General features: G+C 36.2%; 1 protein-coding gene across 7 annotated transcripts; it reads right to left on the minus strand.

Moving 5' to 3' along the window:
• Positions 1 to 26,254: 26,254 nt before the first annotated feature.
• pcdh17.L (protocadherin 17 L homeolog) lies at positions 26,255 to 121,601 on the minus strand. 7 transcript variants are annotated; one of them, XM_041582458.1, is made up of 6 exons: positions 121,118 to 121,601; positions 116,870 to 119,421; positions 88,938 to 88,996; positions 88,651 to 88,820; positions 74,895 to 74,957; positions 26,255 to 29,686 (listed from the first exon to the last, which is right to left on the minus strand). In XM_041582458.1, exons 2-6 carry the CDS (start codon positions 119,351 to 119,353, stop codon positions 29,025 to 29,027), a joined length of 3,438 nt encoding a protein of 1,145 aa, XP_041438392.1. In that variant the 5' UTR covers positions 119,354 to 119,421; positions 121,118 to 121,601; the 3' UTR covers positions 26,255 to 29,024. The 7 variants fall into 7 exon arrangements, with proteins under 7 accessions (XP_041438392.1, XP_041438391.1, XP_018102790.1 ...); XM_041582457.1 differs by having other exon boundaries at positions 88,651 to 88,823; positions 121,113 to 121,601; XM_018247301.2 differs by having other exon boundaries at positions 88,651 to 88,823; positions 121,118 to 121,600.
• Positions 121,602 to 144,179: the final 22,578 nt, after the last annotated feature.

The raw sequence follows: 144,179 nt of genomic DNA on the forward strand, positions 1-144,179 counted from the left end.
TTTATTCTTGTTGTATTAGAACAATGTTGTATAGCTAAAGGGAAGGTTCACCTTTAAATTTACTTTTAGCATTATGAAACTATTTCCAATTAGTGTATTTTCTATTTTATTAACATTTTTTTTTTGCTCAGATGCTCTTCAATTTGGAACTTAAACAGCTGATTGCTATGTTACCCTAACAACCTAACACTGAATAAATAGCAAAGGGCTAGAATAACAAGATAAGCAGTAAAAGTAACACACGTTATGTGCAACCTAAATAAGATTGAGCGCAATAACACATCAGAGCCAAATTTCCGGGTTTATCCCAGAAGTTAGGCTCTTACAGTTACAGGTTATTGCCGCCCCTTGTAACTGGCAGTTTGCTGCCGCCTGAGGCAAGGTTCTCTTCTAGCCTTATGGCAGGAGCAGCCCTGGAGGCACTGTATCAAATGTTTTAGCAAAGTAAATCACATCCACATGAAGACCAATTGAAAACTGTTATATACAGTTCTAAAGCGATAGATGAGATAAACCTTTAAAAAAAATATGGTGCAGGAGAAAAAGTTGTTTATCTATACTATGACGATGTTCTGACTTACAACTTAATCTCGCTGGAAAGATGCTCAAACATGAGAGCTATAACATCTATGACAGCTTCTGTGAGAGAGGAAGGTTAATTCATTTTAAAATATGGGAGAACCAGGTTATATGTATGACCATGAGAGAGAATACATAAATAAATTGAAATAAAGCAAACTTGCCCATTGTTAGAAATGATCACACATTTCCACTACTAGGAGACATCTGTATTCTACATTTATGTTTTCTGGTTCATTATATTATTCTGTTCTTTTCTTCTCTCTCTCTTCTCTTTTTCATCTTGCATTTGAATGTATACCTTTAATCACCATATAACATTGTAAGTACACAAAATGCATTTGAGACATCATCCTTTTCTTCTTTTGTACATGGCTAAAATGTTATAATATTATGTTACCAACAAAAAAAAGAAAATCAGGTCCCCAACAGGGAACTGGATGTTATTACCGCAAATGTACCTTGATTGTCCCCCTCAACTCTGTCTTCTGGCCATTTAAACACAGATATCCTTTTAAATTCTCATAAGGTATGTATCGGACGTTGTTATTGTTTATAGTGATGGGCGAATTTGTCCCTGGCGAAAATGCACCGGCATCCATTTTTTTAATTTACCGGCTTATTTTCACACCAGTTTTGCGAATTTATTTGCCAGCGTCGTATCGCGGGAATTTGTCGCAAATTCGCCCATCACTAATTGTTTAATATGGCAAAGTGATTAAATGATGGTCACTACAGCAACCCTGCTCCTACCTAAATACCTAAATATTAACAAGGCAAGTGTCTCTTAGACCCTTTGCGCTTGAGGGAAGATCTGAATGAAAAGGAAGGTATAAGTAAAATAGTATCTCCTACATGAAATTGTAGTATCTTTTTCCAGTCAAATCTTTTGGTTTCAATGTCTTTTCAGCATTGTTTTCTGCTACAGTTAAAATAAATTGTAGTTTCAAACAAATAAAATATACGTTATTACATTCAAGGACAGAACAAGATTGAAAACATTATTCTTAATTGTTCCCATGCTGTCTGGAGAATAAAGAACAAATTAAATTCAGCTAAATGAAATCAGAGCTAAATTTTGGCACAGGACTCAGCAAGATCCCGGATTGCCAGCAGTGATGCCTAAAGGCAGAAGCCAGTGTTTTTTCCTCATAACAAAAAGCCATTGTCACCTTGAAGGTGGATTCTTTAGAAAGAAAATGTCAGGGCTGATGCAGAAACTAATTTAATTGATACATTATTCATCTTCCTGTGTGCCTTTTTAAAAGAAAAAAATGTTTAGTGGTTCTTTTTTTATTAAGTGACAGGAAAAACATAGTTGTTTTAAATGTTATGGTGTGGATAATAGCAGTAAATAATTAAGTGACTTCCTGAGAATGAAGAGCAAAAAGAGCATACTTGAAGAACTATAGCTATACTTTTCAGAGAAGTGAATATAAATCGTACTTTTTATGTTAAATTATTTGCAACTTTCACAGGATGCATTCTATAAATACACATTCCTTCAGAGCATTGTTGTGGTCAAACATTGTTGTATACTTTGTGATCTACTGTGTGTTCTCATTCTATAGTACATACAAATATAATAGAAATGCATTTACTGTGGAAATAGTTTCAAAATGAGACTCCTGTGGGTGGTTTGACTATAGAATGGGATGGTGGCGTAGGACAGAAGCACTGGCTGGCAGAATTATTAGCACGGGTTAAGAGCCTGCAATAATAAAACCCAGAACTGTACTATTAGGGTCTCAGAAAGTAACAGCATGGTCAGAACTAACAAGAAAGCATCACTGCTCAAACAGACTGCATTCTTAAGTCTGAGAGATAAAAACAGCATGGTGCTCTCCTCTAACGCTCTGCTCCGTAGAGTTCAAGGCAAAAAAAGGTGACAATGGTAAGTTTTCAAAAACGAACCCCTGCGCCAGCATGTTAACAAACATTAAATGCATTCTGAAAGATGTAAAATAAAGGTAATATTTGAGCGACTGCATCTACTAAAAAAAAAAAGGAGCTAACTGAGAAGTTAAAAAGAAGACTGTGATCAGTCACCCTGAGATAGTATGCACTTAAGAAAGACAAAAGCCACAAGTTGAGTCAGTTACACTTTTTTAAAACCTATACAATGTACTATGTGAGAAATAACAATGCATGCCATTCTCAATATTTTCATTGTACTACTTTAAAAAATAATAAAGAATATGGACATGTAATACCTGTCCTGTTACTTGAAGCCAGCACATAGAATACTTTTCTAGATCACATAGAGTGTCTCAATTTAATGGACCAGTATACATGACTAAACTTTTGCTACGCAATCCACAGTACAGTTTATTGCATACAATTTGGTAGAGATTTAATGTAACTATTATTTTTACAACCAAAGAATATACAGTATGTGCACTTTTATTTCAATATATTTTTTCAAAAAAGTAAAACTCCCATTTTTTCAAGGGGCCATAAAAAATGGTGTAAAATTGATGAAAATATAAAATCAAGGCAATGTATAATACATTATTGGTGGCAGGGCCAGACTGGCAATCTGTGAGTGTTGGCAAATGCCAGAGGGGCTACTGTAACATGCCATAGTCAGTCACTCTTTAATTGGCATATAGGGGGCTCTTTGGGCCTCTGTGTATTTGTAATGCCAGGACCTATTTTCAATCACAGTCTAGTTGTAAGACGCGCTGGGAGAATTAATCAGTTTCTTACCTCCTGGCGCGGCTCTTTTCATGTGCGCTGGTGCGCACTTCCGGTTTGACCTTTTTGGCCAGCGCCCAACGCTGTCGCTTGACGCTGGGTGTCATGACATCATCAAACAGCGCCAAATTCAAACTTTGGTGCCAGACTTCGCTATTTGAGCCTGATTCGCCATTTTTTAAGTGCCCAAGCTAGGCTTCAGTTTATCTGTTCCTGCTCAAGCGTTATTCTGCATTTTGTCTTCCTGGTTTTGATCCTTGCCTGACAATTCGACTACGACTTCTGCCGCCTGCCTTGAACTCTTCGCCTGACCCTGACGTTTTCTCTTCATCCCTTCCGGTACCTCGCTTTTGGGTACGCACTTCCTGTTGCCTTCCACAGTAGAAAGCCCGGGGCCCCAAAAGGGCGTTGGTGAAAACCTGTGCATCCAAAGGTACTGTTCACCTCACAAGGTTCCCATTAACGAGATCTTACACTAGTCCAGTGGTCCACAGAATATATGTAATATATTACCGCCGGAGCGTTGGGGAAGCTCTCTGACTCGCCTTCAGGCATGACCGGCATCCGCTCTTCCGGGTCCGCATGTCGGTCTCATGCATCCTTTTACTTTGGTGTGCTGCATGATGTCATTATGTGTGGTGTAAAATTCAAATATTTAAAGGGGGCAACAGTCATATGTTCTTTGCCCAAAGTAGGTCTATTTCTAGTTCCTGGGTGCGTTTCTAGTCTGTTTCTCTGTTCTTGACCCGTGCTTATTCTTGACTACTCCTGTATTGTTACCTGAACCGACCTTTGCCTGTATTTAACTATTCTTCCAGATCCTGACTTTGTACTGCATTTCCTAATTGGTTTGACCCAGGCTTATGTCCTTGACTACGCTTTTTGTTCCTGATTCTGTACTGCACCGTCTGATTGGTTTGTAACCCAGCCTGTTCTCAACTATGCTTTGCCCTATTCCTGTTCCTCCTGTTGCACGTTATGGTTCCCTTGCCTGCCCAGAACTCTTGCTCTGATTCCCTCACTTTTGGAGGGCTCCTCCAGAAGTAAAAGGCAGCTGTTGTAGGCAGAAGTGTGAGCTGTGACTTGAATCTTGGCATCTGTTCTGAGTTTGGGAGGCCATATGTGACAAAAACAGTGTATAATGCAGGGAAACTTAAAATCAGGGTATGTAAAATTAAGTTATGACTGTAGTTTTTTTTTTTAGATTTTTTTTTCACCATGATTTTTGCACAGATGTGTTTTGTGATGAGAAATGATTTCATTTCCTGTGGAAATGGGACCTCCTGACGTTAGGTCTGTTTACCCAAGTGTATTTGCAACCCATTTATTTGTACTGCTGTAGGCCCTGCTACGGCAACAATGAATTGCATAAAAATTTCCCATTTGTATGCTAAATTGCTGGATTTTGCTATACATATCCCATTGTATTTATTTAGCATATAATTTGATATTCTATGAGAATGAAAAGTTCAAGAATATATTTAGGATTTAACCATATCCAATCAGTCATGGTTATCTATCCATCTATCTATCTATCTATCTATCTATCTATCTATCTATCTATCTATCTATCTATCTATCTATCTATCTATCTATCATCTATCTATCATCTATCTATCTATCTATCTATCTATCATCTGTCTATCTATCTATCTATCTATCTATCTATCTATCTATCTATCTATCTATCTATCTATCTATCATCTATCTATCTATCTATCTATCATCTGTCTATCTATCTATCTATCTATCTATCTATCTATCTATCTATCTATCTATCTATCTATCCATCTATCTAGTATTTTAGAAAGTAATAATGACAATGACATAGAGACTATGATAAAATGAATGTATTTTAAGTATTTTTTTCGAAATTCTTACTTTAATAACAGTTTTCCTGCAGCCATACATGGATCTTGTTCAAAACACTCAATCACTTGAAAAGGTACAGATGTATGTCTTAATATTACCGGCCTTGCACTGTATAAATCTCCATGCAAATTCTGTCTGAATTAGAGAGGCGAATATCAATCAATATCTGACAGCTATAAAAGTCATCACATAAAGTAGATTGCAAAGAGCACTGTGCGGCGTATCTCCTGCCTCTGAGAATTATTAAAAAAATCCTCTTCAAGTAACCATAATTAAAAATTAGATTAAAAAGGTTATCTTTATAAACACAACAAAAATGCCTGACCTTTTATTATTCATGAACTAGAAGAAAGTCCATTAGCCAGGAGATTGATTTTTCCCCTCTTAAAAGTTATTTCTTTTTTGATGTACTTACTTTATTTCTGCAAGTGCCATTGAAGAGCCCTTTTAAAAGAATAAGAACACAAATAAATACCATTGACAAGTTACGTATTGCTTAACACCTACTGTATGACTTGAAGCTGCTTGTATTATTCCGGAAGATGTTTTTCCATTTCTATTAATAGAATGGTATGGCTGCAAGATACTGTATGCTGCTTCTGCTGAAAACAAGACTTTACTTATGCAGCAATATTGTATTAAACACATATTCAATTTGTATCAGGGCTGTCTAAAAAAAATCTGACTACAGATACATCTATCATTCTTTACTCTACTCAATATTGAAGTACAAGATGATTCCTGCTTTAATGGTACTGGGAGCTTTAGTTCAACAACTATGAAGCCACAGGTTGGTCATCCCTGGTTATACAATATATTCCACTCATTCCTTAATTGTGCCAGTATAATGCTAGCCACCTCCTGTTTTCTTAATACAAATCTACTGCCAGTCATTTCCTCTTTCATTAGAGGAATGGAATTCCTCCTACTGTTTTCATTATTACAGGACTGTGTAATGGCAGACACTGCATGTTTTCATTATAGAATAGCTGTGTGGTGCCAGATGGCACTTGGTCTGTGTTGCAGAATGATATCTGACCACATAAAGTAAAAGGTTTTTAAGAATGAGTATAGCAGTACTGAATCACTGGGATTGTTTAGCAACTTACTGCATATAACATGTATCATAAAGGTACAACATTTTCATATACCACTAAAAACATGGATTAATAGATGCTGAGATTATTTTTGTTGTGACTGCACAATAGATCTGGGCTTAGTTTAATAATTATGTCAAGAATAACGCAGCTTCTTCTAACATTATTAGAGTGGAGGTACTGTCTATATCTCCTACTTTGCCCTACTTAGATCCTATTTCTTATCCTGTAATGTCATCCCCTGCCTGTTCTTAGTGACCTTGCACATGATCAGTGACATTGGTGCAAATTTACTAAAGGGCGAAGTGGCTAACGCTAGCGAAAATTCGCCAGCATGATGTAATTTAGATACTTCACCGATTTACTAACGGGCGCTGGCGTAAATGCACTAGCGAAGTGGACCCAGTCTACCGCTACTTCCACCCTTAAGCCAGGCAAAGTTGTGCTATGGCGAAGGGACGTAACTACTTTAATTCACTAACTTGCGCATTTTACTGAATGTTACCTCTTGCGCCAGACTTGTCCCAAAAAATGCTGGCGTCTTTTACTTTTTTAAGGGTGATATGCTGAAAAAGATCATAAATTGTTTTGGGAGTACCCTCCTTCCCCCCTACATTTCCTAACATATGGCACTTAAACTATACAGTGGGCACATGTATAGGGCAAAATAACAACTCTATTTTATTTTATGAAGCTTTCCCAGGCTTGTGTAGTGTAATGTATTTGCTGCTACATATACGTCCATTGTACTTTAACTTGGCACCATATGCAAATTAGGCATTGCTATCGTAACTTCGCTTTGCTTGACGAATTAACGCTAGCGCAACTTCGCTATCTTTTGCCTCCCTGAGTTCCTTACGCAGACAGGTATCTCCCTGCTGTGCCCTGAGAGACCCAAATTTCCACTACAATTAAATACATTTTACTCAATACGTATAAAAACATTTAATTATTATGCTGTGTTGTCTTGTATGGGATACAGAAGGAGGCATTTTACATCAAAGGACTTACAAACTAAGCCTAGGTTTATTATTAAGATATTTCAAGAAAAAAGGCTACAAGGCTACAGAATGGATGTCATAAATAGTGCTTTTATGAAGGCAAAACTATCAGTAGAACTTATTGATTATTCAGCTCAGGACTGGTATTGGAAAATAAAACTTCAGCAATACCCTATAAAAGAAATTCAAGATGTTCTATCGCAATCAATGTACGGCTCTTGGAGTTAAACAAACTAATAACACAAAATAATCTAATTTCATATCAATGTGATACCCAGTTATGATAATTTTATTTTTTAAAAACTAGGATTATATGAGTTTACCAACATTAAGATTACAAAATAAAGCAGTGTTAATGTGGTCAGTATAAAATATAAAGTGTTTATTCTCTATTTGACAGTTTTTAGTTTGTTTTTGTAAGTTGTATATTAAATTATTTTAAGCTTTTTAATACCTTATTCATATTTCTGATATCAAATTTTGAGGTTCTATGAAATTTGGAATTTTGCTCAGTCTAAATTATTGATGTAACTTTCTACTGTTGTTCCTTTATTTTCTAATGTGTTTTCATTTTCCCAGTGTAACATTTAGAAAACATCCTTAACCAGTATATGCTATTTTGTGCTGGAGCAACATATACATAGCTATGTTATTTTAACTTGCACGATTAATATTACATTATATTGATTGCAAATATTGATGTTCTCATACTGACTCAATTTCTTATTTCTCTGTCTACAAGAGTCCTCTAAATGGCCTAATCTTTGTTGACAAACCACAGTGCTCCGCTTTCCCCCTCCTCTCCTGTTGCGTTTGCCTGGTGCTGGTTAGAGAGGTCGGCTAGTGTAGCGGGGTTAACCCATGTGTTTATTGAATCAGTGATGTAATGTTTTGGGGGCGTGCCCCTTCATTAGACAAAGGGGCACACCCTGAAACATTACATCACTAACCTTTGTTTACACCATTGCCTATTGTCTCTATCTTGGGATTGGTGCTCCATATTTTGTACTGAAGCTGCATTTATTATCCCAAACGTAGGGGGAAGCCAAGGACATGATGTTAATGGATAAATAATAAAAGGGGATGGCTCATGAATGCTATTGTCAAACCCAAATAATACAAATAAAGATAACTTGTGGACAAGAATGTAGTCCAGATTACTGTAGGTAAGTTTTAAGCATTGCAGCCTCCTCCATGGTTGGTCAAGCTAGGAAACATCTAAACACCAATTCAAAGAGGGACATGCTCCCATTGTGTAAACTAATTCCAGTGTTTTATTGAATAAAAATAATTGCATTTACAATCTGAAGTAGGCAGTCATTTTAATAATCCCAACAGCCCAATGCAGTTCACGAACATATGACTTGATAGAATGAATAATATTCAGTAGTAATAATTTAATTTAAAGGAAAATTTGTCATTTCATCTCACAAATATACTAATTAATTATATACAATTTTTCCCACGAAGAAGTCACATGATAATGAAATGCATTGGGCTGTTATGACTATTGAATTTTTTTTTCACTTGCCCTCAGAGGTTGAATTTAAGACCTAATGAGCTAGAGCTCATTTTAAAACTCAGGTTTTACTGGGCTTTCAGATGTAGTATGCAACAATGTCCAATTCTCAACACCGGCTATGCTGGTTGACCTCCTCAAAGTCCAGAATCCAATTAGATGGTTGAGAAAACCTTGAGCTAATTTTCTGCAGTCTTAGAAACACCTTTTCAATTACTTTAGTTATACAGATAACATAGTTTTTTAAATATTGGATATGATATTTTTAGAATTAATCAATCCTTTTTAAAAAGTTTCTTCCACACTAGTTAAAAGATGATTACTTGCGGTCCTATCTATTAAACAGCACCAGTGATGAGCAAAGTTTTGCAGTGAAAATGACTCCCATAGACTCCAATGAGTGAAGAAAAATTTTGCTTATCAAAAAAAATGTTAATTTGAAAGAAAAAAAAAATATATATATAGGAAATAAATAACATAGCTTGCCTGTACTTTTATACATTTTATCTAGAATATGTTAACAATTATTCTTCATGAATTACTGTAGGTCTTAGAAAAAAACAAATAAAAACTGGTTATTATTCAGTTTCAGTGCTAATACAAAACACGAATGGACTTTCTTTTGACCTTGCTTTTATTCCTTTTATATTGTATTTTACTGTCTAATTCTCAAAGGACAAAGATATTTACATGTACTAGGAAACCTTTCTACAGCAGTATACAAGACAAAGGTTGGATAAGTACTATGAAATATTCCCAGATACATAATATAACAATATTCAGTGAATTGTAAGCAAGCTGACTTAGGTTACCTTGCAGTTTATTGCATTGAAATATCCCCTCTGGGAGTATCACTTTACAATTTAAAACAATGAAGTCAGTTTACAAAGTACGTTCTTGCATGGCTCCTGTATTTTCCTGCTTATATACTGTATGTATGAATATCTTGTAAAACACAAACATCTTAAAACAAATCTATAGATGGTTGTGTGTATATCTATTTATTTATCTATCTATCAATCTATCAATGAAAAAATATTCAGACCCTTCTAATTTTCTGAATAACACTATACTGATGTGCTGAGAACGATTAGGGCCAAAATAGGACGTACTGTTTTTTTCTTTGAACCATTGCAGTCACAACTCGACCTTGTGTTTAAAATTCTTGTTTGTTGAGTTTGTTTATTGTGAAGCCAATTGCCTGCATTTGTATTTTTTATTTATGTGCCCCTGACAAAGACCACCTTGTTTAACGTTCAAACACATTCTTTTTTAAATTATATATGCAATAAAAGATTTTGTTAAAACTTGTCACTGAAGTGTCCTACTCCTCTTAATTTTTGTTCAGAATATTATCCAATGGACAATTCATTTTTAAACGAGCTTCATTTTTTTTTTTTTTTTTTTTTAGTTTATTGCAGCAGGTTTGCTGTACTGCCATCTTGCTCATCTTTCTCAGGCATCCCAAGTGGCATGCACAACTCTAGGTTTGATGAAGGTAGCCTGTGAAAGGTAAGAAACATGGTGGTGTGGTCCTGTGTTACTTTTTTTATTAGCCAAGTTTCCATCTTGGATTTCCTGTGTGGTTTTGCATCTTTTTGTTTTTAAAATTCATCCTTCCTCTTATACCTGCCCAGGATCCAAATAAACTTTTCAAGCCCAGATGCTCTGCATGCTAAATAAATTTTTGCAGGTCGTGGAGCTCTAAAACTAGAAGCCACTCCCATGAAGACTACTGTATGCGTTCAGAATCAATGTATTCATGAGGGGGGCAGTGTGAGATATGTAGGCATTCATCTTCCACCCTTTCCCCATTCCCTAAATTGTATGTCATTCAGATGCACAGGTTTGTGAGCGGCTCCTGGTTCACTCCAAAACAGGGCCCTTAACTGCTATTCATCCTTGCCATACTCAGTGCTTTGGCCACATTATCACAATAAACAGCAGTCATCAAAACACTCTTCATTTCTTGATCTCTGTTGGGGAAATAAAACCACCGCTGTCTGTTGATCCGTGAAAGTAAACGCAATATTGGATTTTAAGAACACTGCAGTGATCAAAACATTAAGCATGGCAAAGATGAATGCCAATAAAAGACATTTTCTTATGTGCCTTAAAAAATAAACTTTGTGTAGCACAGAATGGTTCACACAGTGAACATATTTGCCCTGTGCATGGGTATATTTATAAAGCTGGATAAGTGCGATGCATTTCATGTGTTAACAGAATTGTGAATTGTTATTTGAGCTGTGAATGTCCATAATAGCTTTTTAAATATGGCATATTTGTAAACTTATTTGTGCCCACATTCTGGGGCATATTTATCAAGGGTCGAATTTGGAATTTGAAAAACTTTGAAATTCAAATTCAAAAAGACCAACCAAAATTAAGTCGAATTTTTGGACGAATAGGTCAGTTTTTGATCGAATAGGTCCGAATTCGAATAGTACAAATCGAACTAATAGGGCATTCGATCGAATTTTCTCAAAAAAGACTTTGATTTTTCAAAGTCCACCATTTGACTCCAAATAGGTTTTAGGAGGTCCCCAATAAGCTAAAACATCTATTCGGCAGATTTTAGATGGCAAATGGTCGAAGTTGAATTTTTAAAAAGACAGTACATAATAAATTTCGATATTCAGATTTTCACATTTTTTTCAAATTTGAATCGAATTTGGACTATTCCCTAGTCGATGTACACAAAAAATAGCTTGAAATCCGAATTTTTTGAATTCAAAAATTAACCTCAACCTTTGATAATTCTGCCCCTCTGTTTGAGTTACACTGCAACTTTGGTGGTGGAGAATATACTTGCAAAACAGTTTTGCAAATTTAAATTACTGTCAATGCTATTTTCACGTCTTACACAGTGGTCACACTGAAATTCCCATCTCATTTGCAAGCTATTTGTGAATATTTGTGTACACTGTGAATTTGCAAAAACCAGAAAGATGGGCATAGCTCTGCAATATTTCAGCATTCAGGAAAAAACATGGGCAATAAAAACAGTGGCGAATAAATATTCAGTGTGCATATATTGTGTTGGCTTAAAGTAGCACAGTTGGCATTTTTAAACAAAAAAAAAAGTGTTAAATGAGTGGAAAACGTATTCAATGTTTTTGACTTCAGTACCACATTGATGCCAGTGATATCCAAATATACTTGTCTACTCCTGACTTCTCTCTTGTCTTTTCTGAATTTACGAATGGTCTTTCTGCTACTGTATCTCCTGGCGAATGTCACTGTACCAACAAATGAAACCTCAGGTTTTATTCAGTCAATAACATTACCTTTCAATCAATAAAATTACCTTTCAATCAATCACAATGTCAGAACTCTAAGGGATTCCAACTATGGCCTGCATGGGTTTTAGGATATGTCATATCCTGCTGAGCCAAAGGAGGTGTTTGGAGCCTGCTGCTCGCAACTATTTACATAGACTCCTGCTACCTTTAGTTACTTTGTTTCCACCTCCACCCTTACTCTCATTAATGCCAGGTGTCTACAATCTGGTCATTATGGGCCTATATAAGCCAGTCCCTTTAACCTTCCTTTGCGGGATTATTGATATCAGTTTGGTGATCTTGAGCCTCCCATGCTTGTTTTTGTTTCTGTTCCTTTTCCAGCCTAGGTTCCCTCTTTGCCTGAATTCTTGTACTTGTTGATTTCCCATCTTTGACTTCTGCCTGCTCCAAGATCAGTTAGTAGTGTGAGCGAGTTGGCAGCACACAGGTTCACGGGGCCAGGGGAGGCTTTGCGGGGGGCTTCGCGGAGGGCTTTGCAGGGAACTATTCCTTGTGCAGCATTTACTTCATACTGACACGTTCCTATGATTTTTATAGGAACATGTCAGTATCACTTTAAGGGAAAAAATACACCTTTATTAGGTTTTTATTAGGGGGGAAAGCACAGGAATGGGCAGAAGGAGCAATAGATGAAGAGACCTTTTTTTCTGCAGGATCCCAGTTTGTCTCTCAACTTATTAAAGGCAATTTTACAGGAGATCTCTGACCAGTACCATCTGACATTTTAAAACTTACTGCAGTTTCCTACTCAATTTTGTCATTTTCAACTTTTTCTACATCTGATATAGCTTTTCAATCCTCCTGTTTTCACATATCTGGCAATCCTTCTAGTAGTGAAGAGTTGAGGGTTTTCTCTGATTGAGGCAATTTAGAAAATATTTCTGATGAAGAGTGCGAAGATCTGGAACTTTAGATGCGAATAGAATACCAACTACATTTACTGCTAAGTAAAGGGCCAGTCATTCACCAGTTACAATACCTGTGCCTCCTGTCCAGCTATTTGTACCTGAGCAACAAACAATAAACAGCAGTCATCGAAAAACACTTTTAATTTCTTGATCGATGTTGGGGAAATAAAGCCTTTCAAAACCACCGCTGATCCGTGAAAGTGCGTGTAATATTGGATTTTAAGAACAATGCAGTGGTGAAAACATTAAGCATGGCAAAGATGAATGCCAATAAAAGACATTTTCTTATGTGCCTTAAAGGTGCAACCAAGACACACAGGGGGCTCATTTATAAACTTTGTTTGCACAGTGAACATATTTGCCCTTTGCATGGGTATATTTATAAAGCTGGATAAGTGCGATGCATGTCATGTGTAAACAGAATTGTGAATTGTTATTTGCTCTGTGAATGTCCATAATAGTTTTTTAAATATGGCATATTTGCAAACTCTTTACTTAATTCTGCAGGATTCATTGAGGTCCGTCATGGTGCAGAGAGACTGTAGAATTGCTAATGTGGTGCCCCTTTGCAAAAAGGGATCCGATTCTCAGCCTCAAAACTATAGGTCAGTTAGTCTGAGATCTGTGGTAGGAAAGCTTTTTGAAGAGTTAATAAAGGATAAGATACTGGACTTCATAGCAAATCATAATACTTTGAGTGTATGCCAGCATGGTTTTATGCGTATTAGACCTTGACAGACTAACTTAATTTATTTTTATGAGAAGGTAAGCAAGGACCTCAATTCTGGGATGGCAGTGGTTGTGATTTACTTAGACTTTGCTAAAGCATTTGATACAGTGCCACACAAAAGGTTACTGGTTAAATAAAGGAATGTTGGTCTGGAACATAGTATTTGTACCTGGATAGAGAACTCAAAGATAGACTACAAAGAGTGGTGGTAAATGGAACATTTGCTAATTGGACCAGTGTTGTTAGTGGAGTACCGCAGGGCTCTGTACTAGGTCCTTTGCTTTTCAACTTGTTTATTAATGACCTGGAGGTGGGCATTAAAATAACTGTTTCTATTTTTGCAGATTATACTAAATTGTGCAGAATTATAAGTTTCATGCAGGATGCTGCAGAGTGATTTGACTAAGTTGTAAAACTGGGCAGCAAACTGGAAAATGAGGTTCAATGTTGATAAATGCAAGGTTATGCACTTTAGCAAAAAAAATATAAATGCATGTTGGGTGCTTCCTTAACTGAGGAGGATCTAGGGTTTTTGTAGATTACAAGTTGTCTAATTCTGGGCAGTGTCATTCTGTGGCTACTAAAGCAAATAAAGTTCTGTCTTGCATAAAAAAGGGCATTAACTCAAGGGATGAAAACATAATTATGCCTCTTTATAGGTCCCTGGTAAGGCCTCATCTGGAGTATGCAGTGCAGTTTTGGACTCCAGTCCTTAAGAGGGATATAAATGAGCTGGAGAGAGTGCAGAGACGTGCAACTAAATTGGTTAGAGGGACGGAAGACTTAAATTATGAGGGTAGACTGTCAAGGTTGGGGTTGTTTTCTCTAGAAAAAAGGTGATTGCGAGGGGACATGATTAGAATTTACAAGTACATCAGAAGACATTTAGACAAATAGCAGGGGACCTTTTTAACCATAAGGAGGATCACCGCACAAGAGGCCACCCCTTCAGACTAGAAGAAAGAACTTTAATTTGAAGCAACATAGGTGACTCTTCACAGTGAGGACAGTGAGGTTGTGGAATGCACTGCTGGGTGACACTGCTGGGGCTTGGATGATTTCCTGGATAGACATAATATCAAAGGCTATTGTGATACTAAATTCTATAGTTAGTATAGATATGGGTATATAGAATTTATGTGAAAGTATGGAGGGGTGTGTATGGATACTGGGTTTTTATTTGGAAGAGATTAACTTGATGGAGTCTTTTTTCAACCCGATTTAACTTTGTAACTATGTAACCTATCTCTAAAAAAAAATAATAAAGGTTTCATAACCAGCTCTTCTAGGTTGTCTACCTATCAAGCCCATATAAAATTTTAATTAAAGTGACCACTAAACTCTCACATTTCTAATCAATATTGCAAAATTCCAAAACACATTGTAAATCCCACACACGAAAACCATTCAAAATGTATGACTCCATCAGTCTTAATTTTCCCTTTTTGCTATATTTGAACAAAAATATCTATTTATCAGTTTCTTAAATATATTTTACTAGTACTGTCCCCTTTATTTTGTAAAATGTGAGAATTTAAAAAGAACCTCTGGGTTCAGAAAGCTATTTCTATATATTTACACAAAACTAGCAAACCATAAATAATTGATAAACTCACAAAATTGCCAGGAACTGACTCAAACCTTGCAGGTTACAGACTTTTATCTACCATAAGCTCTTGGGTAAAAGAGAAGGGTCTGGTCTATAAAATCTGAAAACATCAAACTCCTCAACTTTAGCAATTTATCTTCAGAACTGAAGTTACTGCATTTTTCATAACACAGTAATATTTTACAAAATAGGTTTGACCATTTTCTTACTGTATATAACATTTTATAAGATATGTACCTTCTACTATTTTATAATTATCTTCATGGGATGTAACACATTCATTGTTCACTAATTGATTTATTGTGTCATGTTAGCAATTTGTTTTTATGTGTTTCTTTTTCTGGAATTATAACAGAGATTATGTTACTAATGGGTAATAAAAAATATTCATTTTTAAGGCTTCTTTCCAGATATAAACAAAGAAGGGACAGAATACATCCATGTTTAACATGAGTTCCATAAATAGGGCATATTGTTTTAATTATGAAAAATTAAGGATTTGTTTTATTTCTTGAGCCAAACAGGGAAATTAAAGCTAATACATGTTTGGTTGGGGTAATCTATTCGCAGAGAAGCAAAACGGGTCAGATTCACCCATCACTACCACAATGATTAAAGCCATATTCTAATATATTTTAGAAAAGAAACCTAGTATCAATTTAGTAAAATAGTGTTTACAGGAATCTAGTGTATTCTAGCCATACTTTTATATTTTATTATTTAGTCTTGAGCACTTCTTAAATCAAATATGGATTTCTCAGTGTAATATATTAGGAAATAGGTCGTCTATCCCAGTCTGTCAGAGGTTGACATGTTTTAATTTCCATATGAACAATGTATAGACAGATTTATTAAGGAGAATGATGTGAAATTGAGAAATGAATGCTCAAAAGGCTAGAGTTAAGAAACTACTCTTTATACAGAAACCAAGTGGTGTGGAATAAAGAACCTAATAAAATCATCACAATCAAATCACTATAGAAACAACAACTAACAATCATGGGTATCAAAAAAACAAAAATACTATACTTTGCATGTGCCGTACTGCAAAACTAAGGCTGTGCCTATTGATTATTTGGGGCTCTTTTATTCACTTCCAACAATGGGACAAGAAAGCAAAACAGTTCTTTATCTCATTTAGATTTTTGCCTCAGTTGTTTAGTTTTAGGTTATGTTTTTGTTTTTGATTTTTTAAAGAAAAACTGTCATCACAAAAAAAGAACTTGAAGATAAATTTACCAAGCAAGCCAAACATGATTTTTTTTTACCCTAAGCACAAATACTAAGGGGCTGATTCACTAAGGGTCGAATATCGAGGGTTAATTAACCCTCGATATTCGACTAGGAATTAAAATCCTTCGACTTCGAATATCGAAGTTGAAGGATTCAGCGCAAATACTGCGATCGTACGATCGAAGGATTATTCCTTCGATCGAACGATTAAATCCTTCGAATCGAACGATTTAAAGAGACAGTACTTCGACTATCGAATGGTTGAATAGTCGAACGATTTTTAGTTCGAATCCTTCGATTCGAAGTCGTAGTCGAAGGTCGAAGTAGCCCATTCGATGGTCGACGTAGCCCAAAAAATACTTCGAAATTCTACGTTTTTTTACTTCGAATCCTTCACTCGAATTGAGTGAATCGGCCCCTAAGACTAGGTTTCAATGTCTTTTGAAGTATTAATGTAGATATTAGTATTTTGCATTTCATGGAAATTCAAATAGATAAAATAAAAACTATGATGATCTATGCTGAGATGCATGTCTTTCTTGTAATGACTAGTAAGGGCAAATCTGTGCCGTTTTTTGTTGCAAAAAATTCTCAAAACAACTGAAATTTTTGAATTGCATTGAAGTCAGTTGACTTCTCTCTGTAACTTTTTTCAGTTAATTTTTTTAGCACACAATACATAAGAATCTATGGCTGTTTTTTTGCAGCAAAACCTGGAGAAAATTTGTGTTTATGAATACTTAATGACTAATAAACCTTAACTATGAATCTGGGATCATACGCATCTATAAGCAAGCCTTTGTTAGGTAAATGTCTATGCTGCTCTTTAAGGAAAGCAATTGTGAAACTGCCTTTTTGCAGTAAGAAAATTAAATTGGTGTTTGAAAAAAAAGGTACTGTAAAATCAATAAGCAAAAATATTTGAGAAAGAAATACGAGTCTAAAGAATGTCAAAAAGTGATTTACTGAAAATTCGATATTAATCAGCATGAGTGTGAATATTGCTGGAGGAAATAGTGTATTATGTACTAGATAGTATGATTATTTTTAGCAATTGTGTAATATAATCACCTTCTAATATTTAAAGTATAGCTCTCAGGTATATACTGTATGTAATAAGAGCTGATATTGTTTTTCCTTAAGAAATTTAGTGACATTGATCCCAGAGGTAATCCTCTATCCCCCAAGCAACCAGGACAATAGAACTCATTTAGTAATGAGGAAAAAATGCATTTTTACAGTCACTATTATTTCTACCTATAATACAATGTTTTAATAGGAAATTCAGCATAACTGCAACTTCTAATTTTCTCGCAAGATAATGCAGCCATAAAATTGTGAGGTGCACAATGAGCCCAACAGAAGGACCATGGCAGTTCAGTTATGGTACAAAATGTAACTAGTGCCAGGACATCATGAAGTAGGAGGTCTGTGATTACGGGGCACACGGGCACCAAGAGCAAATATACAGTACATAGGTGCTAGCTAGGGATGGGCGAATTTTTTCGCCTTGTTTCGCCGAAAAAATGACAACCAAAAAATTTTTTTGACGCCCATAGACTTTAATGGGCATCTGCGACATTTCGCCGGCGGCAAATTTTTGGTGAAACAAAACGGGTCAAATTCGCCCATCCCTAGTGCTATCATGGTATGTATGGGTTTGTTAAAGTAACAAAACATTTTATATACCAAATCACAAATAATTTTTTTACATTTTTGACCTAAGGTCCAAGCTTTATCCAAGCAATGTTAAAACTTGGGCACAAATGGTGTAGGTGTTACTAAGGCTAGGAGAGCCTTTACTGTGTTTAATTAATGGCAGGTAAAGTATATACAGTACGTGCAAAGAAACTAGGCTCATGAAAAGATAGAAGAGCTCTTACTTTTTTTTAACTTTCTTAAATTGAATGTTTTTTGTCATGATATATCAAAATTTTAAATATTAATTTGTTCTAAACGTTTTTATTACAAGTATCCATACAGTATGTAATACCGACACAAGGTAAAACTGATTGCAAAAAAAGACAAGGAGTGTTATACTGTATATTCTTTACCCAAATGGTCTGGACCCACTATAATTGTTATAAATAATGTATGATTAGAAAAAGAAAATGTTCCAAAAGAACCACAATTATTTATAATAGTAACTAGGGATGGGCACATTTTTTCGCCTTGTTTCGCCGTGGAAATGACACCCATAGATCTGTATGGCTTCTTGGTCAAAAAAAAAAGATGCACGTCAAAAAAAATTTGCCGCGCGTTTAAACATTTTTTGACACCCATAGACTTTAATGGGCGTCACCTACATTTCACGGCGACAAATTTTTGGCAAAACTAAACTGGTTAAATTCGCTCATCCCTAATAGTAACCTTGTATTTTCTCAAGTGACAAACCATATGCTGTATCCAATGTGACTATCCTTGCATGAGTATAAAGAGACAATCATTTGTAGTGTTCTTTACTTCTCAACACACAAAGCATGGCATATAGTACAAACTGAGGACTATAAGAGCTCATCAGAAGGAAGAATTTGCTACAGTGTTCTTTTTAATGTTTGTCTTTAAGTATTTCTTTGTTATGTGGATTGTGTGTATGATTTTAGAAGTAGGGTCAGCTGACCAGGAAAAAATCCAGATGACCCTGTTGCTCACCTACAGGGCATTATTAAAATATTTTGATGCCTTTTTTTATGTTACATTATCTGTCAACTGCATTACCTCTTTGTATAGAGATATGGATATGATTTATTATTTTCATTTCTGTAACATTATATTTCCAAGAAGACGCTATGCTTGAAAGCTAAATATGTAAAACTACTAATATATAAGGGCCCTTCCAAACCACCTGGGCATCCTGTGGTGGTAGAGAATGTCTTCATTCCTATGAAGGGGCTGATTTACTAAAGAGCGAAGTGAACGTCGCTAGTGAAAATTCACCAGAAATACCATCCACAGCGAAAGAGACCATCACTGACACAATTTTTCACTCTTTCACCAAGTGCATTTTTGTGCTCAAGGGAACAATAGTCACTCCACAAATTCACTAAAGTGCGAATTTTCTATTACGTTACCTATTTCGCCAGAGTTTCTTTCGTCAGAGTTTCCTTCGCCAGCTAAGCGAACTGATAAAATGAAGCTACATCCTCATACAGGGGACAATTAAGCTCTCTTCACTAGCAATGCATATAATCTTAATGAAAAGATTCGCACTCCATTATGTGTAAAATTCAAAGTTCTTTTATTTTGTACATCAATCAGGATTTATGTACACAATAAAAGAACTTTGAATTTTGCACATAATGGAGTGCGGATCTTTTATTAAGATTATATATATATATATATATATATATATATATACACAGAATGGGTGACCTTGTGTCATCTGGAAAGAGCTACTGGTAAATAAAGCATTAGAGAGATTATTATATGATCTCCTTATATATATTCATACATAGTTATCATATCACCCCTTAAATGCCTCTTCTCCAACTTGGCCAGTCTTTCCTCATAGCTAAGATTTTCCATACCTTTTACCAGCTTAGTTGCCCTTCTCTGTACCCTCTCTAATACAATAATGTCCTGTTTGAGTGATGGAGACCAAAACTGGACGGCATATTCTAGATGGGGCCTTACCAGTGCTCTATAAAGTGGAAGAGCCTGTGACTCTATGCCCCTTTTAATACAGCTCAATACCATATTTGTCCTTGATGCTGCCGACTGGCATTACTTTCTACAGCCAAGTTTATCATCTACATGGACTCCAAGGTCAATTTCCGTTATGGATTTGCCTAGTGCAGTCCCATTAAGGGTATAAGTGTATATTTTTACATCCCAGGTGCATGATTATACGTTTATCAATATTGAATCTCATTTGCCACTTAGCTGCCCATATTGCCCGTTTGTCAAGATCATGTTGCAAGGATGCCACATCCGGGATGGAATTTATTGGGCTGGATAATTTTGTGTCATCTGCAAACACTGATACATTACTTACAATACCCTCCCCTAAGTCATTAATGAACCAGTTAAATAAAAGTGGACCCAATAACGAGCCCTGAGGGACCCCACTAAGAACTTTAGAGAATGTAGAGAATGTACCATTAACAACCACCCTCGGTACCCGATCCTGTAGTCTGTTTCCTATCCATGTGCGAACTTCATTAAGCCCAACAGACCTCAGTTTAGAAAGCAGTCATTTGTGGGGCACGGTATCAAACGCTTTGGCAAAATCCAAAAAGATCACATCTACTGCCCCCCCACTGCCCAGCATCTTACTTACCTCATCATAAAAAGCAATCAAATTTGTTTGACGACCTATCCTTTATATAGCCATGCTGATTGCTGCTCATTTTGAATGTGATCCCTTAACAGGCATTAAAATAATTTGTTCACCGAAGATGTCAAATTTACTGGCCTATAATTGCCAGGCTGAGATTGTAATCCCTTTTTAAATATTGGAATATCATCAGCTTTTCTGCAATCCATAGGTACCGTACCAGATGAAAGCGAATCTGAGAAAATCAGAAAAAGGGGCTGGTCTAAAAATTAACTAAGCTCTCTTAGAACCCTGTGGTGTATGCCATCAGGCCCTGGAGCCTTGTTTACATTAATTTTTATTTAAGCTTTATGGATCATATCCTGAGTCAGCCACTGACTAGATTGAGCTGAGCCATCAGTGCAGTTATAAAGTGAACCTGGGAACTCAGACTCCTCTATTGTATACACTAAAGAAAATAACTGATTTAGCACATTTGCCTTTTCTGTATCTGTTACAACCATACTGGTACCATTATTTAATGGAGCAACACTCTCAACCTGCATCTTTTTACTATTAATATATTTAAAAAACTTTTTAGGGTTAGTCTTAGCTTCCGCCGCAATGCACTCTTCATTTCCTTTTTTTGCCTTCCGGATTGTTGTTTTACAACATTTATTATAGTGTTTATATTCATTAACTGCAGCTTCTGGCCTAACAGACTTGTAATTTTTAAATGTCTTTCTCTTCTTTCCTATTAACTTCTTTACTTCTATATTAAGCCACATAGGGTGATTCTTAGAGCTTCTACATTTACTTCTTAAGGGAATAAATTGAGAACAGCAATGATTTAATATAATTTTAAATGACAACCATTTCTGTTCTGGGTTTCAGCTGACTTCGACTTCCATTAGAACGATTCAAACTAAAAATCGTTCGAATATTTGACCATTCGATGATCGAAGTACTGTCTCTTTAAAAAAAACTTTGACCCCCTACTTCACCACCTAAAACCTTACCGAGGTGCAATGTTAGCCTATGGGGAAGGTCCCCATAGGCCAGGGGTAGGCTCTGGAGGCTCTTCATCCTGCTTGCTGCAGCTCAGTCTTGCCTGTCACTCCTGGGACTTCTATACAGCCCTCGCACCTGCTGGCAGCTTCTTGAGTGTGCGTCCGCGGTAAGCCAACGGTTAGCTTACCGCAGTCGCATACTCAGGAAGCCACCAGCAGGTGCGAGGGCTGTATAGACGTCCCAGGAGTGACAGGCAAGACCGAGCCACAGCAAGATGATTCCTCGTGGTCCTTACTGCGGTCCCACACTTTAATTTATTTCAAAGTAGGCCTACACATGCACACTGCACTTTTGTTTGTTGTATTCTGTTGTTGTAACAGTTAAAATTAAAAAAGGGTTGAAAGTTTATAAGCTATGTTATGCTTTGCGGCACCAGACTATATTTCTTTAGTGGAAGAGGGGACAAAATGGCTCTTTTGATAGTAAAGGTTGCTGACCCCTGCCATAGGCTTTCTAACAATTTTTTGGTCGAAGAAAAAACGTTCGATCGATGGATTGAAATCGAATGATTTCAAAGGATTTAAACGTGAATGATTTTTCGTTCGATCGTTCAATCTAACTATTTGCAGTAAATCCTTCGACTTCGATATCCGAAGTTGAAGGATTTACATTCGGCAGTTGAATATCGAGGGTTAATTAACCCTCGATATTTGAACCTATGTAAATCTGCCCCTTAATGATATAACATTATGGTCACTATTACCCAGGGGTTCAATGACTTGCACATTTTCTATAAGTTCTGGATTATTTGAGATCACTAGATCCACAATAGCATTTTTTCTGGTTGGCTCCTCAACAACTTATGCCATAAAATTGTCATGAAACAAGTTTATAAACTTGTTCCCATTAATTGATCTGGCAGTACTGTTGCTCCTGTCAATATATGGGTAATTAAAATCCCCCATTATCATTAATTTACCCAAACTAGCAGCCTTTTTTATTTGCATCAGGAGCTTAGCCTCACTTACATTAGCGGGTCTATTGCACACTCCTACAATTTGCTGGACTCTTTACAATTGGTGAAGAACTCCACCCATAACACTTCTGCCCCCTCATTTCCTAACATAACCTCCTCCTGTGTATAAGCTTTTAAAACCTGCCAAAAAAACAGACATATGCCTCCTCCTTTTCTATTGCCTCTGTCCCTCCGAAAAAGAAAGTATAGCCACTGTTATTAAAAGCCCAGTCATGCAACTCATTCAGTGATGTTTCGGCTACACCAATCACATCATATTTTCCCTCCAGCACCAGCACCTTCAGCTCTCCCATTTTACCAGTCAGACTCCTTGACATGCCTGCAATGTATACTTCCTGTGGTCGCTAGGCAACCACTTTTGGCACAAGGAAGTTGTGGCGGTGGAAACTAAGGGGATTTACATAGTTCTTGGGTGCTATTATCAAGTGTTCCTGATCTGTTTTGACCCCACTTGTCCCTGATTTTATCTAGTCCGCTGCCTGTCCTGATCCTGTATAGTCCACTGCCTGTCATGATCTTGACAATGCTCCTTTTCTCCCTAGCTTCTATTAATGTTCAGGTTCCCTGGTCTGCCCAGAACTTGCTCCCTGGTCCTCTAGCACTAAGTCCTGGCAGCATCTGAGGCAATGTTATAGGCGGAAAAGTGAGCCATGTCCAGGTCATTGGGGTTTGTTCTGGGTTTGGGATACCAAATGTAACAGCATCATTCTGTAGCAGAACAACAGTGGATCTTTTCCATGTTACCATTATACCAACAAGTTCATTCCAAGTATCTACAAGCTACATCTTAGGCTCAACCTGAAGTGAGTAAGATTTTTAAAATATTTATTAACTTTGAGATTTATTAACTAGTTTTTGAAAGGGGAGGGAATATATGGTAGGCTTGAATAGATTGACTAAGATCTACCAAGGTAGATATATTTTATAGGCCAGTGGTTCCCAAAATGTGGGCCAACCCCTATCCAGAGTAGATGCTGGAGTCTAGATGATGATTTCTTTGCTCAAATATAATAACTATGCCAGGAAATGCCAGGGTGTATAATTTGTTTATGCAAAAAAAATGCTGTGGAAATGTATTGTCATTTGCAGGTGTAAGGCCATTTTTGGTATCCTTCTTTTTAAATAGGAAGGGGTCAGTTTTTTCTGCTGGCATAGAAATTCCAGAGGAGAAAATGACCCACCTGTCAGTAGCCTAAGGGTTTATGCTTTCTCTTTTAGAACTAAAGCTTGACAAAAGATAGGGAATGACTCAAAGCATTACTGTCTTTTTAAAACCCTGCTACAACAAAGTGCTGGTGCCCCTTGGGGACACGCACACACGCATTCAACCAATAGCTAGCTTTAGAAAGGACAACAAAGTTCTTAAGGCAATCCCACACATGATCTTTTCATCCCTGTCACGTCTTAGGGAAACAACATTGTTTAAAACAACCTTTACTAAAGGCAAACACTTAATTTCAGCCTTTTGTGATGCAAGTACTGGCAGGTATCATTCACAAATGCTTTCAGTATACTACAGCCTTATTGACCTACAAGCATGAGTGAAAGTTTAGAACCTGAGTACTTGATTTCATGCTGAGTGATTTACTAACATTTATTTTATCCACCACCACAACACTACTTTTAATATAAATGTGAGTTCATGTGCTGGTTGCAATAAGCCCTGTAATATGAAGAATGATATGCCTGTCTTATGCTCACAGGTGACAAGGAACTTATTGCAGCATCTACCATACCCAACATTATCTTAGGCAGTGATCCCCAACCAATGAATTATGAGCAACACTTTGCTCAGAACCCTTTGGTATCAAAGCAGGTGCTTATTTTTTACATTTCAGACTTGGAGGCAAGTTTCGGTTGCATAAAAACTAAGGGGCAGATTTATCAAAGGTTGAGGTGAATTTTCGAATGAAAAAAAATTTCAAGCTATTTTTTGTGTACTTTGACTAGGGAACAGTCCAAATTCGATTCAAATTTGAAAAAAAATCAAAAATTAGAATATCGAAATGTATCATGTACTGTCTCTTTAAAAATTCGACTTCGACCATTCGCCATCTAAAACCTGCCGAATTGCTGTTTTAGCCTATGGGGGACCTCCTAGAACCTATTTGGAGTCAATTTGTGGACTTTGAATCGAATTCGATCGAATGCGCTATTCCTTTGATTCGAGTTCAGCCAAATATTGACCTATTTGATGGAAAATGGTCCTATTCGACGCAAAAAACTTTGACTTAATTTCGGTTGGTCTTTTTGAATTTGAATTTCGCCGTTTTTTCAATTTGAAATTCGACCCTTGATAAATATGCCCCCAAGTGTACAGAGCCTCCTGTAGGCTGACAGTACACATAAGTGAACCTAATGGCCAATCACAGCACTTATCTGGTACACCCAGGAACATTTTTCATGCTTGTGTTGCTCGACAACTCCTTTTACATCTGAATGTTGCTCACGGGTAAAAAGAAAAGGTTGGGAACCCCTGATTCTAGGTGTGGGGGTGACAAAGGGTGTCCATGTATTAGATGTTACACAACTGTCTATTAAATCTCTATTTCAAACAATGGAGCACTTTAGTACTGACAGATCACAGCATTTATTTCTCACTTTCAAATGGTAATTATTTTTTGTCAGAAGCTACTGTAGTTCCAATAACTTGCACTGATAAGTTCAAAAGAGCTTGAAAGAGACCATCTACAAGTTTGGATACATGGCTCTGAATTGTTAGGTTGTGTATGTGCTATTAAGACAATGGTTCTGGATGCATAGCAAGCCACAAGAACATTAAGGATTAATTTGCATGTACCTATCTAATTCCTTTAGTAAGTGTCAAAGTCTTTCATTTTTGGTTTTAAGGCAGCGCTATGTGTATAGTATGAGGATTGTGAATAACTTCTGTTTTAAGAAAGAGTTACACACACTGCATGTCTTGAATTGCAAAGGGCTCTTAGGCTCCCTATAACCATTTTCACCCTAAGCATGGTGCTAATTATTTACTCATTCAAATCTTAATCAATTGGTGGGATCTAGTACAGGTATGGGATCTATTATCCAGAATGCTCTGGATCTGGGGGTTTCTTGATAATAGATCTTTCTGTAATTTGGATCTCCATAATTTGTCTACTAAAAAATAATGTAGACATTAAATAAACCCAATAAGATTGTTGTTCCTCCAGTAATGATTTATTATATCATAGTTAGGCTCAAGTACAAGGTTCTGTTTTATTATTTATGATTTTTTTTTTACATTTTGAATTATTTTATCAAAATGGAGCCCCAAATGGCCTTCCCAAAATATGGAGCTTTCTGCATAAGCTGTATATGAATAACAGATGCCATACCTGTATAACATATGGAACTGCCTCTTAGACACAATTGTACCCAGGTATGTGAATAAAATTGACTGTCTTTTGGTTGAAACTCGTTTAATAGATTCTTTAAGTATGACTCTGTTAATAGAATTATTTAATTATGTACCCATTTTGCTATAGCTGAGTAAAGCAGTGTTAAACCCATTTGAAGCACACCACAAAAGATTTCCAAAATACCATCACATTTTAGTTTCCAGTCAGATGAAAAAAAGAAACATACAGCATTAAAAATACAAATATTAGTTGTAAACATGACATTTTTTTCTTTAGTAACTAATAAGTATTTCGTGTTGAATAACCAGCCAAGGGCTGATTGATTGTATATCCGAGATTTCCACGTATAGTCTTATGTATGTAAATCAGTTGTATTGTATACTATGCAATTAGCATATGAAGCGTTAAAAAAAAACATACTGTAACTATTTTCACTGACTATTTATGCCTAATGAAAGACAATTATGAGGAGGCATGAAAAGAATCCAGTTTTACTGTGGAATTTCAGCTATCAAGCAAAATCAAGCTATATCCTCCTGATGAACTTAACATTGCAAAACACAGAGACAACACATATCGATACATAAATTGTCCAAAATATGTAGAGCAATGCGGCATTTATACAGTCACTTGTTTACGGCGCTTTTTTTTGGACCGTGGAAATGAAATATAGTTCAGAATATAATGTGATCATTAGACAACTGGCAATGAACTGCAGTCAAAAGACATTTCCTAAATGACAAGTCATAAAACTCTTATTCACAGATCTGACTTTTAATCGGTACATTTGTTAGGCTGATCCCAGTTCACAGGCCTGTAATGAAATTCTCAACACGTGTTGCCCAATTTAAAGTGAACCAACTTTTTGTTTTTTAAATTGCGAAGTGTTTCTACAGTTCTTATTATCTACACAGGTGATAGTACAGTCTTGGAAAGCTAAACCTGTATCTGCCTACTCTTAAGTTATAAAAATCTGCAACTTTCTGCTTCGGTATAGAATTTTTACAAAGATGTATTAAAAAGTCAACGAAATGTGCTGTTATTAAAATTAAACATTTTACAAATGTTTCCGGACAGAACAGTAGGACTTCACATATACGAATACAAACAAGTATTTTTAATGGCACATATTTGCTAAGTGATCCTTTTCCATAAGACAACTTGCGTTTCAAGACAATATATTTAAGGCCCATACTTTTTTTTTTTTTTTTTGGAAAGTTCCTATGGAATAGCTTAGTAAATACGAGCCTATAAATTTTTAGAGGAGGAATCAAAAAAAAATACAAGTTACTATATTTCAGACTGCGATAAGGAGCTGCTGGATGGTAATTAGAATGTTTCCCAGTTTGGGATAATAACAGTTTGTAAGGCTTTAAAGATTATATCTATATACGGATGTATATATAGATAGATACATAAATACACACATATATATTAAATTTTTTGGGGGTTTTACTATAAATAACAAAGGGATTAAACAGCTTGTGAGCCAGAGTAGTCCCCACTGGATTTCCATGAACTGAAGATGTGTCTGAACTCCTCAGGGGCTAAGAGAAGATTTCACCGCGTCATGAAGGAAGGGCTTGTTTCCTGCTAACTTTGCTCTATCGCTTCACTAAAACACATTTTGAACAGATTATGTACCACTGTAGCTTGTTGACCATACATTTAACAAGAGACTTTGCTCTGAGGCACTGCTTCCCAGACTCCACAGGGAAAAGGAAGCAGAAAAAAACAAAACTCATAGAGTTCGACAGCTACTGAGGCAACACTTGCCATTTACAATATAAGCCCATCGTTTTTTTTTTTGTTTTTTTTTTGCAACACAACTATATATTAATTTAATAAAATACACAATATAGCTCTTATACACTGAACAATTTGGCTCATATGCACTAAAATTGCAAATAAATCATAAAAAATATGTCATTTGATGTAAACATTTAAATCTTCTCACATTTGCACATAGAAATGGTCATGTGAAATTTGCTTAAATGAATAGGACAGTTTCACTTCCTGAGCAATTTTAGTGTCCAACCAACAAACAGAAAATATCATTGAGGTTTAAAAATGAGTGATTTTTTTTTTACCCTTAAATGCCAAAATGTTTTAGAACCACTTTATACCGTAGGGTAAAAATAGAATTACTTGTAAATATCTGTATTTATTTGTGTGGGACACTAAAATTCTTATTTATCAACACTTTTCATTTTACATAAAGTGAAATAGCTTATGTGCAGGACACAACTTACTATATAATTGTCTATATAACTATGTTTCATGGAAATGCTGTAAATGGCAGACATTGTTTTCTGAAATGTTTTTGGAATGTTGTTCTCTATATAGAAATGATTTCCACAAATGGCTGTGAGGTTTGGTGCAGCTAGGACTACAGAAAAATTAGTTAGGACTTTAATTAGAAGCTAATGATGCTTGCTTAAAATCCACACATAAATTAGTTAACCCTGTTAATCAATGGGTTGTTTTACACCAAAAGACAAAAAAGTCAGCATCAACTACTTGAAGAAGTCGATGAATTCCAGGTGGAGTTTCGGTCCTCTTCCCTTATGCATCAGATTGTCAAACTTAACCACAGAGAGTTTTTTCATTGACTTTGTCCAGCTGTAGATTTAGTCAAAATAAAGCCAGTGTTTGTCTGAGAAAATGACAAATCAGTGAAAAAGATTTAGGGGCACTTTAACTCTTCACTTACAGCCAATAAGCAGCATCACACTTTTACCTCTCTTGCAAATGTGCTGTAACTGTATGTTACTTGGAAAAGGCAAAAAAACACAATAGCCCATCTTTGCTATCTACTTTCTTACAGCCACAGGTTCACTTCCTCGACAGTCTTGTAAGAGCTTGTCAATTTCTCTCACTACTTCCTCGGCATCTACCGTCTCGCGGCCCAGGTCACGGTTTGAATGCTCCAGTTGCTCTAAAACAGAGTCCATTTCCCTTGAGTCTCGGCTCACTCTAGAATGCACATCTGCAAATACGCCAGCCATTGGATCTGAGGCAACGTATTGGAGGTCTTTTGTCTGTTTACTAGGTGACAGGTACTGATTGGTTGTGTCTGCCAAGACTCCCGATTTTATTTCACAGCCATTTAATGGTCCTTTAGTTGTGGCACAAGGCTCAATACATGTCTTGGTAGGGCTGCTTGATGCAGAGGGACCCTCTTGCAGCAGAGGACTCAGGGCACGCTTGGCTTTTAAATATGGTTTTACATTGGCAATGAGAATGGTGTGCTCTCTTTTGTCTTTTCCAAATGTACAAAATGTCTTTTTCCCAGTGGGATTCACAGTTTCATAAGTCTCAGTCTCAACATGAGCTTCAGCAGTAGGAACAAAAAGATTTGTGCGATAATCAGCATTTTCCACCTGGATACCAGCAGGGAACTGTGGCATCCAACACCTGTCTGAATGGCCAAGGACTCTGCATTCATCAGTGCAATTTACACACTCTTCTTGCTCTGGAAAAGAAAAGAACCACATTTAATCAGTGTATGTCTGCTGCTTTAAAGAACATATTAAAGACACTAAATATGCCATACACATAGAGAAAAATGGCGCAGTCTGTGTATTACTTGTATTACTTACTTAGTTCAGCATTAAAATAACGTTGGCATTATTAAAATGTTTTTCAAACTGAATGTATAATATTACAGTTACTATTAATAAGTGTATCATAGGTAAAGCTTCATAAATATGAGTTCAAAAGATTTATTATGACATGTCCTCTGTCTATACAGTACCATATTTAAAAAATAAACCTCTGTATTGTATGTGCCAAGTGCACATAAAACTTAAATTAGACAAGTAAATGGCATTTTTATTTGTGGAACCATACCATTTTCCGCTAAGCATCTACCTTAGGGAGAGAATTTTCTACTGAAATGTAAGGGATTTGGCTGTCAGCAGGGACAGACATTTTGGATGGGCCCATTTACCATGAGGGATTACATGAATCCAACAGCAATTAGTCAAAAACATCATACTGTAAGACATATATTTCAGCCTTGTTGGGTTTATGAGTCCCTTTGGAAATCATTTGGTCAGGCCCATAGACTTAGTTCATAAAAACATTACAGATAACCCCCAAATCTCTCAACAGGCCATCAGGCTAGCACCCCTGAGCTGCAGTTTCTAATCCCCCAAACCAGTGCATTTGACAAATGAATACATGCAAGTATATAAAGCATGTGTAGCCCTGGGATTATGATAATTCCACAATATACCTTTCTGTTACATAGGTGACTGGGACTTTTTGTGACACTTCTCATTGGCAATTGTACTGATCTAGGTTATTTTGCCATATGTTTGCCATAGCCCTGAATCTTTAAAAAATAAGTAAATAAATATATATAACCAACAAAAAAGTCAAGACAACTTTGTGCAAATAAAAAATTTTTTTTTACCAACATGTAACAGCAAACATGCGACATCGTAGTTGTCTTGACTTTTTTGTTGGTTATATAATTTGTCCACAACGTGGACTAAGTCATGGACTAAGGGTGAGCTCCACTCCAGTTTGTACGGATATATATATATATATATAAATAAATAATTTTTGACTTATCAACTAGTCTTTAACAGCAAAAGAAAGACACATACATATTATATTAAGAAAACAGAGCATACATTGCTTCCAATTGCAATTACCATACTTGATCATGGTCAAGCGCTTACTCTTTAAAAACAAAATGTTAAATATATTCATACTTAGTAATGTTGACGCATTTCCCCCTTATCTTTACTGTATGGTATTCATGTATGTTCTAAACCTACTGTATCTAACGATATTAAGAGCAGTACTTAGCAGCCAGCACAATGGCAGTTGTGCAGAGCTGCTTGCCAATTAAAATGCATAGGCCAATCCAACTGAATACAGGTGCTGTTTAATTGGATACATGTTTAGATAGAAATCATTCATTGATGTCAGGGCAGCATAAAAAGTGTAATAAACAAGTATTAGTCACCATGTTTTTTGTACATTGCACCCTGCCCTTTACCATATTATTTGCACTCTTTTTAAAGCCTGTTTCATGGAATATTTTCTTCTGTGATTTTGTACATATTATTCGCAAGATAATCACTTAAAAAAAAAATCTGTCTTATGCTACACTGCTGTTACTAGGCTAGATCTTCAGTTGTGTACGTTGCTCCTCTAAAATGATCTTTCCTTTAGTTTGTTTCTGAATACAAACTGCAGCCGAGTGACTTCTGTTGCCCTGACATCACTTACTTTATAATATGTTTTTTGAAACTGCCTTGATTTTCTTTATGTGCACAGTGAAAAAGGAAAGTATTGACTGTGATTTTACACATGATTTACCAGCCACAGTGAATCACAAAATACATCCTGTGTAATGAATGGGATTCTCCAATGTCAGGATGTAGCAAATTAAAATTCTGAGAAATAATAAAGCACAGTTCAGCTAAACTGATTCATACAAATTTTAAAGAATATAATACAGAAAAAGCAAAGACAATCTCTTCCCTTACAATTTACGCATTGAACAATAAAGGTGACTATAGTCAGATTTATCAAATATTGAAATGTAGAGTAAAGTATTCCGAGCAGTTGTGATATTTTACCTATTTGTCAGCACTTTCTTCTGCTTAAAAGCCTCCTGAAACTAAAGGTGTTTTCCATGAGCACTCAGACCCCACAATATATTAGTGAGCTTTGGCTTTTTTATGACTGCAGTGTTGCAAGGTTTCTACTGTTCCAAATGTTTCTGACACAAAAGGATATAATTGGGTCAATACATGGGAATTTGTTTGGCTTGACTGAGCAACTGAACACCATTTGGCACTATAGGGCATAAATCTCAGCAAATGTGCAGTGATATTAATTGGATTGAATTGGAATTATTCATTCCTAAATAAGAGAAATGTATATATTAAAACCTGCTTTTACTGTATGTACAGTACCTGAAAAATAAGTTTTCCCAGATTTTTTGTGGTCACCAGTGAAAACTTAAAAGCAGGGTTTTAAGTTTCCAGTTCTCTACATGTAAACTTAAACAGATACCCTAAAAACCCTATACACACAAAGTTATCATCTAATTATATAAATATGTAACTACAGCAATTTTTATATAATTAAACAGATCTTTTGTCAAATGAATGAAATAAATGAAATGAATAGTGTGATCGATATGACACAAATAAGTTAGTGCAGGAAATCAATGCTTCATTTCTAGTTACTGACCCTTATAGAGAATTGAATAGCAGAAAAGAATGACATAAAAAATCATCATGCTTCTTCAGGTTCATGCATCACAATGATCATCATAGATATTTGGGGGACATTTTAAAACAATTTTAAAGAACAATTTTTTAGTATCAAAATCCACATTTACAACTAAAACGCTGATGACTGGTCTTCTAGTATATATATATATATATATATTGAAACACTGGAACTTTTTATATGAAATACATCACTTTTGACAGTTCCTGTTGACCGCAGTGTTGTGATCATGTAAATTTTGTTTTATCTGCACTAAGGTAAGATGAAAAACTTGTAAATTCTATCCATATAAACAGAGCTTAGTGATGTAATCGGTTATAATCAGAGCTTAGTGATGTCATTTCTGTCACATGAAAATTGTGTAATATAATAAATAATGTATCCCCTGTCGCAAAATATGAGGATATCACCTCAGAGTTCCATGACCTTTGCATTGTGTGTTTATACGCCTCGGTCGGTAACTATAATATCCTTATATTTTACTAGAGGCGGTACTTTATTCAACACACACACATTCACACTGAGCACACACACACACTGAGCACACACACACACTGAGCACACACAACTAAATACAATCCTTCAGTTCTCTCTTTCAAGTATGCTCCCATTATAGCTGTTGCTATGGCAAATATATATATATATATATATATATATATATATATATATATATATATATATATACACACACCAATTATTCTCAGACCAGCACTCCCTGTTATAAAAGTCAATAATAATGTTATTGTTACATTGTATCAATGCCCAACGTTTCGGTCCCTGTTGGGACCTTTTTCAACAGGGACCGAAACGTCGGGCATTGATACGAAAATTATTGACTTTTATAACAGGGAGTGCTGGTCTGAGAATAATTGGTGTATACATAATTACCATGCACCCCTACCTTTGCTGAAATTATTTGCCTTTGAGTACGGATACTCATCTGGAAGTATATATATATATATATATATATATATATATATATATATATATATATATATATATATATATATATATATATATATATATATATATATATACTGTATATTACAATATATGCCTTTATTCTCATCTTATAAGAGCACATGTATGCAGATTTTACTTTTATGCATTAAGTATACATTAAAACAAATGGAACCCTATAGTATTTTTATATTTATTAGTAGATTTCCAGAAGACAGTACTCCCACTTATTTCATATTGGATATGCCCCATACTCCATACTTACCCCTCGGCACAGATTCTTCCAGCAGAGTTGCATACATCCATCTTCTGCGTCCTCTGAAAGCTGACTGGGAGTTCAGTATTTCTGCGCATGCGCAGTTGGAGCACTTAGCTGGTATGCGACAGCTGCGCATATGCGGAATTACACGGAAATTGCCGATCTCTGCAGCGAGGGGTAAGTATGGAGTACGGGGCATTTCCCCAGGGGGTAGTTGGGTAGTTAGCCTGGGGGGTAGGAGGGAGGGGGGTCTACCTGGGGTGGAGGGTACAGTTTTTTTTCCCCACAGGTTGAATTTCCTTTAAAAGATATACTAAAGATCATACATTTCCAAACCACACTATACAATATATTAGTTAAAAAACAATACATCATTTGGTTTTAAAACTAAAGTAATCAAATCCTCACAATGCTTAAAATAAAAGGCTTAAGTTTTCATCATGTAATCAATATTCAAATTAAAGTACCTAGACATTTTAGACTCACATTACCATTGCATAATAATGAGTCTGATAAAAGTATACCACTGTAAATGTACGATATGAAAGAATTTAAATATACAGGGATAATAAAATATATGCATTACACGCATACAGGTTATCACTAGGTCACAGATGGTAGGAAAACTTGAAAATGAAAATGACAAGTTAAGCATTAGTAAATCATAGTACACCTCCTATCCTCTTTATTTCATTCCATCAATAAAAGGACATACTTTAAATTCATAGCTGGCACATTTCATTAGTATAAGGACATAAAGGGTCACTGGTGCAGCCTTAAACATGATTTTTTCATGCATCTTTTAATAGTTACTCAACATAACCTGTTGGGTGATATGGCTATAGAAAAAAAAACTCATGGTAAATTAGAATGATGATGGAGGTTTAAATATTTACACACATATATACTTGATTGTAGGCACACCGGGTTTCAAAAAATCACTTCTTTATTTACAACATTTTAAAAACATATTATGAAAGCGGAATTGGCCGAATCCTTGTGCCTGGCTGAACCAAAACATTAAAATCATGTGACTTTATGTCATAAAACAAGGAAGTACATAAAAATTTAGTGCAAGCTGCTCTCTTTTCCTCTCCCCCTTGCTGATTTACATATGCAAATTAGGGTTTGGATTTAGTTCAGTATTCAGCCAAACCTTTCACAAGGAATTCAGGGGTTTGGCCGAATCCAAAATAATAGATTTGGTGCATCCTTAATGCCCAGAAAGGCATGCACTGTGACCTTATAGTAAAAAGTTTTAAAACTTTAGTTAGACACGAGGGTAAATTTACTAATTGGCGAAAATTCGCCAGCGACGGCTTTGCAGCCATTGCATCACTTTGCCAGGTGGAAATCCTCTAGGACAATGCTAATTTACTAAAATGCGAAGTTGCGTCCAGGGCGCCGAACGCTGGCGAATTTTCGCTAGCGTTACTTCGGCAATCAAAGCAAAGATGTGCTAGCGTTCAATTCTGCCTAGCTCAACTTTGTTAGAGGTGTTCGCTCAGGCTAATTTGCAAACGCCAGGAAATTTAAAGAGGAATGGACATACATGTTACAGCTAATACATTACATTACACAAGTGCAGGGAACCTTAATAAAGCAAATAGAGTTTTTATAATGCCCTACACATGAGCCCACTGTATAGTTTATGTTCAATATGTTAGAAATTGTATGGGGGAACCCGGTTACAATAAATTGGTGAAGTGCCTGAAAGCAGTAAAGCTGGGGAATCGTTGCCAGCATTAGCCGCTTCGCCCTTTAGTAAATCTGCCCCAAGTGCAAAATAATGGGACAAGACACAAAAATATTTCAAAATAGAGGTTTGGCCCAAGGGGCAGTTTATGGATTGATTTGTAGTCCCAGAGCATATTACAATGTCCTATAAGCAGTATTTAATTTCTCATGTTTGAAAAATTGGATATTTATACAATTAAACATAAAACATTGCTTTTTGGTGTTCATAAAAGCAAAGAAGTGGTTAAGCTAAACCCTATGATTTCAAATTTTGCCACATATCTAGCCTATTTTTTACATATTTGAGGGAATAAATACTTGTTCCCATTTAATATCTTGATAAAGAAGAATCCTATTCTTAGAGCAGCCCAAAGCAGCCCAAGGCGACCAAGCATTCCAATGCATTTATGAGACCCTCCACTTCCATAATTTTTATTTCTAACCTTTTTAAAGATTAATAACATTTATTGCTTGAGGGGACCATTATATTTTGTTTTAAACATGTTTTAGCACACACAGACAGCTGAAGGGGAAAAAATGTTTTACAGATTTGCTTTCAGAATTGTAAAGGAACATTTCATAGATTGTGGGCAATTTGGATTTTGGTTAAGCAAACAACCATGGTTCATGTACCACAATCGACTGAAGTTAATACTGAAAAAGATAGAATGGCCGTGAATCAACAAAACACATAAAGGTCAGCCTTAATAAGGTTATGACAGTCATTGCAAAGAGCACCCAAGACATACATTACATTCCACTCAATTGGATAGCAGAATGGAAACATTTAAAGTAGTCAGATAGAAAAGGAGACATAAGAAATGTTTGTTTCAGAGAAAATGCTAATTTATAAGGCAGCGCACCAGAAATGTTTTTTAAAGCAGCACACTAGAAATGTTTTTTAAAGCAAATGCCACCGAATAGGTATGTTTATTCAATCAATACACTAACCTTCCAGCTAATGAATCATATAAAAACGGAAACAAATAAATTCACCAATATGACAGCGATCTAAAATCAAGGTTATTATATACAACCTTCTTTCACAGCAGCATGACTTCAACAGCCGGTAACTCTGTGATGAAAAATTACTTGGCAGATGGATCAAAAAAATGGACTAGGCTTTCATTCATAATGAGAGTACTTGTGGTGAACTGCGTTACACATAAAATTAAACTGATTTATTCACTTGTGTTGACAGAATAACATATAGAGCAAATGTTTATATTCGTAGATGGTAAGTGAAACAAGCTTTAGTACAGTATAAAACAAGAAATACCAGTTTACTTCAACTGCAGACTGTATTTTTATTGAAACTATTTCAGTATCTTCATCTATAAATGTTATATACATTTCTGATGATAATTAACCAGGGTTCTGGTTAAGTCATAGGTTCCCATAGCCAGGCCACAGCAATGGACATTTTCTGGATAACACACAGCAGCCCAGTATGATCAGTATGGTAATTCTGACAAAGGTAACTACACTGGTTAAGGGAATTAAATATTTAAATTATGATGGTGGATTGTAAAGGTTGGGGTTGTTCTCGCTGGAGAAAAGACACTTGCAAGGGGACATGATTGCTCTTATATCCAAGGCTATAGTGATACTAAATGGGCGAATTTGCTCTGCTTCGCCGAAAAATTTGCGAATTTCGCGAAACGGCAAAAAATTTGCGAAACGGCGCCGGTGTCTCGTTTTTGACAACGAAATTCCTTTTTTTGACAACGGCAAATTTTTGCCGGTGAATTTTCGCAGGTGTTGCACTGGCGGGGAATCGCGCAAATTTGCAGCGAATTCGCGCCTGGAGAATAAATTCGTCCATCACTAAAATCTACTATTAATATAGATATTGGTATATATTTGTATATAGTATTAGCATCGTTTCAGTGGGTGTAAGTATGTGTGCTGGGTTTCATTTGGAGAGTTGATGGACTTTGGTCATTTTTCAACTCAACTTAACAATGAAACTATTTACTGTAACTATGTAACTGTGAGCCACCTGTACTGGTCAGTGGATATCTAGAAAATCTATACTGTTGATGAGGATTAATCAGAATCAGAAAAAGTCATAAAGATCTAGTTTTTTGCAATATGCACTTGTTGGTAAATATGCACTCTTTCATCCAATAAATTGTGCTACAGAATAAATTACATATTCATAAGTGTAGCACAGGTAATCTTACTGGATTTATAGCATCCCATGCCATGGTAGAAACTACATATAAAAGATGGTACATGGTTACGGGTAGAGGGCTTCGGAATGTTAAAGAGACCCTACTTGTAGATAACAATATTCAATTTACCGCCAACAAAACCATTGAACACACACCTTGCATTCCTACACCTCACTGGACACTCATATCCTGTGATTGCTCATTCATCATGCCACTAAATCCAAAAAGAAAATAGTAAGGGATAAAACGGCTTTCCTAAATATTTCAACAAGATAAAAATAAGTAATTGCTTCCATTACAGATTTACAATCTGCAAGTGGAATGTAAGTTAGTAAAGTTAAGGATGGACCAGTAGAAGTGAACCCATGTGCACACTCCTGGCACTCCCCATCTTATCTCCTTAATATATACACATATATAGCCCTGAAGAACAACATGCCTGTAAATGGGATAAATGGTTGAAAGTTAAACTTGTGGTTGTCTCTCTGACTCACAGCTCCTAAGTCGTACACACCTACCCACCGACAAACACAAGGAGTAAGCACTTCCAAAACTATTTTAAACTAGTAAAGCCTCAGGCAAGGTCTAAGAATGACATATGCTGAGAAAAACATAGTCCTCATGTAATCAGAGCAAGCTGTAGTGTACAAGTAATACTCAAGCATCAACAGGAAAAAAAGATTTGATCTCTTTCATATACTACCAGAAAACAATACGACCCTGGGAAGCATCAGTCAGCATTACAAATTGACTCCAGAAGCAGCAAAATATGTTATCATCCATTGTGAAACATTGTTTCATGCTGCTATTTCTTTGTGTTAAGGGCATCCCTATCAACATGTCACTGTGTTCTGTTCTTGCTTGTTGTTCCCCTTCTCTTATGTTGATAGTACCACACATGCAGTCTATGCAGGGCTTGTGCACATAGAATTCAATGTTATACAGTATGAGGTCGGGACTGCTAAGAAAGATTACTATTGTAAAGGCTAATGCATAAAGTGCAATTTTATAGAGTTGTCATGCTATCAATGAAATACACATATATTGCATTATAACATATTGCATTACTAAATTATGTTGTGTTTCTTATCTGTACGGAGAAACTGTCATAGCTGAAAATTGTCCTAATGCGAAAACAGCATTTTACATACAGAGGATTAAAATTACTTGTCCCTTTGTTGTAAACATTACGTAGTGTGCAGCACTTTGGATGAGAACAATAAACTAAAGAGTTGTATCGGATTGCAGGAACTTAGTTAATAACCATTGATTTGACATAAATAATGTGAATTAAAAACAAAGTATTCTGCACTTGTCTGCATTTATTACAAAGACATCTGCAATATTCAGGCTGTTGGGAAGTCTATTTATTGTTTTTAATTCAGGTTGTCAACGCTATTAAGTTACCTGCATTAGCATACTGATTGGCAATAAAATAAAATGAACTTCCACATGTTAAAACGTAATGCTCATTTAATTTCGGAGCCATTGTCATAAACTACAGTTTCATAAACCCCTCTCTTGGACAAAATCATCTGAAATATTTCTTACTAAAAAGTCTGCATTGGATAAAACTTCTTTGTGCTCATCCTGAAGCAACAGAAGTTCAAGGTTACACAAAGTGATTCTCTTACCTTTTTTACTGCCTTGTCATCTGTTTTAATATAGCAAAATCTCAGGAGGATAAAAGGGCAGTAACACCACTTTATCTTGATAAAATTTGTATCCATACTTTAACAGTGGTGGTGAGCTGAGGGCAGGAGAAAGTCTGATCGACATTAGAATGTTAACTAAAATGAATATATAATAACAGAGGAAAGCTGCTCTAGCTGGCAGAATACTTTGATTTGCAAATAATAATTATGTATAATAATATTAAGAATTGACATGCATTGCTGCTGCATAACAAAAATGTGACAAGTCTTACAATAATAAAAAATAATTTATATGCATATATTTGTACAAATTCAAAACATATATGCATATTTTTTTCAGCACGCCCACGTTTCAGATATTAATTTGGAGTGTTACGCTGAAAATAAAAAGCTGGGTTCATTATAAATTCACATAAATGAATGCAAGTACAAGTATGGGATCCGTTATCTGGAAACCCATTATCTCCCATAGAAGCCATTTTACAAATTTTTTAAAATGGTTTCCTTTTTCTCTGTAATAATAAACAGTACCTTGCACTTGATCCAAACTAAGATATAATTAATCCCTATTGGAAGAAACCCCAGCCTATTGGATTTATTTAATGTTTACATGATTTTCTAGTAGATTTATGGTACGAAGGTACAAATTATGGAAAGATCCATTATCCGGAATACCCCAGGTCCTGAGCATTCTGGATAACAGCTCCAATACCTGTATAACAAAGGGATGATAAACTGACAAATGATTATTTACAGAATTATTTTCTTCTCTGTGCAGCTTCTGCAGGAAAACAGATGCAAGACAGTTAATTTGTTGCACAGGGAAATGTGAAACATAAAAAGCTTCACTCCCAAAGCTTGTATTTTCTGCCACCGAGGGAACCAGATGTATTTGTAAAACGAATGCCTTGGGTATGTTTCTAGAGTTACCACTGAATAATATCTGACTTTGTTAAACACACATAATTGTTCTGTTGTAGTGCTAAATCTCAGTGGTCAGGATATTATGAAAAATAGCAGAATAGTTAGAGGGTTATGTAATATAATGCTTTCCCTTTGCCCAGGAGCAGTAACCCATAGCAACCAATCAGCAGGTAGGATTTACTGGTCACCTGTTTAAAAGCAAACATATTATTGGTTGCTATGTGTTATTGCTCCTAGGCAAACTTAGTGCCTTTTATTACATTTGGGGGTTAGAGAACTAAAAAACAGCAGAACACAATCATGGTAAAAGTGTAAATCTATAACATAACTCTTATAAGTATAGAGTTGTCCAGACTACTGTAGATTTTACTTTAAAGGAGAAGGAAAGGTTAAAACTAAGTAAGCCTTATCAGAAAGGTCCATCTAAATATACCAGTAAACCCCCCAAGTAATGTTGCTCTGAGTCCCCTGTCAAAAGAAATACTGCATTTCTTTCCTTCTATTGTGTACACATGGGCTTCTGTATCAGACTTCCTGCCTTCAGCTTAAACCTCATTGCCCTGGGCAAGAGCATGCTCAGTTTGCTCCTCTCCCCCCACCCCTCCCTTCTCTACTGTAATCTGAGCCCAGAGCAGGGAGAGAATCAGGCAGGAAGTGATGTCATACCACATTAATACTGCAGCTCCTAGTCTAAACAAACAGAGAGTTTCTAGAGCTTTTTACTCAGGTATGGTAAAACATTCTACAGAATAAATATAGCATTCTAGCTTGCACTATTGCAGCTTATCTATTGGCAATAAAATGCCTCCGTAGCTTTCCTTCTCCTTTAACACCAACTCAGATAAGACAGTAAGAAACATTAGCAGGGAATACAACAGTTGTGCATTGGAAGGAGAATTAGGGCAGTGGAGATTAGGTGGGTAAGAGAGCTGGATTTGATAACAAAAATGAATAAAACATGAAACATAAAGTGGTTGCATTATGGGACAGAATACAAAAGATCACAAGACAAAAGATTGAAATTTCTTGAATGCAGAGGTGAATAAAAGATGAGGAAATTAAAGATGATGTAGAGTCAGAATTAAGATGAAATACATTAGCATTAGGTTACTGTGTCCCTTTTCACCACTAAGGAAGTCTGCAAACTGTTTGTTAGACATTTATTATTGCTGGATTTTTACAAACAATAACCACATAAATAAAAGATCTATGTGATAATGTAATAACTCCACCTAGTTTTTTTAATGCCTACAAAACCACCAGTTGTGCATTATTTAAACGACTAAACCTCCAACATAAAGAGGGTGCCCAGTTCTGCATCCTCCTCAGCATTAAGGTTATCCGCGCATGGAGCTGTAGGCCCCACTGGTCTCAGCTTGCATATTTTTGCCAGTTTGCACCCCTGTTCCATTTATCCAAGTCTCTCCCACCCATCTGGAGACCCACAATCAATTGAGATACACAGACTGAGAGCAGCTGAGCCTACAGCATTGTGTTCCATAGCCTAACAAATCAGTCAGGCTTTTTACCTGCTTCTAAGGCTCTCTATTTTTCACTGCACCACTGGGAGAGTATGTTCTACATGTGAACCCTATCTAACTGATCTTATGTTACATGGAAATGAAGTTCTGGTAGCATGCAGTTATGCTTAGCATTTTTAAGTCTAGCAAAACTAAATTATGTTATTGACTAATGGATATCTTGCTTGCCATTCACTATAGCCTTGGATGCTTCATCATTATTCTGGTTGTTGCAGTCTTATTTGTATTGCTATGTTGTATTATTTATATCTAGTTTTCTTGATGTATAAAACTGTGTCATCTGTGCTATGTTCAGTTGTGCAGAACTTTAAAGTCAATATTATAAGTTTGAAGTCAGTCTGGTTGACTCAGAAATGGGATTCAGTGCATCCTTATACAATCATAAACCTATATGTTTGTCAGCACACACCAACATTTGGGGTGGATTTTAAACCAGGATAAATTCAGATTTATACCCAAGAAACAGATTTGTGTAAAAGCTTTTAGAAATGTTCCTAAAACATTTTTTAAATGTTTACCAATTAGCATATAACTATATGAATAATTTATACTGGGTGTAAACTTTTCTAAGAAGTTATTCAGGGGCTAGACTGTCCACCTCCTGCAAACCTAAAAAATGCAAATTTTGTACTGGGCAGGTGTACTACTACAATGGAGCTAAATAAAATGCACCATATTTTGACTTACGAAACAAAAAATGCAGAATTTGTTAAGGGGACATACATTCTAAAACAAAACCTGGAATTATTGCAAACTACATCGATAATACTTTTACGGGGGAATGTAATTAAAAGTCACAAGCGTTAGTGTTTTTTGCTCGCAATGTAAAATCATTCGCTGGTGAATATTACATTGCACATTATCAATAAGCAAAAGTTAACATTAACACCTGCTGGGAAATTTGTTTGGTCGCAAACTTTATGATGAAGTCTTTGAGGTCTGAAATCAGTCAAAAAGGACACAAATATGGTCGCTAATAGTGATGGACAAATCTGACCCATTTTGCTTCACTGATCCATGAAATAGCAAAAATTTGCAAAAATGCATTGAAGTCTATGGGTCTATGGGTAACAATTTTTTTTGACACATGAGGTGATGTAACGTTTTTTTTTTTTAAACATGCAACAATTTTTTCACCCATTGGAGTCTATGGTTGTCCTTTTCGTGGTGAAACTTGCGGAAAAATTTCACTCACCACTAGTCACTAACATTCACAAGAGTCTTTGCACAGGTTTTTTGCACTAGCGAAATATATTACATCCCCCAATTTATTTTTAAAAAAATCTTTCTGGTTCAGCAGAGAACATTCCTCCCCAAAGTCAAAGGTACAATAAGCAATGGGTGTGTCTTCAGCAGCAGTAGCAGAAAGCAGTCATCATTTGTTATTAGTAAATCATCATCTGTAATATTACCCCAACAGCCTCTAAACATGCACCATTGTATCTGCTGTGACTGTACACTAATTTCTTATCAATAGGCCTCCAGACTTTATAAATAACCAAAGTGGAGCATTCAAAATGCTAGAATGGTATATTAGAGCTGTAGATGGAACTTCTTTTCCATGATATAACACAGCACACATGGTTCGACTGAGAAACAACAGTTAAAAGCATCCATTTAAATTGAAATATTTATAATAACATATTTAAACAGAATGACATGGTGGCATCCATCCTTTTAGACACAATGCTTCAACATAGTTTTTCATGTCTTTGACAAAATTATCTTAATAATCAGTTACATCAATATGTATAAATAGAAATTTTACATTTTTGGTGAAATGGTTTTGCACTTACAAAATAAACAAATCACAAAACGCTAACAAAACCAGAAAATATCTTTGTGAAACTATTCTGCAATGCAGAAAAAATGAAGTAGCTGCAAAGATAGAATGACTAAACATAAACAAACATTCTGTAAAATGTTCCATTCTTTCTTGTTCACAGCAATAGATATGAAATATTTAAGGTCCCATTCCCTTCTTTCCAAATCCTAGTATCATGTATCATAGTATTTATTGTATAGCCTAAAAGAGAGAGTCACGAGAAAGATAATTCTTTGCTACATGGTATTTACTGACATTTAGGGCATATTTATTAAGGGTCGAATTTCGTATTTGAAAAACTTCGAAATTCGGATTCAAAAAGACCAACCAAAATTAAGTTGAAGTTTTTTTTGGCCAAAGTGGTCCATTTTTGAGCGAATAGGTTCGTATTCGGACAAATTCGAATTGTATGAATTGAAGTAATAGCACATTTTGTCGAGGTACACAAAAAATAGCTTGAAATTTGAATTTTTTTCATTCGAAATTGACCTCGACCTTTGATAAATCTGCCCCTGAAAAGAAAGCTATGCAATTCAAGCCAAACAAATATCTCATTCGCTTTTAAATCTACAATTTAGTTAATCAGTTCTGAAGAACATGAGTGTGAAAGAGAGAAAATATCATTGTATAAAGAATGAAAAGCATTCAAAATTAGTAGGTATATTGTAAAGAGAATGTTATGCAAACATCATGTCTCAGATGCTCTTAAATAACAAAGTGAAGTTGATATTTGTGTCTCTCTGATGATCAGATTGTTCATACATTTTCACAGAATGCAATTGCAAATAGTTTGTGCCCACATATAATGGAGATTTCTGGTCACTTTTTTGTCCATTCAGTAAAGTGAAGACATTATTAAAATGTTCTGAATGGCGAGATTACCATGCCTGTGCCAGAGAGAGAATTAGTACATTTTCATTCTTCATTTTAATGTGCAAGCAAAACATTCTTTTCCACCCAGCATCTATTTTATTAATAACCACCCAGAAGACACATTTGGCTACTGGTTTGGAATGAAGTGTTAAAAGAGGCAAGAACTTCACTTTGTAGCAACGAGAGCTAATAAATAATATACAGTCTCATGATTAGAGAGTAATTCTGTCTTTTTATAATGTAAAGGAAAAACCTAATTTAAAATACAGTTTCAAGTTTTAGAGGCCTATTGATCAGAATTCAGTTTTGTGTAATTTTATAGTTTTTCTACTTTGAATAAACTCACAATAAAAAAAAACACATAAATGTAACCTTAGTTATTAAAAAATCCAAATATAAAAACTCAAATGAATGGAATAGTGTAATATGTGGCTTGCTCATCATTTTAGTCAGTTTAAAAAGCTCAAAAATATTTAAAAAACTAAAACTGAGTAAATAGTTTAAATTATGGCTAGGACAACTCCCATTGATGTCTATATGACCTTGGCAAGCTTTTTACATACTGCAAACTTTTCCATTGAGTTTTTCATGCCATTATTCACATTTATGATTTTTATCAGAAAAAAATAACATGAACAAGATAAATAACCATCATTTTGAAAAATTCTGCAGTAGAACCCCCATTTTACATTTTTAGGGACCAGGAAACAATTGTGTAAAAAATAGTGTAAAATCTGTGAAAATGTAAAATCAAAGAAATGTGTTAAAGCAACTTATTCTTCAAGTACTCAAAGGATATAAGCATCAGAGCCAGTTTTACTTTACAAGGGTTAATCAGTGTAGCATTAATGTTACACTAGGCGGGACAAGTGCACATGCACAACCTAAAACAATAAGTGATTTGTACATGACAGTATGAGGTGCAGACGAATTAGACAAATTAGACTTGACTATTAACAGATAGAACCATGGCAAAGTAGTCATCTAGATTGTAAATTAACTACTAGGGGCATATTTATCAAGGGTCGAATTTCGAATTGAAAAAACTTCGAAATTCGAATTAAAAAAGATCAACCGAAATTAAGTCAAAGGTTTTTTTTTGGTCGAATAGGTCTGTTTTCGATCGAATAGGTCCATATTCGGCTGAATTCAAATCGTACGAATCAAAGAAATAGCGCATTCGATCAAATTCGAATCAAAGTTTTTCCCCAAAAAAACTTTGATTTTTCAAAGTCTTCCAAATGACTCTAGGAGGTCCCCCATAGGCTAAAACAGCAATTCGGCAGGTTTTAGATGGCGAATGGTCGAAGTCGAATTTTTAAATAGACAGTACATAATACATTTTAATATTCGAATTTTCTATTTTTTTTTCAAATTTGAATCAATTTGGACAATTCCCTAGTCGAAGTATACAAAAAATAGCTTGAAATTTGAATTCTTTTTGTTCGAAAATTCACCTCAACCTTCGATAAATCTGCCCCCTAGGGGCATATTTATCAAGGGTCAGATTTGGAGTTTATGGGAGTCTCTAAAATCTCCCATAAACTCCCATAAACTTGAAATAAAAAACAACCAATTTTTATATTCGGGTGAATAGGATTGATCTGCAAACTCGATCAAATTCAATTAGAGTTGTTTTTAAAAACAATTTTCTTTTTCAGATTCCATCAAATTACTCCAAATTGGTTGTAGGAGGTCCCCCATGAGCTAAAACACCAATTTGACAGGTTTAGATGGCTAATAGTCGAATTAAAATTCTTAAAGGGACTGTACATGATAAATTTCAAAATTCAAATTTCTATTGTTTTTAAACTCAAATCAAATTTGGACTATTCCCTAGTAGAATTACACTAAAATAAACTCCAAATTCCAATTTAAAAATAAGATTTTTTAATTCGACCCTTGATAAATATGAAACAGAATGAGCACTTGACGGTGCAAGATGCATCAATGCTTGTTCATGGCAGGCATTACATAAAGGACAAAAAGCTTGAAAGTGCACATAATCGAAGACCACACGTGGGGCTGAGTAAAAGCTCTATTCAAAATCCAAGCGTTCCACTCTGGTCACGATATTGAAGGCGCATAACTCTGATTCTTCTTTGGATAGAGACACTAGATGAATGAACTGTATAAAATCTTCTTTTATTATATAAACTTGGTTAAAAAAAAACTTGGTTACTTCATCAGAAGCTGTAGTCACGAAACGCGTTGAGCCATGCACTCCCCTGCCCTGCTCATCCGGATTTCTGTGTTTTTAACCAAGTTTATATAATAAAAGAAGATTTTATACAGTTCATTCATCTAGTGTCTCTATCCAAAGAAGAATCAGAGTTATGCGCCTTCAATATAGTGTCTCTCATTACATAAAGGACAACCTTGTGCCTCCAGAGTGCACTCTGTGCCTACACCAGGAATAGTCACAATGTCTAAATCTAGAGTGTGCCTTTATTCACTAACACTTGTACCTACCTGCATAAAAGAGCATTTTTGCATTTGTGTTATTTTTCCCGGTAAGAAAATTGTAATTGTGTATTGTTAGATAGTCTAGAATTTCTGATAATTCAAGCTACAAATTAAAAAAATATATATAAACATGTAGGATTTAAAAAGTTTACAGGAGGAATGCAACATCTTCTTTGAACTTCTATTTTGGAGAAGGTTTCAGTATAAAATAGACCTAGCCTAATCTCAGTGTCTGTGATGTGATGTCAAGCAAAAGAAAAGAAAGTAACTATAGCCGTAGTAAGTGTTAGGAGTGCACATTTCCATGTATAGCAAATTTCTTGAGCAGCCAAAAGCTATCTATGAAAACGTATTTCAGCACTGTGGAAATATGGCAGGATATTTTCATAATTTTATAGGTTTATTTCACCTTCACACAAACATGTATGCATGTTTCCCCATTCTAGGGGACCTGAGGCAAAACAGACCAAGAGGAAATAACAAAAAATATAATTTTCTAAATACGGCTCATGTATCTCTACCAGTCACATAAATTTCATTCTTGCATAAAAAAAACAGAAATGGGTGAAGTCTTCAAAAAAATAGCAATCATCAGAACCTTTCTTGAAAGTATTGGGACTTATCATGGCATCAACAGATGCTAAGAGCTGATGATCATTTACAGATTTCCACTTCTGTGTCTCAGCAGAAAGTTGATATTTACAAAATAGTTCAAGGACCTCTTGCTAAGCTGGTGAGTTTTCAGAATGGCATCAGTTAAGCAACTTGACATTTTTCCATAGCTCATACATATCTGGAGAACTCATTTATTATTGCTCTAAAATGTTTTTGGGCAATGACAGTGTGATGCATCACAACAATTACAGCTTATATTGTAACACATTTAGAATGCCCAGTTTATAAACCAGGTTATAACATAATAAGCATAAAAACTATTCTTATACACAATGCAAAATTTCAGCACAGATACACGAAAAATGTTGCCACTTGCGAAAAGGAAAATGTCGCCAGAATCTATTTCAGGTAAAAAAAATTGCTCATCCCTATAAAATTAATAAACACTAAAGTAAAAGGTTTGGGCAAATGCATCATTCATTTAAATGCACTATACTGTTGAATTAGCCAATGAAAATGGTTAAATTCAACACATTGTTTTCGCTTGTGATTTGGCTATGGATGCTATTTATAAAGATGATGAAGCAAATATTGAGGCAAATGATGCAGATTCTCTGCCAAAAAAAGCACTTTGCCGTATGCTGCTACTAACAGTTATTGGAGTCTGTGGGTGGTCCTGGGTATAAATAAGATGATAAAGGCAGTGAATCACATAAGTTTGCCTTAGGGTGCAATTAAGGCTACAACAACTCTACTAAAAAGTTTTTAGACCAGTTTTAAAGGGGAATTAACATTTCAGCAATGATGGTGTCAGTTCCTGAATATGATGATGGAATGGGCCAATTATGTGCCACTCAGGGCTAGATACTATAGTATGTGAATATTAAGGACTGTGTTTTGGCAGTAAGATAAATACCTAAATGTGGAAGTGGCTCAGGATATTTCATCATAGTGACAGTTTACAGAAAATGGAGAATGCCCCTCCACTCCACATATAATGCACCAACATAATGAGCAAATCAGGAAATTAAAACAAAATCTTCTCTTAACCCTGGCATTGCCAGTATTCAGGCCATTCTAGGAGCCAGGTTGCTGGGTTTTAATTCCCATACCTGTATTGAAGTACATTGGAATGATATCGTTCACAGCTGCATGCATTCTATAAAATCTTTTGGTGCACACAGAATTCAAACAAATTCATAGGCAGCTGGATGCTAACATCTTTACAACAATTCTAGCAATTCAATGCACCTGTGCACCTTTAGGGAATGTCTCGGAACCCAGCTGATTCTATGGTTAGAATACTAAGACTAATAATAACAGCATGGTGTGAGGAAAGTATTGGCAGATAGTAGAATGCTCAGTGGGTAGAAAAAAAGACCTGGAGGCAAATTGATTTGTATTTTTTTTTTTAAGAAAAATTACTGAAGCAAAATAAACATCCACAAAAAGATGGAAATAATGAAACTTTTTTCATAGCAAAAATATCATGTTGGTAATCCAGTTATTGAATCACAAATGCCTATACACTTAGAACATCAAGAAAACAAATTAGCACAAAGCCCAGTGTGCTCAATTCAGCCCTTTCAGCTCTTTCAGATGTATTTATAAAACTCCTTTCACAGTGATAGCATTTTAAAGTTTGCTAGTATTGAATATAATGACTAGAAACATTATAAAACAATTTCATATGCATTATAATATAATTGGGTGAATTAAAGAGATAGTCAGCTCTAAGCAGCTTGCAAGACTCATTATCACGCCAGGCTGTCACCATGAGCTTGTTTACTAATGGCGACTAAGTGCAAAGTGTAAGAAAATCAGCAGAATTCTATGTTTTTGTCCCAATGTTTTTTTTCCAAGAATTTCAAATGTGCAGAGTTAAAGAAAGCCATGTCATTTATGCCTGATTGACGGAACATGCAAACTATAAGTATATTGAACATTGTAGCATCTTATGACCCAGGTTATGGCTCTATATACCTAACCCTGATGTAGACTAGTGATCATTTTGTAAGGGAGAATTACCTCCTGCCTCCACGCCGACGCTGCCCCGCTATCCAAGATGGCGGCGCCCAGTCCTTCCACGCGGTTCTTCCCAGGAGCGACACTGTGACGCCAGCGCGTTTTCGCCAGAATGGACGCCGGCGCTTGGATGGACGCCAGCGTCAGAATGCCTGCGCAATTATGGCAGCGCAGTGACGTCATCATGTTTATCCTTTGGCGCCAATGGAGGCCTATTTAAGGAGCCTAAAGGTCTGCAAACATTGCCCAATTATAGGTTCTACTTCGTGTGTTCCTGGGTGTGCTAATATATATTGATTCTTGTTCCTGATCTTGACCCTTTGCCTGTTTATCGTTATTGAACCCTTGCTGCCTGAACTGACCTGCCTGGACTTTGACCATTCTTTTGCCTAATCCTATTGTACCGCGAACTGTGCTGAACTTCAGCTTCCTCTTTGGTCCACTACTCCAGTTTGAGCCTTCTGGCCCTTACACATTTAAAGCAAGAAAGTCATTATGCAAAGTACAAACAAATGCAATAGGCAATTTGCACACTTCCTTTATTCTTTGATGTATTGCCACAGGTCTCGGGACTCCATTTCGGAACACAAAGACCTGCACCTAACTTTGTGAATAGAGTGCTACATTCAGCAGTGCTATGTTCAAGAGGGGTTAGTTTGGGGTGGCACGTATGCTTCGCCCCTCCAACCACTTCCTTGTCCCCTAACTTGTTCATCACTCAAAATTGAAAGTTATGGAGCAGGAGATGATGCAAGCTACACAGAGGAGCTGTCTTTAATGACTGCCCTATGGCAGGTAATATTGACTGTGTGGACAGTGTGATGTTCTGGGTGGCATTTTTTTTTCTTTCTTAGGGTGAGTAACAAAACTGTATACTACACAAAGTGAGCTTGATGAATTTATTATATTGAAAAATAATATTTTTCTGTTTAACAAAAACAATATTTGTAATATTTGTATTTAATAGGCCATAGATTATAACTAAATTTTCCATTCAAACCTTCAGTATATACAAGATATTAGTTGCAATACGGATTGTGATGGCAATGTAATAGATTTTAAAATAATGAAAGGAAATTTAATATTATTATTATTAACATGTATTTATATAGCGCCAACATATTGCATAGCACTTTAAAGTAAATGTTATTATTTAACTAAATCACATGAATTATATACATATGGAGTTACATACATCAAATCAATACTGGTACAAAAGGTGAGGAAGGCCCTATGCAGAAAGAGCATACACTCTAAAGGGAAGGGAGTAATACACAAGGTGTGGGAGTGGGCAAGATAGAATTAAGTATGTATGTGGTGTTGCGTTTGGTAGTTAAGCAGAGTGAGGGTAGGCTTCTCGAAAGAAGTGCGTTTTAAGAGATTTCTTGAAAGCAGAAAGGTTGGGAGAAAGTCGGACAGACCATGGGAGAGAATTCCAAAGGAGGGGTGCAGCCCTTGCAAAGTCTTGAATGCAAGCATGTGAGGAGGTAATGAGAGAAGAGTTGAGTAGCAGGTCAGTAGAGGAGCGTAGTAAGCGATTGGGTGAGTATATAGAGATGAGTTCAGAGATGTAGGGTGGGGCAGAGTTATGAAGTGCTTTGAATGTCAGGGTCATTAATTTGAATTTAATTCTGAGAGGTAGTGGTAGCAAGTGCTGGGATTGACAGAATGGCGTGGCAGAGGAGGAGCGGTTGCTGAGGTGTATGAGCCTCGCAGCAGTGTTCATTATGGATGGGAGAGGTGACAGTCTCTGGAGAATTTATACAATAAAAGAATGATTAACAATGGAAATTCTAAGATAGACTTCTAAATATATTATTCATAGAAAATATATACATATGGTGCAAGCTCAAATTAGAGTTTTTTCAAACATGACTAAATTCATCTTTTAAAATGGTGCAAATGTTTACTTATTTATTAAAAGATCCAAATCTAAAAAGCATGAATGAATACAAAAGTGGAAGAAACCAAATAAGTATATGAAAACCTAGAGATCCTCACTTTTGCTAGGGAGAAAAATTCTAAAAACTCAAAGTTACTGATGGGTGAATTTGCGCCGTTTCGCCGAAAAATTCACGAATTTCGTGCGAAATTCGCAAAACTGCAAAAATTTTTCAAAACTGTGCCGGCGTCTCGTTTTTGACGCCGGCGCCCGTTTTTGACGCCGGCGCCAGTTTTTGACGCCGGCCGAGTTTTTTGCCGCGAACTTTCGCAGGCGTTTCGCGAATTTATTCGCTGGTGGCAAATTGCGCAAATTCGCAGCGAATTCGCACCTGGCGAATAAATTCGCCCATCACTACTCAAAGTAACTAAATATATTTTTAAAAATTGCTAAGGACAACTCCCCCTGTATCTGTATGTTTTGTCAGTGTAGGAGGAACATTTTGGAGACATGAGGGGGGGGGACATACAAACTCGTTGCAGGTAAGTCATGATCTTGCATTTTGAAATGGAGGAATATATTTATAGCATATATATAGGTGTATATATAAGTAAAGTTTGACTTTAATGATGCAAAGATATTCTCTACTTCTTGCACACAAATATCTAAACATTAATATATTTCACTTTCCTATTTTCTGCAATTATTGCATTGATGAAATAATGTATAAAAGTGTCTTCTTCCAGCATTTCTAACAGTCTCTTTCCTCTATACACAACAGTATAGTAATTTTAAAATCTTGAATGGTAGGTATAGATTTCTCATACACAAAGTAAATGAAATATTACTCAGTCTGAACAACCTTGAATAAATTCTGACTTAGTGGCCCTGAAATATTAATCAGGGCCAGTAAACCAGGGTATAAATTCAGTCTTGTGACTCCAAGCAGTGGATCACACCTACTCTCTGCATGAAGTGCAAATTGAAGCCATATGTCATGATGATTGGTAATCAGAAGAAAGCAGTGCCTGCCAGATTTAAGCTGCTTATAATTATGAAAAATGGATTTTACCTTATGAAATTATTCTTATTCTTTCATTTTCACTTGAGTGCCTTTTAACATTATTTTTAAAGACACAAAAACTGTTCACAGTTCTGTGATTCATGAATAACAAGAAAATTGTGGGTGCATTCTGAAGTCTCGGTTCGTGCTTTATGAGTAAAATGTGAAATACTGAGAGTTTCTTTCATTGCATTCATAGCCTTTTCTCACAATATAAAGGACGTTATCTTGCATCTTAAAATAGATATTTTATTCTATATTACTTCGCTGAAAGCAATGGTTAAAGCACTGTTTTACGGACAGATGAATCTTATTTCATAGTTAAAACAGAGGGGGTTTAAAGAAATGTGAATCTAATTTAGTAATAAAATATAAAATAAGGTAGAATAAAAAATTTAATTGGATAATGGTACTTTAGCCACCATCAACTAGGATTCACTCTTAATGGAATATATAAGCAAGTCTGAAGAAACACTGTTGGTTTCATAAATAAAAGTTACTTTAGAATAAAAAATGTTAATTATTTTAACATCTTTAAGCATTGTTTTTCTGTTTTTACTGGTTATTATTGCAAGGCACATACAGTCATTCTGTCCAGGAGACCTTATACATTTTCATACTGGAAGCTGCCATTTATACTCCTTTTCAAGGTGATATAAACATATTGCCTATAAAACAGTGTTGTTTTATCTTAAACTTATTTTGCTTAAAATGGATGGCTTATACAATACTTGTTTTCACATCAGAAACTGACAAGAATAAGGTTTCTTTAATTGCGTTTTAAATTTGAGGCCATCATACTCATACAAAGATAGATTATGTAGTCTTGTATATCAAGAAAAGGTGAAGCGGAAGTTGACCTTTGTGTGTGTGGGAGCTCCATTAATTCATAAACTATTCTGGTTACAGGTGAGATTATCATGTCTTTAACTGGATTATATATGCTGCAAGGAAAGCTTGGACTTTATTTCTGCACTGAGTAATCATATTGTTAATGCCTTCCTCCAGTTTTAATGATAAGCAAAAAAAACGACTTTTACGCTTTTTTTAAGTAATTTGTCACCTCTGAATACATTTGTAAATTTGCTAATGAAACAATTCTTGTGTTTTGCAAATGTGCCACAAAATGGTTTAAACAGTGACAGAACATTTTAGTCTGAGGGCATTAATAAAAGCAACTTTTCCTCCACACCATTTGCCATTTGAGTAGTGAGAGTAGTGTGATGATAGTATAATAAAGCATTATACAAAATACAATCTTTTTTTATTAAAGGGGTTTTACAACTTTAAATTAACTTTTAGTATGATCTGCATTTGATTTTCATGTTTTTATTATTTGTTATTTTTTTCAATTATTTCGATTTTTATTCAGCAGCTCTCCAGTTTGCAATTTCAGCAATCTAATTGCTGGGATCCAAATTACCTTAGCAACCATGCATTAATGTCAATAAGAGTCTGGAATATGAATAGGCCTAGATAGGGCTTGAACAGAAAAATGGGCACTAAAAAGTTGCAATCAGGGTCACCATCAGGGGTGCACAGGGGGTACTGTTGTATCTGGCCTGGGCTTAAAGGGGGACCGGCTGTGCTGCACTTTTCAAAATAGCCGGGCCCCCCTTGACAGCGCCGCACCTGTCGAAGTCCTGAACCGCTGAAGTCCCGAAGCCGTGAAAAGACCCAAAGCCACGAAAGGAGCCGAAGTTCAAGTCCCGAAGCCGCAAAAAGACCCGAAGCTACAAAAGGAGCCGAAGTTGAAGTCCTGAAGCCACGAAAGGAGCTGAAGTTGAGGTCCTGAAGCCACTAGTTCAGTTCTACTGAACGCCAATTTTTTTTTTTTTATTATTAAACCCATAGCCACCAATGTATTACTTTAATTTTTTATAGGTCCCTGCCACCAATGTTTTTTTAAAAAATATTCTCTGGGGCCCCAATGTTTCTTTTTAACTTGTAAGGGTGGGCTAGCACCAATGTTTTTTTTAAAAAAAATGTTTATGGGGGCTCTGGCGCCAATGTTTTTTTTAACTTATGGGGGGTCGTGACCACCAATGATTTTTAAAAAATGTTTATGGGGAGCCCTGGCGCCAATGTTTTCTTTAAACTTTTATGGGGGGGCCGTGCCGCCACAGTTTTTTTTTTTAACTTATAACGGGGTCTTTAACATCAATGGCTTTTAACTATGGTGTGGGGTGGCCAGGACCTGGGTGGGGCTTGTGGGCTGGGGTTGGCGGGGTCCATAGTATATGTGTACATATATTTTATGAACATTTGTGTAGCACATATTTTATGTTATCTCTTATGTGTAGTTTTTTATATAATAAATTTTTTATACAGCAAAAAGATTTGTATTTAATGTCTGGTTATATGTTAGTCATCTATATGTTTTTCAAAATTAGATTTTCAGGTTTCATATTTATATTGTTAACAAGTTCAATGTAGCTGTTTGCTTTGCCTCAGCTAAGCCTCCTTATCGCTTCTGCTTCTGTTAAATCAGCCACAGGCATTCCTAGCAGCAGTGTAATAAAGTATTAAAAAGTAACAAGTTTTCAAGCAATAAAGTAACACTTCTTTTTTTTCCAAGTGATAGTACTATACACAGTTTTACATATTGTTATAAGGCAAAATTCAACACGTTAAGGTTAATGCATGGGGTTAAGGTTTATGCAATAAAACTGTACAACGTTTTTGCCTGCAATGTACTCTGCCCTCATCCTTTTCCCTGCTGTCAGGATCAATGAGCTCTCCATCCCCACAAAGTATTGTGTCTGACAGTCTGTAAGTTAAGCCAACCATGAAAGAAGAGCATGTGGGCAAGATGTGGATGTTTCCTAGCAAGGAAAATTTGGAGCCCTAAACTTAAAGGAGGTTATGTTGTATAACTCACTTTGGGGTCCGTTTACTAAAGTGCGGTAAATTTGACTTGTTTCCACATGTTATCAATGAGAATATTTTTCCGCCAGAATGTTTACTAAACAGCGATGCACTCAGAAGTCATTGTGATCACTTACATTAACGAACCAGCTTACGCTAGAGGTAATTTGAGCGAGCTGTGAATTTTCTGGCGACATATTACGTTTTTGCAAATATTTATGCTATAAAATAGTCTTGTTTTATGGCGGTTATTATGGCAATTTTTACTGTGACATTTATGGCCAGAAATGCGTCTTCAAAACTCATCAACTTTGACTGATGATTATACCATCCAACAACATTACCAGAGTAACACCAATCAAACATGTTTGCTTCATATAAACCCTTCTGCCAATAGAATCATATGAACAAGAAATCATACCAGTCAATCTCTTTGCTTCATAGAAATGCACAGTTTAATGTAGCCAATCACAATGAAACCAAAAAAGTGTAGAGGCTGATGAATCCTTGGACTGTGATGGCCGCTGCCAATAATACGCCTCTGAGCTGAACATGCTGCTGTTGCAACAGATAGAAGCAGAAGCTAAAACATCCTGCCAGCAATAGCTACAGATCTCTCTCCTGTCAGCAAAGAATGATGGGTAAAAAAAAAAAAACAGTATTATGGTATATTTCCTGCCCTTTTGTGAATTTTCTGGTGAAAAAATACTTTTACGCCACTACACAGGTGCGGTAAAATTTTGCGAATATTCTTGCATAGATTTTGTCTTTTGAACATTTCGCTGTTTAGTAAACCAGGCGTTAATGTGTACGTAGCGATATTTTCATTGAATGCGATAACTGGCGATAACATATTTTTGCGCAAGAAAATTTGCGAATTTATATTTACAGCAGGTTAATAAACTGGCAAAAACATATTTGGCGACAAATTTGTCTATATTTTTACCGCGCTTTAGTAAACGGCCCCCTAAGTTTGCCTAAGGAGCAGTACCCAATAGCAACCAATCAGCAGGTAGAATTTATTTGTCACCTGTTTAAAAGCAATCATCTTATTGCTTCCTATGGGTCACTGCTACTGTGCAAACGAGGTGCCTTTTATTACATATGGGGGAAAGTATTTTCATGTGCCCATGAGTGTATCACACTTGTGGCGGCTGATACTTAATGAGCTCCTTTATACACTGATGATTATATCCCTTTAACTTGTTCTGTCCATGTTTTTTCTATTATTACTCGCAGTTTAATAAATGGGATAAAATATTTCTAAATAATGACACAAGTCTAATTTTAACCTCTGTTAAAATAAAAAAGCAAAACAAAAGCTAATTAGAACAAGTGGCAAATACAGTGAATGGTCCACCAATAGAGATGCTGTTTTAAAGAGAATTCACAAATCTCCTGTTGTAGACAAAGTGTATGTGAGCCTTTGCAAAAAGTTAGGAGATGTTTATTATACATAAAAACAAAGAGGCGTCCTGCTCCTCTGTAATCCAGCAGTACTCCAGGCAGGGAGGCAAGATCTAATATCTGCAATGCAGGAGAAGCAATAAATACGGAAGAGAAGTACTAGCAGCAAAACAATGGACTTGCAGAGCAGTGTCTATAACATGCAGTGATCAGGGAGAAAATGTATTTAACCTGTAAACTATCCAAATCAGCTTCAGTTATTGTTATCACACACACACAAGCTCATTGTCCATTTGTAAATAAATATATACCTATAAATAGTTGGTATTTTAAGGGATTTAATTTTTTTATGGTTAAATATAATACAACTATTATATACAGTACTATAACCTGCAATCAGATATCTTCAAAGTATATAGAAATAATGCCCACCTTACATGTACATTACATTACATTTGCTGCAAACATTCACATCAGAGCACACACTAATTGTGTTAGTGGTTCCAGGTTGGTATAAAAATCTGGTTAAAGCCAAGCATAAAATGCTCTGAACACAGATGCAAGAAATGTACTGTTGCAGAACAGAAAGCAATGCAAATATAATAAAGAAAAACTATGGAAGCTGTACATTGATTTGTGTATCTTAAACACAGCATAAGTGCAAAGGTAAAAATAGTGAAGCTAAATAGACTCATTCTATTTGCCATTGCAGTTTCAGTAAATATCCTAATAAAAGGCTTTAGAATGCTTCAGAGAATACGATGTTCATGCTAGCCATGATTACATCTATATTATATTCCTGTACTCGATTTACCTTCTTGATCGGAAAAGTACTGTAATGTCTCTAAGGATTCATATTTATATTAAAACTATCATCTTGAGGATTTGCTAATCCAAAGTGTCAGAGCTGGGTAAAGTGAGATTCATGTATATACATTTCCTCCATATTGAACCATCCTTTTATGCACGAACATCAAGAAACCAGCTCATAATAATACAATAATATTGATTGTAAACAGTCTTAAAAAAAAAATGTTCTTTCTTGCTTGTTATTACAAGTGCCTTTAACTCCCTACACATGCAGCCTTATTGTATGGAATAATCATTCATGCACAGTTCTAAGGGTAGAAAAAGGAAACTATGCATTACAAAAGCACATAAGCATGTGCAATTGAACAACTGCTAGCTCCTCTTACTTTAATAAAGAATTATTTTTACATCGGAAGAAATAACTTTACAACTCTAAAACCCTTTTTTAGTTGATTTATTTTTAACATCTCAATTGGTAATAAAGTAAAATTATTTACAACTGTCTTTTTAGATAATCTCAAATAAACCCAGTGGTATTTTGTTCAACAAAAATCTGTTTTCCAGATAAACTTATCACTGCCTGTCAGGAAAGATCTGAATTCAAGCGCTACAATTCGGCACTTTTACATGGAACAAGGAGGGGTCAAGTTATTTTGCCAGCCTAACGGGTGGGGAGAATTGAACTCTCAAACATGGTTACCTCTCATACTGAAGAATCATGCATGTTTAAAGAAATATATATATATATATATATATATATATATATATATATATATATATATATATATATATATATATATATATATAGCCTTCAAGAAGGACCAGCACTCCACTTGTTCAGGTGATCAAAAAATCTTTTATTTCACATCAAGCGTGTATCCAACGTTTCGGCCCACATTGGGGCCGAAACGTTGGATACAAGCTTGATGTGAAATAAAAGATTTTTTGATCACCTGAACAAGTGGAGTGCTGGTCCTTCTTGAAGGCTACATATTTTTATTTTGACCGCTGCACCCACGAAATTGTAAAGGAAAGAGTGCGGGTACTAACTGGACATTTATATATATATATATATATATATATAAAAAACACAAAACCAAAAAGGTCTCTCGCACACCTTTAACCCGTTCTTGACCGGGTGCTGCTGCAATATCAAATATTCACAAGTCCTTGGTAGTGGGCAGTGCACACCAGAATTTTTAAAAAATGACAAGTTTATTATCAAAAATGTAAAAGCATTATATATGGATTGACGTTTCGTTGATAACGGTCCCAGACTGAAACGTCGATCCATGTATAATGCTTTTACATTTTTGATAATAAACTTGTTCTTTTTTAAAAATTCCGGTGTGCGCTTATCACTACCAAGGACTTGTGTATACTTATATATATACATATACATACATATATACATATCTAGAGCGTAGAATGGCGGCACAACACGTGTGTCGGTATATGGTGCCTGGGTGCAAAGCTGGAAAAGGTGTATACAAAGGCACAATGGAAGCTCGCACTCACAGGTCTTAAAGTGAAAAAAAAGAGGTTTTATTTCAACAAAAATATACAACTAACGTTTCAGCTAGGTCCCTAGCCTTTCTCAAACATATATATATATATATATATATATATATATATATATATATATATATATATATATATATATATATATATATATATGCGCTGAGTGGATATTTTTTTCCTTAAAGCTGAGTTAGTGATTATATATTATTTACAGTTTGTCCGTATACATGGATAATAATAGAATATGTTAATAATAACATAAAATGATTCATATATTGTTAATGCTCTGCATCCTTTTTTCAAGTCACAGTTTGACTCATGTGGTGAAATCAATGGGGGTTTTTTTTGGGGGGGGGGTTAATGGTGATGTTAAGCTAAACATCCTCCAGGGCACAGAGAGCACCATGGATGAAGAGAAGAGCAGGTGAGAATCCCTTTATAGAGAAATATGGATAAGACATTAACAACCATGGTGTTCATGAATTTGCCATAATATTCCTAAATATACTGATAGTACTAAATCCCCAATCTTATATCACAATAGGCATTTGTGCCTTTGAGATTTGACTCATCCACTTATCCAAAAATCTATAGAAAATATCTATTGCAAATTATATGCAAATTGTAACGTATAAACATTCATATAGAGACCACATTCAGAATGAATTGCATCCTAAACTAATCCATTTTGAATGTCAGCTATCAAATCTGAATTTCAAATTATTTGTAACGCATGGAATTGGATTCAATGTATTCTGATCCAGGGACCCTAACTAACAGCATTTAGAAACGACTTCTATCCAAATCTCCTATTTCTGACTGTCATTTATCAAACAACGGTATGGCTTAAATGGAAACAAAACCAACCCATTTTTTCACCAATATTTATAATCGTAAAAGTCTAAGATCAATGCTGCTTTTCCTTTTGTATACAAAATATCAGAGACTGTGGAAAAGCGTTCACTTTTTCTTCAAAGTATTTAATATTCATGCAACTGAGCTGATTACATATAAGCTGATACCCACTGGGATTTTAAAGCACAACTAATGTAGGTGCTGATCACATCCCAGTCACATATCAGTTTCACACTAGCTGGGACTCATCAGTGTTGTGCATATATGCAAAGCTTATGGAGGGGGTTAACACAACATAATATTTATAGCAAGAAGAACACAACAGATACCTAAGCTGCTTTTTAAAGATATTTTTATAGACTAGGAAAGAGGTTAAAATGCAGGATTTATTGCATTCATTTGGGGTTTTATTCCACAGCTTATGAAAAAATGTTCAAAAGTATGCACTTATCAATTACTGGAATGTTAATTCCCTTTTGATCATATTACTTTGCGCTTTCTGTTTGAACCAAAAAAATTGGAAAAAATGTATTGAATGACTATCCAGAATGCTACTGACATATTGACAATATCATACAAGGATACTTTAGAACTAGTGATGGGCAAAATGACAATGTTTTTTGAAACACAAGTCAATGGGTGCTTTTTTGGGACAACTTTTCAGTGTACAATACATTAGAGTCTATAGGACTTTTTGTTCTCAGCAAAAAACTGTATTTGTTGCTGTTCTCTGTTAGAACAAGTGATTTGGAAAGAAATGCATTTCTTGAAGCTAAAATATAAATATATTACAAAATAATTCTTAGTAAAAACCATGTAGACAGGCATTGTGACTCACAACGAATGTCTGAATGAATGAATGAATGAATGAATGAATGAATAGGAAAAACAATAAATACTGCCAAGATAATATCAATTGCATGTTGACAAAATTTTGTGTTACCACAACAAGACTCTTTCTTCTGAACTGTATATAGACAGATACATTCAGTGAGGACTGTAGCTATAAATGTTGAAACATGAAATATATTTGGAATGCAATTGAAATATAATTTTGTCACAGTGCCATCATTTTCTAAACAATACATTCTAATACAGTTACAAAATACCCTGGAGGAGAAACACACACACACACACAAACACACATTTCAGATTGCTAAGATACATTTGTGGCATTGTTGCAAACATAATTGTTCAAAAGAAAAAAAATTTTTTAGTTGATAATGTTTCCAAATAATGAATCTACTCTAACCTAAAAATTGTCTTCTTGGTATACTAGAGATCTTTAATGGTACTGGTATGGGATCTGCTATTTAATTCAACATACAGTACATGGGACCTGGGGTTTTCTGGATAATGCATCTTTTTTTTTAATGTGGAGAATGATGATTTGAGGCTGCTTAAAATATTTAAATATAAAAAATAATATTGAACATTGATTTAGTCTAGCTAAGTTAGAATAAAATACAAGGCAAGGAGTGTGTGTCATAAAGAAAAGCAAATCAGTCAAACATGAGGAGTGTGTTTACATAGCATACTCTGGGAAATGGCATTACTGTAATTTAGAGCTTATATCCCATGTCATACTACATGGGATACTGTCTCCTGAATTTTATAAATCAGCAAGTTGTAAAATATATTTCAGAGAATGAATAAATTATTAATGCCCTGTGTGGGTGAGTGTGTGTGTGTGCTGTATGAATTTCTGCTATTTTTCAAGAGGTTTAAGGTTAATTAAAATCAGACAAACAATGCACTACAATAAATTATGCAATATCCGCTCATTATTTTGCAAATAATTACTTGTAGATGCTGACACAATTTCTACAGATTTCTGTGCACTGCACAGACATAAGCAGAAGAGGTTGGGCGGAGGTTTGGTATCCCACCTGTAACAACTTTCCCAACAGAGGAGGTCTTGAAAATGATAACTTTGCCCTGTTGCTATAGCAGCCACAGGGGTGTAGTGATCTGTTTACACGATCTCCAGAAAAGAAGAAACAAAACAGAAACAACAAAGCAACCATGCACATAATGGGTTTTTTGCCTGATGGAAGCTGATTTCTCAGCAGACATGGAGGGAGATGCTATTATGCCTTTTACCTTCAATGGAGGGCTGACTAATAGCCAGGGCTATACACTTCTTATAAGTGCTACTTTAAACTCACATGGCATTTTTTAACCCTAATAATGTAGGGTATATTTATTTAGTCAGACACACAGATTCAGTAGTGTGGCTAGTACACTGAACATACCTTGCAAGTGTGCAACTCCCCTGAACAAATAACGAATGCTTTCTGTATGCAGTGTTGTAAATTATAGTGTACACACCCAGGCTTTAAATAAGCTCCATGTATCATACACACATCACAAGAGTCGCTGTCCTTGGGGAATAAACTAAAGATAAACAGACTTTTCCTAAGGGAATACACACACTTTTAATTTAATTCTCTCCTGACATTAGACAAAACACTTATTATATAGATCTGAGAAAGGATGTACAATTAGATGGTATTATCAGGCTTTCAAGTCAGTACAGAGAACGTGCAGCCTCTGTGAATACAGTATATTTTAAAAAAAAAATAAAAACCTTAAATGTACAAAAATAGTATATAAAACATTAAATAGTATTAAAATGCATTAAAAGCAAATTTAAGAAATTCAACATAATCCTTGTCCCCCCACACATTAACAAAAAACATTCAACTAAATAAGCTATTGTAGGGGGGTACATTTTTCTGCTGCTCTCAAGGGTAGAGCATTGCTACATGCAACTACTCACCTCTGTTGGGCCCTCACATAAGTAATGGAGGAAGGGTCTTCAGGCTGAATTAATTATGTGAGGGCCCAACTGAGGTGAGGAGTAACAGATTTAGTTACTTGGCCGACAGTGGTTCTTAAATGGGAACACTATTTTTACTAAAAATATATCATACTTGAAAGCTTCCTTTATATACTTAATATTTAAACTCATACATTCAAATCCCACCCAAGTTTACAATGGTTATTACTTCAACACAAGCGTATCTCAAAGGGTGCTCTGAAGGATTACACTAAGCATTCTGTTAGTCCTACCCACTTGGCTAGTTTCACCTGCACTAAAGGTGGCTATAGACATAACGATTATCAGTCACCTTCAAGGGTGCCCAATCAAAATTTTACGACCTGGCCAATCGATGAGCCGACCTATGCCCAAGTCTTTTGCCAAATTCATTCGGGTCATCCTCCGCCATACACTCACTGATTATCATACAAAACTTAGTCTGTACAATAATTTGTGTGCGTCTATGGGCGCATTAAGGCTCCTAAGTGGAACACAAAGATGCTCTTACCAGCTCTGTCTATCTAACACCCCATTTCTATTCTATAACAGAAGCTTACCCCCAATTTCACTCAAGTTACTTTACGAGGAGTTCTAAGAGAGAGAGAGGGAGAGAGAGAGAGAGAGAGAGAGAGAGAGAGAGAGAGAGAGAGAGAGAGAGAGAGAGAGAGAGAGAGAGAGAGAGAGAGAGAGAACCATTTGTTCCCTCTTCTTATGAAGACTAGATAAAGGAACTACAGTCACTTGGCCTAATGTGAACACCTCCCTCACACAGAGCAGAGGTCACACTTCCTCCTCACATTAGGGATGGTTAACTCCTTACATCGCTACTTTAATATTTATAAGTTGCAGGTAGGTAGGTCAGGTACTTGAGGCTTTGGGGCAAAAAAAAATTTATGAACCTTTGCAGGCTATTACTCAGAAAAAAAGGAAAAGACCAGAATTTTTTGGACTAAAAATTGAGGAAGTCCTATGCACTCCATTGCACTTCGCCTGGTCTGAGCTGGTGAAGGTAAGTTTGGCGAATGAGGTAACGTTCTATAAAATCCGAATCTTAGTGAATTTGTGGAGTGTCGGTTTCCCCGAGTGAAAATTTATCTGGCGTTAGAGTGCGAAGCAATGGTAGCGTCTATCTCCTTAGCTAGCGAAGTGACGCCTGCACCCGTTAGGAAATCGGCAATGTTCCGAAATGACATTACGCTGGCAAATTTTCGCTAACTTACTCAATACGAGGTTACTATATTCATAGATATTATTACATGCAATGTTATCATATCCAAGGCTTTATTCATAGAAATATGGTCAGAAAGTGATATGGAGATATGTTAAAAGACAAGGCATTAGATATATTACATATACATATATATATACACAGTATACATATAAGCAATTTGTGTCAGGTAAGTGTATCAATGCCTGCGGCTGTTGTAACACTTGTCCTGTATAGCATCCCTCTGGATGTGCTCCAAGCAAGACAAGATGCTGAAGGTGAGCACTGAGGATGATCTGGATTAGCTGAGCCATTAGCTATGCTGTTTCAGTATACTTTATATGAAGAATAGGGTGTTAAATCCAGCTAGGAAGTTCACAGAAAGTATCATCTTTACTTAGCTTTGCAATGAAAACACTGAAGAAAAAGTTTGCTTCGCCGAGTTGTGAAAATGGAAATAAAGAGGTATACTGCTCTCTTGTTGTTAATACACTAGATAAATTCGAAATACATTTTTATCTTCTAGGTAGTAGTAACTATACAATTATGGAAGGTTTGTCCAATGTTTTCTAATAATTACAGTTGAGACCATTTACCACTTAAAAGAAAATGTTGCAGGCATTGACGCTATTTAGAAAGGTACTTGCTCTATATGTATCTATGCTCTTTGGCAAGTTGCAGGAAGCACTGATGTGTCCACCCAGTCTGATAAATTATATGAAAGTGCATGAAGTAATGATGCTTGTGCCACAGGAATTCTATACACCCCCACAGATACATCTACCTTATGATATAAAAGTTATAGCCTGAATATTCAGTGAATCTCACAACTTCCGTTTAGAGATTAATGCATGTTCTATCCCTGCTAAGCTGCTATACCTGTGCATGTAACACTTCAGGGGCAGGGTGGGCACTTGGGAGATGAATGTAAGGCGCAAGGGCATTTAGTTATACTTCATTTTGCTTCTGCACCCATGGGTTTGTACAACATTATTTCCAAATGTACTGTATATGTGAATCAGGTTTAGTAACTATGTGGGATGTTTTCTGACATTTAGGAGAATTTTTTTATAGGCAAATGTCAGTGAGGATTTTTTTTTATGAGAAACTTAAAGTGAATCCCCATGGTTATGGAACATAAGCAACTGTTGCCAAGACATTTTCAGTAATATGCTACATGTGCCAAATACATGACAAAGGCAGTGTTCTCAGTATCAGAGCAGCATTAACAATCGTGACATAGTATTTGTGTGATCCACTTAAAAAAAAAAAAAATTCATAGGATTTATTTACAACATACGTACTAACTTCCACAAATGCCACTGTGAAAGGCCAAGCTATTTCATTTTAATTTTAAAGTTTAATTTTCCAATTTGTAGCATACTGTTCATAACTGATTGCTGATTGGTTGCTACTGGCACCTGCACTTGTGCAATTTAGCACTTAGGGTTCTTTCCATCTGCGCTTGATGATTCCCTGCGGCAGATTGAGTACAAACCTATTGAAAATAATAGACTTTGTTAACTCCTGCATTCCCCTGTGGTGTATGCGAGAAAAATGTGCCACATTACATGAAAGTAAAAAAGTTAAAACAAGTTGCCCTTACAATTAAACACAAACACATGTATTTACAAGCAAACTTCTTCATACATTTTCTCTATTCTTCATTATACCATGCAAGCAGATAATCATTGGATTTAAAATATAAAAGTGTTGCTACAAATAAACATTGCAGATTTTCTGCATTTGCAGCAAATAAACAGAAAGGTTTCATACAGTTTTAACAATTTGACAAATGCTTTCTCATCATGTAAGGGGATTCATCTGTTATTTTTGTTAAGGTCAGTATTATCCAGCATGGTGTAAACAAAACACTGTTTGATAATGGCTCGCATAGCTTTGGGCACAGATTTAAAGTATTAAAGGATAATGGAAGACTTATTAGATTAGCCCATGGCATGATCATTTAGTGTCCTAGAAAATTATATGTACTGAATTTGGCCTTCTGTCTTTACAGAGTTGTACAAAGCAAATGCCTCATTATTAGCCTGTGTACATGATGATAGAAGTTGAAATGAATCATACACATTAGTCTGAATCTTTATACAAGACCTGCAATATGATATCACATAATTTAGATGCCATGAGGTTAATATGAGGCAGTTACTGATAGCAACAAACTTAGACCGGGCTATATTTGTTGCAAATAATTGGAGTGTTGCTTTTCCAGAGAATGATAACAAAATTATTTATTTATTAATAAGTAATATTAAATGTAGTTTTAGTGGAGTATTTAATGGGAGGAGGAAGTACAAGTTATATAGGGGAAGTAGGAAGTAGAAGAGCAAATGAAGACAATGTCCTACCCAACTCCCCCGGGTAGAGGGATGAGGGGCTGGCCAGGGATAAAGAACAATTGTCACAGCTTTGGTGTGGTAGGTCTGCCCTAGTAGAGAGCCAAAAATGGGGTAAAAAGATTCTGAACTGACTGGTGTGCTTTTGTATTCTAATGCAGGAGATGTTAATGGATACATTGGTTCGATTACAATACAAACATGGTAATGCAAAAAAGGCCCAATGCTTGTCAAGATCCAGTAACCCATAGTAGCCAATCATATGGATGTTGTCAGTTGACCAGAAAATGCTGTCTGTCAGTCTGTGGATTGGTTGATATGAGTTATTAGAACAGTAGCAAACTTTGTACCTTATATTACATTACCCTAGTGCATCTGTTTTAGTGTAAGACCTTTGTGTAAGAATCTTCGATTAGCATGTGAACCTCTAACAATTCAAGCAGGTCTTCACAAACAGAATAAAGAAAGGATTGCAGAAAAGTCCAGCTATTTTTTCACAATACTATTGTGTAAACAGGATGATTTTTTATTAAGCTTTACAATTCTTTACTGCTTAGTCACTGCTATCGTCCCCTTTAATTACACAATTGTCTAGATGTGTATGGGAGTATAATCTATGTAAAGTGCCGTGGAATTATAATATCAATAAATAAATGCTAGCTCTTGTTCAGGCAGCAATTTTAAACATTGAGGGTTTCCTGCTGATGATTACAGACTAAAATGAATATATATAATAAATCACTTAGTTTTAAGTCAAAAGTTTTAAGATGTTAATACTTTTGAATATATATCTCAGTTATCCCAGACACATCATACACACCTTAGGTTTAATAGTTATTTAAATATCCTTTTAAATATGCTTTTACAAAAATGTCCCTTCTGCCATATTTTGTAGATAGCATGCATTTCAATTTGACAAAGACTATTTCTTTGTTTCATAAGAATAAAAGAACATGAAATGCAAACACAGGGCATTACAGGGTGCCCAGAATATGTATTCTTACTACTTTATAGTATGGTAAACAGATGGAATAACAGACACTCTTCCAAGAAGCACACCATGCTTCAATTTCACAGGGTGCTATTCAGCTTCTAGTATAAAAACAATTTAAGTATTTATTTAACTGTTTCATGACAAATTATTTTAATTTTTCTTCATCAATAATTAACAGTACAGAGGAAGTGTTAAATGTGTTAACAACTCGATCAAACTCATATTTTTTATATAATGAGCGGTCTAGATAAAACAATATTCTTAGACTAAAATTTCACAGAATGATTAGCAGATATTTTGCTCTGTTTTTTTTTATATAATTTTACACTTAATTTGCCTGTAATGTCATTTAACATGTCTTGTACCCGTTAAATATATATGCCTCCTCATTTGAAAGTAAGAAAGTGCATATTTTTATTCTGATTTTCTTAACTACCTGATTCAAAAATGTATGAATTTAAATTGAGTCTTTGTCTAGGATTAATCAAGTAAACCAAAGCACTGCACTTGAGAGCAGAATAATAATATCAAAGATGGATAAGAAAAATGAGAGACAAGGAAAACCTGTTATGCATAAGGTATCTGAAAATCACACTGCCAAATTAGTGGGATACAATGTTAACATTAAGAAGATTTTTTTGTATGTAACAGGCTGCTGTTAAAAAAGCAAACATGCAAAACGAGAGATAGGGCTTCATTTACACATGCCCCCGACACAAGTGCTAGTGCAAGGAGACACACAGCATAACTAAAGTAAACCGCAATCTTGTAGGGCTAGGCAATAATCTATAATACATGCCTTCCACATGAGCCCACTGTATAGTTTGTGTTTCATATGCTAGAAAATGTATGGGGGAAACCGGTTACCCAAAAAAATATTTTTTTAAGTTCTTTTGCAGGCTTTCCACTAAAAATGGAGGAAGTCCTATGCACTCCATTGCACTTCGCCTGGTCTTAGCTGGCGAATCATCGCCAGTGTTAGTCACTTCGCCCTTTATTAAATGTGCCCCTTATTTTTAGATAACATTCCTTCTATATTAAAATGAGTATAATGCACTGGCACATTCTTATTTTTCAAATAATACATCTCCTGTAAACAGCACAAAATCAAAACCCTTAGAGCTCATTCAGTGAGAACACCCAGACACTACCTGTGGTCTGCTCCTCACTCTGGGTTCAAAATCTGACATGAAATGTAGAGAACAATGTTGACCTTTCCTTACCACATGTTACAGAGTGGATAAGGGATACCTACATGATTCCCTCCACTGGACCCAAACAAATAGATTACTGTAGCTACAGTACACAGGCAGCGGTGTGTTCATGGGGGAAGTGCCTATGTGAACAATGGCACATGTGATAAGATTAAGCTAGATACAGCATAGACTCCCAAGCTTCCAATCTAGTTTCCTCACAGACACCTCTGGATTATTAACCAGCTAACCTGTGTTCTAAGGTAAAATCTGTCTAACATTTCATGGTGCAGGAAGAGCAGCAAATAGCTGCACCATAAAGGAAAAAACTGTGTCTATAGCCCATAACCATCTATTGTGATTGTTATAGGCTGAGATTAGGCAGTAGCAAATTTTATTTTTACTGATGCATATAAAATTTTTGATGGTCAAGGATGTGATCTCTGGTAAAATTGTAAAGCCGTGAAAGTATTTATGCAACTTTATAAGATTGCTGTAAAAAATTAACATCCAGAAATTCATGGAACACTTCATAAAGACTCTCATTATTGTCCTGCCCATTAAAACATAAATGTTACCGTTAACGATGAATCTGCTTTTAAAGCATTGTTTATGATGCGCCAGCTTCATATTATTACTTTAATCAGCTTTATTTTGTGCTATAAATATGTTCTTTAATTGAATGCTTTGCCAAGTTGGATTTCAAGCAAACTACCTTAGTATTCATAGGACATTTCTGGAGTAGAATCCCTATTTTATCCTAACCCGTGGCATTCAAAAAAAGGTTCCATTTATTTCTTCTCATGGCATATGTGTTATAATGTCTGTCTGTATTCTGCAAACAATTGTGTATGAGCAGCCACAGATACACAAAACTGTTGTTCAATCTTCAAGTTGCCATAGAAACAGGAGATCCCCTGAGCTGAACACTGAAGTTCTCTTGTTACCACAGAAGCCTCATGCCTGAGCTGCTGTTTTATGTATGGGTCTCATAAAGATACGTCTACATTTTCCTACTGATTTTTGAGATTTAAAGAGAAGAGAAAAGTCACAATCAAATAAAAAAAATAATAAGCAAATATTTTATGGCATATTTATTTTTTTAGGAATGAATGTAATAATAATATGTATCAAGAAGTCAAATTTTACTCGTATTGAATCACAATGAGTTATTTTCTTTTTGCAAATACAACATGAATTTTTGTCTACAGGAAAAGATTTGCCCTAGTGCTTATCTAAATAAAGAAAACATATCCAGTGCCAAATTCTACATTTCCATCTACAAATGCAAAAGTAAATACTGAGGGCCAGGATTAATGATTCTTTAATTAATGTGCATAGCAGTAAATTAACTGATTCCACAAGGGTTAATACAACTTGCATAAAAAATGTCTGCATAAAAAAATCATGCATCTTTCTCTATTAATGTGTTGAAAGTCTGAACTGCTTAAATGTGAATGAGATAAATAGATTTTTATATAATTATCACCTTACATCCTTGTCTTATTATGTTTAAGAGGAATATATACAGTAAATATGTTTCACAAATAAATTGGGGCTTCTATTAATTATATGTTTTCATTAAATATCAAAATTATATATATATATATATATATATATATATATATATATATATATATATATATATAGATATATAGATATATAGATATATATATATATATATATAGATATAATAAAGTACTAATGGATTATTCTATTGCTTTTACCCTTATTACCCTTTTACCCACTCACAGCCCTTGGAATTAAGGGTGTATTTTCAAAAAACTTGTATTTTTAGAATATTTTTGGTGGTTTACAAATGAATGCATGTTAAACAATAGCAGTCATTTACAATTCGCAGGGCAAGGTACAAAGTGAAAAAATCCACTTTGTTTCATGCATGTTGCTTCCCAGCAGAATTGGTACAAGTCTCTGCACTATGTTTTGGAGACCTACATTTGTGCCATAAATACAATATTCTTATGGAGTGGGTGGGGGGATATCTTCAATTCCCTAACTTACATGTCATTTGTACACATATGTTAAAGGGTGGTGGCAGGCATGGGCTGTAAGGGCAGAGTTCTACACCTCACTGTGGATCTTTTATTTGACAAGAGGAGCAGAGTGCAGCCAGATAAAGGAAGTAAGTACTAAGGAGAGTGCTTTTGTTACCCTTGGTTCTCTTGCACTTCGGTCAGGGGTCTAAGTAAATAACCCCAAGCACAGATCAAATAATCTATAACATACTAAAAGGTAACTTAAATGCGAACCACCCTTTAAAAAAAAAGCCAAATTTTTTGGGATTTTGCCTGAAAAAGTCTGATTTTATGGCTAAATCCAGTGCAGAGCACAGACCTCTCCCATTGACTATTATACAACCTCGGCAGGTTTGAGAAATGCGAATTTTCAGATTCTGACTTTTTCCATCCTCAGGGTATTTTATTACTGGATTATTTCCAATAGTAGCATTGCAAAACAGCACAAAATATAACTGAATGTGTATTGCCTTTAGTGGCTGTAACCTAGCTGATTGGTCCGCAAAGAATAGCTACCAAACATGCAATTCAGGGCAATTTAGGACAGCTTCATTAAGATAAAATATGAGGGAAAATACTATAGCTATTGCACAGCATTTCCAGATACCGCAAACCTATTGCCTTTACTTCATTTTCTTATATCAACAACCCTATAGGGAATAATGATACATATCTTGCAGCTAGAGCTTGTAATTTGTGCAGAACTGATCACTACAAACTATGCCTTGGGCATCAGTTGGTATCATTCCCACATCCTTTGTATATAAGCAACATAAAAAACAACAGATATAAACATACAAAAACAAAGCTATTTCCTGTGAAAGATGCTTTTCTCATTTTTATAAAAAGCAAGACTTTGCTACAAATAAAAACTGGCTGGAATTTGCACTTATTGGCTACATAATCAATTGTCTGCAACCAGTCAGCAGTGCATAAATCTATGCCCTGCAAATAACTGTTGTTGAGAGACTTAATGCTGCACAGTGAAGATAATGGATGCTTCAGTCTATTTATAAGCTGTTAAAATCAGCAGCTGAGCAGATTTTATCAGTAGCATCCTTAGAATAGGGTTCACTCTTAAAACAAGGGCAACAAAGTTCCCTCAAGAAAAAAATACAGCTTTGTTAGATACTAACAAAATTGTTTCTAATTTGCCAATAAGTGCATTTTACATTTTTTCAGCCACCACTTACTCATGTCAGTACTATCAAGTAATCCTTTTTAATCCTTTCAACAGTGACACTAATTATTATGGAAAAATACCCTGGATTTGATTGGCTAAGGGTTAGAACAAGAACACACACAACATTAATGGCCCTTACTAGACTATTCTGTAACATAGTTATATATCTAGTATATCCAAGAGGAATACACTTCAGTAACAGTTTCACAATGTACTGCTTGGATGCAGATTAGAGAAAAAAATATTATTATCAGGAAAAAAAGCATTCACAGGACTTCACCACACAGAAGGATTATGGAGGTTATTTACTAAACTCTGAATGCAAAAATCATGAAAAATTGGTGATTTTTTTTATATCGGACTTTTAAAAAATCACAAATGTTTCGAAATTTATAAAACCTAGAGGTTGGAAAAATCTGGCATCTCAGACCTGTTGAGGTTGCATATAAGCCTATTGAAGGAATCCCACTGATATTTTTTATGTGCGCTGAATTTTAGTGCAATACACCAAAGTTTTTGGAGTTTTCGGGTGAAAATCCCCAAAAAATCGCGAAAATCGGATTTTTTCCTGCAAAGCAAATTTTCTGGAAAATGTAATAATAAATAACCGTAAAAAACCCGAGTGGATTTGATCGGAGTTTGTAGCAAATTGTTTTTTGATAAATTCGGACTTTGATAAATAACCCCCTATGTGTTTAGTGTTTCTGTTTTCCTACTGGAACCTTGAAACATGTCAACCCTGCCTTTTGTATACCATAGAGCTGAATCATTATATAATCATAGCATAGGGTTTACAGTGCCAATATTGTCCAAGATCACAAATAATCTATAACTGTCACACACTGGATTAGATTTGATGAAAAATACATCAAATGCAGTTTATGCACCATAGACTTTACTTGCATTTTCACATGACAAACTCTGGTATACATTTTATTTATTGAATTGAAGCTGGTCCAATATACTTCATGCATTCCCATTTTTAAAGCATTAATGACATATCCATTTTCAAAAACAGGGTAAAATGTTTTGACAAAGCAAAAGCCTTTTACTTGTTTTCCTCTGTTTCTATAAACCGATCAGGCACAACATTAACATGAAAACTATGGCTAATTTCTTTGGAATGAAACTAGTGGTTTCTAATCCTCCATTTATGTCAAATATTTTGAGTTTAATATAATTATTGCACATTATATGAAATGTGTTGCTAAAGGTGAGACATTTATAGTATTTAAGTTTTACATATGAACACAAATTTACAAAATCTGCTCTTGTTGCTGCTGAGAATCTTTATGTGCTAGAAAAGCTGTGAATTTTACAAATCGTTAAAAAAAACTAAGTTCAGATTTCCAAGACTGCACAAAGGCAACATATCCATGGAAATTTTATGCTTAGTAGAGTAAAAAAATATGCATTTATATATTGGCATTAAATAGTTTTGTATTTTAGCAAAATATAAATATATATGCACAGAGTTTCTTTTTAGTACTTTTCTTACATACAGTCATTATATAAAGGCTTCATTACCTATTGGAGTGTAAGGCTATATTTTTAACTTTGATTTTGAATATGTTGTTGCCTCATAGTTATCTTTTCTAATATGCACAAAAGAACTATCCAGTTTTCCAAATAAATGTATATATGGGTTAATGTTTCAGTATAGCCAAATATCTATGTCATACATGTTATAAGTACCACTGCCCCAGATGAAAGGCATTTAAAGTATTTATTGCCCTTTCTGAAAACTTTTTTTCATTGTGTTTTTTGATTCTGTCTGATTTCACGTCTGAGACTTACTTCCTTCATGAACTATGTCAAAAAACTTGATTTATTTGAGAAGCTCTGTCATATCTCTGCCATATCACCTCTCACTGTTTTATCTTTTAAGGGTATGGCATTGTTGACTTGCTGTTAAGATGTGAAAATAATAATGCTGAAAATATCCTTTCCCCCGAATTGCTTGATCTTTTCAGACTTTTTCCCGAAAAGTCAGAATTATTAAGATTTTTGTCTAAAAAGCCCAAAATAGTTGGATTTTTGGGCTAATTCCAGTGCAGATCAAAGAAACTTTCAAATAGGATAGGGACCTCTCCCATTGACTAACTGTATATACAACCTCGGTAGGTCTGAGATGCCGGATTTTCGGATTCAGACTTTTTCCATCCCCGAGGTTTAATAAATATCAAAAAACTATAGTTTTTTCCACAAAAAAAAATGGTGTTTTATATAGTCAAATTTAGAGTTTTTGGCACTTGGACTTTAATAAATAACACCCTAAATGTCCTTCACATCATGCTGTGTATGTAAAGGAAACAAATGGAGAAATGGTATTTTTCAACATTTGTTTCCTTTTTTTGAGAATATTTCTGTGACCAGAGATATGTTGTTTTATTTTCAAGTTAACAAAGCACTGTTCTGCACCTAGAAGCAGAAAAAAACTTGACATGGGACTATTGATTTTCTAAACTTCTTTTAAGTTTATGCTGTGTATGGAATACAATAAAGATAAATATGGAGATTGCTTGTGAATACTGACAACCCACTAGGTGCTAGTAAAATATTCTGGCTCAACCATCAGAAACAATCAACATAGCAATATGTTTGTTTAAAGGTGTGACATAGTTCATACACAAGAATGCCTGCAGATACCATAGCCAATATAGAGCTAACATTCTATTTGTATCTAATTTAACTAAGTGCTACCTTTGTAATACAAAGTCCATGCACTGTGCCAAAGTAGAAAAATTTCCATCCTTGTGTCAATTTTTTTCTACACTGGAATAACTTGCCTGACTGTTAAAATCCATTAAACTGTCAACTATTGCTTGATATGAACCATGAGTCTGCCTTCTAAGATATTTTAACAGAAATCCATTTGCTATCAAAATGCATATAATATATACAAATGGAGACATGACTACTTAGTGCTTTGTATTAAAGAAGAAAAATTACATGGCAAATATTAAAGAAAAAATATCTATAGTAGTTATACAGTAGTATTAGGTTATATACTTATTTTAGACTATTCATAGTTTAAAACTAATGTTATGTTCTAAATGTATACTGTGAGTCTCACGAGGCAATACATATATTAATATTATTATATAAATACCTATATATTATTATATTATATAAATTTTATAGTATAATCTTTTTCAAATACCTTACCTGTGCACACAGTTTTGCATACTGACTTTGTATTACAGCGATCAATTTTTTTACAGCAGGGATCTGAAATTGAAAATACAGCTGTTTATTATAATGCCTGTTTATCTGTAGTAATGATGCAATATAGAAGTATCTAATTGTAAACACACTGAAAATTAAGAGACTGGCCATCAATTCTACATGTCAGATTTCTGGGATGTTTTATACAATATCTGGGTTTAGCAGAAATTAAATCAATATTTATTAAGTTTGCTTTTCACAATGGATTTACTATATGATTTACTAAATGACCATGAATTTGTGATACATTAATAGTTATACATTTTAACCACAATTATGCTTGTAAATTGATTAAAAATCTGTTTGAATACCACAAGCAAACAGAGCCTGAGGAAATACTGCTTGGCCCTATGCCCAAATCTCCCTCCCACTGGTCTTTTTACCAGCCTGATTCTAACCTCATTCATTAAAGCATCTACCTAAGAATATCACCCCCACCACTCTTGCACCTTAGACAACTGTCTCTGTTGCCTACCCTGTTCCAACCCTGCCAGAAAATAAACATATTGTAAACTATTGGCAGAAAATTGCTGAGATATGGTTTTTTAAATTAAAATATCTAAGAAATCAGTCTTTCTATAAATGTATGCTTTAATGTATTTGTATTAACATTTTATGTAAATACAATCATACAAACTATTCATTATAAAAATGTTTTATAATAAATGTTAAACTTAATTGATATGCATATGCATGGTTTATTGGTTTACAAGCAAATGCAAAGAAAGTCAAATTGTTTGAAATGTAATTTTTTAAATAAATGAAGTTAAACAAACTAGAACTATTATGCAATATGAAGAATTGATGCTAACAATTTGGCATGACAGAAAACATTTAAAATTGAGAATAATCAATATACAGGATATAATTTTTGTTGGAAATTAAAATGTCTTAGCAAACAGTTTTTCAATTAATTCATGGTTTAATGTCTTTATATTATATTATATTTAAAATTCTTAAAAATAATACAACCTATTAATTAAAAAAAATAAAAAAGTCAATCATATTTTAGAAAGTAATTGATTATGAATATGTATGGTTTATTGCGTCTCAAGCAAGTGCAAAGAAAGTCAAGCTATATAAACAAGCACTATTATTCAAAAGATTTTCTTTCAGAACTAACTGAAAAAATGTGAAATTGAGAATAATCACTTTAGCTTTTCTGTACATCATTAGTTGTGAAGGAAATACATTCACTATAAAGTAGTCAACTATAAATGAAATGCAAATAATGAATTTAAATATTTATATGGCTATGAGCAAGTGCCTTCCTGAGACAGATCGACGTGCCCCACTAAGACTGCAAATAGGCTGATTATAATTTTATAATATACTTATCTATTTAGATATCCATCAAATAATTATTTGTTATACAGGTATGGGATCAGTTATCCGGAAAACCAAATTATATTTAAAACTGGTTTCTTTTTTCTCTATAATAATAAAAGAGTACCTTGTACTTGATCCCAACTAAGATATAATTAATCCTTATTGTAAAACAAAACCAGTTTGTTGGGTTTATTTATTGTTTACATAATTTTCTAGCAGATTTAAGGTATGAAGATCCATATTACAGAAAAATAATTTATCCGGAAACCCCAGGTCCCGAGCATTCTGGATAACAGCTCCCATGCCTGTACTGTATGTTACAGTCTATAGAATTGAAATCAACCAGTTTCTTTGGTGTTTTGGACCATTTTAATGTGCACATCTTGGCAAAGCTGCATACAGGAGGGGTAGATGGCACATGAGTGTCCCCTAGTATGCCAACGTCTTTCACAGCATTCAGAATGTGAAACCCAGGAGATGTGGGAGCACATTGTGTACATGTAGGCTATCTTGAACTTTGCAATGGAGCTATAAATGGAGCTATAAAATCTGCAATTTTGCTGTTCTAAGCCTACATAAATTTACACTTAGAGGCAGATTTATCAAGGGTTGAATAAACTCCCATCACCTCGAAATTCAAATAAAAATGACCAACCAAAATGTATAAAAAAAAAAAATCACATTTTTAACTTCGGGTGAATAGGCTTTATTAATTCAATTTGAATTCGGATCGTATTTGATCAAATTCAAATCGAAGTATTTTCCAAAAAAACCTTTTTTTAAAGTCCACCAAATTACTCCAAATAGGTTCTAGAAGGTCCCCCAACAGCAAAAAGAGCAATTCGCCAGGTTTTAGATGGTGAATAGTCAAATTTGAATTTTTAAAGATACAGCTAATTTTTTATAAAGTCCTTCATAAGTAATCCCTATTATGTTGTATGAGAGATTTTGTGATTACTTAATATAAAAATATTGTGCGAGCAGTTTGAAATACAATTATGTAATGCAGATTATAATGAAGGTTATATACATTAACTGCTAATCCATAACCTATTTGTATGCAAACGCAAACAAAAGCCAACAAACTGTTCTTTTAACTTACAGTATCACTTCAAATTGCAACCCAATGAATTTAAGATCTTATGTCTGCTTTACCATGTTCAGAGAAAAAAAGATGCTATGCCTCTGTTGATTAATCAGATTAAAATTATTCTTAAATTAAATAGTGGTGACTTATTCTGCAGTGGTTTATAGAGATAATACATTATTCACATCAGTTCCTGCCCCAGTACAGCTTATAGCTTAAAGCACCTATAACATTCACACAAACTATGGTCAGTTAAATGGGAGACAATTAACCCGACTTCATGTTTTTGTCCGAGGCCACACAAGCACAAGGAAAACATATAGTTTCCTGCCTGGAATGAAACCTAGGATCCCAGCACTAGAAGACAACAGTGCTGACCGTTGCCATGTTCAAAGAAATAAAGATATTATTTTTGTTTCAATCTATATGGCAGAACAAAATAGTGCCAACTTCTGCATCTTCTCTTTAATTTACAACTTTCAAACTCCTTGTCTTATTAGACAAAGTTAAAGAAAAAAACATCACAATAAAAATAAATCAGAGCTATGAAAAATGTAGTAGTTTCACTCAGTTGGAATGGCAGTATATTTTGCTAGACTTTGTTCTCTCCTTATATAAAAAGCATCCACATTATTAAGCCAATTTATCCTACAACAATGCATCCAAATGACAGGTATATAGACAAAGTACTTTCACAATTCCCAAGGGCCTAATTCTTTTATGTACAGAACTTGAGATGATATTCTGCATCTTAGGAAAGAGATCTTGCAGGGCCTTCACTTTTATTTCAAAATTTAAAATGGCATTAAAACACCGTTAGCCTTAGATAATGATGCTGACACAAACATTGTTTGGCTTGCCATTAGCAGCAACAGATAGATAATATGGCATCTGCTAGAATACTTGAAAACACAGGAACAGCTGAGAACACAGGAACAGTTCCAAACCACACAAAAAGTGTTGTGTAGGTAAAAAGACTGTTGCCTAGCAAGCAATTTAGCAGTTGCATTAAATGTACATGTATATAAAAAAAGCTAACCATAATTTAAACATAAATCAACTCCCACAGAAAATAATAATTTACATTTGCTCAAGTCTCCTTGAGGGGAGAGTGGTCACATGCCATGGCTCTTAATCACATAAAATACTTAATAATTAATAAAAACAGCAAACACTATAATGGTATGCCTTAGATAAGTTAAAAATAATGTTTTCCCTTCAACAGGTACATAGACTACTGTATGTGGTATTAACTGTTATATGTAAAAAAAAAAAAAAAAAAACATGCGTGGACACTGCAACAAAATATCAAAAAAGCGTGCAAAGTACACAAGGTAACAAAGGCTACTCTACTCACTACTAAAGGAAAATAATTTGCTCCACGCCTATGGTTTTATTGAGGAAGTAGCTACTAGTTACAAACGTAATGAGGACATAAAAGAAGGCAGGTATTTGAAAGAAAAACTGACTAGTTCCTGCATTTATAAACAAAAAATATTATGAATAAGAATGATAATTAATTATCCTTTATTTATATGGCATTATCGTGTTCAACAGCACATGCCTTTTGGAAAAAGGGTCAGTGCAGTGTCAGAGAGAATTTTAGGAGAATTACAATTTAACCACATTTTTGCAGCGACTCTTTGTTTGGCTATTCTGTGAAAATGTGAGTTTTATTCTTCCTGAACTGGGAAGCTGATATCCCTTTGCAGAGATAAATAAGCGTTGTTGATATAAAAGCAAAAGATGGGACAGGAATTCAAACTAAGGGGGCATTTAAATGTACTCTGAAGTGGTCAATTGCACTAAAATCAACCCAGCAGTCCCACTAATGATGCTATCACGATGCTTTTAAAATGTTTATTTCTCACTGAGTGCCACTAGACATGATTACGGTTAAAAAGCTCTTTTTTTGTAACATGCAATCGGAAAGCCATAATCACAGAGTTTATTTATTTTCTGAGGCTTTGTAAATGTTCTGCAGACTATTGCAAGGGGGAGAGGGTTACAAAAACAACAAGGCTAGGACTGGAAAAGAAGACTAGTCTGCTGCTTAAATAAAAAGGTACCACCAGTGTGAAATGTCTTCTTTAAAAGGGCACAACATATTTATACAGATCAATGTCCAATTATAAACATAGAGCCAGTATGGTAAAAGGTCACAAAATAATAATCTTTCTGGCATTTATTACTTGGAAAACAAGGTCTTGTAAAGGGCCAGTGCTTCACATATAATATAAATTACATTGCAGAACTTTTATGGTTTTGAATTTTCAAAACAGAATGTATAATACCACATATACAGACACAAACATATTAAATGATACTGTATTTTAAAACATGTAAACATTTATTTAATATGAACTTGTGTTATGAAAGAAGAAATATTCTGGCGTAAACAGAAGTATTTACAGTATAATATCTATTTACTAACAATAAAATATTATCATATTCTATACTTTCAAACTAAATTTATGACAAGATATTGAAATACCTATATAAAAATGGAAAGAACATCTTTTAAGATATTTGGTAGGTGCAAATACTCTCTAGAATTCGGGAACGACAACACCATTCATTAAAAATAGTATTCCAGGCCCGGTGCACAACAAGGTGGCTTTAGGATTTAGGACAAATATCGTGTTTATCCTGCTTAACTAATTCTTCCTTCCAAGATATGACACTCCTTAATCCAGCTGCCAGCCCTACATACCCTTTACTGAAGGGTATAGGAATATGTGGTGAGCCAATTTAATCAAAACTAGACAGCTCAGTACACAGAACATAGTAGTCATGAGCGAAATGTTTGGCCAAGTTTTGCCACAAAAATGATGCCCATAGACTCTAATGGAAGGGAAAAAATGACGTGCATAAAAATAGACTTTAATGCATTTTGGCATTTTGCTAATTTTTGGCGAAGCAAAACGGGTCAGATTCGCCCATGACTAAAACAGAGCTCTTTAAATAAAAAGGAAATGTCTTTTGACTTGGGGTGCCAAAAGTTAGGCACCCCCCAGTTTTCCTCTGATAGGAGCACCAGCCTGGGGTTTAAGGTAAGTACATACGATCACTTTCGGGTGCTTAACTTTTGGCACCTCCAAGTTAAAAGACCTTTTCTTCTCCTTTAAAGCAGATACTGTAAAAACAGCATAATGTATAACTGACATTTGGAGTTTCAATCTTTTGCTTTATCTTCTAGAACTAACACTATATGGGCAAGCCTAGCTAACATTTCATTAGGGATCCAGTTAGCCAAATTGAATGATTCTCACCACTGAGTCAGCAAGACAATATTTGCAGAGCTACCTAAAATGTATTTCTTTTCATAGAATATAATCCAAAAAGAAAAACTAGACAAAGCAGTGGCTACTAATAATTAAACACAAATACAGACTAAGCAACTAGTTGTTTGCAACATGTTCTTAATTTTTTTCTCTCTTGAGCTCGACAGAATTAATATCAAGCTATAGTTGAGGCAGACTCACCTGGTATCCACCTATGATTAGATAAGATTAGAGAATTTCAATACATTATGTAGAATATAATCCAATAGTAACAAGGGACTGAACTGAAACTCTGGACAGGGAAACATAAGAGAAATTATAAACCTACTCACCCCATTGATCAATAATCAGGGAAAGAAATTAAACATATATAATATATCATGATATATAATATATCACTGGACATGTTTTTGTTGTTGGATTGTTTTATTCGATTTTCACCTAAATTTAATACACATACTGTATGTTTTGAAATATGATTTATTTGTTCTTTGCTTTGCTCTTTTATTTAAGGAAAATAAACATATTTGCACAAAGGGTATCTTTTTATAGTGAAACGTGAATACTTTATGTGCATAAATCAAACCTTCTGTGTACATTTGCATTTATACACAAGTGGGATCAGATATATTGATTGCCTTGACTAAGGTATTTTCAACAAAACCTGTTCTAGCAGGGGGGCACTAAGGTGCTGCAGCTATTGCTGTCTACAGAGTATAAAAGTAGAAACATTTACATTATGCAACTTATGCAAGGCAAAATAAATCCTTCTGGATCATTGTGTTATTGTGTTGATGTGGTGATGTGGTGAAGGAGTTTTGTAACTTGACGAAGTTATGAACTATATTGTGTAAAGCCATCCAAGACAGCATAGAAATCACACAGTAGCAAAGCAATAGCTTTCTGAGAAAGGGCAGTGGCAGATGAGCCCCTCAGGTCAGATCGTGGTGAAAAATAGAAAGCAACTAAAAACAATGCTGAATATTTTGATGTAATTGGAATAAAAAAATGATATAAAATAAAAAATAGTGCTACTGATATCTAATCTAATCTAATTAAAGGAAAGTCTGATATTTCAAAGAACTATTAACCAATCAAACTTTGAATATAAGAAACATGAACCATGAAAAAGATGTGATGTCAAGACTGAAAATCGATTATTAAACCAAAATGTATTACTTTGAAGTTTACTACTCTACCAACCAACAGATTAAAGGAAGCCAAAACTCAGGTTTTTTTTAAAAAGCATAAAGAGAGGAAAGAAAGTAGATAGAGAGAAAAAGAAGTAGAGGTCTCAAGGGTCATACGAGTAAGGGTTGAGGAATACATTTGTCAACACATATAAGCTTACTGACACCGCTTCATTGACTTTGCACCATCATCCAGTTGCCCCAGATTGCATCAAATTTTTTGGGACAGCCTTTAGCAATGTACGTTAACTTTTGCTTAATGAGAGAATTGTTGATCAAGTTTCCAAACGTTAATGAAGGGGGCAATGGCCACCTTCCAATGTAGCATTTTAGAATTCTTGGCATAAACAGCAGTTGCAAATAGCAAAGTCTCATTTATGATCCCAGCTTGAAATCTGCCACAATACCAAGTAGGCAGAGAAGTGGAGAACGTATACCTGGCAAGTTAAGTTAATTTACCATGTATTGTAGATCTTCACCCCAAAACTGTTGGATTTCAGGACATTCCCAAAACACATGTAAGAAGGTCACTATTGAGGTTCTGCACTTGGGGCAAAGATACAAAACTGTGGAGTATAATTTGACCTTTCTGTAGGGAGTAAAATACACTCTATTGAGGTACCTAAGCTGTCATGGATATAGTCAGCTCCGGTATCTGTTTGAGAGTGTCTTCCTACATGTCATCCTCCAGCTCAAGGATGTCCCTAATCCATTTTTGTGTGATGGTACTCAACGGGTTGGGGCCTGTCATGTGTATTATATAAATAAATCACATTGATAGTGGTTTGAGCAGACCTGCCTGAAGAAGGTATTTTTCTATGGTTGTTTCTTGTGTTGTAGTGGGGACACTTGAAATGCATGTTTGAGCTGGAGATAATAAAATACAGTAAAATGTTAGGTGGGAGGTTACATTCCTGCTTTAAAGTTGGAAATCGTTTGACCTCACCATTCTCTATAATGTCTCTAAAAGATTTCATTTCATAAAAGGCCCAGTAACTAACCTCAGGGTTGAGTTGGAATTGGGGTAGGTGTGTGTTCCCCCACAGGGGAATCCAGACAGACCATAGTGAGGGAGTGCCCACGGCTAGTGCCAAGGCTTTCTAGAAGCCATGGATAACAGTAGCCATAGGGGTAGTAGCAATAGTTTTGAAGTTAAGACATGGATGTCCCTCTGCTCACAGAAAATTCATTAGAAAACTCTCTACCCTCGTAAACCAGCGGGCTCAAGATGTGATGAGAAAATTGTGCAAAAATGTTCACTCTGCCTGGTAGTGAATGAGAGAGCTTGCCAGATATCCAGCTTCACACTAAAGGAGTGTACTATAGGGTCTAAATTAAGTGGGTCAATGGGGAATATAACCATCTTGATACGTTTGGAGGGAGACACCACATTCATGTGGGTTGGGTTTTAGCCTGTCTGTAGCAGGATTGAGAACAACGTTAAAGTCCCCTGCCCATTTTGTGGGCATGTAACCATAGTTGACTGTTTTTTTTGGACAATTTCATTCAGCAATTGCATGTCTGCTGGGGATGGGACATAGACATTAATTATAAGATATGATGTCATCAAAATGTGTCCTTGGAGTATCAGTATCTGTCTAGTCTGTTGGCAGACCTTCAAATTAAAATTGAGGACTTTCCTTACAAGTATGGCCACTCTTCTAGAGTATTTGGCAGTGTATAGAGCAGACACCCAATGGTGTTTTAGGGTGCAGTGTCTGCCCGTCTAAGTGTGATTCTTTTAGGGGTATGAAGTCAGTGCCAGACTTCTGTAATGTGTCTAATATAACATTTCTCATTCAACCCCGTATATTCCACTTTATAACCTAAAATTTACCAGTGATCACCAGATGATAGTGTAGTATAGTAAGGAGTAAGCCATATGGGGCAACTCCAAGACTGCAGACAAACGCAGTGCAGCTGGGTCAACAATGATGGTGTGGCAGACCCTGGGGCATTCCCAATGCCAAGATCCACATTATGACAATGGTAGATACATTAGGCCCTTCATCATCATCATCATCATCATCATCATTTATTTATATAGCACTGTCAAGATACGCAGTGCTTTACTGCAGTTTCTAGCAAACAGGGAATAAATGGTGGATAACAAACAAGGATTACAGAGTACAATAGGGTTAGAAGGACCTAGAGATTAGAGTTTACAAACTAAAAGGTTAGGGTACAATTGAGACATTAGGATTATATAAACACTTTGTCATTTTTGATACAGCAATGATTAATTAAGAGAAAAGAAGAGAAATGATAAAAGCATAAAGTGACTGCAAAAGCAAATCTCCCAACATGTGGCGGCCCCCTCCCAGTATCCTCCCCCAACATGAAGATACATTTTCAACGTAGCATTAAACTATAGAGAGGTCTGCGTTAGGTTCCAATCAATCTTAAGTCAGAGTTCCAAATTAACAGAAAATATTAATAACCATCTCTGCAGGTATGCAGATGTGTGCTGGGCACTGAGTAGGCAGGAGACCTGGAGGGTCAGCTCGTCCTAGCTTCCCAGCTATGTATGCTGGTGAGGTACAGATGTCATTGTGTATCCGCAAGGGTGTCGAGTTAGGATGATAGATGGTTATCATGAGAAGTAAAAAGTCAGTGTCTAGCCTCCTATAGCGTGTCCAGCATCCCCAATGAGGCCTATGTGACACAAGGTGGTGTAGGTTTGTAAGGCAGCTAGACACTGTTGGTTTGGTAGCCTGCACATCGAGTTGGTCGGTTCAACATAGTTGCACAACCTATTGCCACAGAAAAGGACCAGAGAATGGTATATGAGTATGACTCTGTGTCTACCTGTGTCTAACAGCCTTCCACATGTGAAGTGGCCTTGCTACTTCACATGTAGCTGTAGATCCAAAAGTTGTTACAGCCGCTATATCAAAGAAAATTTATTCAAGTATTTAGTAACAGAGAATCTCCATCATACTTTACCAGGAGAGACTGCTGGTCATCTGCTGGTCACCTTGCCTAGACTGAAGAAAGGGTCAGAAGTAGGGATGCAACGGGATTTGGTTCGGGATTCGGCCAGGATTCGGCCTTTTCAGCAGGATTCCGATTTGGCCGAACCGAATCGGAAACATAATTTTCATATGCAAATGAGTGACGAGGAGGGAAATCGCATGACTTTTTGTCACAAAACAAGGAAGGAAAAATGTTTCCCCTTCCCATCCCTAATTTGCATATGCAAATTAGGATTCGGTTCGGTATTCGGCCGAATCTTTCGCGAATGATTCGGGGGTTCGGCCGAATCCAAAATAGTGGATTCGGTGCATCCCTAGTCAAAAGTAATTATTGGTGTGGGTTGTGTGGTGTGATTAGGTCTGCTGTGCGATGAATAGGGATTTATTTCCATCCAGGACTTTGAGCCGGGAACATCATGGAGTATTCAATGCCCTGGTCCCTCAATCTGCACCTAACACCTTGATACATGGTCCTTTTCCACTGGACTGTAGAGGAATAGTCCAGGTATAGAGATACTCGTGCTCATTTATACAATATATTCTCTTTTTTACTCGCTGCTCTGAGGGCTGCATCCCTGTCAAAGTAGTTCAAGATTTTAATGAGAAAGGCCCTAGAAGGGCCCACAGAAAGGGGACTCTATGAGTTCATTCCACCACAAATAGTGCAGAAAAGTGCTCAGGCCCTAAGGTGTCTTTAAAACACTTCTCAGCGAAGAGGTCAGGGTGGAAGCATTCTGTACATTTAGGAAAGTCCACTATTCTGACATTGGAGCACCTCTTCCTATTCTCCAAGTCATCAATTTGGTCAGTGTCTATTTACTTAAACTACTTAAGTTGAGATAGATCCCCAGGGACCTGTGCTCTCTCGTGTTTTGTATGTCTTGTTTAATGAGAGAGGTCTACTTTAAGTTCTTCGAGTTTGGATGTGAACGTTGCAACTAGCATGGACTGACATTGCATTATGACCGCCATTAAATCTGCAGGGGTTGGGTTTGATGTTAGCTGAGGTTTGGGTGGCAGCAAAGGCGATGGAGAGGAGAGCTTTAAGGAGCATGGGGAGCTGGCGCCATATTGGTGGGTGAATCGTGCATCTGCTCAAGCCTCGCAGCCGCATCTGACCTAGTATTGTGTGAGTTCTTCCCCATCACTGAAGTCTGCAGGGTCAGGAGAGTGATCAGTGTTGGGCTGTATGCAAGGAAGCTTCAATGGGATATGTAAATGGGCTGGTAGGATGGCAGAGGTTTGGAGCTCTCTAGAAGTGTATGCTGCTTGGTGGCCATCAGGCCACGCCCCCTCCAAAACTCAGTGTTTAGTTACAACTTAAGGCATACAGATTCATCACAGTACAAATTCAAGGTAAACCATTCAATGTAACACTGAACCAAGTCTATTTCACAACTATGGATGTAGAACAAGACAACTTTTATGAAGACCTACAGCACCTTCTGGACACAGTACCAAGAAAAGTTGTCATGTTCATGAATGACCAATGCTAAAATTTGTAGTAAATAAAAAGTAATTGGCAAATGTGTCTTCATCATAGGAAATTACTGTATATAGATATCCTCTGATGGCAATTATAGAAATCAGGTTCACTATGTACTGTACAGCAGTAAGTGAGAACAATAACCCAAGCCAACTATAGTTCAGATCTCAAGCTTCCTATTAAAAAGTTCAAATTCAAATGAAATAAAACAGAATCTCATTAGTACAAATGGCAGCATTCAATTCAATAAGCTGAATTCAATCGGATTGGAAAACATTCAATCTACATACTAAAATAGACCAGTAAAAAAAGACAGGAGTCAGCGAAACAATATCTTATTACCAATATCCACTGGATATTATCAACTAAGTCTTATATGGGGCAAAGTGATATTTTATCTTCCTTGGGTCAAAGATCTCTACAGATGGTGACTGCAGCCATATATTAAAAGGAGCATTATTTCTGTGGAAAACTTGGCAATATATTAAAAAGCATACATATTACACAGTATCAACAAAGTTTATGTTGTCAGTGCACGAGTCTTCCCAGAAAACATGGCAGCAAAAATTGGGACTGAGCATTTACTTTTGGTGTTGGAGAAAATTATTCCTTGGACTGCAAGAAAATCTAAATTGCCAGTACTCAAGGAAATACACCCAAACTGCTTACTCAGTGGACTGATACAGAATAAAGCGGAATTGAATTTGCCTACAAGATGAATGCAAGCAAGAAAACTATAATCTTTATTATAAATACCATAAAGTTTGTTATCATGGTAAACAGAACAATGCTCTTGTAATGTATTGATTTCCTAAAGTATTCTTGGAATGCACAGTCTACAAATTTATTTTATGAACTGTATATAAAAGGTTATATACAAACAAGTTCATCCATCATTTAAAAACTAATAAGAGCTCATTAATAAACTGTGAAGAGTCAGTAGAGGTATAAGAATGCTTTTGCACTTAATATATATTGCCTTTGCAGCATACTTATAAGCAATTTCTGCCAAGAAATACATTAAAAAGTGTTCTTAGAAAAGATTACAGAGGGTAACCTTGTAGGTAAATCTACTATGGTCTTATTAATATCTAAAAGCAGTTCTGGGGATACAAAATACTCTAGTGACATAGCCATGCCTAAATGTTTCCTCACTCACAGTATATTGATTTGTTTTTTTTTAATGCTTTCTTTTTATATGCCTTGTCTTCCTTCCGGGAAGTTTCTTTTGATGACTATGCTGAAATATAAAAAATACTATATGAAGGTAGCCATCTTAAAATGTTGTTAGTGAACTGCTGCACCAGAACATTAAATAATATTATAGCAAGGTTCTTGTTAAAGGAGAACCAACCCCTTGCTACTAAAATCCCCTACCCCCCTACCCTATATAGACACTCCTCCCTGCTCCCCCCCAGCCTAGGTGCTACCTTTGCTAAATGCCCCTAACTCTTTACTTACCCCTTGGTGCAGAGTATGTCCAGCGGAGTTCACAAGCGCCATCTTTAGCCGATTCAGTAATTGGTAGGGGATTTTAGTAGCTTGGGTTTACTTCTCCTTTAATTAACCATATTCTGTACAAGAATGGTTGGATGCAGGTAGCGAAAATGATTTTAGAGGTGGCTTTGTTTGAATCACATCAACTGACTAACCTATATTAAGCATCATTTGTTAACTTGCATTTAATTGCTGAGATCAGTCATTTGTGGTTTATTTTAAGAATGTCCAGTCCATGAAGTTCACATATATACTCATACATATTCAGGCCTATGGGTGCAATATTTATATATATATATATATATATATATATATATATATAGGTGATGCAAGGATCAGCACACTCATTTGTAGAAAAGCAAAGTGTATTTTATTTCAACACAGCATTGTGTCCAACGTTTCGGTTCCTCCTGGGAACCTTTATCAAGGATAAAGGTTCCCAGGAGGAACCGAAACGTTGGACACAATGCTGTGTTGAAATAAAATACACTTTGCTTTTCTACAAATGAGTGTGCTGATCCTTGCATCACCTGTATCATTAATTTGATCCTGCACCTCAAACTCATACAAGTATCGAGTGCTGATACCCACAGGACGCATATATATATATATATATATATATATATATATATATATATATATATATATATATATATATATATATATATATATATATATATATATATATATACATATACACATATATATATATATATATATATATATATATATATATATATATATATATATATATATATATTCCAAAACCTCACTGCCCTCACCATGATGAACTATTTCACTAAAGGAGTAACCTCAATAACGTATCATATAATCTGTGTATCACTCACCTTGATCCATTGGTTGGCATTTTGATGTGGTTGTTTTCATTTTAAGTGCTTCTCTAACAGACATGTCACAGCAGGAACCTTTATTAGTGTCCTGATCACTGTCAGCTTGATCACTATCCCCATGACCACTGTCTCGAAGGCTTGCCCTTTCTGGGTCTTTAAAAGTTGAGCTACTAATATATAACAAGAAAGAGACAAGAAAAAAAATCTAGTAAAAAAGAACATTTTCTATATACTGTATAGGAGCATAAATGATAATGTATAGAACTTTATTTTAAAATGCTTACCTTTGAACAAACTGCTGTCTGCTGCCCATGTAATTGGACTCTGTGGGGAAATTGTCTGTCTGTGAATGAAAAAGAAAAAAAATGATAATGTATAGCTGCTCACTGTACTAATATCCTACTGAGAAGGAACATCTCCTGGTGTATAAATGATTAATAATCCAGATATTCACTTCATCATCAAATTTGTGCATTTTAATTAAATTGAAAAATTCTAGAATATAATCATGCCCTTGGGAATATTAAATTAATCCAGTTCACAAATTACCTGTTAAACAAATATTAAGTCTCAACCTAGTATTGGAATTGAAGAATGCATTGTTTATGTTTTTTCATTAGTTCGTTATGGTGATTGAATGTTTGCAGGAACAGAAAAATTACCTGATGGCTGTGTATTATTGAGATGACTTAATATTGCTCATTTTTATTAATATGAGAAAATATTTAGCTACAAATCTGGCATAGAAACCTTGGGGGAAGGGGCACAGGAAACAAAATGCATTAACATTCAGCAATTCAAGGTAGATGCATTTCTATACAGCAAACACCAATACTGCACATATGGATAATTCCATTTTCATAATTAGATTTCATCCATATTAATAGTTGTTGCTATGTAAAATTACTGTATGCAAACAATGATATTAATGACTGGAGTCACCAAGTGCAAGGGGAGGAAAAGCCATTTAATACAGCTTAAGCATTTTCAGCACTCTGCATGTGAAAAAGTATATTGTTTACTGCAATCAAAATCCCAAGGACCTTTGCCAGATTTATCCAGAATCCCTTTGAATGACTCATAGGTATCTAAGAGATATGGTGAAAATTAATACGGAGGAAAAAAAGAGAGTGAGCTTATAAAAAACACAGCTTGTGTTCTAAACATGCCTTTAGTCCTTGAAGATGAAATACTGATGAAACCTCAACTGTTAGAGGATAATTTTTTAACATTCCATCATGAAGTCTCAGCAACTCTCTCAAAACACTTAAGCTCCACCGAGAGAACACTTAATTAATGATGCAGAAAGCCTAAGGTAATGTTTAATTATCCACAGCAAGTGTTTACACAAATGCTTAATCTTTAAAATCATAGTTTTCTCTATAAGATCATTTTCATTAATCCTACCTTTGTTCCTATTTTAACAGAATTTATAAATAAATATACTGTATATATATATATATATATATATATATATATATATATATATATATTTTACTCAAAACACATTTACTCACAACTCAATTTAATAACTTACTTTCAAAGTCACTGTATGCATTATGGTTCCAATTATTTTAATTCTACAATTTAAGAATATCTCATGTGTTAACTGAGACAATCACATTACAACAGCAATCCAACACAAGGAAGCATTCAGTAGAATACTACACAATGGATTTTAAAATTTTTCCCACAGTTATCTGGCTCTTTATATATGCTAAATAAGCAATTAGCTTAAATGGTAGGAGGCATAAAGCATGATGTGAATTATTGCATAATATTTTTCATTGGGTTTCATTTCCATAGGGGAGGAAAATATATGTAAGAAGTGTATATACATGTTTCTGTAGGTAACATATTTTTAATGGTGCACACCACCCATGACATGTTCTTTTAGACTTATGAGATTTGGTAAATCTATCTCTTTATCAGCTGATCACCATTATTGCTTTATTCAAATGAGAGATACTGTATAAGCTAAATAAAGGAAAAAATAGTTTCCAAAAATAGCACTAATGCAGTGAAAACTGGCTTCATGCTATGTAAATTCAAGAATAAAATAAAGTAAAAAAACCACTGGTTTCATCTATTACTACTGTTGGTGTTTTTTTTTAGTACCCAACAATATAGACAATGAAATAAATTCATATACAATACTTAATGGGTAATATCATAACAGGCAAAAGGTATGCTCCAATTTTAGTGAATCATAGCATTAGTACTTTATTTTCATACAATTAAAAGGGGTTAAACCTTTATAACTGCAAAACTGTATATCTGCTATAAGAAACATGGCTATATTGAACAAGGCTCATATTGTCAAATGCCTTTTACTCTGCCCGTACAGTAAAAACAACTAGATCTTCTCTAGTCATACATATCGCATACACACAATGCCTACTTGAAGCTTGACCGAGTTGCTTTGTAACCGAATGTTTTTTAAGCATTAAAAGCATAGGGGACTTGAAAAATAATCAGAATATGTCAATCAATGTAAAAATGTGCTTCTACCACAAATAATGATTGTTCACTCCAGAGAAAAATGGCAAAAAATAATAATAATAATAAAGATTGTGCTTATTTTTCACGCATAATAAACACAAGATACACTCAATAAAGCATGTAATATGTATATAGTAAAAATTTGTTGTGGGAATTTCTTGTGTAAGTATTAAAGGTAAAGACAATCTAGACTAAAGGCACACAAAGTGTTTTCTCTGCCAGTCCATTTCTGCTATTGACTAGAGTGGTAGAGAAATGCCTGGCATCCCATGATCCTCAGTCTATAAGTAAATAACATATATATAAGATGTCTTCAGATACCAGAGCTGATAGAAAATACCAAAACACAGTGTGAAGCAGGACTTTAACTGGGTAGACATGGAGTGATTTATCTGTGTGGTATAAAGGCTGAATGGACAAATTTTTAGCTAAAGCTAGCCATACATACAGAGACTGATCGTGGTCCCTAGGGCCCAACAATCGGATCACAATGAGCAGAATATGGGTGGTCAGATCAAGGACCACATAAACAAACTGATTCGGTCCTCGATCCAATAGGATTCTTAACCTGCCTGAGCGTCATCTAGCCAACTTGTTGTTAACAGCTATTTCTTGTCAATAAGGTGCATCCAAATCCAGTTAATGGAGAAGCATTGTTAATACATCATTTCTGAATGACTGAACAACTTCACAGGAAAAAGAAGAAAAAAAATTAGAATTTTAGCAGTCTTAAATCTAAATTGTCAAGCTACCATATTTTTCCACTATGCAAATTTCACACAAGACAGTATAACTTGCAGCCACTTATCACAACAAGTGTCTCAATTACTCTAAGAGGAACTATTATTTAACATGTCAGTTCATCTGTGTGTCATACATTTGAAAATACTAAGGGATTTGCATGAAGGATTCCACCTGTGATATAGAGCATCTGTGCCAAACAAATTGTAGGCAAAGCAAACAGACATTTCTAAATGTAAAGAAAATTTTTTTTTTACTGTTGCTGAAATACAGCTCCAAACACCCTCCACCGTTGCTAACATACTTATCAGTGATGGGTTAAACATTTTACAGTATATAGCACACAATATTACCAAACATTGTTTTTTATGTAATAATCATGGTACTCAAATATAATATATAAATGATTTATAATATATAAATTATGTTGTAAATAAATCCTATGTATCAGTATGAAAATTCATTTAAAAAAAATGATACCTAAAGGTCAATGAATAAAAGCTCCAGTTCTTCTGCAGATGGGTGCAGTGAAACCTAATGATTGAATTTGAAACACTTTAATGCATCTTTTATCAGCATCACCCCCGCTGTTGGTATTCCTTAACTCTACTAACAAAGATCATGTTTACAAGAATTAGCCAGCTGAAATATGTAATATCCGATTATGTGTGGCTTATTAAATCCTAGACAGGAAAATACGGAACATTTTTGGTGGTAAAGTGACCAAGAAAAGGTAGGAAACTCTAGCCTTTAGTTTCTCCCCAAGGACCTAGATATGCTCCAGAAAAGGAGTTGTTAAAGAATCCATTCTCTGTTTAAAGATGGTAGTAGCCAGACACTCCATTCTCCAGGTCTAATAGGTAGATTGGAACTCACTTTCCACAGGAAAGCTTCATTGGAAAATTGGAGTGTGTCTCTTAGAGCAGGGCACAGAGCAGGAAGGATACTGACTGTGTGAGGAACTACCAGAGGTGATGGGGGATGCTGCCTGCCACTGCAAATGGCAGAGAAAGGCCGTGACCAAATGTCAGAGAGTCTTGAGTGAGGAAAAGCCAGGAGGCAGAGTACTGTGAGTACAGGGGTGAGCCAACTGTTTTGTTTTTGCTGGTTGTCCACAAGGGGCCCAGATTAGTAAGGGACCTCTTCAAATGTGTGAAGGTAGAGTCAGGTTTTTGTTTTATGATTTATGTTTTGTATGCTGAAATGGTTACCCCTGGGCTGGAATGTACTGTGTATAATTGACTGTGTTCCTGAAGAGCCGTGGCGTCACTTATTCTTATTGCTTCTTTGACCTATGCTGCCTGCCTACCATTTACTAATTTACCCAGAATTTATGTGTCCAAGCTACCAGTTTGTCAGTATTTTTTATCGAGGATAGATATCAAAATACTACCCTTTTTATCAATTGTCATTCAGTATTTTTGTTACTCAAATGTAAATGACTTTTTAACAATTCCCTGCTAGTTAACAATATCTAATAATGTGAAATATAAGGAAAAAAAAAGAAAATCTTTATTCATCTGCATCTCTAGCTTTCCTATTGCTTCTCGTATTGCTTATGCCTGAAATAGAGAAACACTCTTATCATGTAATTGATGGTTCTATGATTTTTACATCATACATAAGCTTATTTGATTCTTTATATCAGGAATTGTGTTAAAAATTAAAAACAAAAGGCACAATGCAACATTATTAAAGAAGAAAATATAATATTTTAAGAGATATGAGGCAAGCAGGTTCTCATTCTCTATACTACTAAAGGTAAAAAGGGTAGCCTGATACCAAGGCTGCAACAGAAACATAGTGCAAGTCTGACTATAGTCTTGCAAAGCTCTTCTTTTGTTTCCTACACATTTTCTTGTTGTTTATTATTTTTTTTTGTGTGAGTAAAGATAAGACTGGCACCATAGGGAGGAAAAGTATTTAAACAAAATGCCCAAAGTGGGCACAACTAAACCAAATTCAATAATCTTTTACAAATAAAATTGTGATTTTTCATGTTACTAAGGGAATATTTTGCTACCAATAACTCTGACTCTCAATCCATAGAGATCCACAATAAAGCTCTATATTACAATCTTCAAATCATGTACAGAAGTTTGGAAGTTTTATTTTTAGATGCAAGACTCTTGAAGCTGGTTTAGAGCTTTGGGAACAACTTTAGATTGCATGTAAATTGAGGTGGAACGTATATGTGAACCCAATAACTATTATCTGTTGTCTAAGCTTCTAATTTAAATAGGCACTATGCCTTTTTGTTATCTGAGTCTACAGACTAATACAAACCAAACATCTGTAATAACATATTGATCATAGCCTAGACCAACCCATGGAAATCTACTACCTTTATATTTATAAACACTATTTACCATTTAAAGACCTATCAAAAAGTTCCTAAACATGTTCATTATTTGTTCTCAACTTTAAAGGGATACTGTCATGGGGAAAACATTTTTTTCAAAATGAATCAGTTAATAGTGCTGCTTCAGCAGAATTCTGCACTGAAATTCATTTCTCAAAAGAGCAAACAGATTTTTTTATATTCAATTTTGAAATTTGACATGGGGCTAGACATATTGTCAATTTTCCAGCTGCCCCAAGTCATGTGACTTGTGCTCTGATAAACTTCAATTACTGCTGTACTGCAAGTTAGAGTGATATCACCCCCCCCCTCCATTTTTCTCCCCAGCAGCCAACAAAAGAACAATGGGAAGGTAACCAGATAACAGCCCCCTACCACAATATAACAGCTGCCTGGTAGATCTAAGAACAGCACTCAATAGTAAAAACACATGTCCCACTGAGACACATTCAGTTACATTGAGAAGGAAAAATAGCAGCCTGACAGAAAGCATTTCTCTCCTAAAGTGCAGGCACAAGTCACATGACTGGGGGCAGCTGGGAAATTGACAAAATGTCTAGCCCCATGTCAGATTTCAAAATTGAATATAAAAAAATCTGTTTGCTCTTTTTAGAAATGGATTTCAGTGCAGAATTCTGCTGGAGTAGCACTATTGCGTTTTGATTAAAAAAAAACATGCTTTCTGATGACAGGATCGCTTTCAGCATGCTTTATTTGTATCTGATTTTAGGAAATGGTTAAAACCTCCTTACTGAAGTATAATATTGCATATACTATACATAATAATTAAAACAATCTGTGAAAGGTTTGTTTACATACTTAAAAATACTTGGAATGATATTTTCTTTGAATAGAAAAATGCAAACTATAAGAATGCCAGTAATCATTTTAATAACAATTTAATGCTGGACGTTTTCTGGGAACATTTTTGCTATACTCATAGTGTGTCATTTTCTCCACTGTAATGACTGAGAGCTCAGGAGAGAACAAGAGAACACACAATGTACTTTACAGCTTTAGCAATGTAATCTTGTTCATGATCATCAAAGCAGAACAGCCTTTATGATCTTAAAATCTGCATATCAAATTACAGAACATTTATGCAAAACTGTGAAAATGGTATCAAGTTTTTAGACATAAGGATTACCAAAACAGAATTCATATTTGATATCCATTTCCAATATACCCTGGTAAAGTATTATTCACACAAGAAATTCACTGGTACAAAGATATTGGGTTAATTAAGAGTTATTTATGTAAAAGCAATGCTAATTACACAATACACACACAGCCCCTCTACATACATTATAAAAAAACAACATATTTATTAATCTTCACAAAATAGCTTTGTTAAAAAATTTGACTTATGGCACATTTGTAACACAAATTGGTTTAATTAAATTCAGTGTTATTGAATAATTCTTACAGTGGTTCTGTTCATAAGTGGTTGCTAAGCAATCAGCAATAATCTTGGTGGACATATTGCATGGATAGACATTGATCGAATGCTCTGGTTAATACCAATGTTTATTACAAGGAGAGATAACCGAAAGTAAGAAATCCATTCAAGATTCAGACTCTGTTTTAGCCAAGTATTACAGTTGAACCTGCTAAGCAGTAATGATAGATTTAACATAATAAAAATGTTATGAATGTGTAAAAAAAAATATAAAGATTGGACAGAACCATGAAAAATTTTAATTTTTTAATTTTAGATTTTAAATACACCGAACTTTCCAATCCTACTGAGGCTGGTTTTACACAGGCACATATCAAAGCAAAACTCATGGTTTAATAGAAAGGTTAGCTCCGAGATTACATACAACCTTGGTATTAGAGGCAGGTATATTGGTTGATGGAAGTAGGTAGAAGGCAGAGTTTTTAAACAACTATGTATCTTAAGTTTAAACTGCTGAGAAACATATTTCATGAAAGCTTCCTTTATAACATGCCCAGTTCAATTAACTTATGTACAGGCACCTGGCTGACTAAGTGGACATTTTGAAAAAGACTAGAACATGTGAAGGTAACCAAAGGTCCAATGTTATTTACCCTAGGGTATTAAAGGAAATGGCTCTGCTGTTTCCAAACCCATTTATTTGTTTTAGCTTTATGACTATAGGCTTGTTAGTCCGTGGAAGAAAATATTTAAAAGGGATAGTAAGGGATATGTTTTTGCCAGAATCATTTAACAATGAAAAATGCAAGGTTATGCATTTGGGGAATAAAAACATAAATACGAGTTATACACTGAATTAAATTGTTTTGGTACAACAATGGACCAATGGTGGAGGGGGCCTTATTTCACATAGAAAACAGGACAATTGACCTTAAGAGTCTTTTAGACTTGAGAAACACAAATTTCACCAGGCTACCTTAATGGGGATCTGGACAGACAAAATACACAAAGCTACAGAAATCTTTAGGGCTCCCGTTAGTTTATGTATGTAAGTGGATTTTTATATACTGTGCGTGCATATGTTCAAGTGTGTGTCTCTCTCTCTCTCCAGATCTATATGTAGTATATATATATGTCTTAGTATATATTTTTCTTCTTCATTCCAGTGATGCAAGAGGATCTTGGGGAAAGGTTGTACTTGACAAGCACTTGTCTTTTTTTAACCCACATGTAGGAATGTAACTATGATGGGATACTGAGCTTGTTTTTTTTTTGCCTATGATCATTCAGTTATAAATCATATGATTCTTTAATTATATGAGCAAACAGCATAGTTTCTAATGCCACACCCAAATGCTTACCTTTTCTGTGCTGGAGGGGGCCCAATTACGTTTACTTTTAAATATTGAAGGAACCAAGAATTAGAAATGTCTTTTAGAAATCACATCTGCACGGCAGTATGGACTTTTTCTTTCGATAACACTTTTAAATTCAAGTACTCTCTGAAGCAGTTCCCTGCTATAGCAGTCCTATGCAGACAAATGCATGGCACTTACTCACCTCTTACATGTGCACCCTCAATGTTTGGCCTATGGGCCTCCTTTGCACTCAGGAATATAAATTGTTAAATCCTAAACTTTTAGAAATGTTTTACTAATAGGTAAATATTATTACTGATAAAAAAACTTTACTGGTAAACTTTGATAAAAAAATGACAAGCCATCCCTGCATACTAAAGTTAACATACTTAAGTCAAATTATTCGAGTATATGTAATTAGGAAACCATCTTATTAATGGTGGAGTGAAAAGGTGGACACTTTGTTAGCTACTAAAAATGTGGGAATCATGGTGGAAAACTACTATTTCTCAAAAATGGAGGAAATGGAAGGTGTAAGTGGCCAAAAACAAATCACAAAAGCATTTTATGAATTGAAAGCAACAGAAAACAAAATGATCTATTATCTTTAAGAAATATATTTCAGTGGGAAAGAATAATGAGTGTACAAACATACTCTTTGTTGTAACTTCTTCAACAGAATGGCTACTTTGGAGTACTCTTAGATATATCTTTACTCACATTATTCTATTACAAAATCCAGCAAGCTATATTTAAAAACATGTCTCATAAATGACTCAGAAATGCACCCTTCTCGTACTCCAGATGGCACCAACTTTTTAATTCATTCTCTAATATATTTCTGTGAAAACTTTTAACACTTTATTTACCATTAAGAGTATATATTACAATACTTAAATGAGGGAATCATTTTGGAAGTTTGGTACTGCTACCTCTGAAGTGCTAAAGAAGTGCTATAAATCCCTGATAATTTATCTCCAAATTCTGGCTGACATCATATTAAGCTTACATTTCTTAAAAACTGCATTCAAAACGATGACCTCAACCTACAAAGCTCATGTGAACTTCATCTCCCTGTTCCCTCAAATTTATTCTCAAACTCTTCATTTTAACACATCTCTCAATGGCTCCCAGTTTATTAAAAGCATTGCATTGCAGTCTGAAAATGCCTTCTTTCAAACAATCTTAAAAATACATGTTCCTACTGAATATTTTTACTTTTATGTCAAAAAATATATTTTATGAAAGAAAAAAATCTAGTGTGAAAATGAAAAGAAATCAACATATTTTGGGGAAAATCTCAAGCACCCAAAAAACATAGTTCTCAATATATAAATTTTAGCTAAAGGAAGAAATTAAAAAAGTCAAAAGCAGCCCATCCAAATAAAAGATACAGATTCTAAAATTCCTTGGCAGTCTGATCCTAGCAGGGATAGAGGACCACTTAACATTTACAGGAAGAGCGAAAGCAATGTCATATGCTGCCGCAATCTGTCTTGTCCTCTGCCTCCTCCACTAGCAAAAAGTTGCAGCCCCAGCTAAAATAACCACTGTCATAAACCCACCACAAATGCTGGCATATATATTTTAACAACAATTGGCAAGTGTAAACAGTTGTTCACATATGAGCAAACATAAAATATTTAGCTGGAAGTATTATGCAAAAATGCTAATTATTCTGGCAAAAAGAATGACATATTGGTTGCAAATAAGGTTGCAAATGTGCAAACATCAACATACAACATCTTGTGTTGACACCATTTCCCTGACAAATCATAGAAGAAAAAGGGTTAACTTTGTCATTGGGATTATTTTACAAAACAAGCTAAGAAAAAACTATGAAAATATGTCAAGTAATGATAAACGTGTAAAACTATACCAAACAGACTTTAGGGGGCTGATTCACTAAGGGTCGAATATCGAGGGTTAATTAACCTTCGATATTCGACTGGGAATTGAAATTCTTCGACTTCGAATATCGAAGTCGAAGGATTTAGCGGAGATACTACGATCGAATGATCAAAGGAATATTCCTTTGATCGAACGAAAAAATCCTTCGAATCGAACGATTCGAAGGATTTTAATCCAACGATCGAAGGAATATCCTTTGATCCAAAAAAGTTAGGCAAGCCTATGGGGACCTTCCCCATAGGCTAACATTGACTTCGGTAGCTTTTAGATGGCGAACTAGGGGGTCGAAGTTTTTTTTAAAGAGACAGTACTTCGCCTATCGAATGGTTGAATAGTCGAACGATTTTTACTTCGAATCCTTCGATTTGAAGTCGTAGTCGAAGGTCGAAGTAGCCCATTCGATGGTCGAAGTAGCCCAAAAAAAACTTTGAAATTCGAAGTTTTTTCACTTCGAATCCTTCACTCGAAGTTAGTGAATCGGCCCCTAAAATTTGCAGAATTTCCAACAAAAATTTTACTTTTTCAACTTCCATAAAAACCCTCATATGGGGGCTTATTTATCAACTTTTGTTATAAGTTTCTTGGTTTTATTGGTTTTTAAAACTCATAAACTCTAAGGGGGTTGTTTACTAAAACTTAACATTTTTCTAATCTTTTTATTAAACCAAGCTCGACCAAACTCCCATCCACGATTTTATCTTATTTATCAATAAAATAATTTGAAAAAGTTGGGTCGGCTTATCACCATGAAGCAAATTACAGTATCTTCCAATTGTAAAACAGACATCTGTCATTGACTTCTATATGACCTTGGCGGGTTTGAGATTTTCTAATTCTGACTTTTAGCAGCTTTGGGGTATAATAAATATTGAAAAATTTGAGTTTTTTGTCTCTAAAAATTTGAGTTTCTACTCAAAAAAAATCAACCAAAACCTTTATCAAAATTGAGGTTTAATAAATAACCCTTTCCAAATGTCATGATATTTATTAAAACATCTGATTAAAAAAAAAGTATGAATGGAAAGCTACACTGAACTCTGCGCTAAAAAATCCAAATACTTCAAAAACCTAAAAATTTTTAGTTTTTCAGTTAATTCAAAGGGAAAAAATCCCAAAAACCTCTTAAAGTCCAAATTGATTTAAAGTGGTTCAAAAAGAACAGCGCAGCTCCCATTGACTTCTATTGGACCTCAAAAGCTTTTATCTAGTTTTGTCTAAGGGGCCCATTTACTTAGCTCGAGTGAAGGAATAGAAGAAAAAAAACTTAGAATTTCGAATGGTCGAATTTGGCTACTTCAACCATCGAATAGGCTACTTCGACCTTCGACTACGACTTAGACTTCATATGGAACGATTCAAACTAAAAATTCAAAGTCGAAGGATATACATTTGGCAGTTGAATATCGAGGGTTAATTAACCCTCGATATTCGACCCTATGTAAATTTGCCCCTATGTGTAAAAACCACAAAAAACACTTAGGGGCAGATTTACTAAGCTCGAATGAATTTTCGAAGTTATAAAAGTTAAATTTCAAAGTAATTTTTTGAATACTTCGACCATCGAATTGGATACTACGACTTCGAATTCACTTCGATTCATGTAAAAATCGTTAGACTATTCGACCATTCGATAATCGAAGTACTGTCTCTTTAAAAAAAACTTCGACTTCATACTTCGCCAAATTAAAGCTACCAAAGTGCAATGTTAGCCTATGGGCACCTTCCACAGCACTTTTTTTTTTGATCGAATAGAAATCCTTCGGCTAAAAAATGTTCGAATCGTTTGATTCTAACTAATTAATCGTTCGATCGTACGATTTCTATTCGTTAAAAATTCTATTCTATTCGAATATGCTAAAAATTCTTTGACTTGGATATACGAAGTCGAAGGATTTCAATTCGAGGGTCGAATTTCGAAGTTTTTTTAACTTCGAAATTCGACCCTTAGTAAATCTGCCCCCAAGTTATAACACTACACTAACTTGATATGCAGTGTATTTCACATACTGTAACTTATTGTAAAACTATATTGATTTATACTGTACATAGACACTATTACATTGCATTAATTTGCTGATTTTACAGGATGATATAGGGAGAAAAAAAGACAAAAACACAGGAATGGATTAAAGATTACTGCATCTTTCATCACTGTAATCAAATGTATTAGTATTAATTGAGAAACTAAGTGCTTACAATATTTTAGATGTAGATAACACAAGCTTTAATCCCACATTTATTTGAAGAAAATGCAAGTATGTAAGAAGATCAAATATTAAATTGTTAAATGCTATATGGAATGCATTATGAAAAAGTCAACTACACACAAAGCCATTCTCATGCTCATAGCAAAACCCTATTATTTATCATTGTTTTTATAAAACCATTATTGTCATTTTACTTTTATGTATTTATTTATATACCTGTTGTATAAAAATTATTTAAACCTTGTTATACTGTCTGGAAACTGAAATAAACACTTATTCTGTAAAAGCTATGTAAACGTATTTTTACCTTTCCTGTTACTACAGGTATGGGATCTGTTATCCAGAATGCGTGGGACCTTAGGTTTTCTGGATAATGGATCTTTCTGTTATTTGGATCTTCATACCTTAAGCTTACTAGAAAATCATGTAAACATATTTTTAAATTTGAATTTTATGGTAATTTTAGTGTACTTTGACTAGGGAATAGTCCATTTTCTAATCAAATTTTAGAAAAAAATTGATAATTTGTAAATTGAAATTTAGGTATCTAAAATCTGTCGAATTGCTGTTTTAGCCTATGGGGGACCTCATAGAACCTAATTGGAGTCACTTGGTGGACTTTGAAAAATCAAAGGTTTTTTTGGAACATACTTCGACTTGAATTGAATACAGGCTATTCAACTGAAGTTAAAAAATTCGATTTTTTTAAAATAAATTTTGGTTGGTCTTTTTTTAGTCGAATTTAAAGGTGATGGGAGTTTAAAAAAAACTCCCAATACTTTTAAATTCGACCCTTGATAAATCTGCCCCTAAATTAATCTAAAAGGCTGGTTTTGCTTCCAATAGTTTTATTATTACATAGAAAAAGGAAATCATTTTTAAAAATTCTAAATATTTGGATAAAATGGAGACTATGGTAGACAGCCTTTCCTTAATTTTCGAGCTTTATGGATAATGGGTTTCCAGATAACAGGTCAACACCTGTACTAGACACTACCAAATAAATAATAATAAAAATAAGTGATTTTTTGACATCAGTGTAGGTGCAAATTGCATGAAATCCCAGGCAATGATCCCATGCCAGTTATTGTGTTAGATCACATGTCATTAGATGTCAGCAGTGTCTGATTCTGCAACATGCAAATGCATCCCTGGAAATAAAATCTTCTTGAACTGGCATACAGTGGGCACGTGTATAGGGCAAAATAACAACTCTATTTTATTTTATGAAGCTTTCCCAGGCTTGTGTAGTGTAATGTATTTGCTGCTACATATACGTCCATTGTACGTTAACTTGGCACCGTATGCAAATTAGGCATCGCTAGCGTAACTTCGCTTTGCTTGACGAAGTAATGCTAACGCAACTTCTCTACCTTTCACCTCCCTGAGCACAACTTCGGATTTTAGTGAATTAGCTGTTCTCTGGTGAAACTTCGCCTGGTGAAGTGCAGCGAAGCCAATGCTGGCGCAACTTCTAAGGTAAGTAAATTTGCTCCTAAGTGCTTATTTTGAGTCCATTCTACAGCTATAAAGCAATTGTTAATTTAAAAATCCTTTTTTTGCCAAATTAATAATGTTAATGTTAGGTAAATTACCTGTATCTATATACAGGTAATTTACCTAACATTAACGTTATTAATTTGGCAAAAATTGATGAACCTAATCTAAAATGGTACAATACAAAAACTGCACACAATGGCGTAGCAATGGTTTGCCTGGCCCCCTGCAAAATAATTTTTGGATGGGCCCAGCATGCACCTACCCCGTCCTCCCTCCCACCACCTACCAACCGACCCAGCTGGTCATATACCATTAGTGATGAACAAATCTGTTCAGTTTTGTTTCTCTGAAAAATTTGGGAAACTGCGGAAAAATTTACAAAACGGCAAAATTTGCTGAAACACATTAAAGTCAGAAAGAGGCTTATAAGCACAACAATTTTTTCCTGCATGACTTTTTTCTCACTCCAAATGCATTAAAATCAAAGGGATATTTTTCTTATGGCGACTTTTTGATCTTAATGCATTAGCGTCAATTGCCATTTTTTCTTATGGCAACTTTTTTGTCCTATTGCATTAAAGCCAATGGCCATTTTTTCTTATGGTGACTTTTTTCTTCAAATGGGGGTTAAAGCTATAGAGGAAGCAGACCCTGTGGTCACTGGGGGGTCTCTGTTTCCTCTATAGCTTTAAAGGAATTGTTCAGTATAAAAATAAAAACTGTGTAAATAGATAGGCTGTGCAAAATAAAAAATGTTTCTAATATAGTTAGTTAGCCAAAAATGTAATGTATAAAGGCTGGAGTTATTTGATGTATAACATGTCAGTCAGGACTCTACTTCCTGCTTTTCAGCTCTCTTGGTTTATACTGACTGGTTACCATGGTTACCAGGCAGTAACCAATCAGAGACTTGAGGGGGGGCCACATGGGTCATATCTGTTGCTTTTGAATCTGAGCTGAATGCTGAGGATCAATTGGAAACTCACTGAACAGAAATGTACCATGTGGCCCCCCTTCAAGTCGCTGACTAACTCAGAGTTATAGAGCTGAAAAGCAGGAAGTTGGATTCTGGCTGTTTTATTAGACATCCAGTCACTCCAGCCTTTATACATTACATTTTTGGCTAACTAACTATATTAGAAACATTTTTTATTTTGCACAGCCTATCTATATACACAGTTTTTATTTTCACACTGAACTGTTCCTTTAAGAAATCCCCCTCCATATAGTTATGCCAGTGGGGCTCATTTATCAACACTGGGCAAATTTGCCCATGGGCAGTTACCCATAGCAACCAATCAGTGAATAGCTTTTTAAAGCCAGATGCAAGTAGAACAATGAATGCAGCAATTTAATTGGTTGCCACGGGTTACTGCCCATGGGCAAATTTGCCCATGTGCTCCAGTGTGCTAAAGTGACACTGCCTAGGTACTTTTAACATTAAACAGCCATTAAAGGTGATCGGTTACATCAACAAAATAAAAGGTCATTTATATTTAAAGTCCTTAAGGATATAGCATGAGTGAACTCCCACTATTTAAATAATGCAGACAGGAAATGGGTCAGCAACAGCTAAGCAATAAGCTGTTCAGTTTCATTGTTGCTATGCATCACACTCACACTATGCCAAGCAATAGAAATCAGCAATACAGTGTTTATCTAGAAAAAGCAACTCTTACTGGGATAACTCTGTCAATAACATCTCTGGCCAAGAACTTTGGCTTTTATTTTCTAATGTGGCTGCAGGTTGTTTGTTTGACTTTAAATATTAGAACTGAATTGCCCATTTGCTGACATAAATTACAGACAATGTAGCCTCAAGCACAGGTGGATGTCTAGTGTTAAGGTAATAAAATAACAATTTCATCAACACTGCAAACATTTTAAATTCAATATTACGTGGTTTATATCAGAACTGTTCTGGGAAAACATTTTTTTTCAAATGTAAATGAATACACAATGTACTGACAGAATTTAAAATACTGTGGCATTGCATACACTGATTTTAGCAGCAGGAGAGATGAAAGCTTCATTGCAATCCATCCAGTACTTTCTAATCCACACCTAATCAGGAAATACTGCAAAAGAAAGTTACAAGTGGCAAAGAAAATTGCTTCCAAGTGGCACTAAAAACAGCACATGCAATTTTAAGCTTAGCCTCACTACAGTATATTGCTTGAAAATACTTTCCTACAATATGGAATCCGTTCATATCTGAAAGTATCCCTTCAACATGCAACTATGCAAAAAATCTATATACTGTGTATGTTCAAAGAAATATAGGAATACAGAATATATGTAATATTTTTCAATGCATTGGTATCAATGGGTATGTCCCACAATGAACTAAACACATCATTAAAGGGCATGTAAAGGCAAAAAAATAAAATCCCATTTTTATTTTCTTTAAAGGAACAGTAACGTCAAAAAATAAAAGTGCTTCAAAGTAATAAAAATATAATGCAGTGTTGCCCTGCACTGGTAAAACTGCTGTGTTTGCTTAAGAAACACTACTATTGTTTATATAAATAAGCTGCTGTGTAGCAATGGGGCAGCTATTCAAAGGAGAAAAAGCTCAAGTTACACAGCAGATAGCAGATAAGCTCTGTCTGTCTAATGGTGTTATCTGTTATCCATTAGTTAACCTGTGCCATATAGCCGTTTTTCAATTTCCGCCATTGCTCCACAGCAGCTTGTTTATATGAACTATAGTAGTGTTTCTGAAGCAAAACACATCAGTTTTACCAGTGCAGGGCAACACTACATGATATTTTCATCACTTTAAAACACTTCAATTTTTTGGTGTTACTGTTCCTTTAATGAAAAAGAAACCTATCTCCAATATACTTTTATTAAAAAAGGTGTACCATTTTTATAAGAAACCTGACTGTATGCAGTGAAATTCTCCCTTCATTTACTGCTGTGGATAGGAATTGTCAGATGGTCCCTAACTGCTGAGCAGGGAAACAATCATACTTATGAACAGCAGGGGGAGCCCCCGCCTTACTTCCCAGCCATGCAGAACTCAAGCAGCTTTGTTTATGACGATCCCTAAGCAGCCCAGACTACACTGAGCATGTACAAGATGGTGACCCCCTGTAGCCAACTTTGAAAGCATAAATTATTTGTTTGATTAGGCTTGTGGTGCAGTAAGTTCATGTTTATATTTAGTATACAAAATACAACATTTCTAGCCTTATTCTATTTTAGACTTTACATGCCCTTTAATAGTTATTCTGATGTGCTCTGTTTTACATATTAAATGCAATAGTGGCTAAATTCTGGGACACTGGCTTCTACCTCATCAAGAGCTTAAAATATTCCTATTGTAGGTCTATTAATTCTAATAGTCCTCATTTTTTTATATTCAAAGCAACTTTCCAATGTAAATTAAACATTTTTACTAATGTTAAAGATATTTGTAAATGTTATTGCATTTAAAAGCAGTATTTGTTAATCCTCCTATTCAAAAGTCAATTTCCCTCCAGGACTTTTAATGAGCTGGCTTCTGTTAGGTTGATTCAGGGCTGAGAATAAAAACAACCAGTAGAAATGCATTTACAAATATCTTTAAACCCATTGAACATGTTTATTTAATGTATATGTAAAGGTTAGTCAGAAATGCAATTTCTTTCATTATGTAAAATAAAAACAGTTTTTAGGTGGAATAGTCCTTTAACTTTAAAAAAAGTTCAAGTTATACAAACATTATAATATACTGATACATAAATACTACCCATTTGCAAACAGTATTTATGTTTTTTTGTTTTTGTTATTGACCCACAAGAAGTCTTCTAAGGGCAAGAAGTGCTGATCAAAATGGCTGCACTTGCAACCACTGACACACAAGTTCAAGAATACTGATGCCTGCCTCCTGTTATGCTCACTCATGTTCTCCTTCCTGTTTGTCATAGGCTATAGATTCCCATCAACTATAAAAGGAAACCATTGGCAATAATTATTTTGAGCTCTGGTTTACCCTGCAACATGACAGCAATCAACATGCGTATTGTACCATTACCCTTGAAGGCAGATTTAACATAAATCGCAGTAAAACCACAAAAAAGAGATGAAAAGAGACAGTTTGTTGGGACTTTTTTTCCACAGTTTAAAAATTATGCCACCTTATTTGTATTGAAAATGCATGGAAAATGGCAGATTACACAAGATAACATCAAGAGATACCTATTCATGCTGTTTTACAGATATGTGCCAAGTCGTGAATATTAAAGGGGTTTATTTATTAAAGTCCGAATTCAAGTTTTTTTATTATAAAATCTGTTTTTTTGTGGGGGGAAAAATATAAATTTTCGATATTTATTATACCTCAAATCTGAAAATCCGCATCTTCAACCTGCAGAGGTTGTATATATGTCAATGAAAGTGGTGCCTATCCTACTTGGACATTTCCATAGCCCAAAAATCTAACTATTTCAGGTTAAAAAGCCCAAAAATATAGAGTGATTCGGAAAAGAACTCAGGTTTGCACTAGATTTTATCAAGTTTGTTCCCGATCCACTAAAATCGTTTTTTTTAATAATAAATGAGGTCCAATCATGGATTCTAGTTTAGTCTGACTTTTTTTTATATAAATACTAAGAAAAATTATTTTTCCCCCACAAATGCAATTTTTACCATTGTTTTTTATAAATGTGCCCCAGAATTTTTAATGTTGTATTTGTTAGTCTTAAAAAACACAAAAAAGCCTACCTACCTGAGATACAGAAGTCCAAGAGGAATTATTCTCAGTTGTGTTTTTAACTGGTTCAGAAAGACTGTGACATCCTATATTTCCTTGTGAAGAAGTCAAAAGGTTGGATGCAGGCTTCAGGTACAGCACTTCTGAGTGGGAAGAGCTCAGAGGCAAACTGCTTTGATAATCAAAATACATTGGAGATGTAGCAAGGGATGGGCTACTCACAACATTCATGGCATTTCTTTCTTCTACTTCGCTCTGTACCAACATAATGTCATTCTTGTTTATTTTTTTATTTTTTGTTTTCATTAATCGAGGTTGAATAGAATCTGCTATTCTGCCTTTGTAGGGCCTGGCGTCTTTATTTTCTTTCTTACACTTTATAACTATGGTCACCATGGCAGCAAACAATATTACAGAAATAGCACTTAATGTTACAATAACAGGTAAATATATATCCCAGTCCCTCTGCTCTCCAGTTATTTGTGTTTCTCCTTCAGGGAAGGAAACTGTGTTTGATTTAAGGATGATTTTTGCCACGGTTGAAAGTGATGGTTTACCATTATCTGTCACCCTGACTATTAGCTCTACTACTGGAGCAACTTCCTCCCAATAAGGATGAAGAAGTTTAATATCTCCTGTTACTGAATCAATTTCAAAGAGATGCTCTTCATTCCCATGTATAATTTCATAAGTCAGTCGACCACTTTCTCCAAAATCAATATCCATTGCTCTAACTGTGCTTACAATATATCCCATACCTATGTTCCTGGGAACAAAAATCTCAGCTGTATCATTCTGTAAATTAGGTAAAATAATGACTGGGGCATTATTATTGACATCCAGTATTGACACTCTTACTGTAGCATTGCTTTCTAAAACTGGTGAGCCTAAGTCTTGAGCAAGCACTGTGAATTCAAAATACTTTGTCAGTTCATAGTAATAAGTCCTGAGAGCATAGATAGCACCATTGATTGGATTGACAGATACATATGTGTATATTGAAACACCATCAATATAGGATGGCAAGATTGAGTAAGAAACAGTGCCATTTTGCCCTAAATCTGGATCTTGTGCTAAGACAGAACCAAGATATTCTCCTGGAATATTATTTGCAGATACCTGCAAAACATACAAAGGTTTAGAGAAATGTGGAGGATTGTCATTAGCATCTAAGATCTTGACAACAAAAGATTTTGTAGAATTTAATGGTGGGTTGCCATGGTCCCTTGCAATTATAGTAACATTATACTCATCCTGCATTTCCCGATCAAGGGGTCTGTCAGTTAGAACAGTGTAGAAATTGTCATAATTCTCTTCTAGTTTGAAAGGGACATTGCCTTGAACCCAGCAATGTAGCTGACCATTTTTTCCAGAATCCTTATCAGTAACCCGAACCAGTGCAATAACTGTATCAGGTGGTGAAGATTCACTAATTTCTCCCTGGCGGACTGATACAAAGTTTATAGATGGAACATTATCATTTATATCGGTAATTTTAACAGTCACTTTACAGTGCACAGGTATAGCGTTGGGTCCTTGATCTTGGGCCTGCACATCAATCTCAATTAGCCGGGTTTCTTCATAATCTAAATTACTCTTCACTTGTATTAATCCAGTTTTTGCATCAATTGAAAACAGTTCCCACACCCGGTCAGATGCATAGCCACTAAATGAATACAAAATATCTCCATTAGAGCCTTCATCTAAGTCTGTTGCATTCAGATCAATTACAACCTTGCCGAGTGGGGAATTTTCAGGGATTTCAACAGTGTAAGATTTAGCTTCAAAAACTGGGCTATTGTCATTGGAATCAATAACTTTAACATTTATTTGCAGAGTGGCTGACCTTGGAGGTTTACCTCCATCCAGGGCAGCTAGGATTAGTTTGTGGTGAGATTGTTCCTCTCTGTCTAAAGATTTCTGGATTATTAGCTCAGGTATTTTTGTACCATCACCTCGGGTTTTTATGTCCAAAGAAAACAAGTCAGTATCAGCTCGCTTCATGATATATGTCTGCAAACTGTTATCTCCTAAATCTGGATCCTGTGCTGTTGACAGAGGAAATCTAGTTCCAGGAGATGCATTTTCTGAAATCTCAAGATCAATTTGTTCAGTGGAAAAATAGGGCGAGTTGTCATTTATGTCCAGGATCTCCACTTTAATCATGCATATTTCTTTATCATTAACAAAAACTTCTAGAGACAGCAAACACTTAGTATTTTTCCAGCAAAGCGTCTCCCGATCAATTCGCTGTTTGGTGTACAGCAGCCCACTATTCTGATCAACATCAATTAAGTTAGGAGCAGAATTCTCCAGCACCCTAAAATTGTTTTTTTTGCCCGTTCTTGGCAACTCAAGTTCTGCATCTATAGTGATATTGCCAATCACAATCCTTGCCCCTCTTTCTTCTGAAATTGAATAATTTAACATTTTTAATGCTTGCCCAAAACCCCCAAGGGAGAAGAATATACACATAAGAAGGTACATCCCAGAGAGTGGATATATACTGTGCTACCCCACCAAAAGGTTATAGTTGTATTAAAGATGAAACAGAAGAGAATGCAGCAGGCAGAAAGATAGATATGACAGTTGCATGGGATAGACTTCAGTTTTTGAAGATGTCATGTTTTTCTTTCTCTTATTGTTTATACAGATGATAATTTTCTTCTCCGAAGCTCAGACAGACTGCAGTTAGCATTTTAAATTCAGAGGCAGTTTGTAAACAATATGAAATCTAGGTCCATCAACAACATAAGTAATACAGGAGGGTGGGAGAGACTGTTGACTGTGTCCATAATTTAACTGATGAAAAAAAAAAGCTTTTCAACACATCGAGAGGAAGAAACAAGTGATGCTCTTTGAAAATAGTGTCTGCATTTACAAATCTAATGTAGATTGCTTGCCAGCTGTCTTGCCCAAAAACTGTCAATTTTATTTTGCTTCACATTATCTCTATTTACAAGCAGAAATTCATGAATATTAAATAATGCAGGGATTTGCAAAGTCTGGAAAAAATCCAAAATCCAAGGAACCATCAAAGTTTATCATCAATTGAGAAGTATTACAATCACAGCTTGGATTCAGTCATTTCACACTTGGGCTTTTTTCTGCAAGGGCAGTTGCCACATCAGCTTACAAATAACAACTGTTTTCAGTTAAATTCCAGTTTTCTTTCTGGGACAAATCAACAGGCAGACCAATGGCTTGATGCACAGATTATGGAAAGGGGGGGCATTAATACTGGTGAGGAGAGAACAGTTGCTGCTTTCTTTGCTCCATTTTGTTAAATGATCCTCTTTTATTCATGCCAAACATAGCCTTCTTATCATTTCCTCTCTACATTCTTCAGCCGACAATTGATTTAAAAAAAAAAAACTGGAAGCAAACACACCATGTAAGCTCTGGAAAATCCAAATATAAAATGGTTGTCTTATGTAGGACGAGTTGTTTTGTACAGTGTCTGCATTAAGTCAGTTCCTACAAAGTCTTAAGCAGTGCACATTTTAAGAAGTGACTACATGAGTTTGAAGATCCAAATGGCAAGCACACATTTAATTATAAAAAATAGTCACTAGATAATATATTCTTGTCTCCTTGAACATCACTAAATGGGAGCGTTTTCAAACAAAGCCAGCATCCACAAAGTTCATATACAGAAGGAAAACGCAGTTCACTTACTAAACATCTCCCACGTCTGGCTTTCCAGGCAATTAGTATTATGCATGCTACATCTGGATTTTAGAGCCCTGCTATTCTGCTGAATGAAACATAAAATATGTATTTTGCTTCAGTTTTGAAGATAAAAAGGCAGAATCAGTCTTACTTACTCTGGCGTTCTTGCAACTGAGATGCAGAGAGAAATTACAAAACAGAGCTATCCAGACAGTCCTAGGTGTTAATTACTGATCTTCAGCTGTTACGCATGCAAATGCCAGTGATCTCGCATATAAAATAATACATCAAATTCTGAGCAAGAAAAGCAGGAGAATATTTCCAAATCAATGGGTGTGTTGATTTCGCCCATCTGTTATGTTTTTAAAGTCCTAGACAGCGTAGTTGATTCTGCATTCTGCTGATGCCTTTGTATTTGCTTCTGCTGGTACTTCAGTGGTTCATTCACAGTGTTCAGCAGCATTTGCACGATAAATTAGGTTTGTTTTAAGGGATTTCATCAAAAGCTTAGCAACATTTTGTCAGCTGCTAAAAATTCTATAGTTTTGTGGTATCTTAAATCCTCTGATCCTCCATTTGCCATACACCAACCTTCACTCTCAGTTCTTCTCTTTGACTGACTTAATTTCTGCTCTTTCCTTGTTTCTTTCTTTCTTTTTTTTCTCTTCTTTTAAGAAAACCTGCTTTAAGTCCAGCGTATTACTGCCACCTACTGGCATTTCCCTACTTATGCAGTACTCTCATATTCCAAATCATATTGTATAACTTATGTTTACTAAAATTGCACAGAGCTTAATTTGTATAATATATATATAAACTATTTTATAATATATATATATATAAACTATTGGTTATTGATTGTCCATTAATGTCTTAATTACACCCTATAAGCTAATTATACTGGCTGTAAGGCTTCATTCATTCATTATCTTAATTAATGCAAACTAGTCTTTAGTGCAACAAGGCCCAGCTAATTTCATTTACAATCCGATAGCAATATGAGATATTGTTGTTACTTATGCCATTGTTTATTTAAGCATTAAACAATACAAAAAATATATGAACAACAAGCTGGATATATGGCTTTTATAAAAACACCCAAAGATTCACTTGGAAAAAATCAACAGGCTAATAACTCTCAGTCACACATACATTCCCTTTTTGTTATTTGTATGTATTTGATGAAATAAAATGAAGAATAAAAGTACAACCATATATAATAAATTACAGTACATTCTGTTTGTTTACACAGTGACAACCTAAACTGATTGTCAGTATCTAACTGTGTATAAAATGGATTCTATTTATTGTAATTATATTATATATATATATTTTTTTTTTTTTTTTTTTTCTTTCAAATAGCATATTTCAGCTGGTATAACTTCAATGTTCAGTTTAGATCAGATACACCCAGCCTTCAGTCTTCTAGCTGTTTATAAGCTATAGCTCCAAGCAGATACCTTAGACAAACAAAGCATTTTAATCACAGCTACTGTGTTTCTATGCATTATAAGGTAACAACTGCTTTTTGCCATTGCATCTAATGGTAAGATACCTTTCCCTACTTCCAGTGCTATAACCACTGATATTAGGCAATCAAATTGTACTATAACCCATTTAAGATGGGTTGCTGGGAACTGTAGTTCAAAATTGTTGAAGGTCACAGATTGCAGATACTTGTCCAATTTGACTTTAATAAAAAAAAATAGCTGCACTTGCATGTGCTTAGACCAATTCTAATTCCTAGGAGCTGTAACTGTTTTACCTCTATAAAAATGAAGTCAGATAAATGCCCTGCAGGCCTCTCTAATTGATATTTGTATATTATTGTATACACATCTTGTTGTGTCATGACACATCTTGTTGTGTTTTAAGATGGTGTGTTAGGAGATCAAAAAAATAATTTCCATTTAAAGTTGAATGTGCCATAACAAAGCCTGATTTTCTCACCATGTTAATTTGTACAATAATCAATGTAAAATGCAGAAAACCAATAGGTAGCTCTCTAGTTATTGAGCAACTGGTTAGCTACCCTTGAATTAAAATATCATAATCTTAGGGCATATTATTAAAAAATGGCCTTACTGAATTAAGTTTAAACTGATTTATGCCAATGGCCATTGTAATTAAAACCTTTTCTGCAGTGGACCTAACCAGCATTTGACTGACATGTTGATGCCCAGTAAATCATTTTTATCAGTTACACAGCTTTAGCATTTAGCTCTAGCATTTTGTGTGTAACCTCAGCACAGAGGTTAAACTGTAACATGGAACACTGAGCATTACCTAACCAACTTCCACAGCTTTAAAATCCCTTATTACATACATAAGGCAAAAAAGAGGTAATAATGCCATCTATTTTACACAGAGCTGTTATTAACTGCTAAAAAGGTTATTAACCCTTTCTGCTAGACAATGAAATAACAAATGATAATGTTATTATTGTGCCCTGAAAGCTTTTGTAGCAAGACCCTCTCTGTTTCTTTCAACAGGAATATAGGTCTTTAATGTTGACTGCAGCAAAGCAATTTCCAGCACATCAGTGCAATTCGCAGAATCAAAATGGTTTATGGTGTTTGAAAAATGGCCGTGTTGTGTAATTTCCCCCACTCCCCAAAATAAATTAAATTATGGAATCAGTACAAAAAACAAAAAGGCAGATTTTACCGTATTTTATGTAAATCTGGTGACATCTGTCAAACTATAACTGTGTAATTATCCTAGTATAGATAATATAGATACTGCTAGATACACTATTACTTTATAGTCCATAAGCAAACTACTTGACTGTAAAGAATATATAAAAATAAAGGAAGCAATTCCAGAAAATAATTTAAAATATTTGCATCTAGATAGAGTCATATGTTAGGACCAAAAAATCTATGTATACATATATAAAGAATATAAACAGAATAAATGATAATCATGACTTCCATAGGTAGGGATGCGCAGTTGGATGCAATTCAGTTGGTAACCCCATTTATGAAGAATCAAGGTAGAACCTGGCTATAACTGGCACAAATAACTTTTTTATACAGAAATCATGATAATTTAGATAGGCTGATAGGTTAATCTGTTGATTTGCATCTTAACTAGTGCAACCTTTAACATTATTTAAGCAATTTGATTGATGTTACAGTCCTAGAAACCAAACTAATTAGAACAAAATTCTATAAAAATTCAAATAAGCCAGGTTACTTTTGTACTAACATTATAAATGTCAACACTAACTATGCTCTACTATTTATCACAGGATTCATGTTAGTATCATAAAAGAAGAAGTGGTTCACTGTATATATTTGGTGAACAACCATATATACTAGTGTTTAAAAGAGTATATGAAAAACATATAAATCCTCCCCTTATTTAGTGCAGTGGCAGCTCCTACAAGGTACACATTAGAGAAGAAGACACATAAAAAATAGAAAAAAAAACATTTATGTTTTAAGTTGAGTTCTTGGATAATTTATGACATTATACAAACTCTTCCATTTTAGTAATTCCACAAAGTAGAGGAAAACACTTTTGTTTAAATCCTTAAAAGACCTATATTTTAAAGGCTTAGCAAATAAATAATGTAATACCACACCTTTGAGACCATACACCCCCTCCCTAGTCTCCTTTCTAAATATACCTAGCATTTATATACAAAGCTGACTCCATCTCTAATAACAGAAAAAAGGAGGAAAGAGGCAAACATTATGTTATAGTGATCAATTTGCATTGGTTATATAATTGTATGAGACCATCTATCCCAAAATGAAATTTTTTTTGATCTGAATTGTTTTTTATGTACATGTAACAAATTCAATGTATTGCAACAGTGTTTTGTATGTATTCTCACAATACAGTAATAGTACAAACTGGGAGATTAATAGCAGTCTTGTACAGAAAATGCCAATAAGACAGCTAGGGGACACCTGCCACTAGCATATTGGTAAAAATATTTTATAGCTGTGGATAAATAGCTGGGTCTACAGGTGGGCATTCCTGTTATATGGTATTAATTTGGAGTATTTGAAGATGTAATTCTACTGTGCTGTATTGGAGACCAAAATCTAAAAGTGCACCAACCTTAAACCAAAGAGGATTATTTTCAAAATTGCTCATAGAGCACATTAAGAATGTGCACAAACACACACTAACCTTTTGATGAGTTTTATAAAATCAAAATGGCAAAATATATCAAACTAAAAATGAAAACTCAGTCATTAAAAATAGGTAGCATCTAAGGACTGTAAAGAACTGGCTGCCCCAGAATGTACAGGCTATTCAACTGCATGAGTAAGAGTAATGACGCTCTGGTTGATAATCAAGGATCGTGTATATTGACACCAAATGCTGACCTGTTAGCTGTCCATTACATTCAAATTTGAAGTGCTTGCAAAACAGGTACAGCAAACACAGTACTAGATTAATACACTGAGTTATAATGTTTACACATACAAGGAAGTACATCATGAAGGTAATGCATCACCATCAGTCCAGCCATAGCTCTCATAAAGATCAATAACACCAATAAGTCACAAATCCCATATCTAGGATTAAATTAATAACTGAGAAGAAACTCAATGACTATGCACAGTCTTTCCAGTAAAAAAAAAAAAAAAAACATGATTTGTGCACTGAAATCTATATTGGGTGCATACGTCTCTGACTTCTGCAATCTAAGTAGCATGCCATAGATCTTAAACACACTTCTGTAATAATGAAGTACAGTCTACATTCATAGCATTTTGCCTTGGCACTTCAGAAGGCAGATACATAACATCCAAAGCAATATTTTATTTTAATGAATATGGCTAAATTTGATTTGCCTTCATTTTTGTACAAAGGATTAGAGGATTGAATTTAACAATCTACAGTATGTGCAAAGAGATATCCCTTGCATGGCTATTCTCCATGATATTTATATCATAAAGGCCCACGAGACATTTGAAAAATAAAGAAAAGTATAAATGATTTATAAGGACTTATGTAAATAACAGTACACTTGAGATTCTGCTGCAGATCTAGAAACATGGCATTTTGCATGTAACATAAGGGAACTGGATGCCCTAAAAGCCCGTAAATGTTAAAATCAATAGATTTGGGAGGGGGTGGATGGACCTTTGCAAGAGACTGTGATAATGTGATTGACTCCGACATGTAAAATTGTCTCTGAATGCTTGAAAGCCATGTTCTAGCAGACATATGTAACCTGAAACCAGACAAATTCCAAATGTCTTGACTGCATATCCACCCATATCCACCACATAATGGCTCAGTAATTAAAATAATTGTACTGAATCAAAACTAGCACCAGAACGTTAAATGCCTATGACAGCTTGAATAAGCAGGACTGACAGTTATCAGCCAATCACTACTGTCAGCCAGACTCAGACTGTGTTTTTGTTTCTGCTATATGGAATTACATTCAAATATCTAAACCTAGTCAAATGATTGTTATTTTTGTCTGTGCTATAGGAAAGTAAATACAAGGCAACTGACGTTGGACACAGCTGCAGGAAAGAAAAAAAAACCTAATATGCTTAAAGATGCTATAGTTTTTCACAACACATACCTCTAAATGCTTAGACTTTCACCTTCAAAAAATCAAATGTCATGGTCTCTGTGGTTTACAAAGAAATATGCTGTTTATTTGTAGCCAGCAGTAATGAGAACTTGAAACACAATGACCAGCAAAACCTTTCAAAACCTACTGGTCAATGAAAATATTTTTCAAGTGAATCATAAAGGTGCATTTCCCTGTGCTCTGTGAACTATAGATTTGATTTTCCCAATAAGAAACTTAAAGTGATGTTATTCTTGGCACAAGCTAGATGATATAACAATAATTATAAAAGCATTTTAAAGATCTCATACCTGAATAATAGACATCCGGTTGGGGTTTGCCTCAGTCGAATTGCTCACTGGACCAGTAAAACTGTTTTGGCATCCAACATGGCCTTGAGGAACAGTCAGATTATTTGATGTAGGCTTCAGGTACATCACTTCTGAACGTGGAGAACTTAGAGGCAACCTGGTTTGGTAATCAAAATACATTGGTGATGTAGCAAGTGATGGACTGCTTACAACGTTCATTACATTCATGGCATTTCTCTCCTCCACTTCACTTTGCACAAGCATAATGTCATTCTTGTTTATTTTTTTCTTCTTACTTTTCCCTAATTGGGGGTGGCTGTACTCTGCAATTCTACAGTTATATGTTCTGATTTCCTTGTTTTCTCTCTTACATTTGACAACTATTGTTATCATTGCAGCCAGCAGAATGATTGAAATTGTGCTCAATGTAACTATAAGAGGCAAAGACATATCCCATTGGTTCTGTTTCCCATTGACTCTAGGCTCTCCTTCAGGTAGAGATCCACTGTAAGATTTTATGATGAGCTTGGCCACAGCTGAAAGTGATGGTTTGCCGTTATCATTCACTTTGATCACAAGCTCTACTACTGGAGAAATTTCATCCCAATATGGTGTAAGTGTTTTGAGCTCTCCTGTCACTGGATCTATTTCAAAGAGGTGTTCTTCATTCCCATATACAATTTCATATGTCAATCTTCCACTTTCTCCAAAGTCATTGTCCATTGCTCTGACTGTGGTGACAAGATACCCCACACCAACATTTCTGGGTACATGAATCTCTGCTGTATCATTCTGTAAGGTAGGCAAACAAATGACTGGTGCATTGTCATTGACATCTAGTACACTGACCCTCACTGTAGCATTACTTTCCAGATGAGGGGATCCTGAATCTTTTGCAAGGACTTTAAATTCAAAATATTTTGTTTGCTCATAATTGAAGGATCGAAGAGCATAAATTGCACCGTTAGTAGGATTGACAGAGACAAAAGTGTAAATTAAAACATCACCAACATGAGATGGCAATATTGAATAAGACACAGTACCATTATGTCCCAAGTCTGGATCTTGTGCCAGGACAGAACCTAAGTATTCCCCTGGAATGTTATTTTCTGATACTTGCAATACATACATAGCTTTGGTGAAGTGGGGAGGGTTATCGTTTTCATCTAAAATTTTAACGGAAAAAGATTTTGTGGAATTTAATGGCGGACTTCCATTATCCCTGGCGATTATCGTGACATTATATTCATCCTGTATTTCACGATCAAGAGGTCTGTCTGTTACAACAGTATATAAATTATCATAATTTTCTTCTAGTTTGAAAGGCACATTACCAAGAACCCGGCATATTAGCTGTCCATTTTTACCTGAATCCTTGTCAGTGACCCGGACTAAGGCAATAACTGTGCCAGGGGGTGCAGCCTCGCTAATTGCTCCTTGGCGCACTGATACAAAACTAATAGATGGAGAATTATCATTCTTGTCAATTACTTTAACAGTAACTTTGCAGTGTTTAGGGATCGGATTTGGGCCTAGATCGCGTGCTTGTACATCAATTTCAATCAGTCCATTTTCCTCATAGTCTAAATTGCCTCTAACTTGAATTATACCTGTTTTGGAGTCAATTGAGAAAAGCTCTCGTATTCTGTCAGGGGCATAGCCGCTAAAAGAATATACCACCTCCCCATTAGAGCCTTCATCTGCATCGGTGGCATTTAGATCAATCACAACTCTACCTAATGGTGAGTTTTCTGGTATTTCCACCATATAAGAAGGTGCCTCGAAAACAGGGCTGTTATCGTTGGAATCAATTACTTTGACATTTATTTGAATGGTTGCTGATCTGGGAGGATCCCCTCCATCAAAAGCTGTCAAAATTAGTTTATGATGGCTTTGTTCTTCTCTATCCAGTTCTTTTTGAATGACTAACTCAGGAAACTTTGTTCCATCACCTCTTGATTTCACATCTAAAGAGAATAAACCATAATCATCACGTGTTATCACATAGGTTTTTAGGCCATTTTCACCAGCATCGGGATCATGGGCACTGGTAAGTGGAAATCTTGTCCCAGGAGATGCATTTTCTGAAATATCTATGTCAATTTGCTCAGAGGGGAAGTTAGGGGAATTGTCATTGATGTCCAGAATATCGACTTTGATCATACATATTTCTTTATCATTAGCAAATACCTCCAAGGAAAGTTGACATTTTGGATTTCTTCGGCACAGGATTTCACGGTCAATCCGTTGTTTTGTGTACAAAACCCCACTATCCTGATCCACATCCAGTAAGTGAGGTGCAGAATTTTCCAGAACTCTGAAGTTTGATTTTCTACCCCTTTCTGGAATGCCAAGCTTTGCATCTTTGCTGATGTTGCCTATGAGAGTTCCAGCTCCCACCTCATCTGGCACAGAATAATTTAAGTTTTTTAAAGTCAGGGCGGGTGCCCATAGAAATAACAACAACAAGATGGAAAGGTACATCCCCAGATACGTTGGTAAAGGTTTTCCTTCTGTTTGTTTCTCTTCTTTCCCAGTTCAGTTCTGTGAACCTGTTGATTCAAAGACACCTGCAGTTAGATAGGCAGCAAATGGACCATAGCAGACAAGGCTAGCAGGGTTAAATCAGGAATTGTTTCTGCTTCAAACACAATTCTTAACAGCCTTGCTAAGTCACTGATGCCTTTTAAAATATTAAAGGCCATTTTCATAAGAATAAACCTTGCATGAAGAGAATGCTGCATAAACTGCATCAACATGTTCGTTCTGTTCCATGACTTGCAATGAACACCAATTCAGAAGCTGATCGCAATGTTTATTTCACACAGAACCAATCTTTAAAATAAAAAAATGCTTCTTGAAAATGAATGCACAGGCCTTTGATTCTAAACATTTTTAATTTGAATCATCCAATGTGGCATCATTTATCAAGAGCACTGGGTGTTTATATTTGCAGCCTTGACATCCACTATTAGAATGCCAAAGTCAATTTCCATTAGCTTATGGCCAAAGCATTTTACTGCACTGTTGATAAAATATATACTAGGTAGCCTTTGGCTGTCGGTGAATGCTGGGAATTGTATTTAAACAGTAGCTAGGACATCTTCATGCATGAAGATCAAATCAACAGGCAGAGCATGGCTGAATGAAGAAGTGGCACTGGTAAGGGAGGACTGCATGAAAGAGAAGCCAGCTGCCGGATTTACAAATATGCTTGCCATTTATTTTAAAGATAACACAGTTACATGAACAAACCTATGTGCTCCAAGCATTGCAGCTAGATGTAGCGTTAAATGCCCTAGCAAATATGGGGGGGAGATGCAGATAGAGCAAAAGGTATAGCAAATGATGTCTTGTCATAAGGGGGCTATTAACACTTTGTGATATAACAGAGCATTACATTACCTCGTTGTGGTCGGCGACTGGTTGGTGTAAATAAAAGCAGCATTATGCTATAGTTGGATTGCAAAAGCTCTTGCTCCATCTTAAATACATTTAATAGGTTAACTGGATTATTATTATTACTAATGGGAGTTGCTTCTTTACTGAAAGTAATTCATAAGCAAAGGACATATGAAAATATATCTGTCCGCAGTTGGCCCTTAATATCTCGGAATGACACATGCAGAATGCAGATGCTTTAATAGCTGCATGAGTCACATTCAGAAAGAGAGGAAAAAAAAAACGTAACATGCCGAAGATGGGCAGCCCTCTACAGGTTGTTAGACTACAACTCCCATTAGCCCACTGACAGAGCCAATGCTGGGACCTGTAGTTCAAAAACCTTAGAAGAGCTGCCGGTTATTTCTGCCTGCGACCACGATGAAATACAACAGTGAAATGTTCAGTGAGATGCCACCAACTACGTTTTTTTCCACCCCACTTTGGTTGTTCGTGAGGATGCTGGGAGTTGTAGCTGAACCACAGCTCGAGGGAGTTATGGGTAGCGTCTTCCCTGTCAGGGCCAGAAATAAAGAAGAGGGGGAACATGTTGGAAGGCTGCAAACAGGACCTCCCTGATGTAAGTACAGACAATATCCAACATGTATGCTTGTACTATATAATATGGGAAGGGCCCTAAGGGGCAGTGGTGAGTGTGCAGGAAGATTCAAGCTACAGTTTTCAAGCTGATATTTAACTATGACTCCCAGCAGCCTTGGTTTGCCCATAAGGATGTTATGAGTGAGTAGAAGCTAAGCTGGAGGGCAGTCTCTCCCAGTAAGGCTAGGGCTGCACATCTCACCTTACCGTCAGAGAGCAGCAGAGGAGCTGTACTCATGAACTGTATGAATCCTGCTGCCTGTTCCCCAGAGCCAGTGCAAAGAAGGCGCACTCTATGTCCACATGAGAGGGATGGGGAAAAAAAAGCAGTGTGTCACATCCACAGCACCACGGACAGCTCCTAATCACTTCCACTGTGTTCCCTTCATGGCTCTTCACAAGGCAGCGCAGATAACTGGAGACTTGCTGACAGCCTTTGCCTTTTCCTCGGCTGGCTCATTGCAGCTGTCACAAGAGATTCAAGCCCAGCGTCTTTTGGTAAAGGAAAAAGAGACACAAAGAATCCAGAAGCAGTACATCCATTCGCAATGAAGCAGCACTTTCTGCAATTCAACAGTTGAGCGTTGGCTTTAATCCCTTGGAATCCTGCAGAGCTCTCTCTCTCTCCCTCTCCCAGCCCACAGCCCGAATGCTGCCTCTTTACAGACTGACTCTATTCACCTCACGCTGCTGCTTAAACATTGACACTGTTCAACAGCCAACCAATCAGGGCCCGCCTAGCAAACCCGCCTCCCTTGGAGACTCTCCAATAATACAGTAAGTCTGGGCATTAGGGGCGGGAGTAAGATTCAGAGGCTTTGTGTCATTGATTAGATCTGTTAGGGCTGAGACAGTAACAATGTGACAGGGGAAGCGCTGTGCTTCATGTGCTGTGTCTTCTATAGCGCAGTCACACTGACAGTCTCTTTTTCACGTCTGGGTGTTAGTCTGGTGTCTTGTGCCAAAGACACGTTCTTCTCATTAAAGGCGGGCTCATTTACAAGCACAAGTGCAATTGCGTGGTTGCTAACCACCGAGCATGCTGAGTCTAGCGCAAACATGGTAAATACCCCCAGCTTCTGCAATTGGTTTCTGCTAAAAGTGTCCATCAATGCATTGTGCGCATTTGCCTTCAGCGGTGCACATTACTTGTGCTTTCCCATCCGCCTTTTCTTCACAGTGTAATAGTAGCCCTTAGCAGCTTTCCCTTTTTTTCGCTTTACTACATTTCCCATCATCCTCTGCTGTCTAGCATTATATTCTGCCCAAGTAACTACACAAATGACTACAATTCCCATCATCCTCTGCTGTCTAGCATTATATTCTGTCCTGTTAACTACAAAATAACTACATTTCTATCAGCCTCTGTTCTCTTTAAGGGGTTGTTCACCTTCCACTTAACTCTTAGGGGCAGATTTATCAAGGGTCGAAGTGGATTCGAGGGAATTTCCGAAGTAAAAAAATTCGAAATTCTAAGTAATTTTTTGGATACTTCGACCATCGAATAGGATACTATGACTTTGAATTTACTTCGATTTGAAGTAAAAATTGTTTGAATATCCGACCATTCGATAATCAAAGTACTGTCTCTTTAAAAAAACTTCGACTTCAATACTTCGCCAAATTCAAATCGTTCGATCCAAACAATTTAATCGTACGATCCAACGATTTTATTTCGATCGTTCGATTGCCAAATTCGGTAAGAAAATCCTTCGACTTTGATATTCGAAGTTGAAGTATTTTAATTCGATGGTCGAATTTCGTAGTAATTTTTACTTCGAAATTCGACCCTTGATAAATCTGCCCCTTAGTATGTTATAGAATCACCAATTCTAAGCAACTTTTCAACTGGTCTTCAGTATTTTTTTCTTATAGTTTTTTAATAATTTGCCTTCTACTTCTGACTTTCCAGCTTTAGATTGGGGGTCACTGATCCCATCTAAAAACAAATGTCCTGTAAGGCTACAGATGTATTGTTATTGCTACTTTGTATTACTCATATTTCTATTCAGACCCTCTCCTATTCATATTTCAGTCTCTTATTCAAGTCAGTGCATGGTTGCTAGGGTAACTTTAACCCTAGCAACCAGATTGCTGAAATTGAAAACTGGAGAGCTACTGAATAAAAAGCTAATAACTCAAAAACCACAAATAATAAAGAATAAAAACCAATTGCAAATTATCTCAGAATATCGCTCTCTGCATCATACTCAAAGTTAACTCAAAGGTGAACCAACCCTTTAAACCCTTGTCTGGCCTATTAAAGAAATATGACTACATTTCCCATAATCCTTTGTTATCTTACATCCTATTCTGTCCAGTTAACTACAAAATCATCCTCTACTATGGTGCATTCCTTTCTGTCCTATTAACTGCAAAATTACTACATTTCCATTCATCCTCTGTTCTTCTAAAAGAAAAGATGACTACATTTCCCATAATCCTTTTTCTATTACATCCCATTATATTTTATTAACTACAAAAAAGACTACTTTTCTCATCAACCTGTTCTCTTACATTTCATTCTTTCTTATTAACTCCAAAATGACTACATTTCCCATTATCCTCTGTTCTCTTACATCCGATTTGGTCCTTTCAACAACAAAATGACTACATTTCGCATTATCCTCTGTTCTCTTACATCCTATTTGGTCCTATTAACTACAATATGACTAAACGTCCCATCATCTTCTGTTCTCTTACATCAAAATATGGTTTAATGCATAACTTTTTAGTGATTCAAGTTAGGCCAGTTTTTCAAGAACCTGAAATTGTCAAGTTTCTCATAGTCTCTTCAAATAAATGCTTGGTTGCTAGGGTAATTTGGACCCTAGCAAACAGATTGCTGAAACTTTAAACAGGCTAACTTCTGAATAAAAAGCAAAATAACTCAGAAACCACAAATAATAAAAAATGAAAGCACATTGCAAATGGTCTCAGAATAGCACTCTCTACATCACACTAGAAGTTAACTCAGAGGTGAACAACCCCTTCAGCAAGAGCCATTGCAGGTGGTACACAAAGTGTCATTTGTATGAACCTTCTGTTGCGGGCCCACACAGCAATACGTTGCTGAGGACTATTGATCGGTAGTGATGGGCAAATAAATTCCCAGGCGAATTTTCGCAAAACTGCTATGAAAATTGCCTGGCGTCAAAACAATTTTGGACACACGGCAGAAAAGTCGATCACATCAAAACCGTCATGCGTCAACATTATTCAGACACCCACTGACTTTAACGCTGGCGTAAAAATTTATGTGGGTGTCAAAATTGATGCGGGCGTAAAATGAAATTGAAAAAATGAAATGAAATTCGCAGGAAATTCTAGAATTTTTCAGCATATCGAAATGGGACAAAGTCCTCCATCACTAGTGATGGACAAATTTATTTGCCAGACATGGATTTGCAGTGAATTTCCAAATTTCACTGTACGCAAATGTTTTCACAAAACTGTGGTGAAAATTCGCTGGCAAAAAAATTGTCACAACAAAACAAATTGTTGGGCATCAGAATTGTCGTGTGCATAAAAAATGTCGTGCGTCAAGATTATTCAGACGCCCATTGACTTTAATGCATTTGGACAAAATGGTTGCTCCCATGGTTAAGAGTATACCCCAACAATAGGGACTCCATAGCTTTTGGATACATTTGCTCAGAGCACAGAGCCCACTTAAGATTTGTTCTTAGCCAGAGCCACATAGTATTTGAAAATTTTCAAAAGGAAGTTGCCGCAGGAAGGATGGCTAGACTATCTGATCAGCCACCCTATCATAACATCAGGGTGTCATCATGGGCCCAAAAAAGGAAGCAAGAAAAATTTGGCTAATTTACCAACTTATATTACTAAAAGGTACTTCAGGCGGTATGGACAAGGAAGAGTCCAGAGTTCATTAAGCCTTCTTTGACAAGACTTGGGAGCCTTTCTCACAAAAGCAAACATTGATTCTGCCTATCAACTACTCTCTGTCCAACCAGCAAGTTGCCACCTGCTGGGCTGGTAGATAAGTTCCTCCCAAAGAGGTATTCCATATCCTGGAATTATTTCTTTGCTTGTTCTTACAGTGGGTGACATGTAAGGAAGTGGTGGTGGTCTCTATGCTCCTGGGCAACTTCTTGTTTGTGGTACCAGGCTTCAACAGGAAAAACGAAACCAGTCAACCTGGTATACAGGGCAAAAAGTGCTAAGAAAGTGATATTAAAACAACTACAGTCTCTGGTGGGGCACCTGGTTTTAGTTACTAAAGTAATCCCAATGGCTTTTTTTGGCTACCAGAAGTACATTAGGGCAGTGCCAGTCTACATATAGAGTATTGTTTTGGGGAACTGATACAGATGGTATCTGATTCATTAGCGCCATCTACTAGAAGGTTTTATGCCAATGTTTGGTCCAATGCGTTGTCCATAGCAGACTCAGAAAGGGACATAAGGAAGCATTCTGTAAGGACAAACCAGGATTTGAACACTTGGGACTGGAGATACTGGACTTTCAGTGCACAGTTGGTGCATTTACCGAGTGATCCTGTATTATTGTTGTTCTGTATTTTGTCTGTTTCTAGTTTGTCTCCTCCCTGGTCTTCTCCCTCCTTGTTTTCCTCATGTGTCTCCTCCCTGGTCTCCTCCCTCCTCATTTTCCCTCATTTGCCCTTATAAACCATTTGCTCAGGGCTGGGTCATTGATTGTAATGTGAAGGTGTTTGAATCTGTTTGCTCCTGTGATTCCTTGTTCCAAGTTCAGTGTTCCTGTGATTCCTTGTTCCAAGTTCAGTGTTCCCATGATTCCTTGTTCCAAGTTCAGTGTTCCTGTGATTCCTTGTTTTGTGTCATCTGCAAACACCAATGCATTACTTACAATACCTTCCCCTAAGTCATAAATGAACAAGTTAAATAAAAGTGGGCCCAATATAGAACCCTGAGGGACCCAACTTCAAGCAGAGAATGTACCATTAACAACCATCCTCTGTAGCCATTTTCCTATCCATGTGCAAACATTATCATTAAGCCCAACAGCCCTTAGTTTAGGAAGCAGTATTTTTACTATTAATGTACTTTTTGTGGTTAGTCTTAGCCTCTGCTGCAATGCTCTCGTCATTTCTGTATTGTTGTTTTTTAACATTTATTTAGGGATGTAGCGAACGTCGGAAAAAAAGTTCGCGAACATATTCGCGAACTTGCGCAAAAACGCGAGCGGTTCGCGAACGGTTCGCGAACCCCATAGACTTCAATGGGAAGGCGAACTTTAACATCTAGAAAAGACATTTCTGGCCAGAAAAATGATTTTAAAGTTGTTTAAAGGGTGCAACGACCTGGACAGTGGCATGCCAGAGGGGGATCAAGGGCAAAAATGTATCTGAAAAATCTGCCTGTGTGTGCTTGGAAGAGATAGTGTAGGGGGAGAGCTGTTAGTGATTTCAGGGACAGATGATAGTAAGTTTGCTGGCTAGTAATCTGCTTGATACTGCTCTGTATTGGAGGGACAGAAGTCTGCAGGGATTTGAGGGACATTTTAGCTTAGGTAGCTTTGCTGGCTAGTAATCTACTGTTCTCTTTAAACAACTGCCATACGTTGACCTTGTAGGCATTGTTTGCCCAGTTTTTTTGGACGCAGCCACTGAAGCACAGTTGCCAGAAAAAATATGCCATATAAATGCTGAAAATAGTCATTTTTCGCCATACGTTGACCTTGTAGACATTGTTTGCCCAGTTTTTTTGGACGCAGCCACTGAAGCACAGTTGCCAGAAAAATTATGCCATATAAATGCTGAAAATATAAATTTTTTTGGTTGCAGCCACTGAAGCACAGAGGCCAGAAAAATTATGCCATATAAATGCAGAAAATATGCATTTTTTTGGTCGCAGCCACTGAAGCACAGTTGACAGAAAAATTATGCCATATAAATGCTGAAAATATAAACTTTTTTGGTTGCAGCCACTGAAGCACAGAGGCCAGAAAAATTATGCCATATAAATGCAGAAAACATGCATTTTTTTGGTCGCAGCCACTGAAGCACAGTTGACAGAAAAATTATGCCATATAAATGCTGAAAATATAAATTTTTTTGGTTGCAGCCGCTGAAGCACAGAGGCCAGAAAAATTATGCCATATAAATGCAGAAAATATGCATTTTTTTGGTCGCAGCCACTGAAGCACAGTTGCCAGAAAAAATATGCCATATAAATGCTGAAAATAGTCATTTTTTGCCATATACGTTGAGTCAACGTATGGCAAAAAATGACTATTTTCAGCATTTATATGGCATATTTTTTCTGGCCTCTGTGCTTCAGTGGCTGCGGCCAAAAAAACTGGGCAAACAATGCCTACAAGGTCAACGTCGTTGACCTTGTAGGCATTGTTTGCCCAGTTTTTTTGGCCGCAGCCACTGAAGCACAGAGGCCAGAAAAAATATGCCATATAAATGCTGAAAATAGTCATTTTTTTGGTCGCAGCCACTGAAGCACAGTTGCCAGAAAAATTATGCCATATAAATGCTGAAAATATAAATTTTTTTGGTTGCAGCCACTGAAGCACAGAGGCCAGAAAAATTATGCCATATAAATGCAGAAAATATGCATTTTTTTGGTTGCAGCCACTGAAGCACAGAGGCCAGAAAAATTATGCCATATAAATGCAGAAAATATGCATTTTTTTGGATGCAGCCACTGAAGCACAGTTGCCAGAAAAAATATGCCATATAAATGCTGAAAATAGTCATTTTTTGCCATACGTTGACCTTGTAGACATTGTTTGCCCAGTTTTTTTGGTTGCAGCCACTGAAGCACAGAGGCCAGAAAAAATTAAACCAGTAGGGTTTGCACCCTAGTTTGTAACGGTGGCGGAGGGAGGAGGAGGACGCTAAAGGACAGCTGTGTGTGGAGTCATGAGGCTTGAAGAGAAGGACAGCTGCATAGAAGTCAGAACAAGTCTTCCGGCGTGCAGTAACCCTCCGAGATCCACCCCTCATTCATTTTAATAAAGGTCAGGTAATCGACACTTTTGTGACCTAGGCGAGTTCTCTTCTCAGTTACAATCCCTCCTGCTGCACTGAAGGTCCTTTCTGAGAGCACACTTGAGGCTGGGCAAGACAAGAGGTTCATGGCAAATTGTGACAGCTCTGGCCACAGATCAAGCCTGCGCACCCAGTAGTCCAGGGGTTCATCGCTCCTCAGAGTGTCGATATCTGCAGTTAATGCCAGGTAGTCCGCTACCTGCCGGTCGAGGCGTTCTTTGAGGGTGGATCCAGAAGGGTTGTGGCGCTGCCTTGGACAGAAAAACATTTGCATGTCTGACGTTACAGACTGGCCAAAGGGCTTTGTCCTTGCAGGTGTGCTCGTGGCAGGATTACTGGCACCTCTGCCCCTGGAATGTTGATGAGTTCCTGAAGTGACATCACCCTTAAAAGCATTGTACAACATGTTTTGCAGGCTGGTTTGTAAATGCCGCATCTTTTCGGACTTGTGGTATGTTGGTAACATTTCTGACACTTTATGCTTGTACCGAGGGTCTAGTAGCGTTGCGACCCAGTACAGGTCCTTCTCCTTAAGCCTCTTGATACGGGGGTCCTTCAACAGGCATGACAGCATGAAAGACCCCATTCTCACAAGGTTGGATGCAGAGCTATCCATCTCCGCTTCCTCATTATCAAGGACTGCATCATCCACGGTCTCCTCCCCCCAGCCACGTACAAGACCAGGGGTCCCCAAAAGGTCACCACTAGCCCCCTGGGAAGCCTGCTCCTGTTGGTCCTCCTCCTCCTCCTCCACAAAGCCACCTTCCTCCTCTGACTCCACTTCTGGCACCTCTCCCTGCGTTGCAGCAGGTGCCTGGGTTCGTTCTGGTGATTCCGACCAGAAATCGTGCGCTTCCAGCTCCTCGTCACGCTGGTCTACAGCCTCATCTGTCACTCGTCGCACGGCACGCTCCAGGAAGAAAGCGAAGGGTATTAGGTCGCTGATGGTGCCTTCGGTGCGACTGACCATATTTGTCACCTCTTCAAAAGGTCGCATGAGCCTGCAGGCATCGCGCATAAGCACCCAGTAACGGGGGAAAAAAATCCCCAGCTGTGCAGATCCAGTCCTACCACCCAGTTCAAAAAGGTACTCGTTGACGGCCCTTTGTTGTTGCAGCAGACGTTCCAACATAAGGAGCGTTGAATTCCAGCGAGTCTGGCTGTCAGAAATCAAACGCCTGACTGGCATGTTGTAGCGCTGCTGAATGTCAGCAAGGCGTGCCATGGCTGTGTAGGAACGTCTGAAATGGGCCGACACCTTTCTGGACTGGGTGAGAACGTCCTGGAATCCTGGGTACTTGGAGACAAAACGTTGGACTATTAAATTTAACACATGTGCCATGCAGGGCACATGTGTTAAATTGCCTAGTCTCAACGCTGCCAACAGATTGCTTCCATTGTCACACACCACTTTTCCGATCTGCAGTTGGTGTGGGGTCAGCCACCGATCGGCCTGTGACTGCAGAGATGACAGGAGTACAGATCCGGTATGGTTTTTGCTTTCCAGGCACGTCATCCCCAAGACAGCGTGACAACGGCGTACCTGGCACGTCGAATAGCCTAGGGGGAGCTGGGGGTGCACAGGTGTGGAGGAGGAGAAGGAGGACCCAGCAGCAGAGTAAGAAGAAGAAGAAGACGAGGTAGAGAGCGATGGAGGAGTAGAGGTGGTGGCAGAACCGCGTGCAATCCGTGGCGGTGACACCAACTCCACTGTTGTTGTTGAGCTACCCATTCCCTGCTTCCCAGCCATTACCAAGTTCACCCAGTGGGCAGTGTAGGTGACATACCTGCCCTGACCATGCTTGGAGGACCATGCGTCAGTAGTCATATGGACCTTTGGCCCAACACTAAGTGACAGAGATGCGGTAACTTGGCTCTGCACATGTTGGTACAGGTGTGGTATTCCCTTTTTAGAAAAAAATTGCGGCTGGGTACCTTCCACTGCGGTGTCCCAATTGCTACAAATTTGCGGAAGGCCTCAGAGTCCACCAGCTGGTATGGTAAAAGCTGGCGGGCTAAGAGTGCAGACAAGCCAGCTGTCAGACGCCGGGCAAGGGGGTGACAGTCAGACATTGGCTTCTTACGCTCAAACATGGCCTTCACAGAAACTTGGCTGGTGGCAGATGACTGGGAATGGGAACAGGTGGTCAAGGTGGAAGGCGGAGTGGAGGGTGGTTCAGACGGGTCAAGGAGAGCAGAGGTAGAGCAGTAAGATGCTGGACCAGAAGGAGTGTGGCTTTTAGTTTGCCTGTTGCCTTTGAGGTGTTGCTCCCAAAGTGCTTTGTGCTTGCCGCTCATGTGCCTTCGCATAGAAGTTGTACCTATGTGGCTGTTGGGCTTACCAAGGCTCAGTTTCTGACTGCACTCATTGCAAATTACAATGCTTTTGTCAGAGGCACACACATTAAAAAAATCCCACACTGCTGACTTTTTGGAAGTGTGCGATCTGGCGGTAACAGTAGAAGTTGGCGGAGTTGGCGGTATTGGCGGCAATGGCGGGTGCGTTGGCCGGCTGAACACAGGTGCCGATACATGTTGTTGCCCTACTGATCCCTGCGGGCTGTCCTCCCTGCTTCTTCTAAGTCTTATTCTCCTACTGCCTCTCTGACTCTCCGTCTCTCCATCTGAACTACCCTCCTCTTGCTCTCTTCTACTAGGCACCCACAAAACATCAATCTCCTCATCATCATTCTCCTCAGATGCATCAATTTCTTCTGACACATCACAGAAGGAAGCAGCAGCGGGGACCTCCTCCTCATCACTCATTATGTCCATCTCTATCGTGTTCTCTGCCAGAATTAAATCTGGTGTAAGGTCCTCATCTCCTTCATCTTCTTCTGGCAATAATGGTTGCGCATTACTCAGTTCAAGAAACTCATGGGAAAATAACTCCTCTGACCCCAGTGAAGAAGGGGCACCGGTGGTGGAGGAAGTGTTACGTGGGGTGGCCATAGCAGTGGAGGATGAGGAGGATGTTGTGGTAAAGTTAGAAACGGTAGAGGATGGGGTGTGCTGTGTAAGCCAGTCAACTACCTCTTCAGCATTTTGGGAGTTCAGGGTCATTGGCTTTTTAAAACTGGGCAATTTGCTAGGGCCACAGGATTGCATAGCAGCACGGCCCCTAGCACGGCCTCTGCGTGGCGGCCTGCCTTTGCCTGGCATTATTTTTAAAAAAACAACAACAACAACAAAAACTCAGTTGGTTTTTCTGGAAACGATAATACACACAGCTAGATGGCGGGTTGAAGAAAACACTGTGCAAATAATGCCTACAAAGTCAACGTATACACAACTACAGCGGTGGATACGGATTACGTAAAATATATGAATGCTGCTTGAAAAAAAGTAACTCAAGTGGTTTTTCTAGAGACGATAATATTATCAATATTTAGACAAAATGTGAACAAGGTCACACAGCTCGATGGCGGGTTGAAGAAAACAGTGTGCAAATAATGCCTACAAGGTCAACGTATACACTACTACAGCGGTGGATACGGATTACGTAAAATATATTATGGCTGCTTGAAAAAAGTGACTCCGGTGTTTTTTCTGGAGACGGTAATATTATGGATATTTAGACAGAATGTGAACAAGGTCACACAGCTCGATGGCGGGTTGAAGAAAACAGTGTGCAAATAATGCCTACAAGGCCAACGTATACACTACTACAGTGGTGGATACGGATTACGTAAAATATATGAATGCTGCTTGAAAAAAGTGACTCCGGTGTTTTTTCTGGAGACGGTAATATTATGGATATTTAGACAGAATGTGAACAAGGTCACACAGCTCGATGGCGGGTTGAAGAAAACAGTGTGCAAATAATGCCTACAAGGCCAACGTATACACTACTACAGCGGTGGATACGGATTACGTAAAATATATGAATGCTGCTTGAAAAAAGTGACTCCGGTGTTTTTTCTGGAGACGGTAATATTATGGATATTTAGACAGAATGTGAACAAGGTCACACAGCTCGATGGCGGGTTGAAGAAAACAGTGTGCAAATAATGCCTACAAGGCCAACGTATACACTACTACAGCGGTGGATACGGATTACGTAAAATATATGAATGCTGCTTGAAAAAAGTGACTCCGGTGTTTTTTCTGGAGACGGTAATATTATGGATATTTAGACAGAATGTGAACAAGGTCACACAGCTCGATGGCGGGTTGAAGAAAACAGTGTGCAAATAATGCCTACAAGGCCAACGTATTCACTACTACAGCGGTGGATACGGATTACGTAAAATATATGAATGCTGCTTGAAAAAAGTGACTCCGGTGTTTTTTCTGGAGACGGTAATATTATGGATATTTAGACAGAATGGGAACAAGGTCACACAGCTCGATGGCGGGTTGAAGAAAACAGTGTGCAAATAATGCCTACAAGGCCAACGTATACACTACTACAGCGGTGGATACGGATTACGTAAAATATATGAATGCTGCTTGAAAAAAGTGACTCCGGTGTTTTTTCTGGAGACGGTAATATTATGGATATTTAGACAGAATGTGAACAAGGTCACACAGCTCGATGGCGGGTTGAAGAAAACAGTGTGCAAATAATGCCTACAAGGCCAACGTATACACTACTACAGCGGTGGATACGGATTACGTAAAATATATGAATGCTGCTTGAAAAAAGTGACTCCGGTGTTTTTTCTGGAGACGGTAATATTATGGATATTTAGACAGAATGGGAACAAGGTCACACAGCTCGATGGCGGGTTGAAGAAAACAGTGTGCAAATAATGCCTACAAGGCCAACGTATACACTACTACAGCGGTGGATACGGATTACGTAAAATATATTATGGCTGCTTGAAAAAAGTGACTCCGGTGTTTTTTCTGGAGATGGTAATATTATGGATATTTAGACAGAATGTGAACAAGGTCACACAGCTCGATGGCGGGTTGAAGAAAACAGTGTGCAAATAATGCCTACAGGGCAAATAATGCCTAAAAGGTCAACTTATACACTACTACAGCGGTAGTAAAATAAAAAAAAGTAAAATAAAAAAAAATGAATATTAAAAAAAAAAAATTAAAGTTGGTGCTGCTGAACTACTAGGAGCAGCAGATTAGCACACCAGTCCCACTCCCCAACACTGCTAGACTAATAGCACTGGGCTCTTATAGTAGTAGTAGTAGTAGTAGTAGTAGTAGTAGTAGTAAAACAACAAAAAAATAAATAAAAGCAGTCCTTACAAGGACTACTGTTATTGCAGCAGTCAGCAGATGAGATCAGAAGCAGGACAGCTGCCCACTGCAGCTACATACAGAGCACTGCAGTAGAAGGTAGATTACTAGCCAGCAAAGCTACCTAAGCTTAAATGTCCCTCAAACCCCTGCAGACTTCTGTCCCTCCAATAACAGAGCAGTATCAAAACGATTACTAGCCAGCAAACTTTCAACTGTCCCTGAAATCACTAACAGGCAGCAGCTCTCTCCCTACACTATCTCTTCAGCACACACAGGCAGAGTGAAAAAACGCTGCAGGGCTTCGGTTTTTATAGGGAAGGGGAGTGGTCCAGGGGAGAGCTTCCTGATTGGCTGCCATGTACCTGCTGGTCTGGGGTGAGAGGGCAAAAAAAAGCGCCAACAATGGCGAACCCAAAATGGCGAACGTCGCGCGACGTTCGCGAACTTCCGGCGAGCGCGAACACCCGATGTTCGCGCGAACAAGTTCGCCGGCGAACAGTTCGCGACATCTCTACATTTATTATAGTGTTTATATTTGTTATATGCAGCTTCTGTCCCCACAGACTTGTAGTTTGCTTTTTTTCTTCATTCGTATTAGCTTATTTACTTCTATATTAAACCAAATAGGCTGGTTGTTGGTGCTTGTACTGTATATTTACTTAATAAACATTAAATAAACACTTAATAAACATTGCTGTTCTGTGTTTTTAGCAGAAGACATAATGTCCCATCTATGCTCTGTAGGACAGCCCTTCAGAGTTTTTGTTGCCCCAGTATATATTTGTTTTTGTACCAGACATTAAATGAGATCACTTTATGGTCAGTATTGCGCAGGGATTCAATCACTTGCACATTTGCTATATGTTCTGGGTCATTAGAGATCACTCTATCCAGTATATCTTTTTTCTGGTTGTCATGCAACAAGTGTATGAAATCATTCCCATTAACTGAACTGGCAGTAAATCCCCCATTATCATTACTTTCCCCAAACTAGCAGCCTTTTCTATTTGCATCAGGAGCTTAGCCTCCTCCTCTTCACTTACATCAGGGGGTCTATGGCACACTTCTACAATTAATTTGCTGGGCTATTTACAACCAGTGAAAAAGCTCCACCTATAAGGCTTCAGCCCCCTCATTTTCTAACCAAACTTCCTCTTTTATATTAGCTCTTAAAGGGATACTGTCAATTTTTATATTCAATTTTGAAATCTGACATGGGGCTAATATAATCTGACTAATATAATCTGTTTTTTCTTATTCTTGCTACAGGTAAATAATGGGCTGTTGTGCTTATTGATGTATAATAACCCTGGAGCTACCACTACTTCTAGAGGTGGATGGAGCCCCAGGGTTCGTGTGTGTGTGTGCGTGTGTGTGTGTGTGTGTGTGTGTGTGTGTGCGTGCTGCTTGGGTCATTCTCATGTAATATGATGTATCCTTCTCTAGATTTGAGCAGTATATGGAGGTATAGAGGTTGGTCACTCGACTTCCCAGTTTTCTGTAATCCCCTACTCCAATAGGGCCCCAACTATCTATATTTCTTTGCTTGCTTCTATATCTCCAGTCCTGACAGAAAGTACTAGCCATCATGGCCCTCCATCTGAAGTTACAGCCCCCAGCAATGATACTGGCATATGGGGATTGGCAGTTGGTGCTCCCATCTCCCTCAGTTTAAGGTTGGATATCCATGCATTCCCTTGGGTGTCATCCCATATGATATTGTATTTGTATGACTGGCATTTTGTTTGTTGGTGGTTGGTTAAGTATAATTAGAAATCACCAATGATTTTCTTTATTAACAGAGACTCGGAAGGCTTTAGAGACTTTGGGGCAAATTTACTTTAGGGCGAAGTGGCTAACGCTGGCAAAAATTCACCAGCGTGACGTCATTTTGGCACTTCGCAGATTTCCTTAAGGGGCGCTGGCGTAATTACGCTAGAGAAGGAGATAGACTCTGGCACAACTTCGCACTCTAACGCCAGGCGAATTCACTAGGTTTTTGATTTTACTGACCGTTACCTCTATCGCCGGACTTGCCTTTGCCATCTCAGACCTGGCAAAGTGCAATGGAATAGATAGGAGTTTCAAGCGAGTTTGGAGACCCGCACACCTCACACAGCCCGGTCAAATAGTTTCTCCTGATGCGATAGAGGAATCGGCCACCTCACATCCAAGGTAAAGCATGATGCTTGACAAAGGGGCGTGCCCCGAAACGTTGCACACTGCAGTAATAAAATTGCAAGGGCTTGCCCTGCTGCTGATATTCCTGTGTGCCAGTGAATTTCTTCTTTTCTCAGATAGGAGTTTGTCAAAAAAAGTTGCATTTTTTTCTAAGTCCCAAAAAAACGCTGGCGTCTTTTCCTTCTTACAGGGTGATAGGCTGAAAAAGATGGAAAAAATGATATGTATATATATATATATATATATATATATATATATATATATATATATATGCCTTGCATATGGCACCTAAACTATACTGTGGGCACATGTGTAGGGCATTATATAATTTTATTAAGGTTCCCTGGCCTTGTGTAGTGTAAGGTATTTGCTGCAGCATATAGGGCCATTGTACTTTAACTGCACGCCATATGCAAATTACCGAACGCTAGCGTAACTTCGAACTGCTGATCATATTTTCGCTTGCACAACTTCGCAAGCATTCAGTAACCTGTGCGCAACTTCGGATTTTCCGTGAATTATCGCTGTCCAGGCGAATTTACGCCTGGCAAAGTGTTGCGATGTGTGCAAAGCCAACACTGGCGGATTTTCGGAGGTAAGTAAATTACCCCTTAGGGTGATTTACAATAAAAGCATTGCTTGCAGTGTGAATTCTTGGAATATAAAAGTCTCTTTGTGGGGTTATCTAATTATTTGACACTTTAAAAATATTCAACTAAAATATAAAATGAAACCTAACTGTGTAAGGGGAATTAAAGTAAACAGCACAATAAATTACCTTTTGTGGGTAGTGCCATATTTTTGTGCCAGCACTAACTGCACAAATTATCCACAAATACAGGATATAACCACTCTTCCAACCAAGGTAATTTCCAACTGCATTCTGTCAGATCAGATACCAGTGAACACTAAAATTCTATATATTCATCTTTATCTGTTTGTAATTTAAGGTTAAAAGTGCACTAGAAGCCATTACTAATTCGGCATGTGTATATACAAGGCTGACCTATATCCATATTATTATTATTATTAACATGTATTTATATAGCGCCAACATATTGCGTAGCACTGTTAAGTACATGTGATTATGCAACTAAATCACATGAATTATATACATAGAACATTTGGAGTTACATACATCACAGTCAATACCGGTACAAAAGGTGAGGAAGGCCCTATGCATAGGCATACAGTCTAAAGGGAAGGGAGTAATACACAAGGTGTGGGAGTGGGCAAGATCGAATTAAGTGGGTGAGAAATGTGGTACTGTATGTGGTGTTGCGTTTTATAGTTAAGCAGAGTGAGGGTAGGCTTCTCGAAAAAAATGCATTTAAGAGATTTCTTGAAAGCAGAAGGGTTGGTAGAAAGTCGGACAGACCGTGGGAGAGAGTTCCAGAGGAGGGTTGCAGCCCTTGCAAAGTCTTGAATGCGAGCATGTGAGGAGGTAATGAGAGAACAGTTGAGTAGCAGGTCAGTAGAGGAGCATAGAAAGCGGTTGGGTGAGTATATAGAGATGAGTTCAGAGATGTAGGGTGGGGCAGAGTTATGAAGTGCTTTGAAAGTCAGTGTCAATAATTTGAATTTGATTCTGAAAGGTAACGGAAGCCAGTGCAGGGATTGACAGAATGGCGAGGCAGAGGAGGAGCAGTTGCTGAGGTGTATGAATCTCGCAGTAGTGTTCATTATGGACTGGAGAGGTGACAGTCTCTGGAGGGGAAGGCCAATTAAAAGAGAGTTACAGTAGTCTAGACGTGATATGACAAGCGAGTGAATATGAATTTTGGCAGCATCTTCGGTGATAAATGATCGTATTTTGGATATGTTCCTTAAGTGACATGATTTAATAAGTGACATATTTCTTCGTACAGTCATTCTGTAGCTCTCTGAAGCTCCTCAAAGACCATCAATAACACATTATCAATTATTAGCTGGGGTTCAAGGACTAGTGGCGATTTATACAGTAACTATCCTAAATCATTAATCGAGAGCAGTCATGAATTAGATTTTTTTTAAAATATTTCATGCTAAAACAACCTCTTATAACCCTATACTTCCATCTCAGGTATTTCCTCAATTCCCTCATATTATACATATCATTTTGAGACAATGGAGAACGCTGTAGTTTTGGCTGATTAGCACACAGATGTGGCATGAGCTTAAAAGTTTAAATTACATATATTTAACAGTTACAACTTGTAAACATAAGCCCACATTAATATATGAAAAAATGCCAGCGTATTGTAGAACCTGATGAAATAGACTTTGGTGAAAAGGGTGAAGTATTGAAAAGTTCACACTTTGATAAATTTGTGGATTAACAATCATTTGTCTGGCAAAAACTTAACCTCTCTAGCGCTGAGCTTTTCTGCTAGCAAATTGTTTTATTCACCTTTTATTAAATTGGCAATGTCCCTGTGAATTGTCATTTTGGTGAATTTTATGCAAAAAAATTGTGATTCACTCTTTAGTAAATGTGCCCCATAGAGAGATACATATAATTTGTAGATGCCAGCTCATAAGTCAGCTAACCCTTGTGCAAAATTTTTTGATCAACACATATTCAGACTAAGAAGGAAAGCAGAAGAGAACCAGGATGGAGGTCCATGAGACATGAACCCTCTACTGTACAACACCAAATGGGAGGGAACATAAATATTCAAGAGGACCTAGTCATGCCCACAGATAAAAAAATTTCAGGAGATAGGATTTCTATCTTTTATGGAAATACCTGTTGTCCTATAATCTTAGATTTCTTCTCAATTAGTAACACACAAATATTTGGCCAGTGATGTAAACCCCTAGCATTTTGAATTACACCAATAAAAAATTTTTTTGACTGGTTACTTATGGGTTACATAGCAGAAACAACTTTGCATCATGTCATAAAGAATAATTCTAAAGTGAACAAAATAAATGGTCTTCATGCTGCAAAGTTCAAAGGCTTCTTCTCCCATCCTTATGTAATGGCTCTTTTCACTGCTCATAGCTGGCAGCAGCTTGCTACTTCAAACTTTATAGTCCACAAGCTCCTATGACCTATCTGCTCTTTATCATACCTCTGCAACTGTTCTTTCAACAACAACCTTTCTCCAAGATGCTTCTCTCTTCATGATACAACTCTGTTCCTTTATTCTACTTTTCTCCTTTCTTCAGATCTCTATAAAGCAATATCTCCTGCTGTCTGTATCCCTCAGGTATACTCGTCCATTTCTACAAGGCATCTGTAGTGTTTCTCTTCTTTGTTAGCCAATATTTAAAAATTAACTTTTAATATGGTTTAGACTAGGGATGTCAACACTACAGCCCACCAGCTGTTGCTAAACTACAGCACTCAGCATACCCCCTAGCTGTCCATAGGATGCCAAGAGCTGCAATTCAATCATCATTTTAACCACGTTGCACAGCCCATCTAAGAGACTTAGTGCTCCCTGGTCATGAATTGTTGCTTCTCATCTTATTTAAATATACCCAGCATTTCAGGAGTCTTTCTCAATCCTGTATCAAGAATGCATTTGGCTTTACACATACATTAAATCCTAAAGATGTTTTTTTGGACCAGCAATAGACAGTTTAATATATGCTGATGGGTAACAGGGGGCAGGCAGAAGATGACCTTAGTGATTTTATAAGGGGTAGGCTTATATTGTATTGTAAGGAGTGGGCTTATCTTGTTTGGCTTTGAGTAAGGATAATTACATGTCTCCAAAACGTCAACCTGTGAAAGTCATAAATAAAGTATGGAAAATGTTGTAGAATGTTGAATATATTGGAGCTTCAACGTAACAGCTGCTGGCTGACCTCATGCTGTACAATCCTGGTGCAGACATTGCTATTTCAGTAATGTTTGTAAGCATAGTTGTCATCTGACTGGTCATGGCCTCTGAAGAAGTGGTGGTCTATTGTGATGGTATGTCTTAGACCTGACAAATACAAGAGTCCTCTGCACTCAACCCATTATCAATATATTTAAGACAGAGACATTTTGTGCATACTGCTACTAAAAATTCCTTACCCTTTAAACAAAACAGGGATTGTTTGTCCATATATTGCAATATATTTAAGCTGGCCAACTACGTCAAAGTCATCCCATGTCTGGCCAGTACTACACTCAAATTGCATCTGATTCATTAAGATTCTATTGCTTCATTATACATTTTACAAAGGGACTAAGTTTTACCTGCAACTTACTTGCTGCTTTCAAAGTTTTGTTGTTTGTTATGTCTTAGACCTGAACCATACCCTATCCATGTTTTTAATGAACACGAATAAAGGTCATTGTTTTAATGGATACCGATTCTGTTCATCTGCCTGGTTGAAGTGGGTTCCTCTATGGCAATAACCCTCATGTATTGTGACCTAGCTAGTATCTTATTTCCCTGGCTGGTAATTTTATTTTTGTGTTAGTGTTATTAAAAGGGAAGGAAGATAACAGAGATAGACAGGACAGGTTTTTATTCTAGAATATGTTCAGCCAACTTATCCTATTATCACTGACAGCCCTAAATGGAATTGAAGAGAAAATGTAAAGATAAGTAATTAAATATATAAAAATAACTCATTCTTTACTGGGCCATTTTGATATAAAATTCCCCTAACCGTTTTAGAGCCACAAATGTTTTACATTTTAGATGCTTAATCATTGCATCTTTCAAGATCAACAATATTAGGACGTCATATAACATTTTAGAAATGATTGCTTCCTCCTCAAGGCGCAATCAAAAAAGTTTAAAAAAAGGCACACATTGTAATCTCCCAGTATTTACATTAGGTAAAAAAAATAAAGAGATACAACGCCTGACATATGTCTTGCCTACACAGGGCAATTACTCATGTGAATTAATGAGTAAGTGCCATGTGTGGGCAACAAAAGGCAACATTCTTTGTTTCTCTTTGTTTACTTCATGTAAATACATTTCTTTAATTATTGTTTAAAGATTACATTAGTGTGCCTGATGTATTCCCTTTTTAACATTATGTACATTGTTCTTGCTGAAAAAGACTAAAGTGCACCTACACAATTGAACTCCTCAGAATGTTACGTAAAAAACATTTTCAGGTCTCCTATATTATAATTTAATATTGGCCTTTAAACTCTAGGCATGTTTGGTATTTCTGGACTAAATGGTTTAAATAGGGTCTCAGAGGTTACCCTTTCCCCCAGAGAAACTCAGCAATCTTTATCAAACACACTTCTTACCTTTCTACATTATGCGTTGTATCTTATCTACATTACATTATGGATCTTACAACTGTTATGGTTGTTCATGTTTAGCAGGAAAAATTGGAAAAATAGAAAGTCATCCATACTGTGTGTGGTCCCACATACCCTCTCCATCCGTTCGGATTTTAGCTCATTGGTCAGTGACCCCTTTGTATGTCTGCCTTAAGAAACTTAAGTACTAATTTTTAAGACTACCCTTTGTAATAATTTGCAGACCAAGCACACTGAATATGTATTGTTTATTATACAGTATACTGTATTAAATCTCTTGTAATATCAGTTTTTCATTTACCGTATATACTCGAGTATAAGCCGAGTTTTTCAGCATCCAAAATGTGCTGAAAAAGTCTACCTCGGCTTATACTCGGGTCAGCGGGCAGTAGCCGAGATTGCAGTCACTTTTAATCATTCCTATACCAACAGTTCACTTGGGGAGAGACTGCAATATCCCACAATGCCCTCTGTTGGTTTTATGAAAGAATAACAGTGCGCCCTCTGTTGGTTATATCAAAGAATAACAGTGACTGCAATATCACACAGCGCCATCTGTTGGTTGTATCAAAGAATAACAGTGACTGCAATATCACACAGCGCCATCTGTTGGTTATATCAAAGAATAACAGTAACTGCAATATCACACAGCGCCATCTGTTGGTTGTATCAAAGAATAACAGTGACTGCAATATCACACAGCGCCATCTGTTGGTTATATCGAAGAATAACAGTGACTGCAATATCACACAGCGCCATCTGTTGGTTATATCAAAGAATAACAGTAACTGCAATATCACACAGCACCATCTGTTGGTTGTATCAAAGAATAACAGTGACTGCAATATCACACAGCGCCATCTGTTGGTTATATCAAAGAATAAAAGTAACTGCAATATCACACAGCGCCATCTGTTGGTTGAATAAAGGATTAACAGTGATGGCAATATCACACAGCGCCATCTGTTGGTTATACGAAAGATCAGTGATGGTTTTATGACACATAGCACTCTCTGCACAATTCTCTGTCACCATCAACTTTGCAAAGAAGTCCGGTCGATCGCTGGGGGAGTCTCTTTGGCGGAAGGTGCGCTGCTGGGAGACAGAGCTGTAGTTGTGTCTAGGCTTATACTAGAGTCAATAAGTTTTCCCAGTTTTCGTAGGTAAAATAAGGTACCTCGGCTTATACTCGGATCGGCTTATACTCGAGTATATACGGTAACTCTGATTAATTTTTCTTTGAAGCTGGAACTCACATTATCTACCAAAATGTGGCCTCTATAGAAATGGATGGAACTAAGAGATATAAAATTGATTGACCCTTTATCTCTGAAGGGTTTTAATGAATAACTAAAATATATTTTTTATTAAATTAAGTGACACATATCAGCTCATCCCTGATCAAAGATGAACTGTTTGCAAATATGAACTTCTGTTTTATAGGAAAGTAGGAATATTGACCCAAACAAACTGTAGACAATCTTAGTGACACACCATCTACACAGGGAATTCCATTTCCAACTAAAGTAATGTGTGCATTGTTGTGCTCTTTGCAGTTGACTGTTCACTATGGACAGTAGTATAAGCAATAAAAATTTGAATACGCGTAATCTATTAACAGGTCTTTGTATATTTACTCTTGAATCCATTCTGCTGCTATGTATTTTAGTAAAATTCTTTTTTGGGTTTGTCATTCCCAGTTAAACGGCTAATGGTTAAATAGCTGGGTCATTAGCTTTTTTGTGTGCTTGTTTTGTTTTCAGTCATCCTTAAAATTATGTTCTTTACAGAAATGTGTTATCTTTATGAAAACGGCCTTCTAGACTGTATATTGACACAAGTTAATTATGAATACCATTTTCTTTTACAAAAACATTTCATTTACCAACCTTGACCATGCAATGCATGAATATATAAATATTATTTGTATTTAAATTTATAGTGAAGCAAATCAGATATTTTACATTTTCTTTTCTTAACAAACGTGCAAAGGTTCCGACATATGAAACAAAATGAATGAAAAAGGGATTTTTTGCTTTAATGAGGAAAGACTAAGGAAACTGCATTATGTACTGTGAAAATGAGGAACTAGATACTACTTTGCATCCTAATACAATAAAGACCTGTTGAAAAAATAATTCCCTGGAAACTGTTCATCAGCAAGGCTGAAGATGAAAATAAGGAAATTTCACCTTCACCGTTGTAATCAAGTTAGAGGGCTGTGCCACATTTGTCTTTAATGAAAAAGAGAGAAGAATGGAGTTGAGGTTAAATGTTTAGTAGGCAATCATGATGGTAATCGTACAAGTTTTTAACACTACTTGCAGTTGTTGGAAGGGAAGTTGAAAATATAAGTGTAATTTTTTTTTTAACTTATGTCAGGCTTTACACAAGCAGATCTATGACAGACTGAACTGTAGTTTGATTATTGTACTATATTGTACATTGTATCAGTTTAGCAGTTTGATATCTCTGATTAACTGACATACATTTTTGAGAATCTTAATGTATTTAGCGGTTGAACATATTCATTTCATTTGGGGATATTAGTGCTTAGCGCAGCTTAGCAGTAGCATTAAGCACTAACACTATGAAACCCTATGATCCAAATGGGGAAGCATGATTCAGACAATTATATTTGGTGCTGGAATGAATAATTCCAGAATGTAAAATAAATTGTTTAAAGTGAAAGCTCTAATGAGCAGGACATTCTATTATAAAGGGATTCAGAAGATGTTGACACTTTACGAATACAAGTCAATAATAATAATAATAATGCAAAACACCTCTGGTATCATTTAATGAGTGATAACACTTGTAGGAAAAATATTGTACCTTATGTAAAATCTGTTCATCTGTACATACAGTACAGTATGCCAATGAGTGGTTAATTTATACTAAAGTATGTAAAAGTGGAGTCAGAAATTATTCCTGCATTAAATTGTCATGAAAAAACATCAAAACACAAGAGCCTTACTCCATTTTGTGAATACGGCTTTTTTTTAGTGCTTTTGTGGTAATTTATTGTTTTGAATGCCACGTTAATGAATTTGGAGTCCAAAGTAACTTCTGACCAATTGTCAGAAGAAGTCATGACAATTTGAAATTGATGCTGAAATTGTTGTGTAAAAAAAAAGAATTGGTTTTGGTCAAAAATTAACTGAAAGATGATTGCAAAATTACTGTTCAAATACTTTCTGGAGTTAATAAATGTAATGCTACATTTACCTTAAACCAGAGGTGTCCAAACTTTTTGCCACGAGGGCCAGATTTGGTAAGGTGAAAATGTGTGAGGGCCGAACATTCAGCCTGAACCATTAACATCATTTAACTCATTTAAACAAGAAATCGCATAGCCGTAGCAGTAATATTTGGGCCACTGCCTCTTGGTCTATACTGCTGCCTGTGTGCTAACAATAGACATGTAGTGGCATGTAGTGACGCACTGCTCTCGCATACGTCTTTAGTTTACTGTACTGGCACATCAGTAAGTCTATTGCACCTTCAGCCCTAAAGAAGTTTGTGAGAGTGGCGCATCACTACGTGCCAGTACGTGTCTATTGCTATCTCCTTCGGCACACAGGCAAAAGTATAGACCAAGTGGCAGATCATTTCACTAATGTGCCCAAATATTACTGCTACGGCTACGCGATTCCTGATTGCAC

The sequence above is a fragment of the Xenopus laevis genome, chromosome 2L, assembly GCF_017654675.1.
Source record: "Xenopus laevis strain J_2021 chromosome 2L, Xenopus_laevis_v10.1, whole genome shotgun sequence".
In the NCBI taxonomy this organism is placed as follows: domain Eukaryota; kingdom Metazoa; phylum Chordata; class Amphibia; order Anura; family Pipidae; genus Xenopus; species Xenopus laevis.

Excerpts from the sequence above, each read along its gene's own strand:
- pcdh17.L (XM_041582457.1), bottom strand. The coding sequence starts at position 119,353 with ATGTACCTTTCCATCTTGTTGTTGTTATTTCTATGGGCACCCGCCCTG. Across the intron at positions 88,997-116,869 it reads ACCGGATGTCTATTATTCAG|ACAGACAATTTCCCCACAGA; the intron begins GTATGAGATCTT and ends TTTCATTCACAG. Across the intron at positions 88,824-88,937 it reads AGACAGCAGTTTGTTCAAAG|TAGCTCAACTTTTAAAGACC; the intron begins GTAAGCATTTTA and ends GTTATATATTAG.